Raw genomic sequence first — 144,179 nt, 5'->3', positions numbered from 1 at the left:
GTGGGGTGCCCCGTTGGCTTATGAGGTGATGTCAGTAGTGGACCGATGTGTGAATAGGTCGGAACCAGCACAAGGCGCCAAGATCCGGATTGCAAGTCCTGGATGTTGAGTGCCATAGTTGAGAGTTCTGAGCAGTGCTTGTAACACTGTCTGAAGCTTATTTGCACCTGCTGCAGCTTCACTATTGCTCTGGTGTGGCCAAAGATCGCCCATGACATAGGCGGCCGACTCTCGAGGTCCGGCGGAACTTTTTTCCTTTTCCTTTCTGCATCTTGTCTCACAATCCGTTTGACCTGAAGACACGACCAGGTCCCTGAATGTGTGCAGGGGGACGCTATTGATTGAATCAAAATGGCGGCTTCACACATAGCTGACTCAAGCGTTGCTGGTGATGCTATACAGTCAAAAACTGGTTTTCAGTTTGTACATTCTTCAGGATTTTTCCATCCAAGGCTGGTTGAGAGTTTGTAGAACAATGGCTTTAGATCTTGCCCTCCCCTCTTTTGACTGTTGGTTCTTGTTGCCTATCTCTTCTGTTGTCATTTAACTGAACCTTTTTTGACTGCCGAAAGGGGTTCTGGTCCGACCGCTGGTTGGTGGAGACATTTTGACTATATCCAGGACCTGCCCGGCCTCGCCCAAAATGGCGCTGGTATAAATGGGACTCGTAACTCCTTGTTGTGTACTAGTTGCACAACCTTGATATCACGAGATACGTATGTAGTTTCGAAGCACATGGCGGGCGGGGACGAGAATTGATTGAATATTTCGACATCCTTATTGATATTAGGTTCTGATGTGTTATTGATTACTGTACTATTGTAAGTTCGAATTAACGTCACCCATGGTACTTGCCCGCAAATGTATATCTAGAAAATGTTATTGTAAGTGGCCCTGTCGTATTTTAATTATGAAATGTACGTCCACCGATTCCGCAACTGTTAGACACCTTAGTTCTTGCAACCTAATGGCCCGCTCGTTACGTTCCTCTACAGTGTAAATGTCTCCTCATCATATAGGATTCCAGTTTGCTCCGTGGCCGGCCCACGTGGTTATAGGCCCGTATTTGTATACTGACATTTTCACAATAAAGGTTTTTAAAACAAAACATGGTAGTAGTATTTACATTGGTAAAGTTTTTAATTTTAGTCACTGTTTTCGAATCAGTAAAAGGCAAGTGAAATAAAGCAGTCCAATTACATGACGGATAAAAGGTATAATACGCAGGAACGCAGTTAAGATAAATGGTCAAGGGCTGTTGTGTTTTTTACTCCTGCAACATAAAGTGATCGATAAGAATCTGATATTCAGGCGTATCGGCGACTAAGACAGCAGGCCGAGCATCTTTTGCTCAACGGCTCCGTCATGGGACGAAGAAACGCCCTTTTGCTAGAAAAAGGAATATATTTTACTTGCAGGACAGTTGTAAATTTTCCGGGAAAGTACATTAGCCTGGAACATTATAACATATATGTTTAAGAAAAAATAATGTTCGAAAGTAATAAAAAGCGTAATTTTTAGGTCATATGACCAAGCCTTTCATCATTAGAATAACAAAAGTAAAATGAACCAATGAAAAGTTTTATAAACAAGTCACATGACCTGTTATGCTTACGTTACGCGCCGCGCCCCGGATCGCTTCCAGGAAGCTGCGCTTCGCGCACCGGAGCACTTCCGGGTTGCGCTAACGCGGCGCGTCATATGACGCATTACGCGACAACGTAGGTCCAGAATATAGTCAAAATGTCTCCACCAACCAGCGGTCGGAACACAACCCCTTTCAGCAGTCTAAAATGTTCTGTTAAATGACAAGAGAAGGGACAGGCAACAAGAACCATCAGTTAAAGAGGGGAGGGCAAGTTCTTCCCTACCGGGTCACGTTGGGGCGCTACCGGAACTGATCGAATTGGTTGTCTACAGTGTTTCTGGATGTTTCAGACTGAAGCTGATGTCAGCATGAGAGCACCACCATCTCGTAGCTCAGTCGTGGCCATTCCACGAGCAATCATGGCAGCCGCTCCCCACCAGAAGCCTGTGGGAGTCGGGGGCCCCCAAGACTTTTGTAGAATCTTCAAGGCTCTGGGGACGCTTTCGAGAGTGGGGCCCAAGCCCTAGTAGACAAGCGTCCGAGTTCCAAGGTGTCCCAGGGCCATTTTAGTGGACCACGCCCAAATCTGAAGAGCCCGCCGCCATTTTGAGAGTCCTGTGGCAGCCGCCTATCGCTGCATCGCAAGAGCGGGAGCAACTCAACTACATGGTGAGCGAGACGCTGTAGCCGTAAGAGCGGGCGGTAAACAGGTGAATGGCGGAAGAGGCACAGTGTAGCAAAAGCGGGCGGAATGGCAACTGAAACGGTAAAGGAGCGCCCCACTACAGCGTGTCTTCAGGTCAAACGGATTGTGGGACAAGGTCCAGAATGGAAGAGTCATCAAAAGGCAAAAAGTCCTGCCGGACCCCGGGAGCCGGCCGCCTATGTCGGGGCGATCTTAGGCCACACCAGGGCAACACGACTTGGGGAGGGGGCAGGAGCCAAGCGCCCCCTCCCAGTCCGCGCCACCACACCGTATGTTGAAAATCTGAAGCCATCGTTCTACAAATTCTCAACCAGCCTTGGATGGAAAAATCTTGATGAATGTACAAACTGAAAACCAGTTTTTGTCTGCATAGCATCAGCAGCAACTCTTGCTATCAGAGTGCATGAGTTTCATGCTCGATCGATTGAGCTAGCCGGATCAGGCAACAAAAAGTATAAAATAGTTATGTAAATAGTTATTTAATAAAATGTTTTACTCTGTTACTTTGCTGGTGTGTTGTATATATTTATAATATTTGCATAGAGTTTATCGTTATTTTGGGCGGGGTGGGTGACGGAGCCGAGCTGTCTTGCAGCCCTCATGGTGTGGAGCTCAGTTCATCTCACTATTTTCGTATTTCTGATGAAGGGTTGTTCCTAATGTTTCTATTTTAGCGAGGTCAAAAAGAGATCCCATTAGTGGCCTACTGATCATGTCATCAGTGATGTCACTGACCATGTCATGAATGATGTAATATGTGACATCATCAGCAGTGGGTTGCGGGTGCGCGATATATAGTTATTGCATCTAACTATATATGCGAATTTCTATGGTTTTGTGCGAGTAAATTAAGGTTTTGTAAATGCTTATCCCTAACTATATATAGCCTAAAACCTATGGTTTTTTCTGTGAATATATATATATATATATGTCTGAAAGGGTTCCCCACTCGATAAATCAGAGGAAACACAAAAGACTCGCACTCCAGGGTCCGTGTGAAAATTGGTTTATTGGCGACGCGTTTCGACCAGGCGGTCTTCTTCGTTATCCAGCCACATAAACTCACAATCACCATTTTAAAGTGCACAAAGGAAGTAGTGGAAATCGTCATAGGACCACATCCCTAGACAAACTACAAATGAGGTAGAAAAAAGACTCTGTGGTACAACTGCTTTGCCAACATGTGCTTGCTAATTAAAGGACATTTCATATTTACAAAGCAAATTCAAAGTATATCACATGATACAAATAAAATTTGAATGTATTAAATAATTTCAATTACGATTTGGCCAAGTGGTCTCATTTAAATACATCGGAAGCAGTAGGTGTCAAGTCCATTCAATTGCACAATAAATAGTCAAAGATCAACATAAATGTAGGCCCAGTGGCCTTCTTCAACCTCTTGGAAGGAAATGCCATATTACAGATTACATTCAGAAATTCAGTTTCTCAGAGAGAGAAAGATAAGGTATGTATCCTGGCCAAGTGGCCATATGACCTAAATATAGGGATTTTCCTCTCAATGGCGCTAGTGCTATAACGATTATCGTATACAATTTCTCAATCTTACCAAGAGACATATTATTAAGTTTCATACGTCATGGCTGGTGGTGCTACGTCAAGGGCAGAGAGCCGGTTGCTGGGGGAATAAAGTGAATCCGTGGATATAGCTTGATTAAAACCAGAAGTGCTAAAATAAATCTTTTAGCCCTGTGATTTTGCAAAAAGTGTCCCTATACTATCTGTAGACAGCCTATTCAGGCCTACATCAAAGAGTATAGTTGTGGGTGTGATTGTGCAGTGAAAAAGTGGAGTACATGTTGTGTGCAAAAAAGGAAAGGGGGAATTAACCAAAAAGTGAGATGGTGGAGGGTTCTTCGGAGAGTGCGTACTACCCCACGTGCTGGACCGGGTCGGTTGTCCAGAGGTCGTCTTGTCTAAGCTATACTGTCAAGCTCCTGACTCCACAGCTATCATCAGAGAGAGCCATCTCCAATGAGATAGTGTGGTATAGGAATTTGCAAACACAACAGCTGGGGGGGGAGGCAGGAAGAGGGTTAGGTGCAGAGGTTAGGTAAGGTAGTTCCATGGCCTAACATAAGGTCTTCAGCCAATATGCACATGTAATTCCTCATCCTCATTCATGCCAAAGGGGTTTTTGAATCCAGACGGATTATGTACTGGGATTCCAGGACTCGTAGCTGCTTTAGTCTGTTACCCCCTGTCGGATTTGCAGGAATTCTGTCAATACCAAAGAAAGAGAAATGATTAACATCACTATCATGAAAACACACCAGTGGCGTGCAGTAGCATAGCTCATATCAGCATTCTTGATAGCCCTCATGTGTTCCAATATCCGTTTTTTATTGGGAAGATGGTGCTCCAAATATAAAACTTGGCACACGGACATACAATCACATATACACAAAAATCAGTGTTGCAATTCATAAATTTCCCAATTTGTTCACTTTTGCCCGTAGGAAGGGGATATGATTTGACATTCTTGCTGGTGACACATGCTTTGTATTTGCTACATTTGTAAAAACCTTTCTGTTCCTTGAGTCTTTTTCTTCTTGGGTGCCTCAAAATAGCTCCTCACTAACATGTCTCTCAAAGATCGTGCCTTCCTGTACGTTATCTGGGGTTGTCTGTTTTCGTTTTACCTATGACAGAATCACTCTTGACAATGTGCCAGTGTCTCATTAGTATCTCACGTACTCTGCCTGCTTCTACATTGTAGGTGGTTATTAGCCTGACATTGTTGGATTTAAGGTTCTCTGTGGTTCTCCCTATCCTCTTCGTCAAGAGTGTCTCTCTATTCCTGGCTTTAGCTTTTTCTTTTGCCGCCAGCAGTACCTGGTCGGAATAGCCCCTAGCCTTGAATCTTCTGGTCATGGTGGCCTGTTCCTTCTCAAATGCTGTCTCTGAGCTGCAATTACACTTTGCCCTCAGGAATTCCCCATACGGGATGCTATCCTTAAGACTATTGGGATGTTGACTTCTAGGATGTAGGATGCTGTTGCCTGAGGTGGGTTTCCAGTATAAGCTAGTTTGTATGGCTCCCTCCTCAATTTTGACTGTTACATCTAGGAAGTCCATTTCTGTCTGGTCTGTCTTGCTGGTAAATTTCAGATTGACCTCATTCCTATTGAGCGAGGCAAGGAATTTGTTCAATTCTAACTTGGAACCATCCCAGAATAGAAAAATATCATCGATATACCGAGTGTAAAAGGCAATGTGGCGTGTGAGGTTGGTATTTTCATCAGACCATAATACTTGTTCCTCCCACCATCCCATCAGCATACAGGCAAAACTTGGAGCAAAGCAGCTTCCCATCGCTGTGCCCACCTCTTGTTTAAACCAAATGTCCTCAAACAGAAACAAATTGGTTAGTAAACAAAATTCTAACATCTCAAGCAACATTTCAGTTTGTTAGAGAAAGAAGACAGATCTGTCACTCAGGAAATGTTTACATGCCTTCAAGCTGTCAGCGTGTCTGATACACGTATAAAGGGAGACCACGTCTATTGTCACTAGCCAGAAACTGTCCTCCTATCTGATCCTGTCTATCTTAGTAATGAAATCTGTACTGTCCCTGCAATATGATGGGAGGTTGAGGACATAGGGAAAAAGAAAAGTATCTAGAAAAATAGAGGTATTCTCGAGAAGACTGCCATTGGCAGAAACAATGGGCCTGCCAGGTGGGTTTGTATCGTCTTTATGCACCTTCGGCAACATATAAAAACAGGGGGAGACTGGCTGCCTTACACATAGAAATCTGAATTCTGATTCCGCTAGCAAGTTTCTTTCTCTCCAACCCTGTAATTTCTCGTGGTAGGTGGTGATGCTAGAGACATATTCCTCTCTGTTAGATCTCCTATAGTTACCATATATATATATATTCACTGAAAAAACCATAGGTTTCACACCAGTTATAGTTAGCTGGAAATTTTACTGATATAAAACCATTGAAATTCCCACGTTATAGTTAGTTGGACTCACTATAACTTGCGCGCCTGCAATGCACTGCTGATGACGTCACATATTACATCACTCATGACATGGTCAGTGACATCACTCATGACATCACTGATGACACCATCCCTGTGACAGAGTGACTGACCTCCTTTCAGTGTAATGTAACCCCTGAAACACATATTCAAAAATAGAAACTAACATTTACAAAAAAGTGGCGATACCTATACCAGTTACAACAACCAATTCAGTAATTCAACCATTTATATACACATTTACTCATTCACCAACAGTTCTATATAGTCATTCATACATATACTCACTTATCATATGTAGTGAAACACCTTTACATCCGTTAACACACCGACAGTCTTCCAAAAGTTACTCACACATATACTCACACATGCAAAAAAACTATTGAACATCCATTTATTTGCATATACAGCTATACACACACTACCACCTTATTCCTAAGGAAACTTACACATACTTACTCTCTTAAACAATCACTTATAGAATCACATACTTATTTAAACAGGAACTCTTACAATCTCTCACTCTCACATTTACTCACTTATATAAATCAATACTCCATATACTAGAATAAAACATATGTATACACACTCATATATAAAACATATTTATTTTTTCAGAAAGACACACATTCTTTGGATGGTGTCATCAGTGATGTCATGAGTGATGTCACTGACCATGTCATGAGTGATGTAATATGTGACGTCATCAGCAGTGCATTGCAGGCGCGCAAGTTATAGTGAGTCCAACTAACTATAACGTGGGAATTTCAATGGTTTTATATCAGTAAAATTTCCAGCTAACTATAACTGGTGTGAAACCTATGGTTTTTTCAGTGAATTTAATAGGTTTTTTAAATGCTAATTCCTAACTATAACTGGTGTGAAACCTATGGTTTTTTCAGTGAATTTCATAGGTTTTTTAAATGCTAATTCCTAACTATAACTGGTGTGAAACCTATGGTTTTTTCAGTGAATTTCATAGTTTTTTAAATGCTAATTCCTTTGTATATCGAGTTTCTAACCTTTTTTTTTTTTACAATTTGCTGTTTTTTTTTAAGTATTTATTTTTTTTTATATTTTTTTTCTTTTGCGCTCTGGGTGCGCGCTCCGGGAAGCTTTCAGCTAAGCTCTCCTGTAAGCTTCTCCGAGAGCTCATCTGAAAGCGCACCCAGAGCGCAACTGTCGTTCGTGAAAAAAAATATGAATGAAAAGTTAATAATAATGCAAAACATTTCGTACCATACAAATAAAATTTGTTTTTTTTAATATGGAAAATGATTATGCATTTCTATAAAAGACTGATGACGTCACTTCGGCGCGCAACGTAAGTGCCCTCGGAAGCGCATACGTGCGCGGCGCATAAACGCACGGAAAAGCGCCTACGATCGCGCCACGTTTGCGACCCGGAAGCGCCTACGATCGCGCTGCGTAAACGCACCCGGAAGTGCTCCGGAGCGCGCAGCGTAAACGCATCGGGTCATGTGACCCTAAAATAACACTTTTCATTGGTTGCTAACACTTTTTTTTTACAATGAATGAAATCCCCACCCATTTCCTTCACTTCTTCTTTCACTTTTGTGACTGAAAGACCTGCCTTTTTTGCTGCTCCATATTCCTGGATTCATCATGGCTGCCAGACTATCCAGCAGTGAAGATGATTTCATTGATGAAGAGCCTCCTACCCCAAAGGTGAAGGAACATTTCATCTGGAAATTTTTTAAGTTTCCAGAAGGCCAGAAGAAGGTGAATGCACCAAAAGTAGAGTGCAGGATCTGCAAACAGGTCCTGTCACGGGGTAACCCCCAAAAAAAATACTCTTTTGGCAACTTCACCATGATTCGCCATGTGGAGAGGAGGCACCCCCAGAATTTTGCCCGGGAAAGTGTCAGGGCTCTGGCACAGGAGGTTCCCAGAGATGGGGCCTCTACATCAACAGGAGGAGCAACTTCTTCTGGAAGAGAACAATCTCATGGGCAGGTAGCAAACATTCAACCTGCATTCAACCATGGGGTCGTCAGATGCAGATACTGCAATCAACTCCTCACCTATGGGGAGCAAAGTGTCCTGCTCATGGTTCGGGCATTGGAGAACCATCACTGCCCTTCCCACCCCTAATTTTTTTCTTTTCTTTTTGCTCCTGTTGAGCAGTTTCTATTCCCTGTTTTTGTTCCTCTTCAGTTAAAAGAAGAAAACCAAAAGTTCTTTTCAGAACTACCTCCAATTCTCATCAAAGAGCTATAATCTTAAAAAATGAAGAGTAAGTGAAATATAGTGCATTGATAATTGAAAGGAGAATGAGTAAGAAAGAACAGAAAGGTATGAGAGGTGAAAGGAAGTGAAGTAGGAGGACTGAAAGAAGGTGAGTGTTAGAAAAGAAAGTTATGACACAGTGAATAAACTGGAGGCCTCATTTCTGAAAAGTGACGCATCGCTACGTGAAAATAGCGATGCGTCACTTTTCTGGACGCACTCCTTATGACATTCCAGATATGTCATATTTAATATATGACTAATCAATTCGCAAGGAGTTACAGATATGTCAGTATTTCTGACATATCTGTAAACACAAAAGTAACGCATTGCAGGAGTGCGTCACAAAAGTGACGCAACTCCAATAATGTGTCCTTTCACATGGAAAAAGCACCATGTGAAAGGTTTGCTGTGAAGCAGGCGCAAGATTTTGGCGCAACTGCATCCTAAAAGTGACGCACTGCGTCATTATTACCAAGCTTTTTGCAAGGAACACCCCCTCTGCATGCATTATACCTGACACTATTTTTTAAAAAGTGACGCATCTAGGTACATGGGTCACTTTTTAAAACTCTGCGCCATATTGTATCTGCATCAGGTATAATGTATGCAGAGGGGGCAATCCCTCGCAAAAAGCTTGGTAATAACAACGTACTGAAATCTATGAGATTTCCCTGCGTCACTTTTAGGATGCTATTGCGTCAAAATTTTGCGCCGGCCTCGCATCACTTTTATGTTTACACATATGTCAGAAATACTGACGTATCTGTAACTCCTTGCAACATGATTCGTCATACATTAAATATGACACATCTGGAATGTCATAAGGACTGTGGACAGAAAAGTGACGCATCACACCAGCAGTGTAATAAAATGTGCCTCGTTGCACTATATTTAAAGGATGCAACAGCATCCTAAAAGTGACGCAGTGAAATCTCAAACATTTCACTGCGTCGCTATTACAAAGCTTTTAGTGGGAGAACACCCCCTCTGCATGCATTATACCTCACGCAGATATAATGTGGCGCTTGATTTTAAAAAGTGACCCATCTACCTAGATACCTCACTTTTTAAATATAACGCAACGCAACACATTTTTTTACACTACTGGTGCAATGCGTCACTTTTCTGTGCGCACTCCTTATGACATTCCAAGTAACGCATTGCTGGAGTGCGTCACAAAAGTGACGCAACTCCAGTAATGTGTCCTTTCAAATGGGGAAAGCAGCATATGAAAGGTCTTGCCTCAGTCTAACACCTGCTGTAAAGCAGGCACAAGATTTTGACGCAACAGCATCCTAAAACTGACGCAGTGAAATCTCAAAGATTTCACTGCGTCGCTATTACAAAGCTTTTTGCGGGAGAACACCCCCTCTGCATGCATTATACCTGACGCTATTTTTAAAAAGTGACGCATCTAGGTACATGGGTCACTTTTTAAAACTCTGCGCCATATTGTATCTGCAACATGATTCGTCATACATTAAATATGACACATCTGGAATGTCATAAGGAGTGCGCACAGAAAAGTGACGCATAACACCAGCAGTGTAATAAAATGTACCTCGTTGCACTATATTTAAAAAGTGACGCATCTAGATAGATGCGTCACTTTTTAAATATTGCATAACAATGCGCATTTTTTTACACCGCTGGTGCGTCACAAAAATTGACGCACAGGAAGCGCAAAACTAACAGCGCAAGGCCTTCATAAATATGGTCCTGGATTTTCCCCGTGCTTCGCCGGTGCGCGTACCATGCGCTTCCCCCGCGCAAAACGAAAAAAAAATTTTAATGCCCTGCAGGACCCTATTTTAGTCCCTACATCAAACCTAGGGGGTCAGAGGGGGTCTACTCTTCCCCCTTATGGTCATTTGCCCCTTTTTTTTTCAAACCCCTTGTGTCTCGATTTTACCGAGACACAAGATGGCGGCCGCTCCGCACTGTTTAGAATGTTTACAGACAACTGAGATCCAATCAGCTTCCTGCGCGCAAGTCGCGTGTCGCGCCTGGAGCGCACTCCGGTGCGCGCACGGGAGAGCGCCTATAGATATATATATTTTTTTGAACCTAAATTACTCAAAATCCACTGGAGCACATATCTTGAGACATAGCAAAGGCACATCGGGCTACCAGTCCCTACAATTTTGCCAAGTTTGGTGGAAATCCATTCAGCCGTTCGGGCTAAAAGTGAAATCGACCGCCCTATGGAAATTAACATGGGGAAAACGCGTTTTGGGACCCCCCTTTTATCTCGGCCCCCGCTTGACGAATCCCCCCCAAACTTTCAGGGAAGGACCGGACCGCCATGAGACCATTCTCCTGAAAATTTCAGGCAGATTCGTCAACCGGCGCCAAAGTTATTCAAAATAGAATGTTGAGATTTAACATTTAAAATTATCCTAACTATAACTACCTACTGGCGACCGCCAGTAGGTAATATATATATATATATATATATATATATATATATATATATATATATATATATATAAATTCACTTAAAAAACCATAGGTTTCAGGCCTTATATAGTTAGGAATTAGCATTTAAAAAAACATTGAAATTGCTCCTATATAGTTAGTTGTACTAACTATATTTCGCACACCCGCAATCCACTGCTGATGATGTCACATATTACATAATTCATGACATGATCAGTGACATCACTGATGACATCACTGATGACATCTCAAATGACATCACTGGTGACATCACTGATGACATCTCATTTGACATCACTGATGACATCACTGATGACATCATCCAGTGACTGTGTGTTTCCATAAAGTTTGAATATGTTTTACATATTGAAGAATGAGTGGATGTATAAGTGTCTGGATGAAGGATTTAGTAGGTGCGTGACTGACTGTATGAGTGAGTGATTAAATGTGTCTTACTAAATGCATGGGTTAGGGACTAAACTGTCTGAATGTGTGCATCAGTATGTCTGTTGTTGTGTAAGCTGCTGCATGTGTTGATCAGTAGCTATATGAGTGGCTATATGGGTTATTGATTGGTTGCCCAAGTATTTGAATGGGAGACTAAGTGTGTGTGTGGGTGGCTGGGAGGTGTGTGACTCTGTGCATCGAAGTGTGAGCAGTTGATTTACTAGGTGTAGGAGTTCAAGTGTGCATGTTCAAACAGCTATATGGGCGGTTGACTGTGTGCATGGGTGTGTTGGTGAGTGAATGGAAATCTCAGTGCTACATGTCCAAGTAAGTACATATGTAAAACACAGTGCATGTGAGAGTTGGCATATATAAATGACTATACATGAGAGCCAGTGAATGTGCAAGTGGCTGTATGGATCATTGTGTACTTGTATCAGTGATTGTATAATTGAGTAAGTATGTGTTAGTATATGTTTGAAAAAGTAAGGTGATGTGTGTATAACTGTATAGTTGAGGAAATGGAAGTGTGATTGATTTTTAGCATGACTGACTAGGTGTGTGAGTAACTCCATGGATGAGTGTCAGTGTGTGAGCGTCTGTATAGGTGTATGAGTGCATATGATAGTGTTGTATTGATGAGTGACTGTATGTATGAGTGATTCTATGGGTGAATGAGGGAATGTGTGTGTAGACCTAGGAATCAGTGAGTGCGTATGTAGTAACTGGTATTGGTGTGTCAATGGTTTCAAGAATGGTAGTTTGTATTTAACAGTGGGTGTATCAAAGGTTATATTAGAGTGTGAGGAGGTGCATCGTATTATCACATGAATGATATCATCAGTGATGTGATCAGTGATGTCAAAGGAGATGTCATCAGTGATGTCATCAGTGATGTCATTTGAGATGTCATCGGTGATGTCACTGACCATGTCATGAAAGATGTAATATGTGACATCATCAGCAGTGGATTGCGGGTGCGCGAAATATAGTTAGTACAACTAACTATATAGGAGCAATTTCAAGGGTTTTTAAAATGCTAACTCCTAACTATATAAGGCTTGAAACCTATGTTTTTTTCAGTGAATTTGCAAGGTTTTTTAAATGCTAATTCCTAACTATATCAGTTTGAAACCTATATTTTTTTTCAATAAATTTCAAAGGTTTTGTAAATGCTAATTCTATTCGCGGATAACGTTTATATATTTTATTATCCTTCTAGGACCACCTGAGCAGCCATCTTGTTTCTCAAGAGAAGTGAAGCACAAGAGAGCACAAAACAAGAGTGGAAAATGCGAGGTACGCGCACGGTACACGTACCGTACGCATACGGTGCGCGTACCACGTGATTTTGTTCCATTTTTATTTTTTGCCCTTGGGGGTCCTTTTGGGACTCCCTGAGAAGAGCTAGAGGGTTGGGGGTCTCTACCCTGCCCCTTGTCGTGTTTTCCACTCTTGTTTTGGGCTCTCTTGTGCCTCAGTTCTCCTGAAAAACAAAATGGTGGCAAACACTTCCTGGTTTGGACAGTTTGGAATGTTGACAGTCGACTTCCAGCCAATCAGAAACTCGCTCGCGCACGTACGCGTAAGGTACGCATACCGTACTCGTACGTAATAAAACTATTTCCAGGATTGTTTTGAGCTGAAAGCGTCTCTAGTCGGGGTGCTTACATCTTGGAGTGGTTGGTTTAGAGGTTTCGGGTGATGCCTGACACCAGAGACCCCAACGCTTCAGGACCAGAAGTCTGGTGAAGACTGTTGGACCCGCCATTTTGAGCACCCGGGCCTGGTCCGCGCCTGCCTCCCCTCGTGTGGTCTGGGAGCACTGAGACTCCCCCACCGGGTGCCCCTAAGTAGCTTGACAGGGACCCAGGGCCTACCTGATATTGCCGAATCCTCTGCAGCTCCCCATCTGGGAGGGGTGACGATCTGGCTGGCGAGAGCTGCTCCATGGACAAGGCGCTCGTCATTTTTGGCGCCTGAAGCCTGTGCTGTGCTGCTGGGCTCACTGATGATGCCTCGCGGTGCTGGGGGCTTGCCGCACCACCCCGGGTCACGCGAGAGGGCCTGCATCCCAATAGATGTGAATAGATTTGGCACTGCACCTGCTACCCCACCCCTCCTTGACGAGGCGCCCACCATTTTTGGCACCTGGGACCTGCTTGGTGGCATCGGAGGCCTGTCGCACCGGGTGATCAGACTCCCCACTACCTCCTTCTTATAGCGGGGGCCTGGGCGGAAGGTCTAAGGGAGTCCTGGAACTGGGTGCCGGCCATTTTCCTTGCCTGCACGCTGTGTTCCCTGGAGGCCGGTGGGGCCTAGAAGTGGACGGCGACCCCATGGGGCCTCTGTAGCACCGGAAGGAGAGCAGATACTGCAGGGGCCCAGCCTCCCTATACTCTGGCGGCCCTGTGAGAGAAGCTGCCAGGGGCACTCATCACCCCTGCTGTTTGAGCTGTTGAAGAACGGTGGAGTGCGGCTAGAGGGGGCCTGCCATTTTGCGACCAGAGTGCAGCTCTAATCCAACCTGGACATTGGAGACTGGCTGGAGGCGGTGGGCCCCGGAGAACGGGCCTGAGCAGGTATGGAGGTGGCGAGTGCCGTCGCTGCCGCGGGGGTGCTATACTGTGTTTTCGGCGGCCTGACTTTCCTGCACTCCCGCTGTTATCCTGGGTTTGGAGCTGTGCCCCAGCGGCGGCACACCTGTCCGCAGTGCGAATTGGTCCCTACTGCTGGGGTCTTTGGCCTTAGATACCTCGACCCCCCGCTTCCTCCTGTAATCCTTGCTGGAGCTGAACGTCCCCTCCCGCCCTCCTGATTGCTCTTCTGACTTGGGCTGGTGCATGGCAGGGGCCGCAACGCCACAGCCAGTGCTCTCATTTCTCTTGTGCTAAGCTGCCTATTCTTTGAGGTGCCTGAGGTTGATGGGCCAGTCACTGGAACAATTTCCCCCTACACTCCCTGTGGTTGCTTGGGCCTTGTCCTACGTGGCTGCTGCTGCCCTAGCCTCTAAACTGCTGCACTACAAACACTGACCCCCTGTCAATTCCCGACTCTGACCTGTTATCTGGCGGCCCTGCGATCTGCCTAACAATCTATTCCTGCTGAGTGGGGCCCCACTGGCTGCCTGGTGATCTATTTGGGTTGCTTCTTCCTAGTGGCCTATTGGGCAGCGATTTTGTTGTGCGGCCGCCCAAACTCCTGCATTGTCGACGGCCTCCTGTCCCCTGGAACACACTCCTGCCCCAAGGTCTTTGGGAACAACACCCCTTGCTGATGCCCTAATGAGCTTGATCCTTTTATGAACTGCGCATGTACTAGCGTCTGAGCCTTGAGGCCGGGGGGACAGTTATACTCATATGGCAGCAGCTCCTAACAAGGCAGTGCCGTGGGGTCCTCGGCCTCACTGCATCCCTCCTACGTGACTATGACTCGATCACCGCAGTGGAGGAGTGTGGCTCAATGGTTAGAGCAGCAGACCCTGATGCAGAGTTCTGGTCCGGGACCAGGGTTCAATTCCCACCTCGGCGGGTCTTGGGCTCATAATTCCTCGGACCTGATTTCTCGCCCCGGTGCCTATTCTAATCATGGGTCCCACGCTGCAACTCTGGGCAATAGCTTGCTTAACCTCCACACCGGCCCCAACAGCGCTGTGGATGCCTGGCTTCACCCTGGGGGTGCCCAGGAGTGGACACTTCACAGGGAAAGCCAGGAGGGGTTCCACAGCGGTATGAGTAATAGCGCCAGGAAACCGCTTGGTGACAGTGCGCTCTACAAATACCTTGACATTTACATTTACATTTACAAGGACCCCTCGGTGACCCCAGGGGAGGGTTCCAGCGCAACTGCAGGGGACCATCCGGGGTCAGCCTCCGCCCCGGTCGAGGTGATGGCGACTGGAGGCCACTCCGAACCAGTCCCACAAGCATTCATGACACTCTTTATGAAGGAATTCAAATCTGAAATCGGATCTCTATGCAATGAGGTTCAAGCTTGTGTCAAAGACCTCCGAAAGGATGTGGGCGAGCTGGGAGACCAAGTGGATGATTTGGAAAGAACCTTGGATACTTGCACGGAAGATTAGGAACACCTATGGCAGCGGCTGGCCACCCTAGGGGAACAGCACATCGAGATGCAAATCAAACAGGAGGATTTAGAAAATAGGGGGAGCTGTAACAACATACGCATAGGGGGGGTTCCAGCTGGCACAGAAGGTCGGATATAATGACATTTGTGGCGGACCTGCTTCGTGACATCAAGGGGGATGAGGATGCTCCATCGCCTGCCTTGGGCCGTGCACATAGAGTAACAGGACCTGCGGGGGGACCTGGCCTCATCCCTGACATTCTAACTCGGGTCCATTTCTGCACCGAGAAGGAAGCGATTCTTAAGGTGGCGTGGGTCAATCCCAAGATCCGGCTTAATGGGATGCCTATCCAGCTATACCAAGGCTTAGCCTCCACAACACTTCGATGCCGCAGGGACTATAGACCCATCACTGATAAGCTCCGGGGGCTTAACATTTGCTACCAATGGGGGCATCCTTTCGCTCTCATATTCTGGTGGGAATCCAAGCAGCGAGTGCTGAGATCATATAAAGAAGCGGCCCAGCTACTTCTGATACTTGACTCCCCACCAGCTAGCCCATATCGTGCGCCTGCGACGACCAGAGTACCACTAAAGCCACAATGGAACTTGGTGCGTCATCCTCGACACCCCTCCTCCAGAGACCGCAGCACCTCCTCACAAGAGAAGCGGGACATAATCCAGCATGTCAAATCCCTGGAAGGGGGCCAATCGCCTTCGAGCTTGCGAACAGCTGCTTCTAAGTAACTGAACTTTGCAACTGCTGATCATCTTAAATGACATACTCTTCACCATACGAGTGTTATTCACCGTTGTTGATTGTACAGCTCTCTGGAGACCTCTCTGCCAATCCCTGTCCAGACGCCTTCAAGGGTCTGACCCGGGCTGTGACCTCAGTAGATCAACACGCGCCTTGCCAGTCTTTCCCAGGCTGTAGTCCATTGGCACCGTGCAGGCAGGTTGCGCCCCTGCGTCCCTACCTTCTGATAGACGACGTGCCTCCCGCAGGCTTACAAACTTCTGACACAGAGCCTCCCCTGGCAGTCTATGTCGAGGCTTTACATTCCTGTTGTCTGTCTGGGGTGGGAGCTCCTATATCCCCTGATCCTTGCCGCAACTACCACGAAAGGAGGTCTTTCAGGCAATGCATCCATCGATGAATGCTTGCGACGGACTACTACAGAAACAACATGTCCCTTTGCAGCACACGGAACACTTTGTCAGAGAATCAGTGACGCCAGCTTTAGAAGCGACCACACCACTTTAAATTGCATCAGCTCTGCTTGTCGTGCTTGCCGTCTGCAAGTTCACAAACCCCTGCCACTGAACGATTAGCAGATGCTTGGGTCGCTCCACTGTGTGCCCGTTAGGCACTCCAGGGGGGTCCTCTCCACAACTGTCCTGGGCAGAGGCCTCCTATACTGGGCGCTCCCTCATGGGGGATTGTGACTCATCGCTTCCAGGTTTGCAGACAGCCGCATCTAATTGACTCGCTCGTGCTCCAGTCCTCAGGCTTTATGTCTTCCCTACACTTAAGGACAGACTTTAGTCCACCAATGAGTCAACGCAGCATCCCCTCTCTTCTTTTTTGCTCTACTCCTAAAGGTGCTTTATTGTACATTTCACATACGTCATGATGGCGGCGGCCTGGGGCTGCGTCCCTTCCTCCTAGATCTACTTAACAGCGTGATGACCGACCCCCACTCCTATTCCTGAGCGAGTGACATCTCCGGGACAGCCTGTGCCGGAGTGCCTGGCTACTCCCTAGACTGGATTAGGATATTGTTGGCCATGTTGGCCGCTCCAGTTATTTCATTGTTTTATTCACGTCTATCTTCCTCTTCTCCTTCCTTTCCCTACCCATCCCCCTGGTGGGGGGGACATCCGATCACTTGGGAGGCCCTCCGGGGATTACCTAGATCTGTAGACTATCTGCTCGATATAGCGACACTACCCAACAATAGATAACTATGACCTCCGTACTAAGCATGGGCGAATTTTGCGGATCTCGCGTTCGCGAATTTTGCGGATTTGCGAACTCGCAATCCGCAAAATCCGCGAATTCCCGCGAATTTGCGGATTTTTTTTTTTGTGTTCGCCCGTGTTTCTGCCAGTTCGCGAGGGTTTTTACAATTTCGCAATTTGCGAACTTACCTGTCGGGTCGCAAGTTTTGCGAACTTGTTGTTTCTACGTGTCCAGCCTGTTTGGGACACTCTTCTTCATCACTGCCACTCTCTGTCACCACTGCCACTCTCTGACTACTCATGCCACCCTCTGGCCCACCCATGCCACCCTCTGTTTCATCACCACACCCTCTGGTTGTCCAGTGTACATTATTTTCGGCAAAGCAAAGCACACCTTCCCTGCCTCAAGTGACCTGAATTAATTTGGGGCTGATTAATGTGTCACAGAATATTTTTTTAGCTGGCACCTGCTTCCTTAGTGCGCCCTGATTAGTGATCTTTTGCACTTGCTAAGTGCTTTCATTGTTGCAAAATTAGTTACAACACCTGCCCTGCCCCAACTGACAATAATGAATTAGGGGCTGATTAATGGATTTTAACTTCCAGCCTGGCTCCTGCTTGTCTCCCTTAGCTGTAATTCAGGACCTTTGTGGCAAATGTGTAACTATTCTGAGGTTCAGAGCAGGGTCACATAATAGTTGCAACTGGCAACTGAACTCTGGAGGGGCCCCTCAGGAAGCACTACAGGAAATGGCTACTAATGATGAGCCTGAACTTTTGAACCTGGCAAGTAGTTTCAGTTTTGCTAAGATCGTATTTCTGCAATTTAGCACTTATTCGCGGGGCGCAAAGTTGTACTGGGAAGCCGCGAACTCACGCGAACAGTGCGAGCAGTGCGAGCAAAATCCGCTGCTCGCGGATTTGTGGATTTTGCGGGAGATTCGCGAATCTCGCGGATTGCGGATTTCCCGAAAATCCGCAAAATCCGCGAGCGGAACGGATTTTCCGCCCATACCTACTCCGTACCCTGTTTGAAGGTCCTTTCCCTCAATGTGAAAGGGCTTAATTACCCCAATAAATGCCGCCCAGTATGGTGCTATTTATTTCTGCAGAACCCAGACATCATTTTCTTGCAAGAGTCACATCTCCACAGGCACAATGTCAAGCTCATGTCACACCCACGCTTTCTACATCATTTTTGGTTATCAGCAGTCACCAAGACAGCGGGCGTCGCCATTCTCTGCAGGGCGGGCATTCCGCAGGGTGACACTTAAGTGGTTCAGGACCCTGAGGGCAGATTTATAAAGGTGGAGGTCAGGAGATGGCATTGTGCACTCACCCTCTGCAATGTGTACTTGCCAAACCAGGGCCCGAATGCTTTTCTAAGTGGGATTTTCCGTGAGCAGGTCGGGCCGGTGAGTACGGACCTCATACTGGGGGACACTTAAATTTGGTCAGATATGCAGAGCTGGATCCCAGCAGCGGTGCTTTCCAAGGGGTGGGCGCTATGTCGGCGGCAACAAAACAATCTCTCACTGCTTTAAACCTTATAGATATCTGGTGTTATCATTCTCCTGAGAGTCTCGGCTACACCTATTACTCTCATGCGCACCGCTCTTACTCTCGCATTGACTTTCTCTTCGTATCCCACTCTCTGGTTGGGGACACCCTTTCTGCGGACCTCTCTGATATATCAATCTCCGACCATGCGCATGTGAAAATACTCCTCCATGAGCGCTTTGCCTACGAGATGGCAGTTTCCGCCCTATATTCTTAGTAACCCGGTAGATAGAGAAGAACTCCAATCAGCCATCATATCTTACTTTGAAACTAATGATCTCCCCGAAACGCCACTTCCAGTTTTGTGGAATGCGTTTAAAGCTACAATAAAAGGTGTGCTCACATCACTTGCCAATGCGAGGGCACAAGAAGCCTGCCTGTATGAGGCCAAATTTGCACGCAAAATTAGAACTTTGGAAAAACTAGATCAGGAACGGCCCTTGGCGAGCCACAAGCGATGCCTGGCAGTCCTCAGATGTCAGCTTAGGGTCCACAGAACAAATCAGGCGAAACGCGCTTTTCTTGCGATACGGCAGCAATACTATGATGGAGGGGACAAAGTAGGAATGGGCTTAGAGCGCCCCCTACGAGCAAGGGCAGCTAAAGCTCACATCGCAAAACTAAAACTAGGGGATGGATCATGGGCCACCACGGAAGCTAATAAGCTCCAAACGTTTCAAGATTACTATGCATTACCCTACGCTCGTGATTCGCCCACCCCAGATCGGATATCCACCGCTTTGGACGCATGCGATTGGAATCCTTTGGGCGACTACCACTCCATGGGCTCCCAGTCCTGTTCTATTGCACCTTCTTACCGCATCGCCAAACGTTCCTGTTACGCCTTTCAAATTCTTTCACAGACACTGTTGGGCCTTCCCCTGATATGGCAATGGCCGAAATAGCCCTCAACCGAAGCCCGGGAAGGATCACGAGCTCTGTTCTTCTTTTCGCCCCATTGCCTTGTTAAATACAGATCTCAAATTATACACTAAAATTCTGGCCAAACGACTTAGCGTGCACTTGCCCAATCTCATTGAACCAGATCAAGTAGGTATTATCCAACAATGCCAAGAAGCAGATAATGTGCGGTGAGTGGCACACCTTGTAGGGGGGGCGCAGCACTGCACGATCCCGGCCTGCCTGCTCTCGCTAGATGCCGAAAAGGCGTTTGATTGGGTGGACTGGGGGTTTCTTCAAGCTGTCTTACAGAAAGTAGGTCTTGGACCGCGCATGATAGCGCGCATCATGGCCCCTGACATCTCTTCACTTGCTAGGGTGTGTGTTAATGGCCAACGGTACCAGGCATGGCTGCCCCCTGTTGCCCCTATTGTTCGCCCTGGTGGTGGAACCACTGGCTAACATGGTGCGCAGGTCGCCTAGCATCCGCGGCATTACATTTGGAGGTATAGAACATAAGATTGCCCTTTTTGCGGACGACCTACTTACTCTGTCTGAGCCTTTGCACTCACGTCAAGCAGTACAAACCTTGCTCAAGTTCTATATGCAAGCTTTGGGGCTTAAAATCAACCACACAAAATCTTGGGCTCTTAATATTACGACTCCGATCGATGACATTGTGGCCTTACAAACCCTTGTCCCCTATCAATGGGCGACCAGTTCTGTACACTACCACGGCCTCAATTTAATGCTAGATCTGGATACTTGGACTCAAGCCAATTGGCAAGAATATAAAAACTCAGTCGTCGCTGATATGCGGGCATGGAAAAACCTGTCACTCTCTTGTTTGGGACGCCTCAATACAGTCAAAATGCCTATTTTGCCGGAAATCCTTTACCTGTTCCAAACTCTGCCGACACCCATCCCAGAGCACCAGATTCAGGGGCTGCAACAAGAACTCACCACCTTTATATGGGGGGAAAGTAACCACGAGTCTCTAGTAAAATCTTAATGCTCCTTAGGGACAAGGGGGGACTCGCCTGCCCTAATCTGCTGGAATATTATTGGGCGTTCCACCTTCGCTTTATACCGCAATGGACAGTGTGGGAAAGCGAGAAGGTGGGTTTCCACATGGACAGAGCGGTCACTTGTCACCCTCTCTGGGACTATGCATGGTTGCCCCGGGAAGCGTGTCATTGTAGCGTGTATATTGCAGTTCCTACTAAAACGGTGCTTGAAGTTTGGGATAAAGTGGCGGTCCATAGAGGGCTCACTACATTTCCGTCTCTGCATACTCCGATCGCTCGCAACCCGCAGTTCCCTCCTGCATCTCGCCCACCCTACTTTGCAAACTGGACGGATAAGGATTGCAGAGCAATCCGTGACTTATTCACAGGGGAGTACTTTAAAACGTTTGCCCAGTGTAAGCAAGAAGTTCGGCTTACTGAGAAGGATAGGTTTCAATATATTCAACTTTATTGCGAGTGGCTATGGGACCTTTTACATCGTTTGAACCACTAGCGTGCACCACTAGCTCCTCCAATGGGTTAATATCTCGTATATACTAGATCCTCCAATACTCGTACCGCCTAGACCTTCATCCATATCAACGGCAGTGACAATCTATCTCGGACGCTGACATTGCTCCCACCCAGTGGGCACGCCTTTGGCGCAACATCCCAAAAACGTTCCATAGCATCCCCCAGCAGGAATCCGCCTATAAGGTAATGACGCAGTGGTACTACACTCCCTCTCGCCTTCAAAAGATGTTTTCCAATGCATCTTCCCTGTGTTGGCGCTGTAAACAAGCGGTTGGGGATTTTTTACACATTTGGTGGACATGCCCTCTCCTTACTACGTACTGTAAAGAGGTCCTCAGCCATTTTAAGCAGGTTTTAGGATACCCGTTACCTGAGAGTCCACTCATTCTCATTCTGGGCCTTAGGCCAGTGAACCTGCGAGCAATGACCCGCCGGGATCGGCACCTCAGTCTCTCCAAGCTGGGAGCTGCAAAGCATTATATTGGAAGAAACCAGAGACACCCTCCATTAATGTATGGTTCACTCGCTTGTTGCACACTGTGGCAATGGAGCTACTTACAGCGCGATTACAGCTTCGAGAAACCAAATTTGCGAAGCTGTGGAAGCCGCTGGTGGACCACCTAGGACGCCTGGAAAATGCTAGACTGCAACCACCAAGACTACAAGCCCTACAGCTCTTTGATGACACAGTGCACCCCACCGACCCGGAGGGTTTCTGGAATTCCGCTGACCAGGCATACACCGCAATGCTCCCAGGTATGCCTCAAAACCTGGATATCTTCCTTCTTGGCACGCTGGTCAATGGCAACACCCTTGATCCCCCTCCCCACATGTTCTCAGGGATAATGTTGGATATGGCTAGAGTAGTGGTCCCCAGCGGTGTGAACGGACTCAGAAGATATAGCAAGGCACCCCTCATCCCCCGCCACTCACTGCCCCACCTTTCCCATTCCCCTTATCCCTTTATCTATCTATACCTCTTAGTTATGCCCTTCTTCTCCTTTTTTTCTCTTTGCTCTTCTTATATCTTTTATTCATATTTTCTGGCGTAGGGATACATTACTGCATCGTATCTCAATCTAGGCATGTCTATTAGAAAAAGAATGCTAAACTGTTAGATGGATTTTTGTCCTGTACCATCATGCCACCATCGCTTGTTGATTGAGTCTCTGTGGTTGTCATAGACGCTTGTGCAGCTGTTGCAGTTGTTTCCCACTGGTAAGATGCGAAAGGACTATGCAAGGCGGGGACACCAGACTGCCTAGGCCCGCGATGCTGGCGCTGATTGGGACGGTAAGAAGCCCATGAACTCTCACTCTCATTTTCACTTTTTGTGCTGCCTTGAAATGTCTGCACAGTATTTCAATGAACAGCATGATGTATCAGTGTCTTTTGGTATTCCTTATGAAAATCAATAAAAACGTTTTGAAACAAAATATGTGATATGTTTGTAGTGAAGTTCTTTCCCTACGGGTACACAGACTGGAGTGAGAATGGTAAATGTCACCCCTCTGAAGTCCAACACATTCTCTACTGTTGCAGAGACTGGAAATGGAATAGTACATTTTACCTCTTCGAGGTGCAACAGTTTCCCTACTGTTGCACAGAATGGATTGGAAATATTCAATGTAACCCCTCCAAAGTCCAAACCTTTCCCTACTGTTGCACAGAATGGAGCTGCAATAGTCACTGTAACTTTTGAGAAGTGTAATGCTTTCCCTACTGTTGCACAGACTGGAGGTGGAATAGTATATTTAACACCTCTGAAGTCCAACGTTTTCCCTACTGTTGTACAGGCTGGAGTTGGCATAGTAAATGTACCCTCTCAAAGGCCAACTCTTTCCCTACTGTTGAAGAGACTGGAGTTGGAATAGTAAATGTAACCCCTCCAAAGTGCTGCGCTTTCCCTACTGTTACACACACTGGAGCGGGAATAGTAAATAAAAGCCTTTAGAAGTCCAACCCTTTTGCTACTTTTGCACAGACTAGGGGAGGAGATAGTAAATTTAACCCCTCCAAACTCTATCCCTTCTCCTACTGCTGCCGCAACTGAGGTGGGGGAATAGTACTTTTCTTATTTCCCTACTGTTGCACAGACTGGAATAGGAATAGTATATTTCAATACTTATTTTTTTAAATTGTTAAAATATTGATTAGTATTATTTGACTGTTTCTTTAATTTTATATCATTTGTTTACATATAGATATATTTTTTTATAATTTTTGTAATATGTGTAATAGATGTTTTCAATTGCATCATTTTTAATATTTAATCAACTGACTAACTTAGTAATTTAATGTGCTGTAAATGTATGCTTCCTTTAAAAATAAAATATATATATATATAGAGAGATATGCGTTTTATAATAGTAAATTAAAAACAATAATTTAAAAATGTTATTATATAGTAAAATACATATTCTTATTAATAGTGTCACATTATATATGTGTGTATAAACATGTATATATAAGTGTGTGTGTCAGTCAGTCAGTCAAATTAACTTTATTCGATTTGATAAAATCATACAAAGTACATAAAAACATTAATATTTACAGTTTAAAAAGGAATTAAACAGTTTCATTTATCAGCAAGTTAATTTGATTAAATAAATGCATTTAAAATATTTAAAAGACCCGTTATGTACATCAGTTTTCCAAATTCATGCTCCTGTTTATATGAGTAAATACTTTTATATTTTTAAATATTGCAACATATTTATTTTCTGTTATTTTAATTTTACATGTTAAAATATTTTGGATTTACCATTTTATAATATATAAAATGAACATCCATATTTTGTATGCTTTTAATGACATTAGTGTGAGACAATATTCTTTTTTCCATATTTTTGTATTTACCAATATATGTCGACAAAAATCATATTTTTCTAATCAATATTTTATACCTAATATTTTTGCATCACTATATTTGTGTGATTGATATCATGTCAGTGATCCATTCTGAGAGCAGCCTGAAATACTAGTACTGAGCTGGGCCCTGCTTCATTTCCTCTTCACCAAGAACGCATTTGCTCTTTGAAAGACAGCCTTTCTGAAGCATCAAATGTTAGCAATACTTAAATGGAAAATGAATGTGCATGTATAAAGTAATAATTGGCCACCCCTTGAAGTGCATTGATATGCAACGATTCATACCCTGCAGTGACCCCAAGGCCTCACTGTCACAACGATGATTGTGAGAGCAAAAAGTGTATTTGAGAGAACTTTTTTTCCAAGACTCTGATCTGACATCAATCAGTTAACAGTGTTGACAACACTTAATGCAACATCAACATCCTCATGCCATTCACAATGCTGAGTTATTGATCTTATATCTATAGCCGGAGTATCCTAAGACAGTGTTGACTCTACTTACCATGGAAAACAAAGAAAGCAAGATCATTTGCTTTACTTGCCCATTAGCTCTTTCTATTAAATTCAGGCATCATGCATATGAAGATTGTGGCCAAAGTCGACAGTGTATAACAGAGCAGTAAACGGAAATCTTTTTTTCGCTTGACTCAAAACTAGACTATAGTATTGTTGAACTACTGACCAATAAATAAAGCTGAAAGCAGGGGGCATGATAAATCAAACAAGAGCCTGACAGTATAGGGATTGGAGGGAAGGCATGACACAAGTTCATGCTTCAGTTGACGTCTAAAAAAAACAGTACAGACATAGTATCAGCTTCAGTAATGTTCAAAGCAGAAAGGAAGGGGGTAGCAGGTTACAGAATACGTAAGAAATCAGTAAGAAGGAACAGCTTGAAGTGAGAATTAGGCAGGGTACATTAAAACTGTGTGAAAGAAGAAGCCAATAACAAGTTTGGAGCACCTCGTCAATATGCATCTACAAATCGACTGCAAGAACAAAGTTGACTAATAGACAAATTCCACTACAGTAATAGGCCACAAATGGGGTCTACTATCACACATGGGTTTACAAGACAACCAAGAAATGTCAAAGGTAAGATTGATGGGGCCGTATTATGTATATGGTACACTGTCCCAATTTATGCCATGGGGAACCTATCAATAGATGCACAGCGGATGAAACAGGGATTGTGTGCTGTATCAGGAAGAATGTGCTGCCCCCTGGGCAGCCACAACTCATGCTCCCTTGGGGCAGTGCATTCAAATGAAATTTGGAGTGAGTGCTTCAAAGCAGCTCCATGTGTCACAGTGCAGGCATCATGCCACCTGCACTTTCAAGAGGGAAGAGAGATCCCTTTGCAGGCAGGTGAGTCACTGAACCCACCTGCAGAAATCAATCAATCAATCATAGCATTTGTAAATCGCACTACTCACCCGGGAGGGTCTCAAGGCAATGTGGGTGGGTAGTGCTGCTACTGCTCGAAGAGCCAGGTCTTGAGGAGTCGTCTGAAGGTCAGCAGGTCTTGGGTCTGCAATAGGTGGGTGGGGAGGATGTTCCAGGTCTTGACGGCAAGGTGGGAGAAAGATCTGCCACCGGAGGTTGCTCTTTGGATGCGGGGGACTGCGAGGAAGGCGAGGCCGGCAGAGCAGAGCTAGCGGGTGGGGTTGTATAAGATGAGTCGGCTGTTCAGTTACGCTGGTCCAGTGTTGTGAAGTGCTTTGTGTGCGTGGGTGTGGAGCTTGAAGGTTATCCTCTTGTTGAAAGGGAGCCAGTGCAGGTCTCTCAGGTGGGGTGTGATATGGCTGCGGCGGGGGATGTCGAGGATCAGGTTTGCAGAGGCGTTCTGGATGCGGTGCAACCATCTCAGGAGTTTGGCCGAGGTTCCTGCGTAGAGTGCGTTTCCATAGTCCAACCTGCTGCTGACGAGGGCCTGGGTGACCGTTCTTCTCGTCGCAGTGGGGATCTATTTGTATATCCTGTGGAACGTGCAGAGGGTGTTGAAGCAGGGGGAGGAGCGGCGTTGACCTGCTTAGTCATGGAGAGGGTGGAGCCAAGGATGACCCCTAGGTTGCTTGCGGGGTTGGTGGGTGTTGGAGCTGTTCCCAGTGCGGTCGGCCACCAGGAGTCAGCCCAGGCCAAAGGGGTTTATCCGAGGATGACGACCTCCGTCTTGTCTGAGTTCAGCTTCAACCGCCTGTTCCTCATCCATTCGGCCTTGGCCTTCATTGCTTTGTATAGGTTGGTTTAGGCGTTGTGGGGGTCTTTGGTGAGCAAGAGGATCAGCTGGGTGTCATAGGCGTAGGAGAATATGTTGAAGTCCTGCTGTCAGGGGACGTGGGCGAGAGGTGCCATGTAGATGTTGAACAGCGTTGGGCTGAGGGATGAGCCCTAGGGTACGACGCAGATGATCTTGGTGGCCTCGGAGCAGAAGGGGGGAGGAGGATGCTCTGTGTTCTGCCAAAGAGGAAGGAGGTGGTCCAGTCCAGGACATTCTCTTGGATCCCGGCGTAGTGGAGGCGTGTTCGTACTGTGTGGTGGCAGACTGTGTTGAAGGTGGCTGACAGGTCCAGGAGGATGAGGGCCGCTGTTTCTCCATTATCCAGCAGGGTCCTGATGTCATCGGTGGCGACGATGAGGGCGGTTTTGGTGCTGTGGTTGCTGCGAAACCCGGACTGGGACGGGTCCAGGATGCTGTTCTCCTCAAGGTAGCGGGTCAGTTGTTTGTTTACGGTTCACTTGATGACCTTCGCCGGAGATAGGAGCAGGGAGATGGGTCTGAAGTTCTCGAGGTCCTCGGGGTCTGCCTTGGGTTTCTTAAGTAAGGTATTGATCTCGCGTGCTTCCATCTTCCTGGGAAAGTTGCTGTCTCGAAGGAGATGTTGATTACTTTCTGGAGATGGGGTGAAATAGTTGTGCTGGCTTTGTTGAAGATGTGGATAGGGCATGGGTCTGACGGTGATCCGGAGTGGATGGTGTTCATGATCTTGCAGGTTTCGTCGTTGTTGATATTGGTGGTGGTCTCAGTGGTTGTCAGGGTGGTTGTGGCATTGAAGCTGTCTTGGATATCGGGGATCTTGCAGTGGAAGAAGGTGGCAGCGAGTCGCACAAGTCTTGCGAGGGTGGGATGCCGTTGGTGTTGGAGCTGGGGTTGAAGAGTTCCTTCACGATGTTGAAGAGCTCTTTGCTGTTGTGTATCCTGTTGTCTAGGCGGTCTTTGAATGAGGCCCTTGTGGCGGCTCTGATGCGGTGATGGTGTCTGCTGGTGGCATTCTTGTGGGCAGCTTTGCTGTTTTGTGTTCATTCGCGGAGCCAGTTCTTCTTCAGTTTTCGGCATGTCTGTTTGGAGGCATGGAGGTCTTTGGTGAACCAGCTGGCTTTCTTGCTGGTGTCCCTGTAGGAGTTTTTCTTGATCAGCGAGGGTGTTGGCGCAGTCGTGGATCGATTGTCTGAGGTTACGGGCGGCGGTGTCGGGGTCGGTGGGGTCGGCAGGTGGGTTCTGGGTGAGGGTGGTGGTTAGCTGGTCATTGGTAACTTTGCTCCAGCTACAGCGAGGCATCTGTTGGGTGCAGTGGTGCGTGGTTGCTTCCTGAAGGTGAGGTGGATGCAGTGATGGTTGGTCCAGTGGAGTTCGGTGGTGTGGCTGAAGGAGACGTGGGGGCTTGCAGAGAAGATGGGGTCTAGTTTGTGGCTGCCGTCATGGGTGGGTGTTGTGATGAGTTGTTTGAGTCCGAGGTTGGCAAGGTTGGCAATTAGGGTGGTGGAGTTGGTGTTGTTGTTGTTCTCAAGGTGGAAGTTCAGGTCCCTGAGAAGGATGTAGTCCATGGAGGCGAGGGCGTGAGTGCTGATGAAGTAAGCGATTTAGTCACTGTACTGTGGTCAGGGTCCAGGGAGTCTGTAGACCAGGGATCCTCTGAGGGTGGTGTTGGGGTCATTGTGGATCTGGAAGTGCAGTTATTCAGCGGTGTTGAGGGTGTTGTTGGTGTTGGTCAAGACTCTGAGGGTATTCATGTGGGCGATGGCGATTTCTCCTCCTACCCCATTGGTGCGGTCCCTGTGGGTGATCTAGTAGACTTCCGGGATGGCTATAGCGATGTCGGGTGCTGAGGTGGGGTTCAGCCAGGTCTCTGTCAGGAAGGCGATGTCTGGGGAGGTCGAGTCGAGTAAGTCCCAGAGTTCAATGAAGTGTTTGCGGGTGGAGCGGGTGTTGAGGAGGATGCATCTGAGGTGGTTAGGTTCATTCCTGGGCAGTGGTTTGGTGGGGCGGATGCTGGTGAAGCTGCAGAACCGGCAGGTGACGGGTCCTTGGGTGCGCTTCAGGGTGGCCCTGTAGCAGGTGTGTACTCTTCCGGGGTAAAATGCGTGGAGGGTGCTGGCATTGCAGTAGAGTCGGGTGTTGTGGCATTCGCAGGGTCGAGGAGTTCTGGTGCTGGGCGCAGTCCAGGCGCAGATGGGCGCAGAAGGGCGCAGATGGGCTTGCCTTAGGCGTGCCTTAGAGGCACAAGCGGCGCACCCGCCTCTATATAAGGGGAGGTGGGAGGGAGGAGCAGCGGGGAGGGAGGAGCAGCGGGGAGGCAGGAGTGGGTGGGTAATGGGCTAGCGAGGGGGTGGGGCCGCAGGGAATCAGCGGCGGGAATGAAGGAAAGGAACGGGTTACAGAAGGCAAAAAAGGGGGGGGGCAGCACCAAGCACCAGTAATACAGTCAAAGGGGCACAGAAAGGAAAAATGGGGAGAAGCAGGCAACAATTACAGGAACAACAGTCACAGGTACAAAATGATGCAGAGGAGCGGTGAACATACAGCAGCAGCGGGGGAGAGGCAGGGACACCCAGGATGTGCTGTGCGGCGTGGGGAGCGGCCTGACCTGCAAGTAAGCAGAAAGTGTCTGTGTGGTCCATATTTCATTGTCCTTTCTCCCCTCTAGAAGATTTCCTTTAGGTCCCACCAAGCATATTTTTGTCTCCTGACTGCTGCAACACCACATGGGAATGGTAGTTCCCTGGCGGTTGTGTCGGGGCAATGACTGTCCGACTGACCATCTTGCTGGTTACCATGCCGTTTTTCTGATTAATTGTTCCGTACCAAATTTGACAGTAAGGATCAAAGTATTCTGTCTTTCCTTTTCATCAATTGATTATTCATGGGCATTTGTATTTTATCCAGAATTGAAATCTGGATTTTAACATTCTTGTGATTACTTTGGAGCAGTGTCATCCGGAGTATATCAACTAAATAATTGGTTGCTTCTTTTGCCTACCCACTATTCTTGTAAAGCCCTGATGAAATTCCTTTTGGCACACAGGAACAAAACGTGTTGGCTGTGCTTCAAATTATTTATACAATATATTTTTTTGAATAAAGAAGATTTATGGACTGAATTGGCTCTGCAGAACAATTATTGAGTGCACCTCCCTTTTTCCTACAAATTACTATGATTTCCTGTACGCTGTGAGGTCTCACCCTTCATGTGAGACAGGGATTTCCCTCATTGTAGATATCACACTGCCTACTCTGACATCCACGGAAAGTGAGGCCCTTGAGCAGTACCTGACAAGAGAGGAGCTCAGTGACTTCCTAACAGAACTCAGTCTGGACAGAACCACTGGCCTAGACGGGTACCCCACAGAGTACTATCGCAAGTTGAATACACTCATTCTGCCCCTCTCCTCAATATGATCCTTGAGGTGATTGACCACTGCCACTTTTTGCCAGAAGGAGACCTGGCCACTATCATGGTCCTGCAAAAACCTCTCAAGCCCCGGGACCAATGCCCTTTTGGCTGCTTATTTCTCTCATTAACACTGAGGTTAAACTCTATGCCAAACTACTAATGAGACACCATACTCATGTGCTTGGCCACTTGGTACATCCAGAGCAATGCAGCTTCATGTCCTGCTGTAGCACTAGACAATGCATTCACTGGGTTAACCTCATCCTTTCCAGATTCCAAAGGGAGTTTATTCTAGACTTAACATCTTTCTGGTGTTCTGTCCCTTTGACGTGTTGGACCCCTCTCTCTCTTTTTTACAGATTCCAGAATTTCCACTTTGCCACAGCCTTGATACTGCTGGACTTTGAAAAGTCTGTTGGTTCTTTAGATTGGGCATTTCTTGACGAGGTGCTGGTCTAAATGGGCTTGCAACCCAGACTTCGGGCCTTATGTGCATATTATGTATCCCAGGCTGCCCCAGCAAGTGCTGGTGAATGGCGAGGTGTCCACCAGATTGAAAATTTGTCAGGGTACTAGACAGGGATACCCTCTGTCTCCACTTCTTTTTGCCTGGCAATAGAGCCCCTGGCATCCTAGATACATTGTAATGGACAGGTTTGGGGGTTTGACTAGGGGATGACATTGGAGGATAGAATAGACCTCGCATGATTTTCACTTTTGATGAATTCGTAGTGTGGGGGTTCATTGGGACTGACAGCGAGTTGGTCCAAATCACTACTGATCCCACTTAGAGGAAATATGGATGATGAAAGCTGGCTTCCTGCTCTACTAATCTGGGGCCTTAGCTTCCATGACCTAGGGATCCAGATGATGTGGGAGATGGATCTAGCCCAGAGTCTCAATCTTAGCCCAATTACCCACATGATCCAGAGCGATCTAGACAGGTGGACTAAATTGCTACTCAATGTGTTGGGCATGGTGGTCCTGTACAAAATAATGGTCCTCCTATGACTCCTGTATAAACTTCAGGATTTCCCCTTCCCCAACCTATGGTGTGCTGTCATAACCACTCAAGAAAGGAAATTCCTCTGTGCCAATAAAGCTCCACAGATTTCTTTGATAATTGTGTCTGACCTACCTTTTATGGGGGTCTTGCAATGGCCGACATGTATCTTTGTTATTGGGCAGCACCGATTGTTGTGGTAAATGACTGGTTGTGACGGGAGTTGGGTGGACACCACCTTTAGGGTAAAGATTTCATTGTTTGGTTTAGATAATGCTTTATGGCATGCAGAGACTTCACTTGCTCCCTGAGATCAACAGAGTAGTTTTCCTGACATGGAGAGCTGTCCTGAGATGGGCAGATTGGAATCAACTAGTGACGCTGGAAACCCCCCTGTGGGTTGGCAATGGCTAGACTGAGTGGCGCAACTTGCAGGCTGTTAGGGGTGGGATAACATCTGCATTTTCCAATGGGGTGAAATCTGGGTAGGCCACCACATTAAATGATTCCAGGATCTCCAAACAAGGTTTTCCTTCCACAAATCACCATTATTTGGCACCCCCACCTCCGTATCTGGGTTTAGGGAGGCGCTGGCTGAATTTCCAGAATACAGCCCCTTAGAGATCCATTTACTTATGGCCCCCACTGGTCAAAAAAGGCATCTCCTAGACCTACAGAACTCTGGTAAATCATTCCCCACGTACACTGATGCATTTGAGGGAGTGTTGGGAGGGATGGATTTGCCCACTGGATGGGGAGTAGTGGTGAAAGGCGTTTATGGCACCATGGACCTTAGCCCTTTCAGCCTGTCTGCATCTTGTTCAACTGAATTACTTCCACTGCACCTATTATACTCCTAAGCATTTGTGGAGCGCCCACAAATATCCTGACCCCACCTGCACTAGATGTGAGAGGGATATATGTGACTTTTTTTACATGGTTTTGGAGTGCCCCATCATCCAAAAGTTCTGGTTATCTATATTTGCTGCCTTATCAGTGGTTTTTGACTGCAGCCTTAAGAAATCACCAAGGGTTGCACTGTTGGGTCTGGTTGACAACATGAGAGGCCCAAGGGGGGACCAAACCTTGGTCAACCAGGCACAATTTTAGCAAAAAGAGATGTGGCTAAATACTGGTGGCCACCAAAGGCTCTGATGATGAGGGAGTGGGGGGGCGGTAAGTAACCCTCTGCATGCCTAGGGGAACTGATTTATTTAGCCCGAGGCTGCCCCAGGAAACGTCGGAAGATATGGGGAAAATGGTGGGCATACTACCAGGAATGTATCAGGAGTTCTGGGGAGGGGCAGCTGGGGTGAGTTGGGCTCATGTAAAAAAAAAGTTTAAAAACCTACCTGCTCTCCCACACATCGTCTCAGTCTCTCCTCTCCAGGTCCGGATCAGGAAGCAGCCAGGCTCCCTCCCCTAAGTCAATCACAATTCTGCAGTGCACTGTTGTGATTGGTCTGAGCACCATGGATTGGCGCTGAGCCAGGCAATCGGGCCTGGGCATGATCTCCAAGCAGGCTGTAATACAACCTGCATGGAGAACATGAAAAGTGCACATGACTGTTTTGGATGATTCCACAGGGCCCGCCAAACAGTAATTTGCACACTTGGAGTGGGCAAACTAATCCTCCCCTGCTCTGAGACCAGAGCAGCCCCTCCTGCCCCACAACACTGTGGAGCAGGAACACATGCAATGATGATAACCTCGAGTTATCATCATTATATTTGTTCTGCCTTACACTTTTTTTGCAACAGTGGGCGATGCTCCTGTGCCATAGCATACTATGGACTAGAATCGCTATTGCTTGGTTAGAGACAAAAATTTACCGCTGAGCTGCGGCGATTTTTAAAGCAAATAAACCTTGGTATTACCAAGGTTTATCGCAAATTCGATAAAAATCAGCCGCAATGCATGAATATCGCTGAAAAGTCAGCAATATTCATGCATTACCGAGCTAATGCTCTTAGCCACGTTATCCACCTCCCATTGGATAACATGGCTAAGAACTGCTCAGGGCAGGTGTTAGCTTTTGGAGATACTCGCGCTTAGCACGAATATCTCCAAAAGTTGGTAATAGGAGATAGCGATGTTAGCGACTGTTTCCAGTCGCTAACATCTTGGCACGCCCACTTTGCATGTCATTAGTGATAAATATCACTGACATGCAAAGTGGGGCCCAAGATGGTCGCTCTCTCCTACTAGCTGTTGCTAACTGGTGTTAGCGACAGCTAGGTAATAGGGAGATAATTTTATCTTAGCTTTCTTGGCTTTTAAAGCCAAAAAAGCGGAGATAAACCCCCTTGATAATATGCCCCATGATACTACAACTGTGTGTAATCCAAGGGGCTCGATGGGTTGAATGAGGGCAACCCCCAGAGCTGCATAAAAAAAGCTTCTGCAAGGGTTTGTAATGTGTGCTACTCCTGTGTGTCTACAATAAAATGAATAAAGTGTTCTTAGCAAAAAAATAAGGCGAATGAGGAATAAGGATGCCTGTAATTATATTGTTTTATCATGTCTCTTTTGAGTACATTCAAAGACAGAGGTCAATTGTCAATCTATGTCTTCTGCAATTTAAATCTATTCTTTTAACATGGAGAGTGTTTTTTTCTTTCTCTGGCTGTAAATTGAGAGGATTTTATAAAGTGAACTTTTAGACACTCTTGCCAAGATACAGGGAGTGCGAAAACAAAGGCTGTTTGATGTACTTTATTTTTTACACAACACAAAATGTAAAAACCTATAAATGAACTGCACTGCTATTTAAAAATACATCAGCAGTTAGGAAAGCACAAATGACGCACATTGTTAGAAAGATTCTAATAGGATGCACAGAAATCAAGGCACTTTAGTTAGTGATACATAAATGATAACTACTCGCTGAAATTCAATTTCCACACTGTATTGTTTGTGTGCTTTATAGTTGTGCCAATAAAACTGCATGTCTGTGCAAATTTGGCAGCCATTTTGATGGAAAATTTGCTATCGGTAAATGTCAGTGTGGTCCAAAATGCATCCCTGGCTACATACTACATCTTTATAGTTCTGATGAATGGGCTTGGCTCATTTGCTACACTTTTTCTTTGTGAGGCATCTGGATTTTCACAATCCCTATCTCCAGTGCCAAATTTCACTCAGTGGTTTCAGGTGGGACCCATTAGCCCTCATTTGGGGGACCGCCAAGTTTTTTTTATCAGCAAACATTGATCCAAAGCAAGAGAGAGAAAAGCACAAAAGGGGGAATGAAGGAGGAAGAGAAAAATGGAAATACGTGGCAAAGGGAAAAAGCACACGCATGAGTAAAATACAGAAGCAGGGAGTTTCGGCTGCTAATATAAAAGGGCAGGAGTTGGATTGAGAATACACAGCCCTGGTATTCAGCACCCCAACCTTTTGTTCAGTAGCCACAGGCTTCTGAACAAAAGTTTGTGCATGGCACTTGTTCTTTTACAAAGTCACCACTGCCCATGATTTCAATGATGTATCACTGATGGCAGCACTACCACTCTGAAAATTGTTTCAGCTCTACTGATCATAAATGACCAAAAAAGTTTGATTAAAAACGCAAAATAAAGTCAGAAGTAACTTAACTGCTGGCATACTTAGGTTGATTTTATCTTTTGATAAGGTTATGTTGGATTGCATAATGTGTAACTGCTCATTCATGCCAGTATTGTAGAAGTATTTCACAATTTGTACATGCCATTTTAGTCAATCTAACTTCAGAATGATGTAACTACTGGTAAATTTCTACAGTACATGGTCAAGATCAGTGCATATATCACAAAAAAGGAAAGTGCAGTGGCCTCAATGTTATTCTCGAAGGCCGCCACAAGTGCTATTGATTGCAAGGTTTGAAAAAGTGCACACTTGTCAAATCTTTGATTCCACCTCATTATTCTTACTTCCATCTCCCTAAACTTGAAGCCTCTTTATGCTACTACTACGGGTTCTTTTTCAACATTTGTTACTGGTTTACTATATTTTTCTCCCTGTCTCTTTCTCCCTTTCACACCTTGCTCTCTCTCGCTGAGTTAAAGTCAAGTGATGAAAAATTATTATGGTCCACGAAAATGAGTGTTGGCGCTCACCACTTGCAAGCACTGGCACAAATTAATCAATGGAATACCATAGCTCACTTTTCCCAAGTGAAGTGTACCACAAGTTTTTTCGTTGAGTATATTTTGATCATGCATTGAGCAAACATTCTCTCCTGTGTTCAATAAAGGAGCTAGGATAAAATGATAGAAAAATAACGATTGCATATTTATAATACTTGTACGAAAAGTACATCATTGTGTGAATTGCGATTTCCTAATTGCGATGACCTAATTGTGTTTTCCTGCTAATTACAATTAGGAAATCGCTATTTCTAGCATATGAACTCTTTTGAGATTCATTTGCCATTCTTAGGGGGTCACAAATAGACCTACCTCATGAATAATATTGAGGTAGGTCGCAATTTGTGACCTATTAGGAATGGTAGCCATCACAGGGATGGTGACCAGCTTGGGTCGCAAGACAGCCATGTCTGTAATTGCTTTTAAACAAAGCAATATTTTGGGGTTTTAATGCAGCCTGTTTTCCTTAAAGAAAACATGATTTGTTTAGAAAGAAAAAAAATGTAACTTGAAAAGCTAATTTTTTAAGAGGAGATTTGATCGAAACTCTCAAAAAGTATTTTATCAACCATTTGCAAAGGGGAAGGGCCTACCATTTCATTTGTGAATGGGCTTCCACCAACCTTCTATTGGAGAGAAATTGCAAATGTGTTTTGCCCTCATTTCGGTTGCATCACATTTGTACATATCATTACAATTCGGTATTTGGAAGAGATGCCCTCAAAACGCCCCTTCCAAAGACCAAATTGCAAAACCCTAAGGGGTCCATTAGGATGGCGGGTGGAAACAGTCCGCCCGCCACCCTAACGGAGATCGGGACCGCCCGTCTAAGGGGCGGGGTCCCGACATTGGCATTAGGATTCGCCCGCACAGTGGCGGGCGCATTCCTCAAATTAACATTGTGGCGAGCGGTGCTCACTGCACCGCCCGCCACAATGTTAAAAACAAAGCACGCATTTGCATAATCGAAGCGGCAGGCACCGCGCAGTGCCTGCCGCTGCGATTTTGCAAATGCAGGGGGGTACCACAGGTACCCCCCGTGTGCCACCCCCCTTTGGCCATCACTCTGGGGGCCCACAGGGGCCCCCCAGAGTGAACACCGCATGCCTTTCCGTGGCGGCATTGCCGCCACGGAAAGGCATTGACAAATGCCTATTCTAATATGGCTGGCGGTGTCTGACAGACACCGCCACCATGTTCTCCCTTTTCCACCCCGGCCGCTATGCGACCGGGGCGGAAAACAGGCGGGCGGTCTTTTTCACCGCGGCGGTCCCCTCCCCCATTGTAATATGGCGGGGAGGAATGCAGGGAAGGATGTCGGGCGGATTGCCTCCGCCAGGGTGGCGGTGGCCACCGCTACCCTGGCGGAGGCAATCCGCCCGACATCCTAATGGGCCCCTAAGTGCGATTCGGTAACATGTTACCAAATTGCAATTTGGACTTATTACATCCCAAAAAGCAGGTTTCCTGCTGCAAAAGACCCAATTCAAAAATAGGAAAAATGCTATATGCATGTAACCCTAAGTTATAAGCAGTAATCTGAGTCATTTTCTTTTCATTCTCAATCCTAAATACAGTTTTAAAACGTTTCTGGTTTTAAATAAAACCACGGGCTTACTCTAGTGGAGAACCTACTCATATTTTATTTGTTTTCATATATTAAACTGCTGCATACTCCATCTCTCTGAATTAGATGTGAACGTTGTGAAAAACTGAATGAGATCATGCAAATGAAGCTACAGTATGTATTAATTAACATTTTCACCTCTTAGAGAGAGACACATCTTTTTTGTTGGAGGTTAATGGAGTTCCTTTTAGTAATAGGTTTAGTGTGAAAACTAAGGGGGGTGTATTTGTTTTAAACACTCTGTACATATCCACACCATTGAATGCTATAACCCTTTAATGCAGCCTCTCTTTATGCGCATCAATCATTGATATGAATGTCCATTTGTGCAGGTAATTTTCTAGAAGTAAAATGAAAGGATATATCAGAACAATGTTAGTTCAACAGAATTGTTCAACGCTGCTCGCGTATTCCTTGATTTGGCCTGGGAAGATGGAGCCAGTATCTCTCTCCTCCATGGTACCCACATTCAACTCCAGCTGTCAACTTCAAGGTAGGGACTCAGGCAAGAATTCCCGTATTTGGATTGTGGATTCCATTATTCTGCCAGCAGCCTGCTAAAATTCTGCCATTCTGGAATGTAGTGGTATTATTCACTGCTTTATTCTAGCATGGCGAGGCAGCGAGGCAGGGTGGCAACAGTTTGGTGGTGGGGACTTTGCTCTCTGTGCTAAAGCTTGTCTCCTGTAATTGCGCTTATGGGGCACAGTGAGATCTGAGGGTTTCCATTTACTATTCTAGAGGCTGGTGGAAGTCTGGGGCTCCATGAGTTGCAAGGGTGAGGACACACGTTCCATCACCCATGCACTTTCTGGAAAATCATGAAACCCTAGTATTTCCTTTCCAAGATTTTGAAACCATACGTCAGCAAAACAAAAATCTCTGTATTTCTCTTTCCGTTGCTTAAATATTTTCTGGCTTTGCAGATCCATCAGTCTGAACACGGATATAACATTTGTAGTGCACTCAGAAGAATACTTATGACCACCATCATCCATCATTCTTCCACCATGTTTCTACATCTGAATAACAACCCAATACAAAGCAGAGTTTTCTCTTTAGCAACAATGATGGGAGAAAAGTGTGACACTGACAGCATTTAGGGGCATATTATCAAGCCTGTGCGCTAAAATTATCGCCGCTTTATCGGCCGAAAACGGCCGATAAAGCGGCGATAACGGGCTTGATAATATGCTCTATGGAATTCCAATCGAAGCACATGTTAGATGTGAAGACATCTAACATGGGCTTCGATTGGAATTCCACAGAGCATATTATCAAGCCCATTATCGCCGCTTTATCGGCCGTTTTCGGCCGATAAAGCGGCGATAATTTTAGCGCACAGGCTTGATAATATGCCCCCATGTGCCTTCACGAAGTTGTAATTAATAGTATTAGTTTTGTGAAAAGCCAATTTTTTTAAGGAAATGAAACTAATCGCTGCAACACTTAACATTTTTGTTGAAGTCTTCGACGGTTCATGTCCCACAAATGTTTTACTATCTCCTTATTCTAAAATCCTCATTAAATAGTAGTACTATAGTATCTTCGATGTATTACATTGAGCTATATTTCATCTAATCCACTTTTCTAATTAGTTACCTTTCTGACTGCGTATTCAAAATTAAGCTGATGGACGGGGGGCGGGGGGGGGGGGTGATGCTGCACAAATAGAAGAACTTTCCACTTCAGCATGATGCTAGACTTATTACCTTTTGACCTCTGTAGGGAATCAGACTGCAAAACAATAGGATAACACTTTAGTATCTTTGCTTAGGGAAATTTGTGTGAGTTATATTAGTATCAACCTATCCATACAACATTTCTGCATCAGGAACAAAAACATAAATGCCAACACAAAGTTTAAGTACCGTATTCCTTGCGTCTCATCTGCAAGTGCTAGTGGGCAATGCAAGCTGGTGGCACATCTCAGTGAAGGTTTTTATTTTCCAAATTATAAAAAAGATGGACCTAGAAATAGAAGTGGAACCAACTAGTAAGCAGTACTTAAAAAGGGCTCCATGAGTTTGGATTTGTGTTGCCAGAGTCCTTGTTGAAAGCCAGTCACTGGGTTTAAAATGATGTGACTAAATGAAAGCCAACATAGCTAGTCTAAAGTGGTAGCTTCATTTAATAAGATTCATACCTTTCAGTTTTGAAATTGTATGCAGCTCAAGTGGGTCAAAGGAAAAGGATGTATCTGGGAAGGGCTCAACAACATCTGAATGGTTTTGTTGCAGGTACTATGCAGCACTGTATGCAGGTTTCAAATAGCCCAGAGCTGGAAAAGACATGGAGACAGATGTATGAAAAATCCATTTAGCATTTTCCTAATTGCAGATTTTAGTGATTCACATTTAGGAAATCGCTAAATGGCATGTACGGTCGCCGGTTGGCCAGATTTAGCGAATCAGAAATGAGTCAGATTGTAAAGGACAAATTCTTTAAAAAAATGAAATTCTCCTTCGTGGGTCAGGGAAATGACCCCTGAAATAGGAAGTTCGGGATCTCAGCATCCAGAAAAAGAGGCAGAGAGACAGGAGAGCTGCGGAACACTGGCAGTGAATTGAGGACCCGAAACCTGGTCATCCAACATCCAGCCAGAAGTAGGGGAAGGAGGCGGGGAGAGGAAGAGAAAACTGACATTTTCTGAGCAGCAACTGGGGATTCTCACTGAGGAGTGTTGCAACAACGACTACCTCCTGTTTGGCCAGGCATCCATGAACATTCCTGAGCCATAGAAGCGAAAGATATGGAAAGGATGAAAGTGAAGTTTGGTGCTGTGGAGGTGGTCGAGCGCTCTGTCAAAGAGATTCGCACAAGGTGGTATGACCTCCATTCCCACATGAAGAAAAAGATTGCAACATGACTAAGCCAGTCCCATGCCATAGGAGGCAGACCCTCCACAGCACCCCCACCCATGACACTGGAGGCAATGGTGGAGGACACCCTAGAGCAGAGGTCTTCAAACTTTTGGACCCCGAGACCCCCCTGTCAAAATTTACAGGCGTAAGGACCCCCTCCTGAAAAAAAATTCTAGAATTTGGTACTCCTCATCACCGACAACCACAAACGCCTCCAGTTCCCATGGCAAATCATTTTTACGGTGGGGAAATATTATTAAACACTGTTTAGCATATTAAAGGTTTGTGGGTGACTCAAGGTTGGAGTCACAGGCTTACTCATCATTTCAAACCAAAAATCTCTAAGAAGGCAGGGTTACTGGAAATATGAGGCAAGTGAGGACCGAATTATGCCACAGTTTTAAACTTGTAAAGGCCGAACTTTAGAGGTATTTTGCAAGGTATGGTAGACTACATGCACTTGTGCGTCCTGCAGACAATATTTGTGGTAATAGAACAGAAATTAAGAGTAAAAACTATCCACCAGACTGTAAAACAGGTCAGCAAGCAGCAAAACAAAGCACACACACTGACCTGACTGGCCACCCCTGTGGGCACTCCCAGACTGCCCTATAGGAAGGGCTATTAAAATTATGAGGAAAGGGAGGACCAAATTATGCAGCAGGGTTGACAAAATTGTGTGGTAAGAAAATGTAAATAATGCTATGTGATACGCATATTTTGGGATACTACTGCATCATTATTCTGAAATGTTTTACACACTGTGACACTGGGCAACATTTTCAACTCAGCAGTAACAGTTTATAAACAAAATACAGCAATGAACAACAGAAAGATGTCTAGTCAAACTTTGTAAAGTCCCTTAGGTCTTGTGCAGAGTTAAACAGTTCACACATGCCTCTTTCCTCCCACCCCTCCATTCTTTGTCAGTTAAAGTATGCCTGAGCCTGTCTCTCAATACCTAATAATCACACACGTGAATTGTCTGTCCATGCTCTTCCCCTTCATCCCATCAATGTTATGCCCCCTCCAAGCCCGCCCACCCAGGCCCCCACCAAGCACATTGCCTTTCTGTCAGCTGCATAATATAACATAACATGTGTATTTGTAAAGCACACCTATCACGCAAGCTAGGGTCTCAAGGCGCTGAATAACAGATTTTTATTGTTACCCAACTCAATGGTACTCATTTTATCGACCTCAGGTTAATGAAAGGCCAAGTGGACCTGCCGGGATTTGAACCTGTGACCATGAGGTCCAACACAGGCCCCTACAGTGGATGCAATAGTCCACTAAGCCACCAGACCCGGCTTGGTGGCAGCACCACTTCAAAAGGGGGCAGAGCACCTGGAGCCTGCACGACAGTCGCACTGCCCCAACCCTGCCTTGGAAAGAAAGTAAAAGGCACCCTCTTAGCTCTCTGAGAGCTCGAGTCCGAGTGCACACAACACATGATGTCCCTGGTTGGTTTCTAGAACATACAGTTCTCGAGATATCACACTTTAAATCCATGATTGGTTTGGAACTATAAATCAGTATACACTTCTCAAAATGCAATTGCCACAGAGTCATCTCAGGACAAATGCCCTATTAAATGCACATCATGCTTCCCTCACATTATATCCATTTACTTGCGGAGCACAGTGGGATTGTGACGCTCCCATGGGAAGGTTGTGTTGCGTCTGAAGGGCCACGAGGCTTCTAGCCAAATTATGGGTGCTCGTTTTCATGTATTTTCTACTAATTTTCCCTTTCCTATATATTCATTTATCTCCCTTAAGCACTTCCTCTGTCACACTTTTTCTTCTTCTTTCTCTGCACCTGTTTATCTCTTTACACTTATTCTATCACTATTTCCCCTTGTCTGATTTTTGCTCCTTTTGTATCTCTGTATCTAGTCTTCTGCCATCTCTCTTTCTCTGCCTAGCCATCATCCAGATTATCATCCTCTATTTCTTTTCATCCCTCCTGTGGTCATTCTCTTCGTATAACGCACTATCTGTTCCCCTCTTCCACCCCTCCTCTCTCTCGCTTCTTCAATCTCTCTCTCCCTCTCACAAGCACACACAAGAGCCAGAGGCAAGAATATATCAACCTGGACTTGTCTGCACCTGTGCCCTCGCAAAGTGAGTGCAAAACTTTTAAAATGGCAACATTTATGGGCTCAATTCAGCTGTCCCCATGCATGCAAAACAAACTAAAATAGACATATCTGGATGGGATAATTCCAAGTCCAAAATATCCCACTTGGTGCAGCATGGGAATTGTAGTTTTAGAGAGTAACAGTATAGTCAATTTAAGACACTTGCAGAAAACTTATTGTACGACCAATAAGAATGTGTTTCACATATAACATATTTTAATGGTATCGCCGTTATCCAATTAGCTTCAACTGAGGAAGGCATTGAAGGCAAACAGAGGAGGGTGAAGAACAGGCACAGATGGAGAAAGAGGAAACTGTAGTGCTTGAGAGCGTGGCCACTACCTCTCATGCCCACTTCAGCAGTGTGTCCTCCTCCCAACATCTGCCATCAGTAAAGGGTGAAGATGCCATAGAGTCAACCACTCCAACCCTCCAGCCAGTCATCAGGTCCCAACAGCAGCGCTCCACCCTAAATGGCTGTAGGCACTGTCACACATCGCAGGCTTCGAGTCTCAAGTGACTGCTGAACAACAGGTGGTGTTTGGTGGGCTAAACATATAGATGCCTCAGGTTCAGTGCCTACAGCACAAACAAATTAGGATGCGTAACCACAAATTGCAGGTAAAGCAACAGTTCATCACAGTGGAGCTCAGCACAGTGGCCAATCAGTTAGCTGACAATCAGGCCCGCATGGACATAAGAATGGACCTAATAACAGGTGCTATGGAAAAAGTGTGCACTGAGATGTTAGAGAATAGGCGCACTCAATGGCGTGGAGAGAGAAGCAGTGCTGTATGAATGGATGCCAAGACCTGGGCCATCACACATGACACCACTACACTATCCAAAGATACTGAGATGCTACAGGTGGAGATGAGCCACTATCTTGGGGAATGTCTTGAGGGTCCTTGGCCAGATCAGATCTGCAGTGGAGGCAATCCAGAGAGCACATATTGCAACTGGGTTGGGGGCAGAGACTCCTGACAATGAGGTGGCGGGCATCAGCAGCATTTCTGCCACAGAGACATGTGTGCTGCGACACAGTACCACACGCAGTCCTGCACCTTAACATGGTGATACTACAGAAACCGGATGCTCTCCCAAAAGATAAATGAGATGCACCTCTCAGAGAATGAAAAATATTTATTTTCTTTATGTTCTCAGTGCTGTAACCAACCTACATGCTGACTACATGCTGTAAGAAGTATTGAGAATGACCGATTGTCTGTCAACTGTTTGGTGACACCTGTTTTTTTAGGTAGCTTTACTTTGAGCCTTCAATCACGGGTGGTGACATTATTTAACAGTATTGTGGATTTGAGAATGTCTTATCTTGTGAAGTAGTGTCTAGCATTGTGGTCCCTGCGCATTCTCCTTTCTACTTCTTTGTTCTCCTCTGAAGGCAGATGAACAGTTGACCCTCGATCCTCCTCTGAATTTGATTTGGAGACCACAATGTGTAGGCTTCTCCTGCAGGCAACATTTTGGAGGATGGCACATGTTGCTACAATCTTACAAGCAGTTGCTAATCTGTAATACAAGGCTTCCCCATTCTTATGAAGGCAGCAGATGTGGGATTTCAGAAGTCCAAATCTCCGGACAATCACAGTCATGGGCAAGTCAATGTGCAATGTTGTATTGCATTTCATTTGGGGTGGTGGAAGAGATTGTTTGGATCAATGAGCATAGGGCATACGCACTGTCTCCTGAAACACATACATAAAGGTGAGCCAACATACATTTTGTGCAGATTGGGCACTTACATAGCAGCATTTACATTATTTGTCACTACCTAATAAGTATCATCATCTAATTCCCCACTTTCCGGTCATCTGTATATTCCTCTGTGCCTGAACATCTACGAGTCATGGATACTCCCTGGATATTGTGATACAATGTCAGTGATTAGGTTGTGGCCATTGCAAACCACTTGTATATTAAGGGATTGAATTTCTTTCTAGTACCTGAAAAGGTATTCAAGATTGTATGGGGGATATATGAAAATTTGTGTCCCATCTATACACTCTATGACCTGGGGAAATTTAGCAATATGGTGACATTGAAATTAGATAATCCACTTTTACCCCTCATTCCTCGGCATGTATATGTGCTGATGGATATTGAGGAGCATTTAATAGAGAAAAGAGTGGAACAAATGCGAGAACGCACTTTGCGACACCCCACCTGCAACAGCTACCACATCCTGGTAATTACCAGAGAATACTAGGTGTAACGAGAACAAAACCTGGACTTGTTTGGGGATGAAATTGCTGCGCAGAGTACTACTTTCTAGGTGTGTCTTTAAGAGGGCAATTCAATTCAAAATGACAGTGCTACTTAACCTGTATTTTCATCAATCTCTTCTATTGGTCAAAAATTGTTAGCCTGATTCTGAATATCCTCTCTTGTCTCCGTCTGCATCTCCTGAGCAGTCAGTGTGTAGATCCTCCTTGCTATCACTTACAAGTCAGCCATTGTGGACAGCTATGGTGTATTCCGGGTCTTCTTTTAAAGTTAACAGCCATTTACCACCTGGTTTGAATCGGGAGAAAATTGCAAACAGGCCAAATAGTGACAAATCACTATTTGCCACTAACTCACACATCCCGTTTGCGAGTCAGTATTTGTGAATCCATAATACTGACTCACTATTTCCGTTCACTAAAATTTGGGAGTCGCAAATCGGTTGTATTGCTACTTTAGGTTTGCCAATGGCTTTTGTACATGGCGTACGGTCCTTTTTCCATTCACAAACCTGTATGCAACAGATTTGCAAGTCGCAAATCTTTCATACATCTTGCCCTAGGTGACTATCCAATGAGGCCATCTCTTTATCAGATTGGTGCACTGGGCTCAACCCATTGGTCCATAACTCGGAGCTATGGAGCATTTAAACCCCAAAATAGGCAACTGTTCTCACAAAATATAGACTTTAAGGTAAAACAAGTGTTACTAGATAGGCTCTTCTTTAGAAACTTCAGAAAAAGGTTTCAGTGATCTCTGTCATCTGGAAAAATCTATAAAAACAGAGGTTCAGAGCAGAGCTACATCCACACAAGCCCTCTTAACATAAAAGCAAACAGAGTCCTTTCCAGTGACAACAGGCTTGCTCTATAATATGTGTTAGAACTGGGGGTCTCTATTTGGAAGAGGTAGTTACCACTGTCCAAATAGGGACCCTTGCTTCTAGTCAGGGTAAGGAGGAAACCCTCTGAGAAAACCCCTTCTCACCCTCTAGGTAGCTTGGCACGAGCAGTCAAGGCTAATCAGAAGGCAATGTGTAAAGTATTTGAACCAACACTCACAGTAACACAGTGAAAACACCACAAACTGACTCCACAACAGTTTAGAAAAATAAAGGTATTTAATCTAAACTACACAAGACCAAAATGAAAAAAATCCAACATACAGAGTTCAAGGATATGGTTGAAAAAGAGTTCTTAAGGTTGCAATAAAAATAATCCACAGTTGCGTGAAAGTTCACAGTTGCGTCACGTTTAGCCAACAGTACCTTTAGATGTGACAAAGTTCCAAAAGCAGAAGCTGGTGCGGTGGAAAACAAGCGATGCATTGCTCCTGAGACCTTGGGGATGCGATGCAATAACCCCGCCGCAGTAGCGGGCGTATTGCGACAAATCTGGTCTGTATGGGGAGGAAGGCCACTTGTATGGATTCCGGTGCGTAGGTTCCGTAGGAAGTTTGTTCTTGCAAAGGTACGATGCGTCGATCTGGTATGGGCTGCGACGATCTCTGGGGCGACGATCTCTCTCTCCCAGCTCCTCAATGCTATGGCTCTGCGACGATGCTCGCAGTGACGTGATGCGGTCTGTAAGCAAGCGGTGCCTGCGACGACAGGCTCTGCGATAACTCTTGCAGCGATGGTAGACTTCCAGCACCGGTCTGGTGCGTCCACAAACGAAGGATGCGACGGCTCTGGCAGCGGCAACAGGCGCTGCGACGATCTCGACCTTCGCACTGTCAGGGAGCAAAGTCTTTAAAGTTTAGTTTCCAGCTTCCCAGCACAGGTACAACTCCAGAGGCACCACACATGGGCCACGCACTCAAGGACGGACAGAACTCTCTCAGCAGAGCTCAGGGGAAGCTGGGGGAAGGTCCTTTTGTTTCTGGGACTTCAAAACAGGGAGCCAGCTCTTCTCAGACCCTTAGATATTCCTTCAAGCAAGGGGATACAGCACAAACCAAAGTTCTTCCCTTCCCCTTGGCATCAAAGCAACAGCAGGGCAATCCAGCAGAGCAACAGCTGGACAATCTTCCTTCTTCAGTTTCAGATTTCTCCTTGGCAGAGGTTCCCTTTTGATTCAAGGATGATCTAATCTTCTGTTGCCAGGGGTCCTGTACTTATACCCCTAAAAGTCTTTGTTCTCTTTCTGCATGTGGGCCCTGAGCCCGGTCTGAACCAGTTCTGGGTGTTTCTTGAGCACTTTGTTTTCCTGGCTTCTCCTTTCCTTTCAGATTGAGGGGCAGGATCGTCAGCCACAGGTGCTATCTCCTCCCACCACTCAAGTTGCAATGCAGTCATTCAGCCTAGGGCTGACTCAGCCAGCCTCCTGGGAATCACCAGCCCCTGTCACTCTCAAACCAGACAGTCAATACACAAACAGGCCAAGGCACACAGAAAGGTCAGACAAGAGAACAGCAAGTTTATAAAAGTGCTGTTCTCAAACACAAGATTTAAAAACAACCTCTCCTAAAAGATGTGTTATTAAATTCTGAGTTCAGTGGTACCAGAATTTTATGTCCTAACTTGTTCCTATGGGAAGATATGCTGGTAGCCACTGTAGCCAGCATCCCCCATGTTAGCCTATAAAGCAAGATAGCCTTACAATAGTGAAAAACGAAAATGGCTGTAATTCACTACCAGAGCATGTCACCTGCACCAGTACATGCCCTAGCTTTCAAATACACTGCACCCTGCCCAAGGGGGTACCTTGGGCCTTCCATAGGGGTGACCAATGTGCACAAAAAGGGAAGGGTTAGGCCTGGTCAGTGGGGACACTGACCTTGAGGACATGGAGTTCACAGACTGCACACAGGCACTGCGGTGGCAGGCCTGAGACACCATTTTGGGGCTAATTTGTGGGTGGCACAATCAGTACTGCAGGCCCACTAGTAGCATTTGTCATCACCAGCCCTGGCACACCCAGTGCACTTTACTAGGGACTTCTTGGTGAATCAAACGTGCCAATAATGTATATCCAATCACAGTAACAATTTACACAGGGAGCACTTACACTCTGACACTGATCAGCAGTGGCAGAGTGTCCAAAGCATCTAAACCAGGAAAAACGAAATCCAGCACAGCATAAAAAATGCAGGAGTTAGAGGCCAAAAAGACTGTGGAAACCACACAAAGATGCCAGGTCTAACAATATAACTGTCTCAATTTCCAGGAATTCTGAACTTTAAGAAAGTAGTTTCACAGAAGTACTCAAAAGAGCAGCTGTGATTGTGCAACTGCTAAATGTCTATTTAGTATTCCCAGTAGTATTTAAGAATCTTTCACTGCTCAATCACACAGATGTATGACGTTACAACGCATGCTTTTACCACGCATGCCTTTACAACGTGTTTTTTACAACGAAAACCTTTACAACGCATAGCGCTTTGGGGTGCTGGATAGTGAAAAGTTAAATTTACTATTCCAACTCCAGTCCCCGTGGGCACTAGGGAAGGTGTTGGATAGTAAATTAAACTTATTCCCTATCCTAGAGCGCCCCCCAGCGCAATGCGTTGTAATGGTTTGCGTTGTAAAAGTTGCGTCGTAAAGGCACTGCGTGGTAAAAGTTGCGTTGTAAAGAATTTTCCCCCAATCACACACTCTGGCTCTTGGACTTTTAACTCAACTCCTTTCCAGCCTATCCAGGAGACCAGTTAACCTCAAAAGACAAAACAAACTACCAACACATTATCAGGCCTTATCAGGCCTCACAGTTCCTAGAGGTATTAGTCATGAATTTGAAGCATGTCCTTACAAGCAAGAAATTCAGTTGGGTGTCATAAATACGTTGTAGTCATTTCTCGTATTAGAACAAGATGATCCATTTCTTTTTGAGTATAGAACTCGCTGGGAATTCCATAAAAGGATTTTCTGGCAATATCCTCTTTTAACCACGCATAGAGGCATTCCAGCTTCTGTTCCCCTATTCTCCTCCCCTGATTTTGAGTACCAGGAGTTTACTGAAGGCTTGCCGTATTCCCTATCAGGCCAGATGAGTCTCTCAAAAGTCTTCTGACGAAAATAGAAATGCTGGGGAGACTCCCTGAGCAGAAAGATTATCTTCAAAGCCTAAATCATTAGCCCACTCAGCTTATCAAAATCAGACTAACCTCAAGGGAATAAAGGCTTTACCCACGCACAAGTGTAATCTCAGTGGATAACTGTCAGAAAGTAAATGGTTATGTGGCTGATGGGATAACTGCCTTCTGCCAAAATCTGGACAAATGGTCAGTATATAGGTTCCTGGGAGAGATACTTCACAACTCTGACCGTCATGATGTACTTTATTAAACATGCCTTCAAAATCTGGATTTGACAGATCTCACAGGGCAAGTAGCATAACCTAATGGGATTTGATGCCAGCCTAGGGCATGTAAATATTGCAGTAATTCATTTCTGCCTCAGAAAGATGTGAAAACTAAAATGTCCTTAAAAAGTTAAACAAATGTACAAAAGCTGTGGATTTATTTGTTTCCTTCAGTCTCGACTGCTTGTACACTATAAATGCCACTAATGAATTCCACCTGATTCACTTGCATTTATGTCAGTTATGATTTTAATATAATTTCATCTTGGTTGATGGTAGAGATGATGAAAAGAATTTCAGTCTGTGAAACTGCAATGTGACACTAAGGGCCTGATACTAGTTGAGGTGTCATTTATCACCCCACATAAATATTGATACCACAGGTATCATGTGCGATAAATAACACCTATCATGAGTATATGGGGAAAAATACACAAAATGTGGTGTTTAATACACCAAAATCTGCATGCTACAGTAAATATCGTATGTTTTCTATGTCTTCCCATGTTAAATTTCAGCAAGTTTGACCTCCCGAAGTTCAATGAATGTTGGGTTATTTAACACATCTGATAATTATTGGATGCGTTAAATAAAACCAAACTCATAACTACCACTGTGGAGTTTAGGCACGGGTTGAAATACACCGACCATCTTGTAATCAGACCCTATAAGACTAGAGACACATGGCTGAACTGTAGATGATAATTCACAACCACATCATTTGTTTATATTTGCAACTGGATGCATGGATTTGTTCTAATTTAATATAGTACTGTCTCAGCAAATCCCTCCACTTGCAACCATTTACTAGGCCTTTAACCGATGAATCACGACACAGGCATGATTTGTGTGTATATAGGTAGCACTACGAAAACTGTTTTACATGAAATTATTTTCAGCAATATATTATGAAGAAAAAGAATGAGAAAATGTGAAGCTACCTTCATTATAACATTAGAGAAGTAGCGTAACTGTTTCAATTCATTATCTTCTTATAATTAATACAACAAATAAGGCACCTGAATACTTTTCTATATTAAAAATCGTGGCAGACGTCCCTCTAGGGAAGGTGGCGGCTGAGTCGTGGGATCCTTTTTGAATGTGCGTAGGAGTAGTTGGTTTTAATAATGCCTGTGTGGGAGGGTTTTATTATTTCTCCCACTGTAACAGATTAATTCAAGATCTTATATTGTTGGTACCACTGGCATGGGTGTAATCACAGCTACTGGCTTAATGACACAGACACATAAACCGATCAACACAGAAGCTCATTATTGCAACTATAGGCAGATTTAAAGTTATGAAATAGAATGCTATTGACTTGCCAAATACAAGAAAAAAATGAACTGATTTAATTTAAAATGTAATGCTTAACTAATTTTGTCATGTATTTGAAGGACACACAGCTTGTTTCCCCAAAACAACTACAGGTCGTATTTGCATGTCCATTGCAAGTCCGATGTGTCACTTTCTTTTGACGCACTGTCGGTGCAGAGTACAGACCCATAGCTATGATGCCACGCAAAAGCACTTTGCATGGCTTTTCATGGCATCATAGATAGGGAGTAAGGCAAAGAAGCGCAAGTCACTGCGTCAAAGAGGTGCTCAGTGTGCATTGCGGTGGGTGTTCCATTGCAACACCCATGAATTTTGACTCAATCCCACATTTACAAGGACTTTTAACATGGGAATGTATGAAAAACCTACGCCTCCCCATGAGTGGCATAACGAGGAGAAACTACTTTATGTCTCCTCATTTGCTCCTCTTTCTTTGCGTGTTGCATTCTGCAGCACACATAGATGGAGGAAAAGGCCTCCATTGATTGTTTTTGTGCTGAAAAGTGTCCCTTCCTGCACAAAAAAAAATAATTCGTACATGGCGTACGGACCTTTTTCCATTCACAAACCGGTATGCAACTGATTTGCGAGTCGCAAATCTTTCATACATCTGGCCCTAGGTGACTATCAAATGAGGCCATCTCTTTATCAGATTGGTGCACTGGGCTCAACCCATTGCTCCATAACTCAAAGCTGTGGAGGATTGAAACCCCAAAATAGGCCAATGTTCTCACAAAATATAACAAGTGTTATTAGATAGGCTCTTCCCTAGAAACTTCAGAAAAAGGTTTCAGTGATCTCTGTCATATGGAAAAATATGAAAAATCTTGAAACATAGATGTTCAGAGCAGAGCTACACAAGCCCTCTTAAGATAAAAGCAAACAGAGTCCTTTCCAGTGACAACAGGCAATGCAGACTCCCTTGCACCATAGTGAAAGGGTGCCTGCTTTGGCAAGGCAGCCAATCGTGTGCTAGCGCAGTGGAGTAGGACAGGAATGCAGCATATTCCATAGATAAGGCACATTCTTCACTTTCCTTTTGACATAGGACACCACAGCAAAGTGACTTACTGCACTGCCCTGCATTATAAAACTTGTAAATGAGGCCAGACTCTTCTATTCACGAACATTCCCAGAAATATGTCTGGTTAATGGCACAGTGAACATGGGATCAAGGTCAGGACAAATCATCACTCTTAGGACAAAGCAGTGTAGAAAACGCAAAATTGTCAGCCACTGACAATCGCTCAGTCTGCATTCCAGGTAATCGTTTTTTTCTACTATATCATGGCAGAAAGAGACCAGCAGGATGAAAATCATCCTTAATCCTACTCAGTAAAGACCTACGAGCCCAGGATTCCTCTAAAGAGACCAATAATATTAAAATCATCCTTAATCCTGCTCGGTTAAGGACTGCCAGGTCAGAATTCCTCTAAATTGGAAGAAATATTAATCAATACTAAAGCATTTCAAATGTTATACCTGATTCACACACATTGAAATAAGAGTAAATGCATGTTTTATTGCAAATGTTAGCACTCTCGTGGTGTTCAAAATCAGAATCAGAACTAAAGTTATTTAACTCTGGCCAGCTAATTGCACACACTTCCCAGCAGCGAGTTTCTCCGTCAAAGCCTTTGCAGTTGTGTGTATGTGATTTTCCCATAAGCAAAGTACCACTAGCTGACGTGCCTTGGATCATTGATAGTCTGAATAGTGCATCTGACTTTGGCTCTGAAATCCTGCTATCATGCTCAGCCTTTCCTTGATATTCCGCCCAAAACTTCCCATCACTCTGCACTCCCTCTAAAATCTGTCTTTTTGAACCAATTGTTAATGTTTTTCACAGAGCAATACAAAAAGCACGGCACACACACACATATGTATATATATATATATATATATATATATATATATATATATATATATATATATATATATATATATATATATTACCTACTGGCGGTTGCCAGTAGGTAGTTATAGTTAGGACCTACTTTCCATAGAAATCCACAACTTTCTATTTGGAATAACTTTGGCGTCGGTGGACGAAACTTCGCAAATTTCTCCAAGAAAATGGCCTGCTCGATTCCGCTCCTTCCCTGAAAAGTCTGAGGGTGATTCATCAAGTAGGGGCCGAGAAAAAAAGGGGTCCCAAAACGTGTTTTCCCCATGTAATTTTCCATAGGGACCTGTAGCAAGGGCTACAGCCCGAACGGCTGAACGGAATTACACCAAATTTGGCAGAGAGGTAGAGTTAGGTTCGCAGATTGTGCAAATCCTTTCAGTAGTTCCTTAGAAAATCACAAGTAAAATCATAGCAATATCTAGAGACGGGGTACAGCATGCGTACAATTACGAGCACAAGCTGCATGCTGATTGGCTGTCAACTGTGCGTGAACACTCCAAACCAGGAAGTGTTGGCAGCCATCTTGTTCGTCGCTAGAAGCAACTCACAAGAAAACAGTAAAACAAAGTTGAGAAATAAGAAAAGGGGGCAGGGTAGAAATATCCTGATCCTCTAGGCTTGCTCAGGGGGTCGTACATGGATCTTTAGGCTGAACATTTTTTTTTAAATAAAAAATTGGGGGTACGCTTATGGTATACGTACATGGTGGAAAAGGGAAATAAAAAATAGAAGTACGTTTTATTCATTAGGTCCCGGGGGGGGGGCAATTTTTTTCATGGTGGGGGGCTTGTAAGGTGCCACCACCCTCTGTGGTTTTATTTTGAAGTATGCTGGGGGTTACGATCCTCTTCCCCTCAGTCTCGGAGACCGTCACCCCGACGAGGCTTTTAATTTTTTTTTTTTTTTTTAAAGTGTGTTTTCAGCTCTCCCTCTCTTTCTCCCCGTACACGTGGCGGGGACAGCCACTTTCCTGAGGCAATAATATGTAAAATGACCTTCCAGCCCGGGTACCTGCACTCCCCAGGGTTTTTTAATGTTGAGAGGGGGTCATGGTGCCCCCTCCTGGAACCCTTGGTGGCCCCGGGGTCCACCATCTCCAAGGGTCGGTTCTTGTAGTGTTTCATTGTGCATACTTCCGGGATACTGCTGTTTGGTATGGTAGGGCGGTACCTTCGCCGTTCCCACTTTACCACAGCAAACCGCTTTCCTATTTGAAACAGAGAGCAAGTTAATCTGTTCTCTCTTTCAAGAAAGCAAATTGTTTTTCGAAAGAGAGAGCAGCATATAAGGTGATGTCTCTGATAAAGCAATGCGGGCTCACGAAGGACGCAGGGAGCCGTCTGCGATTGTGGAGGCATTGGGGCTAAAAAAAAAAAAGGTTATTTTTAAGAACTACTTTACTGGTCAAAAAAAGAGCTATATTACTATGATAGTATGTAAAACTTTATGTTTTTTTTTTGTACACCAGTTGTACTCTCTACGCATGTGCAGCCTTGTTTCCAAGCCCACGTTTTTTTCTTTTTCTTCAAGTTCGCCGAGCTAACCTCTGCTCATTTCAGGTTTTAAATTTGCCGCTTTCTTTTCACGGGCCGTGTGTGTCATCCGCTGCTATACTTTTTTAAATATATTAATAAACATACTGTATCTGTTTATTTGAAATGTAGTGTCGAGGCACCAAACGTTGATTACATACTCTGTCCACCGCCATTTTAGTTGTTTCTGTCCGTTATTTTTATTATACCTGTTACTTTCATTTCACTCTCCGCTTATCTTCTCTAAGATCCATGAGATTTTCTGGCACAGACACCACAGTGTTTGTCCTTGTCCTCCGATCTTATGACTTGGTCACATGTATACCTAAAAATTGATTTGAAGGACGTAAGCCAGAGCCATTGCAACGCGTGTTCATCACCACAAAGATATTAAGATTATGCGCTTATCATGCGTGGTAAATGCATACTAGTTGTAAAAGCATGTGTGGTAAAGCCATATGCATGCTAATGGGTTCGTTGTGATGATCACGCGTGGTTATGACTGCATTGTAATGGCTGTTTGCCCCCAGGAGACTGTAGGAACCGGGTCTGGGAGTGGTGGACTCCAGGGCACCAGGCGGAGGGCACGCAGTCCCTATCATACAATATAGACATTTTTGTGTGGTGATTGTTCCCGTGGTTTGAGGGGAGTCATTGAGGCCCAGACTTAATTTTGTAGGGTGGTAGGTTTGCATGGGAAAATGACGCAAGACGTTTGTAAATGTGGTACACATTGTTTGGTATTAGTTTGATTTCTTTACCATGTTGTAGTGTACCCAGACAAAATATAAGTCAGTACTTTTCAATCTTACTCTTGAACATCTTACTATAGTACTTCCACATTATAAATATTATTATTTATTTTGGATCGTCAACGCCCCCACAAAAAAAAGAAGTATGTCGTTTTTTTTATTACCTTTTATTAAAAGAATAACTGTAAACAAAACTTAATGATAACTATATTGTAAACAACTAGAAGAATAACTTTAGAAAAACAATATTATAAACAAATTGTGAAGTGGATTAGAGCACGTCTCAACTGCAGTGAAGATCATAACTTTCATAAGCAGTTAAAAACTATCAAGCGGGATTTTGGAGACAGGGGATATACTAAACACTGCCTAGTGAAAGCAGAATCGAGGGTCTTACTGGTTGATCGTAAGACAACTCTTAAGACCAATGAGAACAATCCTAGTAAGGATAACAAAAGAGATGAAGTTTTATTTATAACAGAGTACAATGCATACAGTGACCACGTTTATAACATTCTTCGTAAAAAATGGCACATAATCGCTACTGGTCAAATGCCATCAGGAACTGTCACAGATAAACCTAGAGTAGTGTACAGGAAGGGAGAGACTTTAAAAAAGAAACTATGTCCGAGCTATGTAAAAGACTCAGGTAATGAGTTAATAGTCAAAAATTGGTTACCCTGTAAACCAGCAGGTTTGCATGTCTGCGGCTCCTGCATAACCTGTAAAATTGGACTCAATAAAAAAACTGAATTCAAATACAACACCTCTAAAAAGTATTCAATCAGAACTTTTATAAACTGCAATACTACTTACACTGTGTATGCACTAGGATGTGCCTGCAATAAAATCTATATAGGAAGAAGTATTAGAAGTCTAAAAATCAGAATTCAGGAGCACGAAAGAGCAATAAAAACAAAGATGAGAGATATCCAGTAGCAGTTCATTTACACTCAGGGGTGGCAACAGGGAAGTGGCTTTAAGGAAACCAGAGGCAGGATGGATCTGTCGCCTTCGGGCCACTACCCTGGCACTGAATATAAATAACAAATTACATTACTTTTTGTAATGGTTCACCCTTCCCCCCCAAAAATTGTGTTTTCTGTAATGGTTCATAAATGTTTACTCAACAGGATGTGAGGACTGGTGTACAGTGTGGACAATGACTATGGCTTGCACACTTTATATTGGCACTGCTTTCTTTTTTCACATCTCGTGTCTCCCATTATCCTATATTATGTACTAGAGATTGAAGGGATTCCCTATAAATAATTTGCAAATCTGAATTAATAAACTGGCAATCTGGGAAACCTTAGAATTGCGGAGGATATTTATTATCTGAGGCATTCCTGTGTAATTATTTCATTCATATCGTGTGTGTATCTTTGCCAGAGTGCTAGGTAGTATATTTCTCATTATATGTGAACAATATAGCATAACATTTGGAAATTTTCTTGGTACTATACTTATGACCTGTGCAATGGGGTCGCTCTGATTTCAATTCGAATTCGAATGAGTGCAGATTAGCTCCCTGCTAGTTCGACTAGATTTTAACTTCAGGTTACAACATTGCCTGGACTCTATTCCAAAATGGCGCTTGCATACACTTTGCTCTACTCCTAAATGGCGCCTGCATGTAATTTTGCTCTAATCAGATTATACTCAGACCCCCCAGGATATTGCAGCATGGAATAGGAAATTTAGCGGCACAAAAATGGAAATTTAGCGGCACAAAAATGGAAATTTAGGGGCATTTTTGAGGCACTTTATTTTACTTATAGTCATTCATTTTCAGCCTGAAATCAGTGGGAACTGTTTTAGCAGAGTATTCCACTTTGAAATAGGCATGTTTAAAGTGTCTGCAGCTCTACGGAAGCACAGCTCCAGTCCTAACCTCGTAGGAGGGAGCTGTATTTCTAAATGACATTTTTTAAGTAGACCACTCTGAGTGAGGTCTAGTTTCCATGAGTTCATCCAAAGCAATTTAGGACCCTCACCTAGCCTCAGAGGTTTCTCCAAACGCAAACAGGAATCTTCTGATCCATGGCTCACGTTCCTTCCTATGACTCCGTCCCAGTGTTCATCTGATTGTATTTCTTCTATGTAAAGCGCCCTAAAGCTTCATAGTTAACAAGCCCTGTATATAAAACTAAACAATAAACAGAAGAAACATTCCCATGGGTAAATACAAGCATGAACCACAATGTATTATTGTCATATGGTGGTGTGCATGTTTGAGTTACACAGTATTGTTTATGTGTGCGTGTCTGTGCAAAACCTCAAATCTGAGCATGTATGGCACTGTTTTGAACCCGAGCTGCAGTTTCTTTAATGTGTGCAGTCAATAAACATTTCTAAAAGATATTTTACCAGTGAGGATCAGCTGGGTACTAATTGAGTGCCATACTGCAAATCCATATGCGATTGACAGTGTTTTGAAGTAAGTCAACTTAAATTACATTTTCTGGTTGAATTTCTACTCAGAACGTTTGGGTAATTTTTTGAGTGTGTGATGCAGTTACACAATTGTGGCCATTTTGCAAGATTAATGCGCGAGTTACGTCCACCCCTAAGGTGCCTGCACATAATACAGGACACTGAAGCGCTATCTTTACTTCATTATTTTATATGTCTAGAGCCCTCCCGCTCCATCACTCTGTTGATAGGCACAGTCAGGGTGTCCTACTGAGAGCTCAGAAGGGTTAATCTCGGCCTGAAAGCTACGTCAGTGGTTTCACGTGAAATCACAAACTGAATAGACTGGCCTGCAAAACAGAGCCTTAAAAACATCTCCTAGTCCATTATTTTTTTTTACAATTTTATATAGCGTGAGCACGACCCAAAGGCTTTTGAGTGCTCTACATGGGCATCAGTTACATTACGGAAAGTGATTAATATATAAATTATTTGCCCAGAATCACATGACGTTGTGCCAACGCCGGGACTTGAACTTGGTTCCCATTGCCAAAATCGGCAGCTTTCGCCCTAATGCCAAGTCCTCTCCCCCACTAGGAAAAGGGAACACCTTTCCCATTGACCTAAGCAAATCACTGACGAGTAGTGGGTTTACCAAAATGGATATTTCAGGAAGAGTATATACATTTGAGAAGAAAACCAGTATTCTTTCAAAATATATATGAGCAATTGCATGTGTAAGTATGTCCTACACGCACATGTGGTTCTAAGATAAATGACCTATCTTTTCACGTGCTATGTTAGGCTGGTCACGACAACTTCTAGGGGAAGTAAAATGTGTTCTGCTAAATAACCTCCCATTACAGTGCATGTGGAACAATTCCCTCTTCAAGACGCTAGAATTGTTGGATTTCAGTAAGCATGCTGCCGCTCCACTAGTCTGTTCACCGACTTTGTCTTGTCAGGATGTTTCTGGTCGGATGCAGGTACAATGATTAACTAAAGTCTGTTCTCAATCAGTCTTGTGTATTGCTGCCGTGTAATTGTGTTCTGACGCTGCGTCCAGACTGAGATCACCCGGAAGAGTTGCTTTCCGTTTACATCAGCACACAGTCACAGGCAATTTGTGAACCGCACAACTCAGGGTAGGAGCTTTCATTAGAGTTGAAAGCAAGAGAACGGCACTCTGCACGTCCTCCTCCTCTAGGCACTTGTCTTTCTTTAACATACTGAAAAGGAAACAAACCGGTTGTATCTTTTCTATTACAAATCAACATTTTAGAAAGCTGGGTACTGAGCCAAAGTGCGCTGAGCACCCACCGGGCAGGAAGTTGAATTCACTTATTCAACATTTTAGGCTCAACAGAATCCAAATAATAGGCATGTGCACGCTTTCACTACTGGCACAGTACTAAGCACACCCCCCAGGATCTCATTTTCGAAATTTCGCGGGCAGTTTTGTAAAAATCGCAGCCTTTTTTACAAAACTGCCGATTTCGCGATTTTTTGCAAATCGCGAAATCCTGGAAGGTCTGTATACTGCTCTGATCGAATCTAGCCACTGCCTAACCCTTAAAGGGAGGTAATATTGTTCAGTATTTATTTGTTTTTGCTATATAAAAAAGTAGATAACTTTCCTCGTACTTGGCAAGAATTTTTAATATAAAAATAATTACCGGGGACATTTCACAGTGTTAATCCAATACTAAAAAGTGTGGTTATACACATTAATAAAATATACACTGCTCTAAATTAGTGCTATTTTCAACATTATTATAGTCACCAAGAAATCAACATGTTTACTCAGGAACTTTACCCTAGGTAATATAATATCATTAGAGCACTTATTAAAAATGACGCCCGTGTATTCCTTTTTTGAACCGGCATTCCGTAACTTTCCTTAATGTTTGAGCTACGGGCACCTATCTAAAATGGCTCCCGTGTAGTCTTTCCTTTAAATTGGCATCACGTAACTTTTCGTGTGCATTTGAGCCATAATTCACGATATCTGACTTCCATGTATCATTAAAATCAAGATTTAATGTTTGTATATAGATAAAAAATATCTCTTTGGCTAATGGGAGGATTATTAACAAAAATATATATTGTGCAAAATAATAGGATCACTTATCCAAAATGGCACTCATGTGTTCCTTCCTTTAACCATCTTTTCGAAACTTGCTCCTTTATGGTTGAGATACGGATACCTTTCCAAAATGGCGCCCGTGATTCCTTCCTTTATATCGGCATCATGGAATTTTCAAGTGTATTTGAGCTATATTGCCCGGTATTTGATCTTTACATAGCACTAAAATAAAGATATGGTGTTCATATATATTTAAAAAGTATTTCTTCGGTAAATGGAAGGATTATCAACAAAAAATAACTACAGTGTATAATAATTTTTATACATGTCCAGGTTTTAATGAGCAGGCATTGATATTAATAATATTATGCCTCATGCAACAATAATATAATATTTATACATTACGGAATGCAGTGGTACATAAACTTGTCTCCATAATATCACCCGTCCAAGATGGTGCGGACGGTGGGGTTGGAATCCACTTGGATCTGTCAATTAGACCCAGGTGTTCCATTTGAACCTAATGCAGCGGGCTATTTAAATGCCGGCCGAGGCTGTCATCCTCGCAAACTGCGATGGATGCCGTGCCATGGAGCTGGATGAGATCTTGAAAACAGTAACTAATACTGCTACTCCCTGGGATTCTTAGACTCTAACCTTTATTTTTTTAGCCCTGGGAACTTTGTTTAATATATGAATTGCACACATCTGGCCATACATTACCGACTTTCAGCAGATATATGACCCGTACAATAGGGGCCAGATAACATGTGTTTTTTTTTTACAAATTCAAGTTGTCCAAATACTAATGTATCTGTCAAAACTTAGAGGGAGGTGATTAGGCTTTAGTAGGTAATGCCAGGTTGCCTTGTATGGTAATATGGACCATGGGTTCTTTTAAAATAAAGTAATACTGTTGCTGTATTATTAACAACGCACTAATACGAAGGTTGATATAAATATTTGGGCTTATATAATCTAAACCCAACCTGCTCTATAGATATACCCTAATGAGGTGCATTAAAAGACATGGGACAGAAAGAGCTGTGGTTAGGGCCTAACATTGTGGATTTGTTTTCTGTTCATACTATAAGAGGATTCTTCTTTACTTTATATCTTCTCTTTTATAGCTAATTGGAGATAAAAACAGTTTACTTGGACTGATTAATGAATGAATGTTTCACCCAACTACATGATATAGAAGAACAACTATTTAAATAATAAAAAGGTATGAGCTTTGTAGATAATATATAGTGCTCTGAAATAGATATTGAATGTTTATGACCTTTAATTTGGAGACATGCTTAGTTTAAAAAATAAACTTTACAAATCTTTCCTATAATAGAGGTTTACCTTGGTGTTATTTTGGACGCACTTGAGAAGAAATATTTTCTACCTATAAAAACTAAGGAACTATATACTCTTCGGTAAGGAATGCTAACTTTCTTCATGTGTTAATCAATTAGAAATTCCCACCAAATTATAGACTTAAAATTCCCCCTTTTTTAATACAAAACAAAAAACTGGAAAAAGACATAGGATTGAAAACTAAAAGGAGAATTTTCCTAATTATCTCTATCCAATCTAAAGGTTAGATTGAGTGTAAAGCAATTTTTGGTTACATGTTTCAGTGGAGTCTCTGACTTATTGCAATATCAGTAGGGATAGGTTGATGTTTAGAATATTTTGTAAATATTGTATAGTTTTTTTATATGAAAGGAATTTGTAAAGCTTTTAATTGTATAATACTGTATACAATTATAAGTGTTTAGTTTGTAAATAATTTGTATATATATCATTTGTAGCCCTGAAGAAGTCCTTGTAGGACGAAATGTGTTGGCTACGGCTAGGGTCTGATTTTATTGAAGAAAATCTTGATGAAATAAATAAAGAACAAACTACAAACAACAACTCCACTGAAGATTCATCATTTGCACTGAATACGTTGTATCTATAACTGAAATGTTTATCGTTATATAGATTGCAATTATTGTGAAGAGTGCTGGACTAACTGTTATTTGTTCTTGAGAATAAGACACGATTGTCTTAGGAGGTTTAGGGGTTCTGAATCTCCAGTCCGCTGCGCCTAAAGTTTGAAATAATGAACCACTAAAGGATAGGTACAACTGTATATAGTCCCAAACCCCATGTTCTTGTGTGCTGCAAAATTGTGAAGTGGACTCCAGAGGACGTTGGATTGGTAATCTGCAAAATAAGAAAGAAAATTAGAGTTTAGAATGATGTAGATGTGAGTAAATGAGATGAAGCATTACTAGTCAAGGTAACAGTACGATTTTACGTGTGCAGTGTGCCAGGTACATTTTACTTCTGTTATAGTGCCGCGTTCAAGTGGTGTCTATATGGAAGTGCCTACAGCATCACTGGCACAACGGGATTGTAAATATGGCGACTTATTTCTAATGCATTCTAATGAAGGCATTGTATATCTAGGCCTCTGTGCTTACCGTTGTATAAACACTGCGGCCAGTGGGATTAACAACTTGAGGACACATGTTCTTCTACAGGTCGAAGCAGATAGCATTTTCTATGAGTTTTAAAGAGGAAGAGAAATGATGTCACAGAGAGTGAGAGAGAGAAAGAGAGAGAGAAAACAACATTGAAACTGTCTCGCAGAGTCTGGAGTTGAGATTTTTTCTTGAAAAATTAGAGTAAGCTGCTTGCGTCACTTTTCCTGTGTTAAAAGTGACACAAAGTGGTGTAATAAGCTTGTAGATCTGTTTGTCAGACTGTTGTAACCTATCTGTTGTCACTGGTCAGAGGTAATTATATATTTCAACACAGTGAATCTGGTGCACACTACCCACTGTCTCCTTTCACAAATAAAGGTAACTCAACAGTTTTACGTGTGCAGTGTGCCTAGTACATTTCAGCTCTGTTATAGTGCCACAATCAAGTGGTGTCTATATGGAAGTGCCTACTGGGTCACTGACACAAAAGTGGCACAACAGGATTGTAAATATGGCGACTCATTTCTAATGCATTCTAAGGAAGGCATTGTATATCTAGGCCTCAATGCTTACCTGTGTATAAACACTGCAGCCAGTGGAATTCACACCGCGGCCAGTGGGATTCACAACTAGAGGACACATTTTCTTCTACAGGGCGAAGCAGATAGCATTTTCTATAAGTTTAAAAGAGAAAGAGAAATTATGTCACAGAGAGTGAGAGAGAGAAATAGAGAGAGAAAACAACATTAAAACTGTCTCGCAGAGTCTGGAGTTGGGATTTTTTCTTGAAAAGTTAGACGTAGATTTACAAGCTGCTTGCGTCACTTTTCCCATGTTAAAAGTGACACAAATGGGGGTAATAAGCTTGTAGATCTGTTTGTCAGACTGTTGTAACCTATCTGTTGTCACCGGTCGGAGGTAATTATATATTTCAACACAGTGAATCTGGTGCACACTACCCACTGTCTCCTTTCACAAATGAAGGTAACTCGACAGTTTTACGTGTGCAGTGTGCCTGGTAAATTTTACTTCTGTTATAGTGCCGCGATCAAGTGGTGTCTATATGGAAGTGCCTACTGCGTTACTGACAGAAAAGTGGCAGAACGGGATTGTAAATATGCTGACTTATTTCGAATGCCTTCTAATGAAGGCATTGTATATCTCGGAGTTACCTGGTTGTGGGATCCTGTTTAATCAACCTGGACTCTTTAGCAGTGCGCTATTTAGGCTCCGCTGGATCCCTCTCTTGTGTCATTGTGGGAACTACGTTGAGGAATTTTCTGTGCATATGGAACTTGTGTGAATGTATGTGTGTGTCTGAAGTACCAGTGAATGAATGGTTGCGGAGAGGTTGATGTGGGGAAACTATGCTACATTATGTATATTTATTTCGGCAATCATTTTCTATTTATATGTTGAGTTGTTATGATGTCACATGCTTTGAATAACAAATATATGAATTAAGTATGAAAAAAGAAAAATAAAGATTTTTGTACACTTATATCTTGAATTCCTCTATCCCCGTGATTCTTCCGTTGTCCCCCATTGTGAGCTCCTGCGCTATATATGTAAACTTGTGGATTCTTTGTGAGCCATTGTTCGATTTATGTGGGTGGACTTTACCCTTGACAGTTGTTGTCTCTTTCCCTGACGTCTGCCCGTATTCGTTACAGGGGGCTCCTTTGATTATTGGCCATTGTATACCTAGGCCTCTGTGCTTACCGTTGTATAAAAACTGCGGCCACCGGAGTTCACAACTTCAGTTCAACTGTTCTTCTACAGGTCAAAGCAGACAGCAGTGTTCATAAGTTTAAAAGAGAAAGAGAAACTATGTCACAGAGAGTGAGAGAGAGAGAAAGAAAGAGGGAGAAAAAATATTAAAAGTGTCTCGCAGTCTGTAGTTGAGATTTTTTCTTGAAAAGTCAGACGTAGATTTACAAGCTGCTTGCATCACTTTTCCCATGTTAAAGTGATACAAAAGTGGCGTAATAAGCTTGTAGATCTGTTTGTCAGACTGTTGTAACCTATGTGTTGTGACTGCTGGGAGCTAATTTAACCTTTTAGACAGTGAAGTTGGTGCACACTACCCACTCACTCCTTTCACAGATAATTTGTTGTTGTTTCGGAAACAAAATTGTTTGTCACCTAGTGGCATTGGCGTGATTGAAACATGGTGCTCTACTTGTGGAAGAAGCCTCCACTGTAATCAAGAGAGTTAAAAATTTCTATTCAGATAAGGTTGTATACAGCAGAGTGGAGATAGCAGCGTCCAAATCTTTCAAAAAGAAAGAGAAATTATGTGAGAGAGTATGAAAGAGAATGGGAAAAAAGGATATTAAAATGTAGGAGAGACACACACAACAGGGGAGGGGTACGAGAAGCCAGAGGCACAACCATTAAAAAAAACGTGGGTGGGGTGCTAGAAAACTTTTAGGGTGGGGGCTTTAGTTCAAGCAAAAAGAAGAGTGGAGTTGCAAGGGCTGTAAGCGGGGGGATTATCAAATCCTCATTAACAAGCAAAATGTCTTTAAATGACCTGTCACGTACTTGGTGCGAGTGTGTGTGGTCCTAGAAAGTTATTTCATCCTTGCTGAAGCTGCGTTAGCTGAATTTTTTTTTGCGCCTGCTGCATACTACATATTCTCTCCTTTGACAGATAACTTGTTGTTGTTTCAGAAACAAGCTTGTTTGCTCACCTTGTGCTATTGCCATTGCCCGTGTTACATAATCCATCCTGAAGCTGTACATCTAAAAGATATTAAAAGAAAGATGTTATGATTGGTATTTCTTGCTATATTAATTTGGAGTTAGATAATATGGCGCTTTTATAGACGTTTGATTGTCAGATTTTACGAACTGTTTGTATTGTGAATATATTGAGGACATTTCAGCGATTATAAAAACGTTACTGATATTGGGGAAAAAAATTAAACATGTAAATTATTACATTATGTAGGAGTGTGTTCCACTAAAATACTAAGTCGCATTTTTGTATGTAGTCAGCTACAACCCTTTGACTCCTTCCGATGTATACTCAAGCCTCCCTGCTCACCTTTTTGTGGAAAAGGCACCTTCTTCATGATGTAGTTCCGATCTCCAACAAAGAAGTCTCATATATGGGGCCGAGTCTCCTTCCGATGCATACTCAAGCCTCCCTGCTCACCTTTTCGTGGAAAAGGCACCTTCAACATATTTGTGCTCCCATCATCATCATCACAGGTTCTTCATCTGCTCAGTGCTTCGGGCACCACTAACTCAGTGACCAATGAGGCCACGCATGTGGTAGTGGGCCCCTTGTTTGGTGCTTTGGGAACAACTCTAAAATGGCGTACAACACGTGCGCTCTGTCTTTTTTATACATAGGGTCATGTGTGTAGAGACGGATACGCTAAATGGGTGTGGTGTGGGTGTATACCAGACATGAGGGAGTGTGTGTCGATCCGACAACTAGACCTGCAACCAAGAAATCACTACAATGGAAATCTGGGCTCTGTACTGTTGTTGTGTTTTTCTGGTAGTGTAAGAGTGGCCTGTACTAACGTATTCAGTCTCGATTAATTTTTCTCCTCCCCCAGGGGCTTTTAAATGTTGGGAGAGGGGTCAATAATTGTGTTGACTTTTCTTCTGTAGTGTGCTGTGCTATATTGTTTTATAAAATGTATAAGTCTTCAAACTATCTTCACTCTTACGATGTACTTTTGATATTTCTGTAATTGATTTTAAAAGTAATATACGTTTTTTTACAATTTAAAAAAACTATTTTTATGATTATCCCAGATAATGTCTTCTCTTAATATGCACATTAAATAAATAAATATATGTTTTAGAATAATTAGAATCTTACATGGAGTACGTGCACGGGGCGCCGTATATAACGTCACGCAGGATTTTCTTTTTTATTAAAAAAACGCAGGGTACGCCTTTTGGGTGAAAAAGGAAAAAAAAATGTGAAGCCTGCTTTATTGTTAATTAGCCTCCGGGGGGGGTCAAATCTCTGGGGCTATTTGGTTTTCATAATGAGGGGCCTAGAGGGTCTCCCCTGCATGGTGATCGATACCCCCCTGGATGTTTACCAATATGTATGTGGGGGGACTCATGTCCTCCCGGAATTCCGGGGACCGCTTTCTCCTCCACTCTATTCCCTCCCTCCTCCCGCACCTCCAGGGCCTCTTTTTATTTAAAGAAACTGTGCAAAGGTGTTGCAAATGTGGTATTTTGGTTTTGTTTCTTTCTTGTAGAGGATCCAAGGAAAATATAACGTTTTTTTGTACGGCCACTACTTTTCTGCCTGTTACCATACTAACAGTTCATGGATCAGTTGTGTGAGTACAGAGGTTAGAAGTTCACCACAATATGTTGGTAATCTAAATACTTACTGTGCTGGAGATTTATATATTTTTTTTCATAGAAACCGTTAGTCGTAGAAGAAGTTTGTGGAAAAGTTTTATTAAAGATTCCTTTCTGTTCGGGGAGTATTAGGGTAACGTGCTCCAAGCTGGACTTTACGAAGTTTAATGTTCATTGGCTGTAAAGTATTAAAAGTAGAAGGCTTAGCAGTCATTCCTTGCTCGTCTTTGGAGAACATGGACATTTTATTAGCTAAAGTGTTCCGAACACAAGTTTGCTCCTTATTGGGTGGGAACGGTTCACTGTTGTCAGTGATATTGTGATACATTTTCCAAAGGAGTATGGGGAAAGAAAGTAGTAGAGGGTAGGTTAGGAAAACTATTAACTGTGTACAGTACCCATAAGGTGGTGGAGAGGAATTTTGAGGTAAACAATTTTTTATATATGTTTCAAGGGCCATTTATATAATTGCTGTGTGGTGTATAAATCACGGCGGAAAAATGACAGTGTTTTGCGCTGTTTTCTTTTATCAAGTTTGTTGGTGATATACTTCTTAGTACTAGTATTTACTTATACTGTGGTGTTTAGTTTCATGATGGCGAGGTGTGGTTGCGCAGCAAAAAATTCAGTCTAGGTTTGAAACAGTTTTTATTAAGCAAATACAAATAAACTGTCTTCAGAAACTGTTGTAGTATATATGAAAGGGGTGACAATTGAAAATGGAATTTCATAAAATATCAGTTAAGCGTGGTTTATAGTTCATTTTTGTGCTACAGGTTGTAAAAATGTTGCCCCACATTCTTGTTGATGTAAGAGGGCATCAGTTACTTTTAGATAAAGTAGAATAGAAATGCTACAACAAACATTCCCGCACTACATTATCTGACATCAAGAAAACAAGTAAAACAGTAAAATATCAATTGTTTCATATTACATAGAAATGCATGCATTATTATTTTTAAAATTTGTATTCTGTACAATTCAGAAACATGCTGTCATAGTGCTTACAAGTTGCAGACTTTTCTGCTAATAAATCACATACTCTACAAAGAATATATAGAATGTTACTCTTATAATATATAGTACAGGTCCTATATATTCTTTAGGGAGAAGGTGAATAGGAATCGCAAATAGGAATAGAAATTAGAAAATTACATTCAGAAATGAAGGGTTTATTAAATATTTAAAGTAACAAAGTATGCATGATAGCTATATTTTAATATATATAAAAATATCTGATCAAGTTTTTAAAAATATTTGATAATTAAATTACAGATGGCACTGAAAAATCTCCTATTCCTGTTCTGTAGCAATAGGACAATCTATTATAATATATTATAATATAACAATTGATACCATTGTTACAGTAAAAAGAAAAGGAAAATAAAGTTATGTATTTAACAGAACATGCATAATGAAATCGTTTTGAGCGGTAATTATTTACTGAACTTCTTTTCTCCATGAGGTGACAAAATTAGATCTTCGTGGTGACGGGTCATAAACTCCTCTGAGATCATGACGTTGAGAATAATAATATGTATATATTCTCACAACATATGATCACAAGACTGAAAGCCGCAAGCCGGTAACGTTACTTACTTATCGGTTTTTACGATGGATTGTGAATTCCGCTAGGATTACTAAGACTGTTAATGTTATAATGTACATATTAACAGAATGTGATCTCTAGGGGAAAACATAATAACAAGTGTATCATTGTCACATTGATTGTAAATGTTTAGGGTTTGCGTCGACGGGTTAGCAACAACTCTCGAGCGAAGTACAGTATTAATATTATAATATAAAAAGTCACTATATATAAGGTAAAAGGAGCCAGTGGGGGAGAACATGGCGGCTAGCAGGCGTGGCTAGTCGGGAGACTCTGGAGCCCCGGTGTCTGTGCTATGCAAGTATGAGCAGGGCAGCGTGCGGTAAAAAAATGCTGATCTAACCTTCTTCCTTGGTGTCCTCCGCGAGCGGTAGCAGCAACAGCTACAGCTACAGTAATACAATAACTCAGGCTGGCTGGCGGAGCGCGGAGAGCGGAGGTGAACGGGCGGAGCGGGCGGAACCATAGCCCGAGCTGTTGGGTGCTTGCATCGGCTCCGGCCCTCTACGACCTTGACAGCGGGAGCATCAGAAGCAGCTCTCCTCGTGTTAGAGCTCGTGTTGTTCTCATCGGCATTTTCATCGGCTTTTTGAGCAGCTTCTCGAGCAGTCGCGAAAACCAAATCAATCAAACAAACAAAGACTCAGGCTGACTGACGTGCACTGGCTTCCTGCTGGCTGGGGGAAATCGGAAAATTGGAAAGCGGAGTCCGAGGCATAAGGTGCATGCACCAGCGTTTGCAGCTCTCTGAGCACTGAACGGGGTTGCGGCGAGAGCGGTTTTGAAAAACAGACTTGGTTACTGAAGGGGAGCAGACGTGTTGATATTTGGTGTTTATTTTCGTTTTCATTATTTTTCTTCGTGTCAAAGTTTAAAACAAACACTCTGGAGAGGCTCACGCATACTGACACGGCAGGGGCCGTGACTTCTCTTCTGCCACGTTTTACCACCTGCATCTTAGAGGTAGGAACATATGATGCCTCAAAACAGGGTTTAATACGATGGTGTAAGGCTGCATATGAGCTTAAGAAGGGGAGAAGAGCTGGATACAGATATAGTTTTTTTTACCAAGGGGGAAAAACTGAAACTATAAAATGGAATTTAAAACCACCAAACCCACAATGCAACGGGCTAAGTGAGACTTTGAAGGATCCAACTCTATTAACCCCAGACTTGCATATGTCAGAAAGAGAGACTCAAGGCTCCCAGGCTTCGGGATATACTCTTAGGAGCAAGGGGGGAAATCAATTTAATCTAAATGACCCTCTAGACACACCTCCTGCTGCTATATCGAAATCCAGAATAAAATCTCAAAAAAAAGCTGGGAAAAAAGGTGCTAAAGCTCAGAAAATAGCTCAGAAAATAGCTGAAAAGACGAAACCACCTCCTTCCTTGAAGGCATATTTTAAAGCTGTGCCTACAGTATTAGAACTTAAATTGTCGGAAGAGGCTCTAGGTGGGGTAGATACAAGCAGCTTGGAAAATACTAATAAGTATCAAGTTTTGGAGGGGCTGGATTCGGACGTGGAATTTGAGAAAGCCTCTGACCCTGTAGTAACCCCGAAGCAAAACACTATACGTGGCTCTGAGGATAAGGATTTTGAATCTGGAGAAGAAGCTCTGACACATATAATGAATTCTAACAGCGAGGACAGCTTATCTGCAGTCCCCATAAATATCTCAGAAATGGATCAGTCAGTGATAGTAATGCTAAAAGCCCTGAGTCATGAGGTTAAAAGTGGTTTCGAAGCAACACTAATTAATCAGCAGGAGATCAAGGAGAAATTCGATGCTTTAGCCGCTAGAACCACTGATCTAGAATCCTCAGTAGCAGAACTAAAAAAGTCTGCTACCCAACATACTAAAAAGCTTGAGGATCTCAGACTGAAGGAGCAAGGACTCCAAGAAAAAATGGAGTCCTTAGAAAACGCTCAAAGGAGGAATAACCTACGCCTGTTAAAAGTTCCAGAAGGGGCAGAAGGGGGAAATATTAAAGCTTTTGTGGCCAGATTGATCAAACAAACAATAGAACTAGAGATATCTGAAGAAGAAATAATAAAAGATATCCAACGAGTTCACAGGGACCCATTCAGGCAGAACCCGAACAAGAGCAGGCCTAGGAAGATCCTAGTACATTTTTTGACCTACACTCTAAAAGAACAGATCCTTAATAGGGCATTAAGAACTAGCGAGCTTTTGATAGACGGCTTTTCTTATCAGATCAGATCAGATGTGTCTTCCATCACAGCATCTAGACAGTGGGAGCTTGGTAAGCTGCTAGAACCCTTTAAACAACTTGGCGCTACCGCTCAGTTAAAATTTCCAGCATCACTGAAAGTGATGTATAAAAATAAAATGAAAGTTCTAAAAAGGTTGGATGAGGCAGAAGAATACCTGCAATTACTCAAAGATGATAATTTAAGAGAGCAAGAAGATGAACAGTCAAAGCATTGAGAACTTTAGTTCATGCATCAACTATTATTAAAATTTAGTTACATACTTTCAATGCTCTCAACCTATATAGAGCAGACACCCGGGAGAAAGAGTCTCAATGGCCCGAGTAGGCCATGAAAAGGAGGGGGGTTCTCCAGGGGAGCACGGGCGGGTCAGGATGGGGGGGGAGGGAGGGGAAGGCACTGGGTGGGGAGCATCTGGGGGAAAAAAAAAAAAACAAATGTCCAAATCGCCATATTCAAAGTCTGATTTTAAATACATTCGGTTGGAGAAATAATGCAGGATAGGGTAACTCAATTATCATACCTTAAGATTCTTTCATGGAACGTTAATGGTTTACGGGTTAAGCATAGAAGAGAAAGAATTCTTCAGTACTTAAAGGATGCACCTGAAAAAAATTTTATCTTACAAGAGACCCACTCTACCGAACAAGAATTAAGAGATATTCTGAAGGGGGAAAAATGGATTCAGCAGGTGGTAACTACCTCGCAACCAACCACTACCAAAGGGGTGGCTATACTGATTAAATCTAATTCAGAGATAACCTTGTTACAATCTAAGTGCGATAAAAAGGGAAGGTGGGTCATAGCAAGAATAAAGCAACAAGCATTTAAGTTTACGATTGCGGGATATTACGGTCCTAATCTGGATGATACCCTTCCTCTTAAAGACCTCCTTGTTGAACTATTAGATTGTGAAGACCCGGTGATCCTTGCAGGAGACTTTAACCTAGTACTTGATCCACAGCTAGATAAATCTACCACTGTAAGGTTCACACATAACTCCAAAACTAGAGCTGTCCTATCTAATGCGATTATTCAGTTTGGATGGAAAGATATCTGGCGACAAAAAAATGGCACAAAAAGAGAATTTACATTCCACAATAAGAAATTACGGCATAAGTCTAGATTAGATTTTTTTTTGATTGCGGAACATTTAGCTCAGCAAGTAGTGGAGATAAAACATCTTGGTGCCCACATCTCTGATCACTCAGCGGTCACTCTAACTCTAAAATTGTCAGGTCCACAGTTGGTTAAGAGATACACAATAGACAGAAGTATTCTCTTGGAAGATGAAATAATAGATAAGTTACTTAAGGAATCCAACGAGTTCTTTACTTTTAATTTAGGTACAGCTATACTCTCGGTTGTTTGGGACACATATAAAGCCTTTTTGAGAGGACGCCTATTAGCATTTCAGACCGCAAAATATGCAGCATATAAGGCACAAATTTCACAGGTTGAAACAAGGATAAAAGCTCTTGAACAAGATGCATTAGAGCCCCACTTGACTGATCAAGAGAATAATAAGAAAGATTTGCTAACATGTAAATTACAGTTGCAACAGTTATTAGATGAAAGGTTGAGGAAACGTTGGCAGGCTAGCTCACTAGCTCATTTCGAATATGGCGAGGCCAGCGGAAAACTTTTAGCCTGGAAAACAAAAAAAGATATCAAAAAGAACTCTATTAAGGGAGTCCAGATATCAAACACGAATGTGATCTCAGATAAAAGTATAGATATTGATCAGGCTTTCTACCACCATTTTGATGAAGTATATAGAGAAGACCTCCTACCACAACAGCAATCAATACAATCATGGTTGGATCAATATCAGGTTAAAGCTCTAGATGATCGGGCTTCTAACAATCTTAATAGTGAAATTAGTTCCATTGAAATAGCTTTGGCAATAGATTCCGCTAAAAAAAGTAAGGCTCCAGGCCCTGACGGGCTACCGTCCGAGATATATAAAGTGCTAGCACCTGTAATATTACCAGTTCTGAAATTGCTTTTTACCTCTATATATGAGGAAGGAGGTAAAATTCCTGTCTCTTGGAATGATGCCATAGTGGTCCTTATTTTAAAACCAATGAAGAGTCCATCCCAGTGTGATTCATATAGACCGATTTCCCTCCTTAACACGGACTATAAGCTTATGGCGAAGATATTAGCAGAGAGACTAAATGGGGTAGCAGGCCAACTATTACATCTGGACCAAAAGGGCTTTGTCAGAGGCCGCTCTATACAAGATCTTACACAAGCTTTGGTGGGTGCAATAGATGTTGCCTCTCAATTTAAAGTCCCACTAGCAGTTATCACATTAGACGCCGCTAAGGCTTTCGATCGCGTTAACTGGGCATTCCTAGCTAAAGCATTAGAAAAAGTCAACCTAGGGAGAAATTTTTGTAGGGCAATAGCAGCATTTTACCAGGTTCCGACAGCTAGATTATTAATAAATGGAAGCTTATCTTCTCCGATAAAAATCCAGAGAGGAACAAGACAGGGATGTCCGCTTTCCCCCCTGCTCTTTGATCTATATATGGAATCTTTCGCAGAAAAGATCAGACAAGATCAAGACATTATACCCTTTAAATATAACAACTGGGTGAAAAAAGTTGCTTTATATGCGGATGATCTTATGCTGTACACTATTGACCCCATCAAATCAATTCCTCTCATATACAAAGCAGCAGAGAACTTTGGTCAAGTGTCTGGATACCTGATTAATCAATCCAAATCAGAATGTATGTGTTGGAATATAACCTATGCTAACTCCATCCCAATTTTGAAACATCAAATCAGATATCTGGGAATTCAAATCACACAAGACATAAATCAACTTGCGGACAAAAATCTTTCTAAAATTCATAAAGAAATTGAGCAATCCTTAAAAAGCTGGTCACTTCTTCCTCTGACTTTAATTGGAAGAATCAATGTAATAAAAATGATGCTGCTTCCTAAATTAATATACATATTCCAGAATATCCCAATTGCCTTCAATGAAGCCAAACTAAATAAGATTCAAGCCAAATGGAACTCCTTTATCTGGGCCTCTAAAGGCATAAGGATTTCTTGGAAAAAGCTTCGTAGGAAGAAAAGCAAGGGTGGTTTATGCGCACCGGATCTGAGAGTATATGCCTGGACCATATTATTGAAAGCGGGTATAAGGCTATTTGACACCCTAGGGGAGACAGAAACAGACTTTATGTTTCAAAACATGTTATCAGAGATCCAGGGAGGATCTAATGCATTTTTGTTTAAGTTTGGAGACATGCGGTACTTTAAAAAAGTGAGACTAAAGGTTTTTAGGGACATGGCATATGTGTGGGCCAGAGCTAGAAGAGCGCTGAATATCCCATATTATTCCGCTCTCGCCCCAATATGGGATTCTCCTGGCTCTCCTGAATGGACTAAAGATTTATTATCTACTGCTTTGCAGAATGCAAATATCAGAACATGGGGCCAGTTATTACCTGGAGGGAACCTTTTGAGTTGGGAAGACATTTCTGTTCTTACAGATAAGAATTTATCTAAATTCAAGTATTTTCAAATAAAAAGCTGGACCCAGGCTGTTACAGGGGATAAAGGTGTCAAGACTGTTCTCGATGAGCTCCTAAGGAAGAAACCTACAACTCTTAAAACATCAGTCCTTTATTGGACAATACTTGAGGAAGAAGATGGAGAGTTCATCCTCCCAGATCAGCTATGGAGGGATCAAGTACTGGATACCGACTTGCATAATCTATGGCAAGTATCCTTTGATTTATTACATCTTACGGTCTCACCTGCCAATTTAAAGCGGAACCACTTGTTTTCTCTCCATAGAGTCTATTGGTCTCCAGCCAGACTTGCCAAATTTTCGAAGGGGCCTACTCCCTGTTGTCCAAAGTGCAATTTGGAAAAAGCAGATGACCTGCACATGTTCATGACCTGTCCCGCACTTAGAGAATTCTGGTTTGATATACAAGAAGGTATGAAAGCCCTTTTTGGGTATGAAATACAGGTTAGTACGCAACAAGTTTTTTTTGGTATTCCTTCTAATTATGAGAATGTCTCACGAGATAATAATAAGTTATTTTTTTATCTAATTGTCTTAGCACGCAGGGAAATATGTAAACTATGGGTGAGCACTATTGTCCCGACATATGTAAATTGGATTAGGGCAATCAGGCACACTCTCAGTTTGGATAGTATGGTATGGAAGAGAAGGAAGCATTTTTGGACTCCATGCATTATTTGGCTCGATGGTTTATAACTACTTTGTCCAATGATTAGCCCTTTCTGCAGAATGATCCACCCGAAGATCAGTCTAAGGGTCCGGTAAAGTGAGAGACTGAGCTGACTGGCCACTTGGTGGCACTGTGAGATTATTACTGGGTGTCTGCACAAAGAGCTCCCATAAAGATTCTTGGTACAATCAAATACTAAAATATCTTTATTGGCGTATGAGGACAAAAAAAAAAAAAAAAAAAAAGGTAAAAGGAGCCAGAAAAGTAGTAATATTTATTATAATATATCTGTTTCTAAGAACAAGCTGCTGACTTTACAGAAAAAAAGGGAAAAACATGCAATAACATTTTTTTCTACATATAAATGTTTAAATATTAACAAATAGTCACAATTTATTATCAAGTACCATGCCTATGCCTTCTTGAAACAACTTATAACTCCGGAATATGTTTGTTGACGCAAAAAGAGAATCCGATGCTGGAGAACGAAACCTGCAACAGAGATTGGCGATTCAGAAATAACTTGGGAAAACGAAACTAATTGCACAGTAGGTGTGGTTTATATAGTTTTTTGTGGTTTAGTAGTCTATGGAAGGAAGATGTAGATGGCACGTTTTGCAGTTTACACATGCTCACGTTTTAACTGTTTTTCGTGTGAACGTGTTTGGAAAAGTTTCAAACTGTGAAGCTGTAAAGGTTTTGATTTTGATAGTTACATGTATAAGGTATTATTATCTACATACGTTGGAGAGTTTAAAAAGTGTTACTTGGTAAACTGTGTTCTTTGCATTTTCATAATTAAAAGCATCTAAATAGAAGACGTATAAAAAAATATCGTTATCATTTGAAGAAAAAAAAAGGTTTAATATTTGTTATTTTTATGGTTCTTAATTTAAAAAATGCTAGCGTTTGTAGATCGTAATCCTACCCTCGGATAGGTGTGCTGGCGCTTGGGGCTTTGAGAAGGTTATTAAATAATAAATGCCCTTTTCTATGCACCTGTAGACTTGGCTTTTAAACATTCAATTGCCTATTCTGTATATTTACACTTTCTCCAAACATTTTGGTGCTGCTGTTTTAGTATTGCTGTGAGCCATTCAGCAGTATGTGTTTATGTATACACTGTTCTAAAAGTGAAGCTGCTGTACATTTTGCCAGACACTCTCCTTTCAGAATTGTAATAATTCAGCCAGTACCCAAGTAGTCATGATGCAAAGTGGGCCTTTATGGCATGCACTGCTTCAAAGTCCTATACACTATGCATGCACTCTTCTATGCACGGGCAAACTTGCCTTTTATAGCTTTTATTATCCAGTGTATGTTCTTACACTTCCAGCAAACTCTTTGTGATTGCTGATTAAGTATTGTAGTGAGCTATTCAGCAGAATGCCGTTTTGTATGCACTGTGCTAAAAATGAAGCTCTTTTAAATTGAGGCAGACACTTTCCTTGCAGAACTGTAATTATGCATGCAGTCTTCTATGCAGCTGCAAATTTGTTTTTTATACATTCAAATCCCCAGTCTGTATCATTAGACTTTCACAATCACTCTCACTCTACTGTTTCAATATTGTAGTAAGCCATTCAGCAGTATTTCCTTATATATGTACTGTGGTAAAACTGAAGGTCTTATAAATTCAGTTATGCACTCTCTTTACAGAACTGTAATCATGCAGTCAGTACCCAAGTAATTATGGAGGAAAGTAGGCCTTAGTATATGGACTGCTTCAAACTCCTATTTACTATGCATGTACTGTTCTATGCAGCTCCAAATTTACCTTTTATATTTTGAATTTCTCAGTCTTTATCTTTACACTTCCAGCAAGCACTCTGTCATTCCTGTTATAGTTTTGTAGTGACTCATTGATCAGTGTGTAGTAATCCATTCACTATATTCAAACAGTAATCAGTAGATGTACAATAAGTGGTGCATCCCCAGAGATATGCCAGTTATTGTGCACTGTGATATCACCACAATGGATGCACCGTATTTACAATGTGGTGTATTATAGAGCAAAAACAGCACAGATATGTGATGTATTTGTGTTGTGAAGGTGGTGCATTGCTTGAGTTGCGTTCCAAGTGCAATGCAACTTCAGCAATGCTCTTTAGGTTCTATGCTCACAATGCTGTGTCAATCCTTACACCTGTTTCAAGCAGGTGCAGGGTTTTGACATAGCATAGGCGTTAAGTGAACCCGTTTTTAGTTGGGTTTTTTTTAACCAAAAAAATGAAACTGGAAACGAAATAACTGTGGAATAGCAACCAAAAGGAAAAAAAGTATTATTGTTTTGAGCAACAGTGGTCTTCTTTCCTCTTCACAATGAGGTGAATAGACTGCTCACCGTAACAAAGGAATTCTCTGCAAACTTTACAATGAATTGTAAGAATTGCAAACTGAGGCACAATAATAGGATGCGGACTGCTCGGAGGAGGTGGTGGTGCAGTTGAGTTAGAAGGAACTGCAGGTTGAGGGTTTTTATGGAACCTTTCTTTTGCCATCCTTGTATAAGTATTTGGATGCACATTTTTGACATAACAAACCATTGAGGCTGTCCCGAAAGAGTACTTTTTAGTGGGGTCACCCCTGGAAAGTGTAACCTCAAAGATCTTGAACGTTACTTTCGGCGCATTCACCTTTTCCTGTCTCTCCGGATATGAAAAATTTCCAAATGAAAGCTTGTTTTCTCTTATTCTGACTTTTGAAAGACTGCAGCTCCACCGAATAGATGTTTCTCCTGGTAAAGTCCAAGTAGGATGATCAAAATGAGAGGGGTCTTTCAACAGTTGGAATAGGAAGTAATATGAACCAATGAAAATGCTCCTTTTATGGTCATATGACTTTGCGTACGCTTACAGTGCTCTTACGGTGATCTAAAGATGCGAGTACGTACGATGTACCTGTGCGATTTACATAGCTCCACCGAATAGATGTTTCTCCTGGTAAAGTCCAAGTAGGATGATCAAAATGAGAGGGGTCTTTCAACAGTTGGAATAGGAAGTAATATGAACCAATGAAAATGCTCCTTTTATGGTCATATGACTTTGCGTACGCTTACAGTGCTCTTACGGTGATCTAAAGATGCGAGTACGTACGATGTACCTGTGCGATTTACATAATTGCTTTTAAAAGTAATAATCGTTTATTAAAAGTTAAAAAAAACTATTTTCATGATTGTCGTAGATACTGTCTTCCCTTAATATGTACATTAAATACATAAATATATGTTTTGGAACAATTCAAAACTTTCGCGCAGTATGCTTACGGAGCGCCGTACATGACGTCATGCAGAAGCGTTAATGTGACGCTTAAGGTCAAAGCGTATCCGTAACAAGTGCGCAGCTACACGCAGAGGACCATTTGCTGTACAAAATGTGGTGCAATAACTGTATGCGTACAGTGCAATTACCCCCCAAAAAATTGAAAAAGGAATTATACAGAATTTAATTGTAAAAAATTGGGGGTGAAATTAATTTAGAAAAAAAATTGGGATTTAGATTTGTTAATATTTTACATTAAGAATATGAAATATAATTTAAAAAATAAAATAAATATAAATATTGATAATAAATATGTAGGAAATTAGTATAAAAAGAAAGAAATATAATAATTTATACATTTAAAAATTATTATTTACAAAACCTTTGAAATTCACTGAAAAACACATAGGTTTTAGCCTTTATTGTTAGGAATTAGCATTTAAAAACCTTAGAAATTGACTGAAAAAACCATAGGTTTCACACGTTATAGTTAGGAATTAGCATTTAAAAAACCTTTGAAATCCACTGAAAAAACCATAGGTTTCAGGCACACTATAGTTAGGAATTAGCATTAAAAAAACTTTAGAAATTCACTGAAAAAAACCATAGGTTTCACACATGTTATAGTTAGCTGGGCATTTCACTCATACAAAACCTATGAAATTCCCCCGTTAATATACATTCCCACTAATATACAAGCTCCAATTTCACCCAATGTGGAGAAAATAAGCACTCACGGGTGAGGTTGAATGGATCTTTTTATTCCTTGAACAAACGCGTTTCTGTGGTCTGCCTACCTCCTACCTAAGGTGCCTTGCTCACATGACAGCGAAGGTTAGTGAGAGTAATCTATTTAAAGTGCAAGTGCTGTGCTGTGATTGGGCTCTGTCCATTAGAGCTAGAGAACAGACTCACATTCGCATCAATGTATAATACATTACATTTGTGATCATTCAGTAAAACACATTTTGATCGTTAAGTTAAATACATTTGTTTGAGGTAGAGCATTAAAATCAATAGTATAATACCATTCTTGCTAAAAACAATAGTAACAAGTACAATCTTAAATGCTCACATAGTGCTTAGTAAAATACACTTTCCCTTGTTAGATCACAAACCATTCTAATATTCATGGTGCCATCTTTTCATGGATCAAAAAACATTTTAGGTTACCCTATTTACAACTCTACATGTAAGTCATTGCTCCCATCCTGGCTTAGCCATTCGTTTTGTACCATTTACGATCCTTTGACCTGTGATTTATATATAAGGGCCGTAATTGGAGGAAAGCGGTGCTGCCGCTTTCAGAGGTGGTGTGCACTGTGATACACAGACCAAGGAGGTATTAATCCTTTATATTCTTTTTTGAAAACCTTTATTGTGCAAGCAGAAACGTACAAATACGGGCCTACAACCAATCAGGCCGGCCACAACGCATTACGGGCGCACAAAATCAGGATAGAAATTCTCCAGCAGTTCCTCAGCATTCAATAAACAATCAGTAAACATTAAAAGTCCCAATGTAACCGCTAGGAGCAGGATAAGAGAAGGTTAATTTTATAATATAATAGGAAGTATAGCAGGAACATTGCAGCTATTAGTTTCCAAATTCCCAAGGCGGGCAGTTGGTGAAGCAGCAATAAAGAGGAGCAGTGAGAATCAGAAAAAGTAGCAACAATTGGCGAAGGCAACGTATAGTTCCCACGTTGCAAATCAGTTCCCACCGCTGCCCACCGTCCACACGTCACCACTTGAATATGTGCTGGTACCAATCAAAGGAGTCAGAACTGCAACACTAAGATAGCCATCCGCTATACTAACCCAAAGAAGGGGAAAAGGAAAGGAAGGGTAAAAGAAGGAATATGAAAAACTATGAAGAAAGAACGCAGCGTCGCAGTATGCGCCCCATGGCGGATAAGGCACACAATAATAGATCCACAACCCGGATCGAGGCAAGTAGGACGTGTAAATGTGCTATCATTATCATTAACGCGAAGAGCTCATGTCCTACACTATCAGCAAACACTCCATGGGGCATGCGTGCGGACATAGCGTCCCGATAAAGGGATACAAAAGAGCCATAGAACTAAGAAAAAACGAACAATATATAGACCCCATCCCACCCACACCACCCTGCACCCCTGCAGAAGGCTACGGCCTACCCCCCCAGCAGCGTGCCTGTCGCCCTAAGTAGAACCCGAAATGCAGAAGAATCAGAAAGTAAAGAAAGAACAATACAGACAAAAATAGGAGGGAAAGGGGGAAGAAAAAACCAGTGGGAGAGGAGATATGCAATCGAACCGTCAGCTCCCACCCCCCACCTTAACACAATTAGAACCCACATCGAGGTGAAATCGACACAAACTCAAACATCAGGAACATGAAGAGGAATTGGTCATACTGTTACAGCTGCGAGCAGTCCTCATCTCCACACATTAATTAGCAGTCAGCCGAGGCGAGTCCATATCATCCCTGTCCTCTCCTGACCAGTACTTTAGGCACGGAGTGTGCATAGGATCGGAAAAAGGCAGGCCAAGGGTGCAAAACAGGGGATCCAAGTCTCGAGCAGCAATACAGATAATGGCGGCCGCGGACCAAACTGGCGAAGAGCAACGTAAGGAGCAGCAGGCAGTGTGGGTACAGTCCCGCCGACCAAAGGGGGGAGGTTACCCCCGCGGAACAACCACTGGACCCCCTCCAAGTATTTCGAGTCAAAAAACCGCCGGGTACCCCAGCGAGACTGACCTGGACGGACCCCGGCGTGGGGCCCTCTCCCACGTCCACCTCAAGCAAAACCTCTTGGAGACTCGAGGCAAAAGACATTTGAACTCTCAGATGAACGGCGGTCGCATTCCCTTCAACAGCCGGGAGAAACAAATCAGCACATTCCCTCGGTCGGGCCGCATACATGGGGGGCGGCCCAACAAGCCCGGCGGCAGAACCGCTATCCTGCACAGCTGCGGCAAAAGCCATGGTCGCACGCCAGGAACACAGGGCGGCGAAGACATCGCCAATCGTGGGCTCACTCCCACACTCTTCAGCCAACGTGTAGTTCGACAGGCCAGTTTCGCCGCCCCCAACAGGTCCGAGACCTGGGGCGCCGTCCACCATTTTGTCGGCGCAATGAGGCCGCCACGTTCCTCGACCCCGATCCGGGCCGTCAAACAAGGCTCAGTGGAGTCTCGCCGGATCCCGGTAATGGCAATCTTGGTGCAGAAAGATGGGTCGCCAAGACACTGGGGGTAGCCGGCGTCACGGTCTCATGGGCGCCGCCCGCCGATTCCGGGCGAAGGGCTTCAAGATGGCCGGACAGGAGAACAAAGGGGGGACAAGCCTCCCATACGGTCAACCCCCGTCCGAGGGAGGCAGCGCCCCACAGTTGGGCCACCAGACCTATCCAATATTCCTATCTCTAGTAACCCTAAAGATATCTCTAGATTAGTTATCACAGGATCTAAAAATCCAAAGCACTGCCCAAAATGTGGCCAACATTTGAGGATAATACCCATTGACAAAAATTGTTTGATCAATATCAGCGGCTATTTTTGAGAGAAATGTGTGGTATTTTAAAGCTTGTAGGGTCAGTAACATTGGCCAAGACTGGAAACACTATAGCTCTTGTAAAAAATAAAACACAACACGTCGGGATGTCCAAAGGCTAACTTGCATTTATTACAACATAGTAAGCATCAGTGCAAAATAGGTAAAAGACCATTGTCATTGCAACTGACAAAGGGGTTTGCTAGAAAAAAGGTCAGTTGGATAATTATGCTAATAAAATCTGTGGAACCTAATTACATGACAGAAACTTGCTACTTTCAGCAAAAACTTTTATAAGATATTTTCCCCAAGGAAGCACACGGTGTGCTTGGCAAGAAGATATTATTCATTTATACAATACTGAGCTCATTGTTCTCCTAAAATGCGGCTTCCATTTACAAGGTTTGAAAGTGAGACTACGTTTCTCAGAAACGTGAAAATGGACAGCCTTAGATTACATGGCCTGTGGACCTACTATAACATTGAAAAGTATCAAGCATCATAAAAGGTATTACATGTTTCAAACCAATATTAAATGATATCCATATTTGAATGATTACATGATATGTATACATTCTGTATCATATATGTGTAAAACACCAATACTGTAATGCATGCAATTATATGAGTCTGCTACGATAGGAATACATTAAGTTATCATATTTTAAAAACTCTCCACACTTGCCTTCATTGCCTTCCAGTCTAGCTACAGATGATCACTAGCAAATACAACAATGACCAGAATGGAGAAATAATGGAGCACATTTACACATTTTTTCAGTGGTGGCTCACCCTTCTGGGCATCTGGGCTCCAACCTCTTTTTTTACTATGCCACAATTTAATAATAACCTATGAGTGACTATTGATATATTAAGCACATTCCAACACTTCTGCAGTCTAAGGCAGTAAAGCGGATGTTGGAAGAGACTGCACCACTCTAACCTCTGAGAACTTTAAGATCCGTTGTGCTTGACCTTGTTTGCTGCTTTTGGTCTTTTGGTTATAAGGCAGTAAAGCTGTCTCATGGCTATTGCAGCTATCAGAAATATTGAGTAAGACTGGTGAAGTTTCAGCTCTGGCCTCAGGGACTTCCACACCTATGGACCTCGCCATTAGATATGCACTTTAGTGTCACTGATCCAGGTAGCCCAGGGCTACTTAGGAAGCCCTGGAGTGCTGCTGCCCGTCAATCAGGTTGTCACCTCATTATTTTCCATCTTGTCACATGGCAGTGTTGGGTTAGGAGCCTCAATGAACCTACCCCACATTGCTGCAAGATGAGGATGGTATTGTGAAAAATAAATTACAGCTGTAGCCTATGAATTGATGTGCAACTTCAGCTTTCAGTGTGCCGCTTCAGTTTTCATAATTGAAAGAATCTGTGTTCCTGCCTGAAGATAAATTCTATTCCAGCAGCTGAAGGGGACCAGCACAGGCAGCTCAAGGTAAGTAGATTAAAAAACAAACCTATGAAATATTGCATGTGTGTGTTTTGTTTTTGTTTGTCCATTTATGTGACAGTAGAAGTGAGAATAAATTAGTGCAATGTAACTGCAAGTGAGAATGAGTAAGTGAGAATAAGTGAGATTTCATTACAATTACAGAGAATATCAGAGTGAGTGAGTGAGTGCAGGTCAGTGTAAGTTGAAGTGACTGTGTATGTGAAAATGCACAGGGCATGGGAGTTAACTTGTGGTAAAAGGGGTACCCAGGCATAATGCCAGCACTGACTCATTAGATATCATTTGCGGCATATGGGACGCCCAAGTCAAAATATTGGCACTCTAGAGGAAGTGGGGATAACCGTGGCACAAGTCCTGCACTGGAATACTTGATTCAGTTCTTGGAATAGGCAGTACCCTTAGCAAAATGTTGGTGCTGGCATTCTGCTAATATTTTTTGGGAATAGGTTGCACCCATATGTAATTATGGCACTCGCACACTAAGGAAAATTCTTGGCATATGGGACACAAATGGGAAAACACTGGATATATTTATTGGCATTAGGGAAGACAATTATGACATATTGGGCTAGGAGGGACAGACACCATGAAAATATTGACCTTGATATGTTAGTAGTTCATTTTGACATGAGTCATTCTTCATTTATGTATACAATCAATGTTAACCCCTTCACTGCGGCGGCTATTCCGCCGCAGTGCTAAGGGGGCGGGGCGGCCGCGCGGCAGCCGCATGCTGGTGACGGAAACGCTCCGTCACCAGCGTCGGTTGCGCTGTGCTTATGACGGAGCTGTTCCGTCATGGCCCGCCCCGCTCAATGGAACGCTCAGCACAGGCGCGGAATTCACGCCGCGCAGGAGCGCTGGGCGGGCCATGACGGAACCGCTCCGTCATCAGCACAGCGCCACCGCAGCTGATGACGGGGCGGTTCTGTCATCAGCAGGCAAGGTGTTAAAAATGGTATGTCATTCCTACCATAAGGAGCACTCATAATAGATGAGGGGCATTGTGAGAAAATGGGTTGCTGGGTCACTGGTCTGTGAGCCCTGGTCATGCAACTGCTACAATCCATGGCAGCTGTGCTTAAACCTAGATAACTTGTCACAAAAAAAGTAGTCAGGCTTAACTTTAAGAAAATGTGTAAAGTATTTGGGCAGCACCAAAACAGTTATTAATTAAAAACACAACACAAGAAAAATCCCACACCATTTTACTAAAATAAAGTCAATTTTAATCAATTATTTGACGCTAAAATAACAAACAAACAATTCGTAAAAACCGTAAACATGAATTAAAACATTTTTTTGCAACAACTTTCAACTAAAAGATCAAACTGCCAACCATAGACATCTAGTCACACAAGACTGGGTCAGAGTTGAAAAATCCGGGTGAATTCAATGTAGCAGGTTTTGGATACAAGAAGTGGATTGTGTCCGGTAGGCGATTACCTTCAGATTTAAAAGAATTTCCAAGGAAAAATGTTCAGAGAAAGTAAAGCTTAGTGGGGCAAGGCTGTAAGCAGTGTCCGAGGAGGGAGTGTAGTCATCGGGGAGCTTCTGGACAAAGTTGCAGTGAAGATTTCGATGTTTGGACGTAGTCACTTTTTTTAAAATCAAAAATCTCCAGCGGGACTAGGCACGAGGCTGTAACCAAAGACAGTTCTGGGAGGTTGGATATCCCTTTGGTGAAGGAATGCTGAAAAGGATTTTCTGCTGTGGAGAAAAACATAGCGGGAGCATCTGCAAAGTCAGGCTGACCAGTGGAGAACCTTGGGTGGATCGACGACCAGGTTGGTCTTGGTCTTCCCTCGGTTCTCAGACCAGTTTTTAGCCAACATTTGTCTAAGTTCCAAGTTTAGGTTTTTAAGTGTCTGGGCACTTTAGGCACCACATCCAAAGGTCATCCAGGACTGGTGGGACACCAGTTGGGGGTTATATACTCACTCAGTCTGGGTCCAGGTGACTGTTCAGGATGGTTGGATTCTTTTATGTCCTTGTGGCTTTGAACGTGAGTCCAGGGAATTAGCCCTTGGAGTCGCTCTGGTAATCCAGGGGTCAGGTGAAGATGCATTGCTCAAACAACAGTAAGGGCCCCTGAGGATTCAATGCGAGCTCCGGGCAGCAAAGCAGTCTTTTAGAGTGCACAGCAGGTCATAGCGGAGGGCAGCACTCTGAGAGTCCTTCCCCAGGTCCAGAAAGTGGACTGAGGAATGCGTCCGAGGGTCCTACTTTTGTACTTTGTGCATACTATGAAGTTGGAAAACATTTCTAAAGGTTTCGCTTTGAAGTGCTTGCACTTTCCTGATTCCCCTGCCCTGGCTCCAAACGGACTGTATTGACAATGTGGAGGTGATAAGCCCATTGTGGGAAGGTAGAGCACAGTCTATTAATTTGCAAGTGGTACTATGTATAGCACCGCCTTCCCATCCTGCCAGCAGATGGCCCATTCAGGCACACCTAATCACTCTATTGGTGTGATAGACTTGGAGGAATTCACAAAGTCTGTCTTTTACACTGAGTCATGTGAACTAATACAGGCTGCAGGTGCCAAATGGCTAAGGAGATTTCCAAAGTTGTAATGTTAACCACATCGCTGCGGCGGCTATTCCGCCTCAGCGCTAAGGGGGCGGGGGGCCGCACGGCCGGCGCATGCTGGTGACGGAACGGCTCCGTCACTAGCCGCGGTTGAGCTGTGCTCATGACGGAGCGGTTCCGTCATGGCCCCGCCTGCTCAATAGAACGCGCCGCGCAGGCGCCGCGGCCGGGCCATGACGGAACCACTCCGTCATCAGCAAAGCGCCACCGCGACTGATGACGGAGCGGTTCCGTCATCAGCATGGATAGGGTTAAATCTAACTTTACCATTAAGGAAGAGTTTTTATTATAGTTTCCTAGATACCAAACATGAAATGCTTATCTGTCTTCAATCAAAAGTTATTACTTACCAAGGGCCTTATTACGAGTTTGGCGATGGGCTACCCCTTCACAAACGTGATGGATATCCCATCCACTGTATTACAAGTTCCATCAGATATAATGGAATTGTAATTGGGCAAGCAGGTTATCCGTCATTTTTGTAACGTAGTAACCCTGGCCGCAAAACTCGTGGTCAAGCCCAAAAGTAATAAGGCAACCCATTGTTATTCTATGTGACAGATAGGACTTACATTAGTTTTCAGTGCATTTTCAATACCAGGACATGTAAAACTTAAAAGTACATGTCCACCCCTTTAATTACAATGTACCCTTCCCTATAGGCTTCCCACGGCCTACATCAGGGGTGAAAACATGCAGCAACGTTTAAGGCTTGGTAAGGGGGTTATATTGCCAAATCAAACTTTAAGGCTGCATTTAGGCTGCAATGGTCTGGGACATGTTTTAAGGGGCTACTTAAGTGGGTGACACACTAAATGGTGCAGGCCCACTGGTAGCATTTAAGTTACAGGCCCACTGGGTATATAGTATACCACACTACAAAGGATTTATAAGTAAATTAAATATGAAAATCAGCTGTAAGTCAATTTACCCATGTTTGAGGAAGTGAGCAAAAGTATTTTAGCACTGGTCAGCAATGGTAAAGTTTAAAGAGTTCTAAGGCCAACAAAAAACAATTTCAGTTACAAAAATGAAGTTTAGAAGGAAGACGTTTAGGGGAAGACCACATTAAGGCTGACAGGTCAAACAAGCCTTCCTGACAAAATGCTGATGCTGTGACCTGACATACTAGAGGTAATATTTTACATATGGGTTACGCATGGTAAATGGATGCAGTCAATAGCAAAGTTCTTTCATATTGTACGGAATTTTTAGCACAATTTGGAAATAGCAGCATGTGAAGGGCATCCATGAGAAAATGCTGGCTCAGGCACAATTGAGATAATTGTTGGTATCTGAGGCTGCACACAGCACTTTAAAAAAAACAATTGGGGCAACTTCAGTTGAGAGTCTAGCTTCATCAATTTGGTACATCATGAAAGGACTTAAATATTTAATGAGTGTTCGGGAACCTAAGGTTTTATGTGGAAATTGTGCTTTAAAATGCAGTATCTGACCTCATTAAATATTTTGAGAGGGAGGACTACTCCCTCTCTACAAACCCTTCTAGAAGAAGTTGGGAGCACACTTTGCTCGCTCTGTGAAATTTGGGACAAGTATTAACCCCCACAAAAGTCAAAGATGACCAGCGCTACCGCATATTGTTCAAATCCTAATGCTGATGGGTCGCATGAAATATGCCAGCTTTACCCGACTAAGGAAGCTCCAAGACTACATGTAGGACAGTGTACTAACTCTGGCCAGCCATGCTATCCCTTAACACCATCCTCATCTTGTTGCTATCTACTTGTCTATTCTACTAAGAGTTTAGTGATATAAAATCAATCCCACCATGCTTGAAGACTTTGAAAGAACTATGATTTATTTGCCTGAAACATCCCTTGGCTAATTGGCAGCAAAGGGTGGAGTTGAGGGAAGATATGTGAAACTGAAAAGATACAACCAATTTTGCAAGGCTTAATCATCCTGGAAATGCTCAATAGAGAAGTGTGAGCAGAACACACAGAGCATGTATCAGTATATGGCCACATATACCCTATACCAGAAGCAGGCACCTCATACAGAACAATCGCATGAAGAATGCTGGCTATACCCAATATGCTCCGGGATGTTTCTGCACTAGACACACTGGAGCAAAAATGGCAAGCAAAAGGCCTGAATCTTCCACAGAACACCAGTTGGTGTCAGGGAAAGCAGCCAAGTCATCGTGGTAATCTGAGTGGGAAGTAATCTCAGTTATTGACGCTAGTAGTGCCATGGACTGACAGAGGCAGACAAACATTGCTGATGGGAAGACTGGCTATGAAGCAACATAGATCGGTTGTATGTGGGTCACAGGAATGTTTGTTCGGTGAGTAGAGAACTCACTGCAGGGTATGGTATAGAGTGATTGGATAGCAGCAAAAGTCCCCCTGGAGACATGGAGGGCACCTCTTTAATTTTTCTTCTCTGCAACAAATAATTGCACACTGCTACCTGAAGTGTAAAAATACTGACAGAGAGTTGTGAGCCATGAGAATTCACAACTTCACATACATGTGATCCATAAGAAAATCATTATGGAAGAATTACACTTTTAGAGTAAATTCACTCGTGGATCAATAAAATAGCCAGAAAGTAGTAAACCTACTCAAAAGTGAAAGTTACTGAAAAGTGTGAGTGGCCTATGTGAAATAGGCACTATGTCTATATATTTTGTAATACATTCTGCCAAAATGTGTTGTATGATAGAAGTGTTGTTATATCATACATAATGGATCTATATCTGAAAAATCCTACATTTACCAGGGGAGTGGGGATGTTGCAGCACTCCCAAATAACCATGCTGAAGTTCAGAAGGAGACTGACCAACAAAGAGGACTTTACACCTTGTTGTTATCTTATCATATTTGTTGTACATTCAAAGATAGCCGTCAAATGGCAGTCTATGTCTTCTGACAAATTGCTGCTTATTTTTTTCACATGGATATTTGTGGATAATGGTCTTTTTTTTCTCTGATTGCAGAGTAAGAGGAGTGAGTAAAGCAGCTATGTGACAATCTTGCTGGGCTACGGGGAGTGTGATAGGAAAGGCTGTTGGATGTCAATGTTATTCCAAAACACAACAACATTTAAATACCTGTAAATGTATTCTGCAAATATTTAGAAATACATCAGTTATTAGGAAAACACACATGATGCATGTTTTTTTTAAATTCTGAAGTGTGATTGAAATAAAGATTTTAATAGGATCGAGCAAATGATACATATTCAGTGAGATCCGATATCGTTTGTTGACTATACAGTTTTATCAGTAAAACTGCATGTCTATTCAAACTTAGTGTCCACTTCAATGGAAAATGTGCTGCCACCCCATGTTTTAATCATATATTTGCGACAGAGTGTTGAAAAATACAAATTCAAGCTGCATATTATTTTCGTACCACCCCCCTCCTGCATGGACGTAGCTCATTTGCTACGGATGTTCGTTGTGTGTGTGTCTCATTTGCTACAGTTGCTCTGTGTGTGATGCTGAGATTTTTCACAATCCCTATGACTTCAGTAATGTAGTATTGATGGCAGCACCCTCACTATGAAAATTGCTCCAGCACCATAGTTGCTTATATATATTGCATTGCTTTTAGGTTTGCAGTTATGATCTTCCCTTCCAATCTTGGTTTCAATTCAAAATATTGAAGCTATATATATTGCTTTAAGTGCAAGCCTAGTAATCAATCTCTCACCCAGTATCTTAGAGTTAATTAAAGTGGCTTTTGAAACTATTGCTAATGTATAATTTGTACCAAGGTTTTGACAGATCTTGCCATTTCAAAAAACTGAATTCTCAATTGCAGTATAAAAATCTATATGTATTCTTTGTAAATGTTTCTCACACATGAAATACATCAGGTAAATGCTAGCCTTAGATGTCATTGCTTGTATATAGTTGCAGTTATACTTTAATGAACGCTCAATTACGTGTTAAATGAATGTTCCCGACCATACATTATTTATCCACTCATGCATGCCTTTCCGAAGGACTGTCTTCTTGGGAGGGAAACTTAAACAACCATTGGCAATGCCAGTCATATTGTCTTTTAAGCTATTTAAGCTTGATTAATGCATACATGTGAATAGCTATAGTCGACGCCTAAAACCAATTTATAGGGCAGCGTGTTCTGCTCCTGCTCATTCATTAACTGTGTTTTATAATATTGTGTGCGTTATCTGTAGACACAAAAGGATGAGCACTGTATGGAGAGGGTGTAAGCGAGCAGCAAAGTGACTAGTGGCAGAGAAGAGAAGGATTCAGAGGTAGAGTATTGTAAGTGCGACTGGTAGCACAGTGGAAGGCACAGGTTCATTTTTGCCAGTGGGTACCCATAGACCCCACTAACATTATTTTGAGGGAAATAAGACTCACTTCCTATCACGCAAGTGCAGCTGTTAGAAAACGTGCTTTGGCAATGCTTTTTCATGCTGCCTGTCCTTTACACCTTCATGGCAGTACGCACGTCCTGGGTCACGCTGATGACTTATTACCCACCTGCGCAGTTCATTCTTGAATGTGCTGTTAAACTAGTGTGGGCCGAGTACCTAACCTATCAGTCTCCATGGCCGTCACCCCTCCCACTCATTTGAAGCTACACTCCTGGGATGGCTCATCTGTGGTACTGACAGCAGTGGCGTAACGAAACTTGAGGGGGACCCTCTGCAAACTACATGGAGGGAGCCCCCCTCCCATTCTCCGTGCCAGTCTAGAGCTTGCATGCCAGGGACCCGCCATACTGCAGGGATGATCGTTTCCCCTCGTCGCCAGATGTCGTGTAGTTGTAGGTGCAACTACAAATGATGACAGGACACCAAATGAGGTTAGATGAATTCTTTATTTCCTTCTTGTGTCAGCGCAGGTCAGCACGTCTGTCCTTGTCCTCAGTCTGTGGTCGTCTGTCCACTTCCTGTCCCCTACAGGATGTCGTGTCCAGTGACCTGGTCACTGCCCTGTGACCCACAGGGTCCTAGTGCCCTATGTCAGTGGTCACTACACGGGGCTATTGTTACGCCACTGTCACCAATCCAGCCTTTATAAGTAACACTGGATGGTGGAGTTAAAGGTTGGGCTTAATCTGCCAGCATAGGTGATGGTCCATTCATTACAGGGTCCCTGCCATCAGTAGTCCGGGGTAGTTTGCCCATTTTTAGGTGGGTTTCCTGATGCAGACTCCTGTCATGATATACAACACCAGGCCCACTCATCGTTCAGGTTTGACAAAAGTGCATCCACTGGTCCTTCTCATTTCTGTTTTAAAACATTAGACAATGCGACAATGCAGTATTTCAAAGGCAAATGTAACTACAAAAAGTACATTTTGATAATACATTTTTATTAGGAGATAATAGCAATCTTAAGAGGCATTGAATAGCTTCATTCACACTTTGACCCCAATTCCATCACCCTCTCTCTCTCTCTCTCTCTCTCTCTCTCTCTCTCTCTCTCTCAGTCAGTCAGTCTCTCTCTTTCAGTCAGTCAGTCTCTCTCTCTGTCAGTCAGTCTATCTCTCTCTGTTATTCAGTCTCTCTCAGTCAGGCAGTCTCTCTCAGTCAGTCAGTCTGTGAGTCAGTCAGTCTCTCTCTCTGTCAGTCTGTCAGTCAGTCGGTCTCTCTCTCTTTCTGTTAGTCTCTCTATCTCACTCGTTCTGTCAGTCAGTCAGTCTCTCTCTCTTAGTCAGTAGTCTCTCTCTCTCTCTGTCAGTCTATCTCTCTATGTCATTCAGTCTCTCTCAGTCAGTGAGACTCTCTCAGTCAGTCAGTCTGTCAGTCAGTCTCTCTCTCTGTCAGTCTGTCAGTCAGTCAGTCTCCCTCTCTCTGTCAGTCTCTCTCAGTCAGTCCCTCTCTCTCGCAGTCACTCTCTCAGTCTCTCTCTCTCTCTGTCAGTCTCTCTCCCTGTCAGTTCTTCTATCTGTCAGTCTCTCTCTCTCTGTAAGTCTCTCTATCTATCTCTTTCTGTCAGTCTCTCTCAGTCAGTCAGTCTCTCTCTTAGTCTCTCTCTTTCTGTCAGTCAGTTTCTCCCTTTCTGTCAGTCAGTCTTTCACAGTCTTTCTCCGTCAGTTTCTCTCAGTAAGTCAGTATCTCTCGCAGTCAGCCAGGCTCTGTCTCTCAATCAGTCTCTCTCTCTCTCTGTCAGTCTCTCTCTCTGTTAGTCAGTCTCTCTCTCTGTCAGTCAGTCTCTCTCTCTGTCAGAGTCCCAGTCTCTCTCTCGGTCAGTCTCTCTCTCACTCAGTCTCTCTCAGTCAGTTAGTCTCTCTCTTAGTCAGTCTCTCTCTCTGTTAGTCCCTCTCTCTGTCAGTCTCTCTCTCTGTCAGTCCCTCTCTCTGTCAGTCTCTCTCTCAGTCTCTCTCTGTCAGTCTCTCTCTCTCGGCCTCTCTCTCTTAGTCTCTCTCTCTCTGTCAGTCAGTCTTCCAGACAGTCTCTCTCTCCCTCTGTCAATCTCTCTCAGTCAATCATTCTCTCTCTCGCAGTCAGCCAGTCTCTCTCAGTCAGTCTCTCTCTCTCTCAGTCAGTGACTCTCTCTGTCAGTCTCTCTCTATGTCAGTCAGTCGCTCTCTCTGTTGGTCAGTCTCTCTTTCTCTGACATTCTCTCAGCCTCTCTCTCTCTGTCAGTCTCTGTCAGTCAGTCTCTCTCTCAGGCAGTCTCTCTCTCTCTGTCAGTCTTTCTCTCTGTCAGTCTCTCTCTCAGCCAGTCAGTCTCGCAGTCTCTCTCTCTCTCTTAGTCTCTCTCTCTGTCAGTCAGTCTCTCTCTCTCCCAGTCAGTCTCTCTCCCTCCCAGTCAGTCAGTCTCTCTCTCTCAGTCAGTCATTCTCTGTCTACATCAATCAGTCTCTCTCTCTGTCAGTCTCAGTCTGTCAGTCTCTCTGGCAGTCAATCAGTCTATCTCTCTTGGTCAGTCAGTCTCTGCCTCTCCCTCTCAGTCTCTCTCTCTGTCATTCAATCTCTCTCTCTGTCAGTTAGTATCTCTCTACCTCAGTCAGTCAGTCACTGTCAGTCAGTCAGTCTCTCTCTCTGTCAGTCAATCTAACTCTCAATCAGTCTCTCTCTCTGTCAGTCAGTTACTCTCTCAGTCAACCAGTCTCTCTCTCTCTCTCTCTCTCTCTCTCTCAGTCAGTTTCTCAGCATGTCAGTCTCTCGTCAGTCAGTATTCAGTCTCTGAGTCAGCCAGTCAGTCTCTACTCTCTCTCCACTCTCTACCTCTCTCCATTCTCTCTCTCAACTCTGTCCACTCTATCTCCACTGTCTCTCTCTCCACTGTCTCTCCACTGTCTCTCTTCACTTTCTCTCTCTCTACTCTCTCTCCACTCTCTCTCCACCCTCTCTCCCTTCTCTCTCTCTACTGTCTCTCCCATCTCTCTCTCTCTCCACTCTCTCTCTATTCCCTCTCCACTCTCTCTCTATCCACTCTCTCTCCTCTGTCTCTCCACTGTCTCCCTCCACTCCCTCTCCACTCTCTCCCCACTCTCTCCACTCTCTCTCTCCACTCTCTCTCCACTCTCGCTCTCTACTCTCTCTCCACTGTCTCTCTCTCCACTGTCTCTCTCCGCTGTCTCTCTCCACTCTCTTTCCTCTCTCTCTCTCTCTCCACTCTGTCTCTCTCTCCACTCTCTCTCTCCATTCTCTCTACTCTCTAACCACTCTCTCTCTCTCCACTCTCTTTCTCCAATTTCCCTCTCCACTCTCTCTCTCTCCACTCTGTCTCTCCCTCTCTCTCTCCACTCTCTCTCTCCACTCTCTCTCTCTACTCTCTCTCCACTCTCTCTCTCCACTCTCTCTCTCCAATTTCCCTCTCCACTCTCTCTCTCTACCCTCTCTCCACTGTCTCTCTCCGCTCTCTCCACTCTCTCTCTCCACTCTCCCTCCACTGTCTCCCTCCACTCTCTCTACTCTCTCTCTCCACTGTCTCTCTCTCCACTCTCTCTCTCTACTCTCTCTCCACTGTCTCTCTCTCTCCGCTCTCACCACTCTCTCTCTACACTCTCTCTCCACTGTCTCCCTCCACTCTCTCTACACTGTCTCTCTCCACTGTCTCTCTCCATTGTCTCTCCACCTGCAACATTTTATTTTATTACATCTAGATTTATAATAAATATCCTAAATGAATTTACATTTATATTTACTATTTCAATATTTTCATTTTCTTTTTTTTAAATTAAAAATAAGCTTTAATAATTTCCCTACACTTCCTCATAGGGAGATCTCCACTACCGTGGTGGAAATCACTACCTACGAGTGAAAAGTTACTAGTAGTTATTTTAGACTCATAAATCCTATTGAAGGAAAGTCCGCTAGTGGGTGGAAACATGTAAGTTTACACTTAGGTGTAAATCTACAGTAGGAAATGCTGGACGGCAAAAAGGTTTAGATTTACACCTAGGTGCAGGGGTTCACAGGAGTAAATGCAGGGCTTGAGTCGGGGTACCACGCGTGTGGACGGCGTCCCTCCACTTATTTCACCGGGATCTCATTACCTGGAGCAAATGGAGCCACACATTCACTCTTTGGCCTCTCTGGGGCGAGATCGGAGCTCGATCAGAACGCTGCTCATGCGCTGGCTTCTCTGATGCAACCGCATCTAAGGGGTGAGCAAGGGGAGGCAATGAGTCTGATGGTGCAAGCCACCTTTCGTGACTTCACTTCCTGTTGTGACAACAGCACCCCCCCACTTCTGTTTTTTAGGACTTGTGCCCTGAGTAAATGTACATGTGTAAACTTACCTTTGGGAAGAGGCCCCAATGAATTTCACAGCTGCGTGCCTAATTATCCTAATTGCTCCAACTGCTTCATCAAACCCTACTTAATGGAGATAATTGCTTTGGCTTTTGTGTAGTGAGAAGTTTATGGAATGAAGTAGGCATCTTAAGTTATAGTGCTTTGACTGTACCTTTTCAAATGAATTCTGGGCACAGAGTTAAGGGGATTTAATGTGAAAACGTAGGTTAAAAAAGATAAGCTGCGAGACAGTGAACAAATATTAGTGCTGGCCAAGGAGTCTAAACCTTTCCATCAACTACCAGAGGGGGACTGACGTACACATGAGGGCAGTGCACGGAGCTGGAATTGCTGGGGATTGGTGCACACTGTGATATAGGTAAGCATGGGCGAATTTTGCGAATCTGGCATTCGCAAATTTTACGAATTTGCGAACTCGCAATCCGCAAAATCCGCGAATTCTCACGAATTTGCGGATTTTTTTATTTTTTTGTGTTCGTAAGGATTTCTGCCAGTTCGCAAGGATTTATGCCAGTTCGCGAGGGTTTTGTACCAGTTCGCAATTGCGAACTTACATGTCGGCTCGCAACGGTCACGATTATGTTGTTTCTACGTCTGGTTCATCATCACAGGTTCCCAGAACCCTCTGTTTCACCCCTGCCACCATCTGTTTTACCCATGCCATCCTCTGGTACATCAATGCCACCCTCTGGTTCATCATCACTGTAGATTATGGGGGGAAAAAGCAAGCACACCTGCCTGCTTCAACTACATGAATTAATTTGGGGTTGATTTATTAATGTGTCACTGTTTTAAAATTGCAGTCTGGCACCTGCTTCCTTATCTGTAATTTGCTTTCTGTTGCAGTGCAATTTTTTTTCCATGACCTTTGTGGTCTACTTGTAGCTATTCTATGAGCCTGCTGTGAGGGTCAGAGCAGGGTCATATAAATGTTGCAACTAGCAACTGAACTCTGGAGGGGCCCTTGTCAGGAAGCACTACAGGGAATGGTTACTAATGATGACTTTGAACTTTTGAACCTGCTGAATGCTTTTTTTGTGTTCGCAAGGAATTCTGCCAGTTCGCAAGGATTTCTGCCAGTTCGCGAGGGTTTTGTACCAGTTCGCAATTGCGAACTTACATGTCGGCTCGCAACGGTCACGATTATGTTGTTTCTACGTCTGGTTCATCATCACAGGTTCCCAGAACCCTCTGTTTCACCCCTGCCACCCTCTGTTTCACCCATGCCATCCTCTGGTACATCAATGCCACCCTCTGGTTCATCATCACTGTAGATTATGGGGGGAAAAAGCAAGCACACCTACCTGCTTCAACTGACATGAATTAATTTGGGGTTGATTTATTAATGTGTCACTGTTTTAAAATTCCAGTCTGGCACCTGCTTCCTTATCTGTAATTTGCTTTCTGTTGCAGTGCAATTTTTTTTCCAGGACCTTTGTGGCCTACTTGTAGCTATTCTATGAGCCTGCTGTGAGGGTCAGAGCAGGGTCATATAATTGTTGCAACTAGCAACTGAACTCTGGAGGGGCCCTTGTCAGGAAGCACCACAGGGAATGGTTACTAATGATGAGTTTGAACTTTTGAACCTGCTGAATGCTTTTTTTGTGTTCGCAAGGAATTCTGCCAGTTCGCAAGGATTTCTGCCAGTTCACGAGGGTTTTGTACCAGTTCGCAATTGCGAACTTACATGTCGGCTCGCATAGGTCACGATTATGTTTTTTCTACGTCTGGTTCATCATCACAGGTTCCTAGAACCCTCTGTTTCACCCCTGCCACCCTCTGTTTCACCCATGCCATCCTCTGGTACATCAATGCCACCCTCTGGTTCATCATCACTGTAGATTATGGGGGGGAAAAGCAAGCACACCTGCCTGCTTCAACTGACATGAATTAATTTGGGGTTGATTTATAAATGTGTCACTGTTTTAAAATTCCAGTCTGGCACCTGCTTCCTTATCTGTAATTTGCTTTCTGTTGCAGTGCAATTTTTTTTTCCAGGACCTTCGTGGCCTACTTGTAGCTATTCTATGAGCCTGCTGTGAGGGTCAGAGCAGGGTCATATAATTGTTGCAACTAGCAACTGAACTCTGGAGGGGCCCTTGTCAGGAAGCACTACAGGGAATGGTTACTAATGATGAGTTTGAACTTTTGAACCTGCTGAATGCTTTTTTTGTGTTCGCAAGGATTTCTGCCAGTTAGCAAGGATTTCTGCCAGTTCGCGAGGGTTTTGTACCAGTTCGCAATTGCGAACTTACACCGCACGCAGCAAAATTGTATCACCAAGAAAAAAAATCCGCTGCGTGCGAATTTGCGGATTTTGCGGGAAATTCGCGGATCTCGCGGATTGCGAATTTACCGAAAATCCGCGAGCGTAACGGATTTTCCGCCCATGCTTAGATATAGGTGGCATCACTGTACAGGAACTGGCACTGGGCAGGAGTTTAGCAAACATGAGCAGTGTGAGCAGCTGGCACTGGTGGTGTAAGAGGCTGTCACTGGTGGCAGAGTGTGAGTCTGGCACAAGTGGGTAGTGACTGAAGCTGGCACTGGTGGGTAGTCGGAGGAGCTCAACTGCCACAGGTGGCAGTGTGAGAGGTTGGCACTGGTGGCAGAGTTAGCAGCTGTCAATGGTGGTAGTGTGAGAGGCTGGCACTGGTGTGTAGTGGCTGCAGCTGGCACTGGTGACAGAGTGAGAAGCTGGCACTGGTGGCAGAATGAGAGGCTGGCACTGGTGGTAGTGTGAGAGGCTGGCACTGGTGGCAGAGTGAGTGGCAGGCACTGGTGGTAGAGTGAGAGGCTGGCACTGGTGGCAGAGTGAGCGGCAGGCACTGGTGGCAGTGTGAGAGGCAGGCACTGGTGGCAGAGTGAGAGGCTGGCACTGGTGGCAGAGTGAGAGGCTGACACTGGTGGGAGTGTGAGAGGCTGGCACTGGTGCAGAGTGAGCAGCTGGCACTGGTGGCAGTGTGAGAGGCTGGCACTGGTGGCAGAGTGAGAGGCTGGCACTGGTGCATAGTGAGCAGCTAGCACTGGTGGCAGACTGAGCAGCAGGCACTGGTGGCAGTGTGAGAGGCTGGCACTGGTGGCAGAGTGAGAGGCTGGTACTGGTGGGAGTGTGAGAGGCTGGCACTGGTGCAGAGTGAGCAGCTTGCACTGGTGGGAAGTGGAAGGGGCTGGCACAGGTGGCAGTATGAGAGGCTGGCACTGGTGGCAGAGTGAGAGGCTGGCACTGGTGGCAGAGTGAGAGGCTGGCACTGGTGGCAGAGTGAGCGGCAGGCACTGGTGGCAGAGTGAGTGGCAGGCACTGGTGGCAGAGTGAGCGGCAGGCACTGGTGGCAGTGTGAGGGGCTGGCACTGGTGCAAAGTGACCAGCTGGCACCGGTGGCAGAGTGAGTGGCTGGCCCTGGTGGGAAGTGGGAGGAGCTGGCACTGGTGACAGTGTGAGACTGGCACTGATGGAAGTGGGAGTAGCTGATACGTCTCAGAAGAGCAGCCCTGTGGGGAATGCTGTCTCTGGGGCCCCCACCCTTGTCCAGGGCCTGCCTCCCGCTCTGACTGAAGAGAAACAATGTAAGTTGAAACAGTTTCTCTTCAGTCAGTGGGAGGGGGCTAGGGGCTCAGAGCTGGCTGCAGACAGCCTGCACCTGCTTCAGAGGAAGAGAGGCTTGCTTCAGCACAAGCCTCTCTCAAAACTCTCACCGAAGAGCTGAGGGGCCAGGGCCCCCTTCATTTACTGAAGCCTGGGGGGCCCCCTGAACCGCGGGGGCTGTGGGGGCGTTTGTTACCCCCTGACTGACAGGACGGGCCATGCATTTGCAATGTGCCATACAGCAGAGGTGATGTCGCTCGTGCCGGCTTGGACTTTGCCAAACTCCACCCTGCATGTAACAGCTAAACCTAAGGAATATGCAGGGGTGGGATTAGACACGAACTTCAGGGGCAAGGCGAACGTTTCACTCAAAGGAGTCAGGGCTATCGCTTCAAATTATCCATCTTACTCCATTATTACTGCCAGCAATTGGAATGCAAGGGTTTTGGAGTATAGTCTGACCTTTGGGCAGTCATTTATTTACTGGTTTTTGGGCGATCAACTTTGTTTTAATGGCAGCATATTAAATATGTTAGCACAGGAGACTGGAGTGGCCTGTGTGTATTATATTGCTGCTTCTCTGGCATTTGCCTTGCCAGATTTATGAGTATATGTTGGGTTTAAATAACTCTCCATCAGAGTAAATGTGGTTCGACTTGGGTTCTTCTTTGGGTAACTAACGGTCAAGTCAGTCAGTACAATTGAAAAGAAAGTAACTATTACTGTGACACAGTTGCTTCTATGGAACTTCTGGTTTGTGACCCTCATGAGCCTTAAATAAAGAAAAGCTTTGACATTATTGAGTGTTACTCTCTGATAAGTTCAAAAAATTACTTTTTTGAGGAAATTTAAGGTAGCAATACAAAAGGCAATATAACAACAGATAATCACATAAGTCACACTAAAACTGAGAAACACAAATTGGATGCATAAGTCAGTTTAGCAGAGTTTAAAAGAGAAAGTTACAGGGATATGCACATTGTTACTGACTTATGATAAATTCTCTAGATAAAGATAGAACTTAGGGGCATATTATCAAGCTTGGCGTTATAATTATCGCCGCTTTAACGGCAGAAAACTGCCGCTAAAGTCACGATAATGGGCTTGATAATATGCCGGAGAGAATTTCCTTAGACGCCCATGTTCACACCAGGACACGGGCTTCTATGGGAATTTAGTCAAAAACAAGGTTGGTGGAGGGTCTAAGGGGAAAATTATTTAAAGGACAAAGGACAGACAAACCCCTTATTCACAGTATAACAGTACAAAAAGGACTGTCAATGGTCTGTACAACTAATGGGGGCAAAGAAAAGAAAAATGTGACGGACTCTGTGTCTACCTGTAAGGTGTGTACAACAAAAAGGAAATGAATCCCATCAGCCAACCCATATGGCATAGCTTCATCATCTGCAATAGAACCAATAGATGGTCTGGTTAAGGAGCCACACACCTGTTGGAATTATGTGCTTCTCCAAACCCAAGGAACCACCAGTGATGGATCGTACCAAAAATCAAAACAGTTTGAGATGGTGTGGGATATTAAATTGCAGTGAGAAAAGAATCAAAAAGTGAGATGTAAAATTGGCTACCATGATTTAAGGAAAAGTTTTTAGGGAAAATCATGGTGTCAAGATTAAAATGAGTGTGAGACAGATTGAAATAATAACTGTCTGTTAAGGATGGAATTTGGTCAACATGTTTCAGCCATTGTAGGAACGTTTAAGCCTACCCGGCTTTCGTCAGGACCTCTTGAACACTACTGCAATAAAGCTTGACCTAAGCTTAGTGAAAAAAGCAAAAATTAACACAAATTAATGATACAAACCATCCTACCGTGCAATGGATTTTCCAGACGGGGGATGTCTGTTTCATAAAGTATTTAGGATTCTTTCCTAAAAAGGGAGATACACAACAACAAATAGGTAGAACACAGACACACATTTTTACTGTTTTTGGGCCAATATATTTCTTTATGCCAATAGGTCATTCTCCAAAACGATAGAGATATGTTTTTTTATTTATTGTTACTCACCCAAAAATGCTTGGGAGAAAGCCTCACCTCTTCCTGGCCACTGCTCAGGGTTGGAGGCCCCGCTCTAATTTGTGAAATAGAATAGTGGGTGTCTGGTTAGATCACATCCATACTAATGATTCACTGGCACAAAGGGCCAAAAACCTAGGCATTGTTTCGGAGTACATGACAGACAGCAAATGCAAGGGCTGGCGTGAGAGTGAGACACAGTTAGTAACAGATCTCTGATTCTAACAGTATATCAATGTAAGAGCAGTAAAAATGCTCTTCAAGGCTAGCTGGTAGGGAACCTAGTTCATTTAGTAACAATAATACATAAGCAGCTCATCAAACTCCGCTTTATAATTGTAATCCAACAGCCTGTATGTTGATATCCAGAGCGCTCTCCTAAACGCTCTCCTAGGAATAAAAACGCTTTGCTGTGTAAAGCTGGAAAATGAGCGCTCTCCTAAGTATAAAGTAGGAAAGCGTTTCACTTTAGAGAGCTGCATGAGCTTGGCTTGCGTCGCTTCCTCACCTGTCCGTTGGTACCCCTAGACTGATCCTGAGCCGAGGGGGATGAATCGACTGGAATAGGGAGGAAGTTAATATATGTTACATGGGCCAATGGGGATGCTCCATAGCTGTAGGACCAGAGTGGAAACTGCATTATCAGCCAATGGAATCATTTTTACTTAACTGGAACAGGGAGGAAGTTAATAAGTGTTACATGGGCCAATGAGGATGCTCCGTAGCTGTAGGACCAGAATGAAAACTGCAGTATCAGCCAATGGAATCGTTTTTACTGAAACAGGAAATGAAAACTGCATTATCAGTCAATGGAATCGTTTTTACTTGGCTGGAACAGGGAGGAAGTTAATATGTGTTACATGGGCCAATGAGGATGCTCCATAGCTGTAGGACCAGAGTGGAAACTGCAGTATCAGCCAATGGAATCGTTTATACTAGAAAAGGAAGTGGCTAGGATAGAGAAGAGGTAGGATGTTTTGTATCATTAATTTGTGTTAATTTTTGCTTTTTTCACTAAGCTTAGGTCAAGCTTTATTGCAGTAGTGTTCAAGAGGTCCTGACGAAAGCCGGGTAGGCTTAAACTTTCCTACAATGGCTGAAACATGTTGACCAAATACCATCCTTAACAGACAGTTATTATTTCAAACTGTCTCACACTCATTTTAATCTTGACACCATGATTTTCCCTAATAAACTTTTCCTTAAATCATGGTAGCCAATTTTACATCTCACTTTTTGATCCTTTTCTCACTGCAATTTAATATCCCACACCATCTCAAACTGTTTTGATTTTTGGTACGATCCATCACTGGTGGTTCCTTGGGTTTGGAGAAGCACATAATTCCAACAGGTGTGTGGCTCCTTAACCGGACCATCTTTGGTTCTATCCCAGATGATGAAGCTCTGCCATATGGGTGGGCTGATGGGATTAATTTCCTTTTTGTTGTACACACCTTACAGGTAGACACAGAGTCCGTCACATTTTTCTTTTCTTTGCCCCCATTAGTTGTACAGACCATGACAGTCCTTTTTGTATTGTTATACTGTGAATAAGGGGTTTGTCTGTCCTTTGGTCTTTAAATAATTTTCCCCTTAGACCCTCCACCAACCTTGTTTTTGACGTTCTAGAGCAGCCTCGGCTGCGGGTCTTCTTTCTTGAATATATATTTTGAGCAGCTCTCACTTCAGAGTTGCATTTGCTCGCCTAGGCAATCTATTCTGAGGTTGTATGATTGCGTACTTCACCGGCTTGTCATTTGACGATGAGACACTAAATTCCATTCTTTCAGAGAATCCTAGTATTCTGGATGACCTACCGGCGGTAGGACCAAGTCAGCAGGATGATTGGGGTACTGTTCTGACTTTAAAGAAAACGTATTCACGTACATGCATCCATGGGCAGATTATGGCTGAATATCTCCATAAGAAGTGCGCTCCTACAGGACTCATAGTCAGCAACACCCCCCGGCTTTTTCTTACAGATAAGACTTTTCTGAAAGACTGGTCGCTCATCGCATGGCGATGTACCCGCGGCTGGTTGATCTTGATTATCACCACAGCCAAAAGAGTGGCAGATGCCATCTTGATAGAAATACAAACCCTAGACGGGAAGATCAAGACCACTTTAACCAATACAGTCTTTAAGAAAAATTCTGATGAAACTACCAAAGCGAACAAGGAGTACAAAGAGTCTATACTGGTTAAATTTTCGTTTGAGAAAATTTACCCATACACAAGCGACACCTACAACCCTCCAGATTACAACAAGAAGGGGAGACGGCATGGTTCTAACTATTCCACATCTTCCTCAGACCCACACTTCAGTGACTCAGACTCACCGCGCAGTAGCACATCAACGGGGCAGGGAAGAGCCCGTTTCAATAGGCCCAATCGTAGGGGGGCGAGACAAGGAGGTCATTTTTACCAACCAGGTCCCTGGTGGCCTCTGGCAGCTTGAGGATATCATCAGCCACAATTTCCTCAACCAATGCCCAATTTTCAACCTTCGCCACAATGGTTTAATGACCAGGCTGTTTCAGGACAGGGCCATGGACGGAGCAGAGGTAGAAGGAGAGGCCAGCCCCAGGTTCATTGGGAAGACAAACCATCTTTTCCCAACACCCAAAGCAGGAAGGGCCATCTGCAGCAACAACAACAAGCAGGACCCAGCATAGAGGGGAGAGTCTCATAGTGAATATTAGCTCTTGTACCCTCAGTAACCTTGAGGAACAAGTTTTTGATGAAGAACTTGGGTTTGTACCCACCAACATGGGTGATCCCTTTTAGTCAGTGTGTGCAGGTCTCCCTATGAAACTACTCCTAAGCAAATAAATAAACACTTTATAATTGGCTAATACTGCAGTTTCCACTATGGTCCTGTAGCTACCCTGTGTGTGGGCTGGTCCAAGTACTGTGGCGTACTTCCTTTGAGAAGCAGCCACTTCCTTTTCTAGTATAAACGATTCCATTGGCTGAAACTGCAGTTTCCTCTCTGGTCCTACAGCTATGGAGCATCCTCATTGGCCCATGTAATACTTATTAACTTCCTTCCTGTTCCAGTTAAGTAAAAATGATTCCATGGGCTGACAATGCAGTTTCCACTCTGGTCCTACAGCTATGGAGCATCCCCATTGGCCCATGTAACATATATTAACTTCCTCCCTATTCCAGTCGATACCTCCCCCTCGGCTCAGGATCAGTCCAGGGGAACAGACGGACAGGTGAGGAAGCGACGCAAGCCAAGCTCATGCAGCTCTCTAAAGCGAAACGCTTTCCTACTTTTTTACTTAGGAGAGCGCTCATTTTCCAGCTTTACACAGCGAAGCGTTTTTATTCTTAGGAGAGCGTTTAGGAGAGCGCTCTGGATATCAATTATATAGCAGAGTTTGATGAGCTCCTTATGTATTATTGTTACCTAGGGTCAGATGTAGGTAAATTAGATTTACCGATTTTTAATTACCGAATTTTACCGATACAGTAATTAAAAATCGGTAAATCTAAAGTGTGGATATGTAGGTATATCCAGATGTTGAAATACCGAATCTTTAACAATCGGTATTTACCGATTCTGTAAATACAGAATCGGTAATGCCCATTGTAGGAAATGGGACCCCCGGCCGGCCAGGGCTTGCACCACAGCCAGTCCGAGACCGCCACTCCTATATAAAGTCGACCTCTGCTCACCCTCTAGGTAACGCGGCGTGGGCAGTCAGGCCTATCTCGGAGGACATGTGTGAAGCATTTGCGCAAGCACCCACCAACAGCAACATCCCAGGCCTCCCACAATAGGAACTCCACACAAAGTATATATGAAAATAGTCTTTGTATTAAGAAGGATACATAGGAACACACATTGTACAAGGTGCCAGGGGCACGCACAGGGTTTACAGGGAAGAAGGTACAGGGCAGGGCCAAGGGGCCCCTGCCAGGGGTATGCACATGATGGATCTAGCATTAGAACACATATCCACTGGGAGCTTCCTCGGACTAGGACTAGAACACATAATTACCAGGAGCTTAGCATTAGAATACGTCACGCCCCGGGGTCTCATAGAACTAGCAATAGAACTCACTCTAACCAGTATAGACATACATGAGGCAATGCTATACAGGAGGGAAGGAATGGCAAGGTACATAACACAACAGAGGCCCCCATCAGCAGGGCAACACATAAGAATTCTCAGAATTACTTTGATAGTAGTCAGTAGCGCCCCCTAGGCCAGATGGCCTTCCTGGGGCAAGGGCGCTCTAGAGTCTCGATGTCCAGAGTGGGCTGCAAGGGGCCCGGGGCAAACCTAAACGTGGCAGCGGCCCACGAAGTGCTGGGCTGCTGGGGGGGGGCTTGGACATAGCCCTGCAGGCTCGGGGGGACAGGGGCACGTGGTGGGGCCTCTCGGGGCCCAGGCAGGGTCAGGGACACGTGGTGGAGCCTCCTCGGGGCTCAGGGGCAAGGACACATTGGAGCCTCCTCGGGGCTCGGGGGTCAGATGCAGCTGGATCCTCGGGGCTCAGGGAATATCTGGGCGGAGCCTCGCGGGCTCGGAGGTCAGGGACACGTGGTGGAGCCTCCTCGGGGCTCAGGGGCCAAAACTGTAGAGGGAGCCTCTCGGGGCTCAGGGGGGCAAGGCATGGCCAGGCGGGGTCCCCCTCGGTGAACCGGCATTACTGGGGGGCCCGCGGGCCTCTAAGTACAGGACTGCACACGCGGGAGGGGAGGGGCGGCCACCGGCAATGTGGCCCGATGCCCCGCCTCCCCTCCTGCATCACTCACCGGTCGGCGAGCGCGCCGGTCTCTCTCGCTCTCAGGGGCACCCTCTCGCTCCTGGGGGGCGCCGGGGGGGGAAGCGGCAGTCGTCTTGGGGGAAGCAGGGGCGCGGAGTAGGCTCCCGCCGACCCCTGCCTTCTCGGCTCTCTCTGGTCGTCTCTCAAGGCTCCCCGGGCCGCCGGCCAATCAGAGCGCGGCCCGGGAGACGTCATCAGCTCAGCAGCCAATCCCAGCGCGGCCCGGGGGAGGGCCTCACGAGGGGTCCCAGGCTGGGGCGGTGAACTCGGGGGGAAATAAAAGGAGTAGGCTCCCTCGATAAATGTAGCGCAATAAATGTAGCGTGAATGGGGCAAGCGAGGTAGGCACTCGCTGGGGGCTCGGGCCCCCCACACGAACGGGGCAAATGCCGGGTGGGCTCCGGCTGGTGGAGGAGAGCGCTCCCAGCGCTTAGAAACACGCATGAGCGCCCCAAGGCGCTAGGACAGCAAGAAAGCGCTCCCCAGGCACTAGGGCCATAGCAAGCAGGATCCATAGGAAGTCCAGGAGTTCAGGGGGAGCACATCAGCTCTTGGAAGGGAAAAAGGGACATCAGCAGTTCAGGAGCAGGGCAGGGCCCAGGGAGGCCAGCCAACCCTGAGCCCACGCAGCAGCACGCCCCTGGCAGGGTTCCAGGCAGGACAAGCAGGAAGAGAGGAAGAGAGAGAGAAGAGGGCCCACCCTCCTTTTATACAGGAGCTTCCTTTGTCTCCAAAAGGGGCAGGCAGGGAGAGAACCAGCCAGAACTGGTTATAAGGAATTTCAGGTTACTGGCCAGGCCAAGGACACTGGACGCACCCCAGGGGGGTGGAGCCAGCCTTGTGGGGGGAGGCCCAGCCGGCTTCAGCCAATCATGCGCCAACACACCTACTGCACACACGCACCAAGGTCTAGATGTGGCACTTACCTTCTAGTCACACACATGCCGCATACATCATCTTGTAGCACTCAACCTCACGAGCGCACACATACCAGACTCGACCCGACACGCCCCACGCATCAGGAACTACCAGAGCCACATACATTCCCCCTGCATTCCTATGGGAGGCAGGTCTCTCTCACCACAGACACACTCAGAAGGGGAATCTCCATTCCTAGGTCACATATAACAGCGCAAAACTTCAGGGGCGGACCTGCCAGACGGGCTAAGTCCAACACATGCCCCTCCCAGCCCAAACGCAGGGTAGACCAATCACTACCGTGATGGACTTCCCTACTGCAGGGCGATAGAACATGGACGTGGCCCGCGCTGCCGAGCCACCCTCCAGTTCGACGCCACATGGACCGATAGACACACACAGACCAAAAATTAAAAAAAATAGAAAATAATAAAGACATAGGCCCAACCAGGCTACCCCACTGGCACGCCTTAGTTGTCCGTGACTAGGACCAGGCCCTGGGCCACCCAGATACCACTGGTCCCTGCTAATCGGAAGTGGGGGGTGGTAGCCCCTGGCCCACAATAGCCCTTCTCCACTCCCTTTCTCAGGGTAGCCACGACTACCACTGTTCCTTCCACCTAGGGTCCGCACCCTCAGGCTTGCCAGAGGTCACGGGCAAGAATGCCCCACCCTACCTCTACTTCTGAGGTTCTGCGCTCTCCCAGGAGAACACCCTCAGAACACACTCGCTTACCAGTCTTGGAACTTCCTCCCTCCACTGGTCTTCCACCTGGGAACTAAGTGTTCAGCTCTCCCCTAAAGCAAGCCGCGGCCGAGCCAGCAGGTCTTCCTTGACCGGGATACCACTTAACATAAATTCAGCCAGGGCGACACCTGACGCCTAAAACACAACAAGATGAGCCGCGGCAGCGCCAGCAGGTCTCAGTGTTCAGCTCTCCCCAAGGCAAGCCGCGGCAGCGCCAGCAGGTCTTCCTTGTCCGGGATACAACTCAACATAAATTCAGCCAGGGCGACACCTGACGCCTAAAACACAACAAGATGAGCCGCGGCAGCGCCAGCAGGTCTCAGTGTTCAGCTCTCCCCAAGGCAAGCCGCGGCAGCGCCAGCAGGTCTTACTTGTCCGGGATACAACTCAACATAAATTCAGCCAGGGCGACACCTGACGCCTAAAACACAACAAGATGAGCCACGGCAGCGCCAGCAGGTCTCAGTGTTCAGCTCTCCCCAAGGCAAGCCGCGGCAGCGCCAGCAGGTCTTCCTTGTCCGGGATACAACTCAACATAAATTCAGCCAGGGCGACACCTGACGCCTAAAACACATTCAGCCGGGTAAGGAAGACATGATGCGTCAAACACATTTAGCGGTTGTACGGGACACATGATGCATCCAACACATTCAGCGGGGCAAGGAATGACACTATTATCGTTGATTCAGCAAGCTCCCCATCCCAGAGAACTTACACTCCATTACTCAGCACACCTCAACATTCATCCACACCCCTTCCCCTAGACTGGTAAGACAGTTTTCCACCGCCCCTGATTCCTCAACCTGACCCTTGTGGCACAGGTACCATTACTCTAGGGAAGGGACAAGGACCACACACTTGAACACAATTACGCAACTACTACTGGATCCCACCCTTCTGGTGAATTCAGAAAACCATATTGTACTAGGGAGATTATTCACCCTCCCAAGCTAGGGACACCTAACTCACAGTGTATACGCACACATTTTTCCACAGAACGGACATTTAAGTAACCTTAAAAAACTTTCCACAGAACGGGTATTTCTATTAATCATTAAACATTTCCACAGAACAGACATTTTTAGCAACCTGACCTGACCCATGTGGCGCAGGTATCATTACTCCAGGGAAGGGACAGGGACCATACACATTGAACACAATTACGCTGCCACCACTGGATCCCACCCTTCTGGTGAATCCAGAAAACACATTGCACTAGGGAGTTGATCTACCCTCCCGAGCTAGGGCCACCTAACTCATAGCGTACCAGAATACATTTTCAACAGAACGGACATTTAAGTAACCTCTTAAAAACAATAATCTCCTTTCTTTGCGACCATTTACAATGCAGAGTTTTGTAGGGAGGCCAGTTATCGTTGTGGTACTGCGCGAACACAAGTCCGGATCCCGCCGCTGCCACCAGTGTAGGAAATGGGACCCCCGGCCGGCCAGGGCTTGCACCACAGCCAGTCAGAGACCGCCACTCCTATATAAAGTCGACCCCTGCTCACCCTCTAGGTAACGCGGCATGGGCAGTCAGGCCTATCTCGGAGGACATGTGTGAAGCATTTGTGCACGCACCCACCAACAGCAACATCCCTGGCTTCCCACAAAAGGAACTCCACAAAAAGTATATATGAAAATAGTCTTTGTATTAAGAAGGATACATAGGAACACACATTGTACAAGGTGCCAGGGGCACGGGCAGGGTTTACAGGGAAGAAGGTACAGGGCAGGGCCAAGGGGCCCCTGCCAGGGGTATGCACATGATGGATCTAGCATTAGAACATATATCCACTGGGAGCTTCCTCTGACTAGGACTAGAATACATAATCACCAGGAGCTTAGCATTAGAATATGTCACGCCCCGGGGTCTCATAGAACTAGCAATAGAACTCACTCTAACCAGTATAGACATACATGAGGCATGGTTATACAGGAGGGAAGGGATGGCAAGGTACATAACACAACAGAGAGGCCCCCATCAGCAGGGCAACACATAAGAATTCTCAGAATTACTTTGATGGTAGTCAGTAGCGCCCCCTAGGCCAGATGGCCTTCCTGGGGCAAGGGCGCTCTAGAGTCTCGATGTCCAGAGTGGGCTGCAAGGGGCCCGGGGCAAACCTAAACGTGGCAGCGGCCCACCAAGTGCTGGGCCGCTGGGGGGGGGGGCTTGGACATAGCCCTGCAGGCTCGGGGGGACAGGGGCACGTGGTGGGGCCTCTCGGGGCCCAGGCAGGGTCAGGAAAACGTGGTGGAGCCTCCTCGGGGCTCAGGGGCAAGGACACATTGTAGCCTCCTCGGGGCTCGGGGTCAGATGCAGCTGGAGCCTCGGGGCTCAGGGAATATCTGGGCGGAGCCTCGCGGGCTCGGAGGTCAGGAACACGTGGTGGAGCCTCCTCGGGGCTCAGGGGCCAAAAATGTAGAGGGAGCCTCTCGGGGCTCAGGGGGGCAAGGTATGGCCAGGCGGGGTCCCCCTCGGGGGACCCGGCATTACTGGGGGGCCCGCGGGCCTCTAAGTACAGGACTGCACACGCGGGAGGGGAGGGGCGGCCACCGGCAATGTGGCCCGATGCCCCGCCTCCCCTCCTGCATCACTCACCGGTCGGCGAGCGCGCCGGTCTCTCTCGCTCTCCGGGGTGCCCTCTCGCTCCTGGGGGGCCCCGGGGGGGGAAGCGGCAGTCGTCTTGGGGGACGCAGGGGTGCGGAGTAGGCTCCCGCCGACCCCTGCCTTCTCGGCTCTCTCCGGTCGTCTCTGAAGGCTCCCCGGGCCGCCGGCCAATCAGAGCGCGGCCCGGGGAGACATCATCAGCTCAGCAGCCAATCCCAGCGCGGCCCAGGGGAGGGCCTCACGAGGGGTCCCGGGCTGCGGCGGTGAACTCGGGGGGAAATAAGAGGAGTAGGCTCCCTCGATAAATGTAGCGCGATAAATGTAGCGCGAACGGGGCAAGAGTGGTAGGCACTCGCTGGGGGCTCGGGCCCCCCACACAAACGGGGCAAATGTCGGGTGGGCTCCGGCTGGTGGAGGAGAGCGCTCCCAGCGCTTAGAAACACGCATGAGCGCCCCAAGGCGCTAGGACAGCAAGAAAGCGCTCCCCAGGCACTAGGGCCATAGCAAGCAGGATCCATAGGAAGTCCAGGAGTTCAGGGGGAGCACATCAGCTCTTGGAAGGGAAAAAGGGACATCAGCAGTTCAGGAGCAGGGCAGGGCCCAGGGAGGCCAGCCAACCCTGAGCCCACGCAGCAGCACGCCCCTGGCAGGGTTCCAGGCAGGACAAGCAGGAAGAGAGGAAGAGAGAGAGAAGAGGGCCCACCCTCCTTTTATACAGGAGCTTCCTTTGTCTCCAAAAGGGGCAGGCAGGGAGAGAACCAGCCAGAACTGGTTATAAGGAATTTCAGGTTACTGGCCAGGCCAGGGACACTGGACACACCCCAGGGGGGTGGAGCCAGCCTGGTGGGGGGAGGCCCAGCCGGCTTCAGCCAATCATGCGCCAACACACCTACTGCACACACGCACCAAGGTCTAGAAGTGGCACTTCCCTTCTAGTCACACACATGCCGCATACATCATCTTGTAGCACTCAACCTCACGAGCGCACACATACCAGACTCGACCCGACACGCCCCACGCATCAGGAACTACCAGAGCCATATACATTCCCCATGCATTCTTATGGGAGGCAGGTCTCTCTCACCACAGACACACTCAGAAGGGGGATCTCCATTCCCAGGTCACATATAACAAGCGCAAAACTTCAGGGGCGGACCTGCCAGACGGGCCAAGTCCAACACCCATTCATTCCTATGGGCTTCAAAGCCCATAGGAATGAATGGGCATTACGAATCGGTATTTACCGAATCAGTAAATACCGATTCTCACAAGGGTGCAGGGGGTGTCACTTTGACACCCTCTGGCACCCCCAAAACAGGCACGGGTGCCATGTGGCAGGCATTCCTCCCCTAAGGGCAGGTCTGCCTGTCACATGGCATAGGTGTGCATGCACACATGTGCATGCACACCTGAATCGGTATTTTACCATCAAATTGGATTTGATGGTAAAATACCGATTCGTTAAGGCTCCTGGGACTCTGAAGAGTCCCACCTACATCGGAGAATTACTGAATCGGTAAAAATACCGATTCGGTATTTTACAGAATCGGTAAATTTACGAATCAGTAAATTTACCGATTCTGTAAAATTGTGCCCCTACATACCATTTCAGGTATACCGGTCGGTAACGGCCGAAAATACTGATTTTCGGCTGTTACCGACCGACCTACATCGGGCCCTAAATGAACTAGGTTCGCTACCAGCTAGCCTTGAAGAGCTTTTTTACTTCTCTTACATTGATATACTGTTAGAATCAGAGATCTGTTACTAACTGTGTCTCACTCTCACGCCAGCCCTTGCATTTGCTGTCTGTCATGTACTCAGAAACAATGCCTAGGTTTTTGGCACTTTGTGCCAGTGAATCATTAGTATGGATGTGATCTAACCAGACACCCACTATTCTATTTCACAAATTAGAGCGGGCCTCCAACCCTGAGTAGTGACCAGGAAGAGGTGAGGCTTTCTCCCAAAGATTTTTTGGATGAGTAAAAATAAATAAAAAAACATATCTCTATCGTTTTAGAGAATGACCTATTGGCATAAAGAAATATATGGCGCAAAAACAGTAAAAATGTGTGTCTGTGTTCTACCTATTTGTTGTTGTGTATCTCCCTTTTTAGGAAAGAATCCTAAATACTTTATGAAACAGACATCCCCCATCTGGAAAATCCATTGCACGGTAGGATGTTTTGTATCATTAATTTGTGTTAATTTTTGCTTTTTTCACTAAGCTTAGGTCAAGCTTTATTGCAGTAGTGTTCAAGAGGTCCTGACGAAATCCGGGTAGGCTTAAACTTTCCTACAATGGCTGAAACATGTTGACCAAATACCATCCTTAACAGACAGTTATTATTTCAAACTGTCTCACACTCATTGTAATCTTGACACCATGATTTTCCCTAATAAACTTTTCCTTAAATCATGGTAGCCAATTTTACATCTCACTTTTTGATTCTTTTCTCACTGCAATTTAATATCCCGCACCATCTCAAACTGTTTTGATTTTTGGTATGATGCATCACTGGTGGTTCCTTGGGTTTGGAGAAGCACATAATTCCAACAGGTGTGTGGCTCCTTAACCGGACCATCTTTGGTTCTATCCCAGATGATGAAGCTCTGCTATATGGGTGGGCTGATGTGATTCATTTCCTTTTTGTTGTACACACCTTACAGGTAGACACAGAGTCAGTCACACTTTTCTTTTCTTTGCCCCCATTAGTTGCACAGACCATTGACAGTCCTTTTTGCATTGTTCTTCTATGGGAATTCACAAGGGCATATTATCAAGCCCATTATTGCCGCTTTAGCGGCAGTTGTTTGCCGTTAAAGCAGCGATAATTATAACGTTGTTCCTTAATAATATGCCCCTAAATTTCGACCATGTAAGAAAAGAGTGCGAAATTTCTAGTTTGACAATTGATGTTTGTATACGGCCCTGTGTCAGGTATGAATGCTTCTTGGACATTTTCAGCACTCAAATAGGTATGCACCACTTTTGAAACTTCCATCTTATTGCTGGATTTGCAAATGCATGGTTCTACTACAGAAAATGTTAGGTGGGTTGTGGGCATGGTAAACTAGGGATGCAGCAATAGCCACATTTGACTCATATATTTTGGTCCTGGGTTGAACGTTGCTACAGGATTTAATCCTGGCTTAAACTGACCTGCAAAAGACACTTGTCTGACCTTCAGTATGTCTCTGCTATGTGTGGTCACATTACATTGTTACTGGCAAGCTAATGTTATCTTAATTTACGACAATTTGGCCACCTGCCTAGATGGCATTTCCAATCTGGCTATCAAAAAATACCTCCCATTATTTTAACACAATTTTGAACAGTGTGATAATCCAATAATCATGTCTGAGACGAAGTGAATTCTTCCTACAGTGACAGATTTATCAAAATGTCAAACTACCTAACACAACAAGACAACTTGCTACGCTCTATGGCAGGGAGCGAGGATGAATGAGCCATATCTTCTCAGGTATGACATAATCCTGCCCTCTCCTTGCACAGGTGCACCGAGCACTGCTTAATGCCAATGCAAGCACTGTTGTGCCATGGTTCAAGGGTGCATGCGCTACTTGCAGGATTATTTTTGTGCAGGAAGGGACATTTTCCTACACAAAAGCAATCCTTATAGACTGCGTGAAATTGGGTTGTTGGTTAACCCTGTTCAAGCAACAGCCACAATCCCGGTCAGGGGGACCACAAAAGTCATTAAATTAACCCCTGATTTAAGTTCTGCTAACTTTGCATAAAAGCAGTCAGGCTTAACTTATAGGCAATGTGCGAAATATTTCTGCAAAACACAAACAGTAATAAAGTGAAACCACAACACAACAAAAATCCCACACCAATGTAGTAAAATAAAATGCATTTGAAAAAATTGATACCAAAACAACAAAAATGCAATCAGTAGAAACAAAGATATGAATTTTTGAAGTTTAAAAAAAATAGCACCTAAAAGATAGATGATCCAACCGTGGACATCTAGTTGCCCAAGACTGGGTCAAAGCCGAAAGATATGGACGACCGAAATGGAGCACGAGTCGAATACAAAAAGTGGGTTGGGCCCAGTTGGTGCTTGCCTTCAGACTTAGAAGACATTTCAGAGAACGTTGTCTGAGAAGGGCAGGAAATAATGTGTTTACTGGGGGAAGAAAATACAAATTCATGGAACAACCACAACCTGATGGATTGTCAGTTTAAAAAGAAGATTCCATCATCATTGTAGAAACACTATTACAAGTTCCCCCAAAACGTCGGCGTAATGGTAACTTTAAGCTTGGAATGGGAAGGAAACAGAGAGCAATCTAATGGGTTGTGGTGTAAGTAGTTTCTCCATATGGAAATCATTTTTCTTGTGCAGAGAAAAAATTGTAAAAAAACTAGATAAACAAATTGTTATTTGCTAACACTTCATAAAAAATAAGGATTTATATGTTCTACAGAACATTTGCCAGAGCAAGTGTAGAGCAGAAGAGTACTGGGGGCTTATTTACAAGCCCCTTGCGCCGCCGCTGCGTCACTTTTAATATGGAAAAAAAGGATGCACCTGAGGCGCAAGGGGCATGTAAATGAGCCCCTTGTAATCTACATCCTGCACAGAGTTGCTTGAGTAGCCCTGGAGAGTTTTGTCAATCTCCATAAAGTCACAAAACAAAGCAAGTCATAGGAGCAAACCTACAGTGAGTAGATGTTAGACTTTTTTCATATTTTGTGAACCTTTCCAATGTGTCCCCCTGCTATTAGTAACAAAGAGTTTCATTAGGAGATAAGGGGTTATTTCACTGTGTCTTCAATGAATACGCAAAGTCATCCTACAGAGTACAACCTCAGATAATCATAAATGTCTCTGTAAATTATCTCCAAATTATATAAAAGAGGATTGTTCAAATGCAATGGGTTTCAAAACAGAAAGGTGTATGCCCTCATTGCACTTTCACTAATAGAGAGTTAGATATGATGTGTACTCAGTTAGACCATCATGAATTTGCAAGGACTCACCTGTCCCTGGCCTGATTTATGTTATTCTTGTGTCAAAAATTATATCCGATGTTAAAGGTTCACTTCTATTGCACATTTCAACACAGTAATTATATGGCATGGTGTATTAAAGATTTTGTATTTTTTCTATAGTATGTTGTTCATTTAACCCATAATTCCATTGCTGGCTCTTGTCTTGGTACTGTATTAAATGTATTGGAGAGTAGTATGCCACTTTCACTGGATCTGATGACATGTTTTCGCTTTTCTTTTCTATGGCACAAAGCAACTTTTCATTTGATTTTCAAAATCCAGTTTAATGAGGATGTAAGATGTTTGATAACATATGTGGTGTTGCCTTGGCAAAACGAACCTGAAAACAGTTTTCCTACTCAGCCCATCCAGAACTTGAAAGCACATCCTTAGCTGGCAGCATCAACGCTCCTGACTCAGAGGACAGTGGTCTGTCTCTGAGCCATATAAGAGTAGGTGGTTATTAACTGTGAACCGCTTTGCAGGGATTAGTTAAGTGGGAGTGAGCAGAGCAGTTGGCAGAACGAAGGGCAGTTTTGGCATTATCTTTTTGACTTGGAGATTCCAGGGAGGGCTTCTCCTATTTGTTTCTAGGACTGTCCCGCACATACAGACCTCAGTCACATTCGCGTAAATAACCAGTTTTTACCGTCATGTGGGAGGTGAATTAATCTAAGTAGGGAGTGGCTAAGGTGCTAAAACAGCCCTTCTTGGTGGCAGATGGATTCTATCATCTTGAAACAGAGGTGTCTGGGTAATTGTGAAGTGATGTAAAGAGAAAGTGCTGAAAATGCAAAAAAAGGTATGATTATTTTGCTGAAGCTTTCAAATCACTGGCTACTCCACAGGATGAATCTTGCACTTCAACCACCACCTCCTCAGAAGATTCCTGGACCTTTGCACCACTCCAGCTGAAGACGAATGGCCTGCTGGAAGAAGAGGACTCACTCAAAGCCTCAAGAACTCAAGGACTCCTGAATACAGTAAGCACACAGAGGCAAGTAGTTGATCTATTTCTGAATCCTTGAGGTAAGCTAACATTTGAATTTCTCAAGACATCAAGAGATTTGAGCTAGCCACAGAGGACTGGACCCTCCAGGATACCTGGTTGGAGAGAGACCTGATGCAGAGGACCCTATCCTTTGATGCTCGGTGCTACAGGGGTGTCCAGGAGCAACTTTTCCAGCAGTGGGTCATAGAAATTCTTTCCATCTCTGGAGGACGGTACAAGAGAATGAGTTTGGCCATGGAGGTTGCACCCAAGGTGGGCAAGAAAACCAGACTGATTCTACTCTGAGCTTTTTCTAACACTGAAAACTGGTTTACTTGGATCCCGCGGCCAAGGAATCCAGCCTTGTGGAATCCCTGCTTGGCTACAGCTTTCAGCCATGCCCAGCTAGAAGATTTTGATTTCTTAAAAAGTGACCAAGTCTGTAGATAGAACTTTGAACTGGTGAAAAACAAAAAATCTATATGACTAGCGAAGCAATTTCAGCAGCTATGTAACTTAGGGTTGCCTTGCTCAGAGGTAAACACCAAAACCAATGGCTTCATTGGGAGCTCAATGATGACATATCAATTTTCCCCTCTAGAAGGTAGATTTCTGCAGGAAAAACTCTCTTCTAAAGCTGTCTCCTGGACCTATAAAACATTAATGAATAATATGTCAGGTGTGTCTCCATAACATGGTTAGAGTACAGACACCGTAGTGCCTGCAATGTGAAACAAACCCAGGTACATATATACACACGCTTTGGGAGTGGAGGAGGATGCATCAATACTGGAGCCAGATAGCGGGGGAACTAAATAAACTGTTGGGAACGCACCTAGAACTGAAGCCGATTTATGCACCATTGGACATTCCCACTGAAATAGATCTGCCACGCTACAAGCTTCTTCTATATAATTTAGGGCTTATAGTGGCCAAGAGATACATTGCTCGCCAATAGGGAGACCCAATAATGCCCACACTTAATGAATGGAGGGCTCCCATGGATCTCTACATGATAGCTGAAAAAGTGACCTACCAGCCGAGACGGTGTCCCTGAAAGTTTTGTGAGATCTGCCCTCCTTGGATACAATTCTATGTGCTAACTGTAGAGGGGGAGGATAGCGAAAACACCTTCCTGAGGCAAAGCCGGGGAGTCAAGGAGAGATGAAGAAGCTCGCCCCTCCCTCTCCCCTATCCTCCTGGTCCTGGGGTATCCTTGTGCCCCTCCTAACCTACCTGCTTTTGAAGTACTAAGACTGACTGCCAATACAGCAAAACTGGAGAAACACAAGCTCATTGTAATTGAACTGAGGTCAATACTGTATAATGTTCTGCTACCGTTATTACTGCATCATCTGACTTAAATCTATGCATTGCTGATTCTTGATTGTCAATTCATTGCATACAACTATGTTAATAAAAACAGTTTAAAAAAAAAGAAATCTGGTTCATTTCTCTCACTGCATGTGGAATAAGACATCTTAGGGGACCTCGAATTTTGCAAATGCAAATAGTCCCGAGGATGGTCTCACATACTATATAGAGGTGGTAACATCAGCAAAGTTCCACTACTCATTTAATTTACTTAACATTAGAACAACGCCTGCAGCTCATGAATATGTTTTTCTGATTGTATTTTTTAGAGTGGAGTTGAAATACATTTGTCTCACATGATAATTTTAACAGCATGGACAAACTACACACTGTACATATGTGTGTCTGATTGCTTTTTTCTGAACCTCAAGTAATGAAACTTATTCTGTAATATATATATAACTAAATTTTTGTTAAAAAAAAAAGATGACATATCTGACTTCAAGGGTCCTTTGCTGGCCACAACCTTGGACCTTGTTCCGCTGGAAAATTTGGAGTTCCATTTGAATGACTAGGTGCCTCCACTAGAATTTGGCTGAAGAGATAAACCATCCACCATCTTATTAGGCAATAATGAAATTGTAATTGGGTGGACTCGATATGTTTGTGTCAAAGTGCTTAGTCTGTTAACTCTAAATATTACCGTTAGTCTGAATATAAAACTTTGACCAATACAACATGCTTGGTGTATTCGACATTGAATCCATCGTGGCCAGCCTCAAAATGGGCCAATCGTGAACAGTGACTTTTGATTGCCGCTTTACTTTTGCTTCTTGCCTTTTGCCTTTAAAACTTTAAAAAGCCATTACAGTGATTCCCCCTAATATACCTTGGTGTCATTCGTGCCTTACTTGCTTTTATAATTTCGAAAATTTGTTTGGGAATTGTATTGTGTTGTGTTGATTACTTTACAATTGTTGGTATTGATTGTACTTTAGACAGAGTTCTCTGGGAATTGCCGGCTTCCTATGCAATATCCACCAGAGGTTGAAAAGAAATTCTCTTACAACTGTATTTTTTCCTAACACAAGTGGATATCCTGATATTTTCTCTTAGCAGCATTAGTTCTCAGATACTTTCCAAGCTTCAACATTTTCACTGTTAAGTTCCATTCAGCTAGAGACATTTATAAGTGAAGTAAAACAAAACGACATCATCACTCATTCTTGAATGAGTAGGCAGCTTTTTGCTCTCTATGTGACCTTGCTGTTTGTGTGAAAGCCTGGAAGTGAATTATGTACAAGACACCTTTATTAACCTCGATTTCAGTGGATAAAGCTTGGCTTGACATGTGTGAATAAAGCAAATTGCTTGTTATCCTTAATTACATTTCAGAAGGGCCTTACCTTTCTTTTCCAGCCCGATTTGTTGACTGCAATGATGTAATCACAGATTTCTTAATGCCTGATTAGTCTAACTAATTCGCAACAAATGGCCCTTAATGCACCTAAAATGTGCGATTATGTAAACAATTATAAATGCAAAAGAATGGCTTGTCCACACGTAAAGTAAATGTACATGGCATAAATGTCACTCACAACTCCAGCCTTATATCCTAATTGTGCTGAATCTAAGTTATTCACACAACAATTGCCCTCGATTAAACACTGTAATATCGCACATTCGCTTACAGATCCTCCCAGTGTATTAAGGCAAACCTTACCCCACCAGAGACAGACCAGACCCTTCTCTGGTGGTGTAATTCTCGCAAAACGTTACCTAGAATGAGAACAGTTTCAATGAATATATATTACCAAATAATCTATATACTTGTAACACTAAGGGGCTCATTTGGGGGAAAGTCAGGCGGTGCATTGCAGCAAGTCACCTTGCTGCACAGCACTACATTACAGGGAAAGTTCAAGAATGTGCCATATTTAATGCAATATGTCCCATTCCTGTCCTTTCTCATGCGCTGCTGCACAATGGCCAATGCAGGCACACTTGCACCATGGTGCAAGGGAGCCTTTGTTTCATACTGGATTGCTTTTGTACAGGAAGGGGCCCCTTCCTTCTCAAAAACAATCCTAGGAGGAATACTCATCTTTCTAAGTTTGCTGCAGAATGCAACACATATTGAAAGAGGAGGAACCAATTAGAAATAGAGTTATTTTTCCTCGTTATGCTACCCCTGTGAAGGTTTAAGATGTTGGCACATTCCCAGGTTTACAAGTTCTTGTAAATTTGGGAATGCATCAAAAAGCATTGGAGTTGCATGGGAACACCCACGCAATGCCCATGGATTGCCTTCCCAGGGCAAAGTAATGCAACACAGCAATTTGGGATGCTTCGCGTTAATACAGATTTATGAAGTCACTGAGAGCCATGCAAAGGGGTTTTGAGTGGCTTCAAAAATCTGACTTGGGGGTTTGCATCATGCATGTACCACATTGCATGGTGCAAACACAACTCAAGCCTCTCATAAATACGCCCCAAAATGTATGACAGCTATCAAAATAAATTAGCAAGACGGGCTTAAAGGGCCCCAGCCTGAAGTTGCATTGCAATGCATGCTTGATTAAGCAGGCAACTGTTCGTCCTCCATGTGATTATGAAGCAAGAGTCTATATCTTCAGCACACAGGGAACATCTTAGTGAGTTTTTTTCCAATATCTGAAATATTCCTAGAAGTTGTGTTGAAATTAACCCTAATTTTGTCTTCAGCTGAATCTGATCATATTTACAAATGTATAAAGATATTAAGAAATGTTTAAAACTTTAACCTTAGGCAAGTACCCAGGCATGACCTGACCTAGCCTGACCTCGTCAGTGCCGGTCGTTCAACCAGCCGCGTGGCTCCTCCAGACAGTCACCCGGTCCCATGCTGCCGCCGCCGCTCGTATTATGCGCCTCTCTTCCCCGCCGTGGTTATACTGTTGCCCTAATTGTGCCCCAGCTGTGGTTTGTACTGTTGCCCTGATTGTACTGTTGCCCTGATTGTACTATTGCCCTGATTGTGTCCTCGCAGTTTCCCCCACTGTGATTTTCCGCCTTTTTTCCCACTGTGTTCTGTACTGCTGCCCTGTGGTTATATTTGTGCTCGGCCCCCTGATTTTGCCCTCTGCCCTAGCGCTTCTGGCCCCCTGGTTCACCCCGCTCCTTGCTCCCCCGTGGCCCCACCCCCTCTCCTTCTGTTTTCTCTCGACCCTCTCCCATTCGCCACCCCGCTCCCACCTCCCAGCTGCTCCTCCCTCCCACTGGGTACTTAAGGAAGTGGCCGGGCGACGGGGAGCTGTGACCTAGCCTGACCTCGTCAGTGCCAGTCGCTCAACCTGCCGTGTGGCTCCTCCAGACAGTCACCCGGTCCCGTGCTGCCGCCGCCGCTCGCATTTGCCGCCTCTCTTCCCCACCGTGGTTATACTGTTCCCCTGATTGTGTCCCCGCTGTGGGTTTGTACCGTTGCCCTGATTGTACTGTTGCCCTGATTGTACTATTGCCCTGATTGTGTCCTCGCAGTTTCCCCCGCAGTGATTTTCCGCCTTTTTTCCTGCTGTGTTCTGTACTGCTGCCCTGTGGTCGCATTTGTGCTCTGCCCCCTGATTTTGCCCTCTGCCCTAGCCCTTCTGGCCCCGCTGGTCCACCCCGCTCCCTGCCGCTGCTCCCCCGCGGCCCCACCCCCTCTCCTTCTGTTTTCCCTCGACCCTCTCCCATTCGCCACCCCGCTCCCACCTCCCAGCTGCTCCTCCCTCCTCCCGCCCCCCCACTCTCCACTTTTGGCAGAGCCCGCGCATGCGCGCAGCGTTCACACGCAGCGAGCGCGCCGATTGTGCACCGAAGGCGCGCCAAAGGCAAGCCCGTCTGCGCCCGTCCGTGCCTGGACCGCGCCCAGCGCCAGACGTCTGACCCCCGCAGATGCCAGCCCACCCGCCGGACTTACGACGCCGCCACCCTCAACGCACTCAACACCGGCCGGACCCCCGGCTGCTACTGAGCCACCCCGAGAGGCACCCACGGACCCTTTGCCTGCCAATCCTGCAAGTTCTCCTGCATCCAGACCTGTACGGCACCCACAAGCCGAGCACCAGCAGCAACCATCTGAAGTGCATCCTGCTCAACACCCGCTCCGTCCACAGACACCCCGTGGAACTCTGGAACCTGCTCGACACCACATCTCCAGACGTCGCCTTCCTCACGGAAACATGGATGAATGCCTCCTCAGCGCCCGACATCGCCATCGCCATCCCGGACGGATACAAGATCACCCGGAGGGACCGCGTCAACCAGACAGGAGGAGGCATCGCCATCGTCCACAAGAACACCATCCGCATCACGACCAACTCCGACGACACCCTCACAGCCGCCGAACATCTTCACTTCCAGATACACACCGACCCCAAGACCACACTAAGAGGCACCCTCATCTACAGACCCCCAAGAACCCGCACACATAGACATCGCAGACTTCAACAGCCCACACGCCCTCCCCTCCATGGACTACATCCTCCTAGGGGACCTCAACTTCCACCTGGAGAACAACAACGACAACAACACCACCACCCTGCTGGACAACCACGCCAACCTCGGACTCAAGCAACTGGTGAACACCCCCACCCACTATGCAGGACACGCGCTTGACCCAGTCTTCTCCTCCAGCAAATACATCTCCTTCAGCCACTCCACCAGACTCCATTGGACAGACCACAGCTGCGTCCACTTCAGCTTCAGAAGGACCACGACTCACCACCACCCACAACAGGTTCCCCGCAGGAGCGGGAACAAGATTACCACCGACCAGCTCACCACATCACTGAGCCAGAACCCTCCCGCCAGCTCAACGGACCCCAACCAAGCAGCCAACAACCTCACACAGTGGATCACCAACTGCACTGATGACCTCGCACCTCTGAAAAACCATCCCAGCAGGCCCGGCAGCAAGAAAGCCTCCTGGTTCAACGACGACCTCAAGAACTCCAAGAAGAACTGACTTACCCGCAAGAAAGCCTGGCGAAAAAACCCGACTACAGACAACATGACCGCCCTCAAGCACGCCTCCCGCAAACACCACCAGCTGATCCACACCACCAAGAAGACAGCATTCAAGGAATGACTAGACAACAACGCACACAACAGCAAGGAACTCTTCATCATCGTCAAAGAGCTCTCCAACCCCAGCGCCGGAAACAACGACATCACTCCCTCACAAGACCTCTGCGACTCACTCGCCTCATACTTCCACAGCAAGATCGCCGACATACACAACAGCTTTGACGCACAGACCACGCACCCAACCACCGAACCGATGCCCCCCACCACCACCCTCCGCGCCTGGACCCCGGTCAGCACCGAAGACACCATCCGCACGATGAACAATATCCACTCCGGATCACCAACCGACCCATGCCCCCGCCATGTTTTCAACAAGGCCGACTCCGTCATCGCACCCCAACTCCGGGACATCATCAACTGCTCCTTCAACACCCCCACCTTCCGGGAGAGCTGGAAGCATGCTGAACTCAGCACCCTCCTGAAGAAACCATCAGCAGACCCCACCGACCTCAAGAACTACCGCCCCATCTCGCTCCTCTCTTTTCCTGCCAAAGTCATCGAGAAGACCATCAACAGACAGCTTGCCGCCTTCCTCGAGACGAACGGATTCCTCGACCACTCGCAGTCCGGCTTCCGAGCCAACCACAGCACCGAGACCGCCCCCATCGCAGCCACTGACAACATCCGAGCCCTGCTCGACAACGGGGAAACAGCGGCCCTCATCCTCCTGGACCTCTCCGCAGCGTTCGATGCTGTCTGCCACCGCACCCTAGTGCAGCGCCTCAGCAACATCAGAATCCAAGAGAAGGCACTAGAGTGTATCATCTCGTTCCTCGCCGGAAGAACCCAGAGAGTCCGCCTCCCCCATTCAGATCCGAAGCCACCGAAGTCATCTGCGGCGTACCACAAGAATCATCACTCAGCCCCACCCTCTTCAACGTCTACATGAGCTCCCTCACAGCCATCGCATGCCAACACAACCTCAACATCATCTCCTACTCCGACGACACCCAGCTGATCCTCTCCCTCACCAACGACCCAGCCACCGCCAGAACCAACCTACATGAAGGAATGAAAGACGTAGCCGAGTGGATGATGAACAGCCGCCTGAAACTGAACTCAGACAAGACGGAAGTCCTCATCCTTGGATCATCACCCTCTGCCTGGGACGACTCCTGGTGACCCCATGCCCTGGGCAGCGCACCCAAACCAATGGACCACGCACGCAACCTGGGCTTCATCCTGTACTCCTCCCTCTTGATGACCAGACAAGTCAAAGCCGTCTCATCATCATGTTTCAACGGATGTATGCCGTTACAACGCATACTTTTACAATGCATACCTTTACAAAGCATTTTTTACACCGCAACATCCATTACAACGCATTCCATTACAAAGCATGCCATTAAAACAAAATCTTTGAAACTACCTTGACAACGCATTCCACTACAACGCATACTACATTTACAACGCATACCATTACAACGCATACTATTACATTGCATGGTGGGTAAGTGTTGGATAGTGTAGGGATAAAAATTACTATTCTAACTCCAGGGGGTGCAACAGTAGGGTAAGTATTGGATAGTGTAGGGGTAAAAATTACTATTCTAACTCCAGGGGGTGCAATAGTAGGGTAAGTGTTGGATAGTGTAGGTATGCGTTGTTATGCTATGCGTTGTAATGACTGCATTGTAAAGGTATGCGTTGTAGTGGTATGCGTTGTAGTGACATGCATTGTAATGGTTGCGTCGTAATGGCATGTGTTGTAATGGATGTTGCGTTGTAAAAGTTTCATTGTAAAAGTAGTGCGTTGTAAAAGTTGCGTTGTAAGTGTTGTTTCCCTGTTTCAACATCCTACGCATGCTCCGACAGATCTTCCTATGGATCCCCACCGAAACCAGGAAGACGGTCACCCAGGCACTCGTCACCAGCCGACTGGACTACGGAAACACCCTCTACACCGGAACCACAGCCAAACTACAGAAAAGACTCCAACGCATCCAGAATGCCTCCGCAAGACTCATCCTGGACACCCCCCGACACAGCCACATCTCCGGACACCTGAGAGACCTGCACTGGCTCCCCGTCAGCAAGAGAATCACGTTCCGACTCCTCACCCACGCACACAAGGCCCTCCACGACCTGGGCCCTTGGTACCTCAACAACCGCCTGACCTTCTACACTCCCTCCTGCCAGCTACGATCGACCAGCCACGCTCTCGCCGCCGTTCCACGCATTCGAAGAGCCACCGTGGGAGGAAGATCCTTCTCCTACCTGGCAGCCAAGACTTGGAACTCCCTCCCCATCCACCTACGTCTGACCCAAGTCCACCTCTCCTTCAGGAAGCAACTCAAGACCTGGCTGTTCGAGCAGTAGCGCCCCCCCCCCCCCCCCCAAGTGCCTTGAGACCCTCCGGGTGAGTAGTGCACTATACAAATATCTTGATTGATTGATTGATTGATTGATTGATTGATTGATTGATTGATTGGCATAATTATCAACTTTAATCCTAGAAGGCTGTTGTTGGTTCATCGTGGTGAGGAAATAGAAATTGTATGTGGCCAATGTGTCCCCTGCATGTACCCTATGTATTTCCATGTCACCATGCACTTCCCCTCTCATGCCTGTAATAATAATGCCTCTGCATTTCCGTCCAATGTTAGCATGTCAGTTACTAAGCCCTCCATGAAAGAAACGTTAATTCTGCACTGAGGCCTATGTTGCCAATGCATTTGCATGGTGCACGTTTAAAAGTCGAGATGAACCCGTTTTGTGGCTCAGCCGAGCCAGGACCCGAATTCAGGCTCCATGCCTCCTGACAATCTGAAAGCTGCAGTTTAGCTATGTATCCCTGACCTCTCACATACTTCCTGCTCAGCCGAGAGGTGCCCAGCCCGGCCTGCCAAGACAGTATTTTGCTTACAGTTATCTGCTCTGCTCCACAGAAATACATTCCTGCTTAATGAAGAAGGTAAACATAACCCACCTGTAGAAGATAGGGCCTAGCCTTTCTGTCTCCATTCAAGTGATTTACAGAACTCGCATCCATCGAAGGCCCATGGCCCCACGCAATGCACGAAGAAATATATGCATACACTAACATTTAGTGATGAGCAGCTTTTGCTCGAGCGACCTTTAATTCAGATAATACATCCTCCAAACTCAAGATATCAGATAATACTAGAAGTGCAGGTCATCCTGACATCCAAGGCTTCTCTACTAGCACGAAAGTCAGCTCCCCCCAGCTCCCCCCAGTTACACGTCAATTCCACGTCATGACCAAGTAGCGCACACAAGTAGGGTAAAGGTTCCTGCTGACCATGCAGACCCCCTCCATGTATCCACCCACCTATGACACACCTATGACTCCTCAAGGGAACACCCACGTGTACGCCTTCTTACACGCCCTTTTCACGCCCATGTGCTCTTATCTCTCTCCTTCGCTTGCTCCGCCTGGAGCGCTCCGCCTTCTCTATGCAAGTTAATGTATGTTTAAAGTATAAATAATGTACTCTGTGAATAAAGTTCAGATGACGATCCTTCCTGATCCTTAGTGGTGATGGAACCCGATTCTCCCTTAACTCGAGTTACTGAATAAAGCCCTTCTGAATCGGACACCACGGACTCTGCCTCTCATTATATGCATGACCTTTTGGTTAAGTATACAAATTCCGACAGGGTAATATTTTTATTTACCACATAATCTGGCGCCCGAACAGGGACCAGTCCCCTTCATCACGCGCCGGAGATGTAGGTCCAGCCCCTGCCCCCTTCTACAGCCGTGACGGACTTCAAGTGTACACAACAGCGGGACTTCCTGCCTACTCCCTCAGGCCCACGGAGGAGACGGAGACTGCGACCAGGCATCCACACGAGGTGGTGAGGATTGCGGACCATCCCAACCAGAGCCCAAGCCGTGAGAGAGCAAGGTCCGAGGTATCCCGAGACCCACCTGTTCCGAGGCGCATGCGCAGTAGCAGTAGCAGCACCGCAGTCACGCAGTATCAAGTTTCCGAGGCCTTCAAGTTCTGCTTCCCGGTGAGTACCGTTATTGGGAATGCATAAAGACGGGTTCATTTATTTGAGCTCGCTAAAGACGTGTCTGGGTACACAGGCACGGTAAAGACGTGTCCTTTTCGGTGGGCACGGTAAAGACGTGTCTCTTTATGAGACCGGTATGGTTGTACTGTATTGCAGTACATAAAGTTAACAGTTTCCAAGTTCATGTTTTTCCCCATGTACTAGTTAGAATGTATCTGTTTTAATGTTTTAGTGTTGTAGTGCGAATGGTTGTTTTCAGTCTATTTCTTTTGTGTATATTGTGTTTTCGTTAAGTTAGTTCCAACATGCCACTGTTTTCGAAATTACGTCAGATAGGGACCAGGAAAGGGATACTCGAAGAAGCAGTTCCCGTCCCGCCTAGAGACACACCTGGTCATTTTATGTATCAGAAACACGGGCTAGATGCCATACTGTTTTTAGACTTATGGGTAGATTACACGAAGGATCTAGAAGAGAAGTATAGATGGCCTGCCTCAGGAACATGGGATGCTGAATGCATTATGAAGTAGAGGAAGCACTATGGAAAAAGAAAGTGAGACCGTCCCAGAAAGATGCCATTGAGTTATGGCGTAAAGAAGCTCATAGGAGAGCAGAGAAAGAATTCCACAAAGCAGAGAGAAGTAAGCAAGCAGCGGAAAAAGCCAGAGAAAAAGAACTGCAGGAAGAGGGGGAACAGGTCAAGGCAGAACAAGCAGATAGAGAAAGAAATGCCCTCGTTGCAGGTATTTATCCCGTCCTCACAGAAGAACTAGCTAAAGCGACCCCCTCAGAAGCACCCAGTAAGTTGCCAACACCACCAGTACCCTTTAGAGTACGTAGACAGAAGCCGAATTTCCTCCTATCTAGAAGAGCCCGCTCCGGACTATGTAAACGCAGAATTCCCTCCCTTCCCTCCGCCCCATCACAGGATCTGCTTCTACAAATGCAGCTTCCGCAGGCCGTGAAAGACGATGTAGGACAAGGGGCAGTGGGAGGGGGGCCACCAACAACGCCACGAACACCGCCAGCAACACGAGCACTGCTGGGGTTAGGGCTACAACGAACGCCACAAATGACAGCATCACCCTTTAAGCATAATGTAACTATTTCATGTTGTATATACGATCCAGTACCAGGTGTGGGTGCAATGCTCGTGTACTCCCTAAGATTAAGACACGCTGTAGACTATTTGATCACCCTACCAGGCATGAAGGAAAATTTAGATAAAATATACCATTTCATTAGAACGGGAGAGGGACCCGCCAGTATAGAGGAGGCCATGGAACAAAGAAAGGTGGAGGTTAAATGCATGATTTTATGTTTTTTGATTAACTGTCTGATCAGGGAACAAGACCAACCAGACAAAGAAGTAAAGCAAGGTCTGACTGATTGGAGTGACAACATAGCTGCCGGTAAACATGATAAACAGGGACAGACAGAATGTATGTACAGGAAAATACGAAAAGAGATCTTAGAATTACACAGGAAAGAGTCTGACGGGAAAGATGAGTCACCATCAGAAGATGGAGAGCTCGGAACTGAAGAAATGGATAAAATGAATTACGTAGGCAAAGCACGACAGTTTGACAGGCCCAAGTGTCTCAACTACCGCAAACAGGGACCTCCTATAAAAGAAAGATATTCCATCGAAAATCTATTCCAAACTACTGAAAATGCACTGAAAAGACGAGTGTAGTGCGATAGACCCCACACCCCACACGAACAGGAATTAGCCCGGTCAGCCGTTCAATGGGTGTCTAATTCTAACATATATAACAGTGATGTAGTTGCCCAGACCTTTTTGAGCCTTCCGCCGAACGAACAGTGTTTGGCTGGTATTTACATGGTTCAACATTTGATAACGTTGTACGAGAGTCAATATTCTGATCCCGGTCCCTTGTATAAATTACTGGACGATATACTTTTAGATAGATGGATAGACCTAGGTACTGAATTAATTAATGTCATTCTAGATCAACGACATAAGTACTTGACTTCTCTGACCACGTGCATGATTCCTGCCCCACACCACGACAGAAAGAGCTTACACATAGACAGACAGAACCCCCTACGAGAGGTACATCCTGTCAAAAATGCAGCGGGTAACCTTCAGCGAGTATACGTTTACACACCCTTGACGAAACTAGAAATACTGGAAAGATGCTGCCCTGCCATGATAAAGACCCGGGGGGGTTTCACCGTGAATTAAAGGACATTCTCCGGATAGGGGATTACACGTACGCTGACATTATAAAATTATTGAAAGTACTGTTGCCTGCTGGTATTTACGAAAAGCTTAAAGAAAAAGACTGGGAGGTGGGAGAGAAAAAGTTAAGTTGGGCAGAATTGGAAGCCGAGGATAAAGACTGGCACCCTGGTGTTGGTCTTGGGGACAAAGCTAAAGCCCTACCTGAACTCCTGATACAGGTTCTGCCGAGACTATTGACTACTAAAAAGGAAGATTGGGATGCTATTTCAGCCTGTAAACAGAAACAAGACGAGGACACCAGTGATTTTTATTCCAGATTCGAGAAATGTTTTTCTATTAATAGTGGCCTTAAGCCAAGTAGTGAATCATATCCACATCTTTTTGTGAGCAAATTAGTAGAAAATTCCTTACCCCCGATCAAGAATAGAGTACTGAAGGTTGAGAGTACCTGGCAAGCAAATAGCCCTTCCCAAAAGGTCCAAATGTTACAATATCACCAGAACAGAATTAGAGAGGAACAGGATCATGAAAAGAGACGCATGAAAGATACGAAAATGAAAGTGCTGGTTGCACAATCGGTACCAGCTAATGCGAATAAAAAGGGCACGACACCTGTTAAAGGGAACTGTAATTATTGCAAGCAACCAGGTCACTATGTAAATGAATGTGCTGTCCTGAAACACAATATAGCTACAGGCAAGACAAAAGAACAACCGCATCCTCCTAGACAGAATAGCACCCAGCAGAACACGCAACAGGCAGTAGCGACCTTACCACCCCCACCACCACCTGCCACACAACAAATGTACCAGTATACACAGTCGGACTACCCAGAATTCCAACAGTTCTCATGAAACAGCCTAGAGAGGGAAGTTGGCTTGCCCCTTATTGAGGTTCCTGTAGATCAAGAGGGTCCCTATGTACATAGTCGTGTATTGGGAAAAGACAGAAAATTTCTGATTGACACAGGGGCGAGCAGAACTACCATCAGCCATGACGAGGTTCCAGGGGCACCCCTCTCAGGCTCACAGAATGTTTCCCTGGGATTTTCAGGAAAGCCTATTGGTAACGAAGTGTCAAAGCCAGTTTCCCTAGGAGTCGGTCCATTGTCCCGTACCACAGACTTGTTACTTACTAAGTCATGTCCAGAAAATTTGCTTGGTATAAAGACATTGAAGGAACTAGGAGCAGTTATATGTTGTTCTTCGGAAGGAGTACGATTGTTCTTACGTGATTTTAAAGGACATTATGTGTTGAAAGATTTTGGTCACAGACTCCAGAATGTACCACAACATTTATGGGCACAAGGTCCGACTAACGTAGGTTACATGCACATTACGCCACAGCGTGTCACTCTCAAACCAGGAGTTGTACTGCCACGCATCCGACAATACAAGTTACCACCTGATGCCGTAATAGCCTTACTGAAAATTGTTGACAAACTCATTGCACAAGGAGTGGTAGTAGAGACTGACTCGAATGTATGTAATTCGCCTGTCATCCCTATTCTTAAACGAACAGACCCTAATGCACCACCAGTCTACAGACTAGTGATTGACCTTCGAGAACTGAACAAATGCATAATTCCTCAATACCCAGTGGTCCCAGACATTTCTTCGTTACTGACTGCAATTGATTCCGAGGCGACGTTCTTTTCTGTAATTGACCTAAAGAACGCCTTCTTCAGTGTCCCAATTCATCCAGAGAGCCAATACCTCTTCGGATTCAGTTTAAATGGACGCAGCTTTAAATTTACGAGAGCTCCTCAAGGTTTTACAGAAAGTCCTAGCATTTACAGCCAAGCATTAAAGAGACAACTGGACAGTATTCACATGCCTACCAACACTGCACTGCTCCAATATGTAGACGATATCCTGATCACAGCACGAACAGAACCAGACTGCGAACATGCATCACTGACAGTTTTACACTTCTTAGCAGACAAGGGGCACAAATTGTCCTCTTCGAAGTTGCAATTCTGTGCACAGCAAGTGGTGTACCTTGGACAATTGCTGTCCAAGAGGGGTAGACAGCTGACACAAGAACGTATTCAGTTAATTGCTAACCTTTCACAGCCAAAGACACAAAAGGAAGTACGGGCCTTCATTGGCCTCACTTCTTACTGCAGACAATGGATTCCCCAGTATGCCTATCTAGCCAAACCACTCATACAGCTAACAACACAGGAGGCAGCATCTTCGACTGTCCTCCCTTGGACACAAGAACATACCCTGGCATTTGAAGAATTGATAAAAGCCTTATGTCAAGCACCAGTTTTAGCGACTCCTTGTTACAGCAAGCCTTTTACGCTTTTTGTCACTGAACGAGATGGAACAGCATTATCTGTCCTCACACAAGATCAAGCAGGAAAACACAAGCCTTGTGCTTATTTTTCTAGTACATTGGATCCAGTGGCCCAGGCTCTGCCTGCGTGCGTGAAATCAGTTGCAGCAACAGCCCTAGCTATAAGACAGAGTGATTCCATAGTGTTAGGACACCCCCTGACAGTACAGGTTCCACATGCAGTGGAAGCTCTCTTGAACAGGACACAGACACAGCATCTGACTGTAGCAAGACTGACAGGATATGAACTGACGTTATTCCAGCCACACATAGAGATCAGACGATGCAACATTCTTAACCCTGCTACACTCTTACCCTCAAGCACAGAGGACACTGCACCACATGACTGTGTGGAAGTAATTAATACAGTGACGAAACCAAGACAAGACCTGACAGACATTGCACTGCCAGACCCTGACCTGACACTTTATGTAGATGGTTCATGCATGAGAACAAACACAGGAGAGTTAGTGGCCGCATATGCCGTGACCACTGATACTGAAGTCATAGAGACACAAAGAATAGACACACTGTCAGCACAAGCAGCAGAGCTCATCGCTCTGACACAAGCCTGCATACGAGCCAAGAACTTGAAAGTGAACATATATACAGATTCACAGTATGCCTTCGGAGTTGTTCATCACTTCGGAGTGTTATGGAAGGAGAGAGGTTTCCTGACCTCTCATGGGGCCAAAATTCAGCATGGTCCCCTTATTCAGGCTCTGTTAGAAGCAATACATATGCCTAGAGCCATAGCCATCCTGAAATGCAAAGCACACATGAAAGCTACAGACACCATTTCCCAGGGTAACGACCTGGCAGACCGAACAGCTAAACTTACAGCCCAGATACCAACAGACACGACAAAGACAAAAGTACCATCACTAACAAACAGCATGACAGTCAGGGATCCTTCACAAGATGTACTCGATATACAGACACATGCCACTCCAGATGAAATAAAGAAATGGACTGAACAAGGAGGGGTCCAGACTGACCAGGGTTGGATGACAAAAGGCAAAGCTACATGGTTTCTACCAGACTCTATGGTACAAGTCATCATAAACACAGCACATAGTCCAGCACACTTAGGAGAAAAGGCAATGCTAGACAGTTTACAGAATATTTGGTTTAACAAGCACCTGCGTGCAGCAGCGAAACAGAAAGTACGTACCTGTATGATCTGTTGCCAGTTCAATCCAGGCAAAGGCATTCCAGTGGAACAAGGTGGATTTCATCCTCCTGACCATCCTTTTGAAGTCCTCCAGATGGATTATATCCAGATGGACAGATGTAGAGGATACAAATATGTCCTAGTAGTTGTATGTGCACTATCTAGATGGACAGAAGCGTACCCAGTCCCAGATTATACTGCTGTGACCACTGCCAGGCAATTGGTACGAGAGTTTTTCCCACGGTACGGATTGCCCCGTGTCGTGTACTCAGACAACGGTCAGCCATTCTCCTCTGAATTAATGAAACAAGTGTCTCTTCTGTTAGGATACCAGTGGAAATTTCATTGTGTACGACACCCAGAGGCAGCTGGACTTGTAGAGCGTCATAACCAGACACTTAAGACGACATTAGCAAAAGTCTGTTCAGAAAAAGGCGTGGATTGGATGGTAGCCTTGCCGGTTGCCCTCTTTTACATGCGTATGGTAGCTCATTCCAGAACAGGCCTATCTCCTTACGACGTGGTTTTTGGTAGACCACCGAATATGTGGGGTACGCCTATGCCAAAGAAAATTACTGATGTTGACAGTAATATGCTGACAGATTACCTGGCTTCCTTGATGTCTGCACTACTCTCTTGTCGTTCACAGGGTGCCGCCGCCTTCCCCGACAACACCCAAGTCAAGGAACACACCATCGTCCCGGGGGATATGGTATTTGTCCGGAATTTTGATCGTTCAAGCCCTCTTGAGCCCCGCTGGAGAACACCGAAGCTAGTACTGCTTACCACAAGGACTGCCGTCAAGGTCGAGGGACGCAAAGGTTGGATCCACGCCCAGCATATTAAAAAATTCTATGGAGATACCGGAACTTTGATCAAAATCAAAGACTGCCCCGACAATAATGACTCAAAGCCCCCTTTGCTAGAAAAGACTCCGCAACGGGAGTATAGGTCTAAGTTACGGTCTAGTAAGTCAGACAGCGTTTAATTGTTTAAGTCCACTCGGTGGTGAATCGGTTAGACAGGTTCCTGACATGTATAAGATTGTAGACCAGAATAGCAAAAAGAGCAAGATGAGAGAGAAATACTGCAAGATTTTACGCAGTAGATGTATAGTAACTCTGATTATTATGTTTCTTCTAAGTATAACGATTATATGTATCAGCTTGACACTACATCTTTCTTTCCTCCTATTGCCTCACATATACACTCTTCCTTTAATGACACTGTAGAGCACACATTCAGTGATCTGCCACCCCATGAACTGTCATATCGACTAGCACTGCGCAACAATACTTTTATTCGAATGTTGCACCATTCTCATCGGACCAGCAATGTAACGAAATATTGGGTATGTGGCCGACTCCCACCTTATCAGAAAACGAAGGGAGTTCTGCCCCTTTTTCCTTTTCCGTTCTCGCACAATGGTTCGTGCGGAGCATGGTTTGCTTTAATGTCATCACAAGACAGAAAGTTCAAAGTTTCCCAGGGCGATTGGATTTGGGGAGATTTAAATAAAGTAATGAATAAGGCATGTTTTCCAGACGAAGACGGTCTTCCCCAAAGGAAAGGGACCGATCTAGAAAATGAAGTGTACGAACAAGGAAATGCTTCCCTTAACTTTATGATTCTGAATGTCCAGTCCGAGAAAAATACAGGTCCACCGTTCATATCAGTCTTACCAGTAAAAGGTGAATTGTGCGTTAGAAAGAAAGGGTCAGTGCATTTGGGACACAGTGATTGTAATACTGTAGTCGAGTTCAATGATAAAGGAAAGTCTACTTTCAAAGCTTCCCGCCATTCCTATTTCATTTGCGGTCAGACAGCCTATGTACGTCTGCCCTTAGACTGGGGTGGGACGTGTTATATAGCGTTCCTGCTGCCACCCGTTTTTCTAGCCCCATCCCATTATCATCGAGATTCCCATTTAATGCATGTTAGAAACAAGAGGGAGACCGATTCCCCAGTGATTGATCAGACTGAGACAGCTTGGGAGCAATATACAGATTTCAATAGAGGATTCTTTTTCTTCATAGGTCCCGTCCAAAACAGTAAACTAATACGCAGGTTAACAAGAACTCTAGAAGCAGTAGTAAATGAGACTGCATCTGCTCTGGCGAACCTTATGGAGGAGCAGTCTGCCATGAGACTTGTTGTTCTTCAGAACCGCCTTGTTCTTGACGTCATCCTGGCAGATAGGGGCGGGGCTTGTAGAGTGATCGGCTCCAGTTGTTGCGTGTTTATTCCTAATAACGCGCCATCCGTGTATGCAGCAATAACAAGGCTCCACAAGATAGCTCACGAGATACACCAAAACCCAGGCACATGGACTTGGTCAGGTTGGCTTTGGAGTGTAATATCAGCATGGGGATGGAAAGTATTGTCATTCTTGGGAATGATACTGCTTGTTTTGTTCAGTTGCTGTCTCTGTCTGCAATGTGGCCCAGCGATTTGCGGTTTGTGTGCCACTGCCTGTATTCCCCATCCACGTATACAAACGAAAAAAGACGAACAAATGATGCCGTATGATCAGATATACGGTATCATGAATATAGATGTGTCCTGAAGGGCACAGTAGGGGACAAGGAGGGAATGAGGAAATAGAAATTTTATGTGGCCAATGTGTCCCCTGCATGTACCCTATGTATGTCCATGTCACCATGCACTTCCCCTCTCATGCCTGTAATAATAATGCCTCTGCATTTCCGTCCAATGTTAGCATGTCAGTTACCAAGCCCTCCATGAAAGAAACGTTAATTCTGCACTGAGGCCTATGTTGCCAATGCATTTGCATGGTGCACGTTTAAAAGTCGAGATGAACCCGTTTTGTGGCTCAGCCGAGCCAGGACCCGAATTCAGGCTCCATGCCTCCTGACACTCTGAAAGCTGCAGTTTAGCTATGTATCCCTGACCTCTCACATACTTCCTGCTCAGCCGAGAGGTGCCCAGCCCGGCCTGCCATGACAGTATTTTGCTTACAGTTATCTGCTCTGCTCCACAGAAATATATTCCTGCTAAATGAAGAAGGTAAACATAACCCGCCTGCAGAAGATAGAGCCTAGCCTTTTTGTCTCCATTCAAGTGATTTACAGAACTCGCATCCATCGAAGGCCCATGGCCCCACGCAATGCACGAAGAAATATATGCATACGCTAACATTTAGTGATGAGCAGCTTTTGCTCGAGCGACCTTTAATTCAGATAATACATCCTCCAAACTCAAGATATCAGATAATACTAGAAGTGCAGGTCGTCCTGACATCCAAGGCTTCTCTACTAGCACGAAAGTCAGCTCCCCCCAGCTCCCCCCAGTTACACGTCAATTCCACGTCATGACCAAGTTGCGCACACAAGTAGGGTAAAGGTTCCTGCTGACCATGCAGACCCCCTCCATGTATCCACCCACCTATGACACACCTATGACTCCTCAAGGGAACACCCACGTGTACGCCTTCTTACACGCCCTTTTCACGCCCATGTGCTCTTATCTCTCTCCTTCGCTTGCTCCGCCTGGAGCGCTCCGCCTTCTCTATGTAAGTTAATGTATGTTTAAAGTATAAATAATGTACTCTGTGAATAAAGTTCAGATGACGATCCTTCCTGATCCTTAGTGGTGATGGAACCCGATTCTCCCTTAACTCGAGTTACTGAATAAAGCCCTTCTGAATCGGACACCACGGACTCTGCCTCTCATTATATGCATGACCTTTTGGTTAAGTATAGAAATTCTGACAGGGTAATATTTTTATTTACCACAGTGGATCCATTTCCCACCTACAATTAGGAAGGGAGTTTTTTACATTTTCATCTTGAAAAGTAGTGAGCTTCATACACATGGCCTAACCTCTAATATATGAAGTGCCTGCAACCAAAGTTTTGTTTAGAGGATCGCAACCTGTGCTATTGAAGTTTGGAATGACTTATACCAGGGCAGCATTTTCTTGATTTCTTCTCATACCTTTTTAATAAAAACTCCAGGTGCTCTTTGCCTTTTCTCTCACTATTGCATCCTTTTCATCCCTGCTTTCTGTCGGCTTCACATTTTTCCACCATGAGAGCTTTTCTCTCTCTTGCTCTGGGTGAAAATCTTATCAAGAAAATAAGTGCTGATCTCAAAATGAAGTGCAGGTGGGCACCATCTGCAACCACTGGCTCAAATGAAGCTAACAAACCATGAATTCCATAGTGCGCCCCCACCAGTCATCCACACTGTGCATGAGTGCTTTATGTCCTGAAAGTTCAGTACATCTTATCTCAGGCTCCTTCCCCACTTGTCCCACTCTCCCCACCAAAACACACATCCAGCAACTCAATTTTGTTTTCTCTTTTTCTCAGATTCTTGCTAAACTAGAACAGTTTTTAATATCTAGAGTCCCTTCCTTCTCTGGAGTAATGGCACACTGAAAAAATGGCTAAGGAAAACAAAGAGAAACACTATGTTTTTTCACTGATAGTGCCACTACAATGGAGATCATTGCAAATGCTCATTGATGTACCACATATAGCAGTCTGGGTGCCAGGGACAGTCATCAGTGTAGCGTGAAGATCCTTCTAACTATCACAGATGGTCATTGTGCTACCAGGAGTAATTGGCAGTCGATGTGGCACACAGTTGCTTTTGCTGAAACTTCACATTGGCAGGTAGCGCGCTGCCAAGATCATGACACAACAGGGCCCATTTTTGTTCGCAAAGAGCCCGAAACTTTAGGATTTCTCTTTGTCTTTAGAGAGAAGTTCACCTGATGCCATACCAAGGGACCAGTACCTGAAAGGCACCATTTGGGAGTCAGGAACTTACTCAAGCAAAGGCCAGTAGGGCTAAGGCAGGTCCAGTTGCAGGCGCAGTTGTAGTTCCAGGCAGAAGGTCAACTGGGCAGTTGCAGGGAGCCTATGGAGCTTGGTATGTCCCTGTAACTCAAAACAGAAGGTCAGTCAATTGCCCCTTTGTGTCACCTCAGACTGGGATGAAGGGAGAATTCCTCCTTCTAAGGTAGTAGGGAAGAAGGAGGCAGAGCAGCAAAGTTTCAAGGCAGCCCTTCTTGCAGCAAATCAGCACAGCAGCACAGCAGTCTGTCTTCTATATTACCCACAGGCCCAGGAGTGTACTAACGACTTGGGTCTGATGGTCCACTGTTTATATGGCTAAGAAAATCCTCAGCAACTAAAGCCCTCAATGCACTACACTGGCTGCCTATAACTAAAAGGGTCCTGCACAAAGTACTGACAATCACCTTTCGTACTGTACACAACTCAGGCCCTTTATACCTAAGGAAAAAATTTGTAAAATACTGCCCAACTCGAGCACTACGGTCCTCAAACGCCAATCTTTTGATCATCCCAGGGTTCAGACTTAAAACCCGTGGGGGTAAATCCCTAGCGGTATTGGGTGCTAAAGCATGGAATGCCCTCCCCCCATCTTTAAGAGCACTGGACAAGGAATCTGATTTCCGCAAATATCTGAAAACCTGGATCTTCAATCTTCCAGATGCAACCGCCAGAGCACAGAGCACTAGTGTTACTCCGGTCCTGGTCTCTTTAAGCAGTAAGGCAACTTTACATCTGGTTGTCCTTTCATTGGCGCCGAGATGCTCCTTGGAGCGATTGTTAGCGCGGTATAAATGAGCCTTACAAATACAAATACAAAATATGGGGCCTTCTTTGAAGCAGGAGAAGTTTCAAGACATTTCCATTTGAAGTCTGTGAGGTTTCCTGGTCCCCTACCCTGGCTCTAAACTGGCTGTATGAACAATGCAATTTATGACAAGTCCTTTGTGTGAATCCAAGGCACAGCCTTTTCAGTAGCAAGTGGGGCTGTGCCATGCTCCACTGCCTCGTCTTGTCAGATGATAACCTATCCGGGCACACCTAATCCCTCTATTGGGCGGCTGTCTTTTTGAATGTGACATTTTGAAAATAATAGCTTAATATCTCGCTTTATCATTAAAGAGGATTTTTAATTGCAATTTGTCAGACACCAAGCATGATACCTACCTGCTCAAAACTTGCAGATGTGAAAAATGAATGTAAGAATTTTTCATTACCTGGGCATGTAAAACCTAAAAGTACATGTCCAACTTTTTAAATACACTGCACCCTACCTTATGGGCTATTTAGAACCTACCTTAGGGGTGACATATTTATTAAAAAGGAAGGTTTGGGCCTGGCAAGATGTTTTTCTGCAAGTTTCGAAAGGCAGTTTAAAATGGAACGCAATGTGCAATTGCAGGCCTGAGACATGTTTAAAAGGCTAATTAAGTTGGTGGCACAATGAATGCTGCAGGTACCCTAGAAGCATTTAATACCCTAAGTACATGCAGAACCACTTTAATAGGGATGTAGAAGTAAATTAAGCATGGCAATTGGGTGTAAGGCAATTTTGCCATGTTTAAGGGAGAGAGCACAAGCACTTTAGTACTGGCCAGTAGTGGTAACATGCGTAGATTCTTAAATGTCTAGGAAAACAGGTTCTGAAAACAGGAGGGTGAAGTCAAAAAGTTTGGGGATGACCCTGTAGAAAAGGCTCAGCTCAACACTTACCTTATTGCCAGAGGTTTTGTCCCAGGCCCCAAGGGGACAGTGCAGCCTGTTCGGCTGCAATCAATGTCCTTAGCCTCTTTGTAGAGGTGCAGCTTTTATATATGTTGCATATCAATCCTTATCTGTGCATACCTTTGCCACTTTGGTTGTATCATATAGAAAAATAAAAAGTATGGCTGGAAATCCTTCGATTAGTCTTATCCATTAGCAAGTACTTATTTAGCATCCCATCCAAATGGTTTTGGACATTGTACCATTACAGTCACAAACCAAATATGAAAACTTGATTTGGCCCTACCACAAAAGGAATACTTTAGCTAGAAATGCTAATTAAATGGGACAGCTCTGTAGCTTCTGGTCCAATAGTATCTGAATACTCTCCAATTGAATTTCATATTGGACAGAGCAGTCAATCAATCAATCAGTCAATTTGTATAATGCGCTACTCATCCGCTAGGGTCTCAAGGCACTGGGGGGAGGAAGGGGTCCGTTACTTCTCAAAAAGCCAGGTCTTCAGTTGCTTCCTGAAGGAGAGATGGTCCTGGGTCAGCCGTAGGTGGATGGCGGGGGAGTTCCATGTCTTGGCCGACAGGTAGGAGAAGGATCTGCCTCCGGCTGTGGCTCTGCGAATGCGTGGTACGGTGGCGAGGGCGAGGCTGGTCGATCGCAGCTGGCGGGTGCTCATGTAGAAAGTGAGGCGGTTGTTGAGGTACTTGGGGCCCAGGCCGTGGAGAGCCTTGTGTACGTGGGTGAGGAGTCTGAACGTGATCCTCTTGCTGACGGGAAGCCAGTGCAGGTCTCTGAGGTGGGCGGAGATGTGGTTGTGGCGGGGGATGTCCAGGATGAGTCGTGCGGAGGCGTTCTGTATGCGCTGGAGTCTTTTCTTTAGTTTGGCTGTGGCTCCCGCGTAGAGGGTGTTCCCGTAATCCAGTCAGCTGCGACGAGTGCCTGGGTGACCGTCTTCCTGGTTTTGGTGGGGATCCATCGGAAGATCTTTCGGAGCATGCGCAGGGTGTTGAAACAGGATGACGAGACGGCGTTGACTTGTTTGGTCATCGAGAGGGAGGAGTCCAGGATGAAGCCCAGGTTTCGTGGGTGGTTCGTTGGCTTGGGGGTGGTGCCCAGGGCAGGGGTCCACCAGGAGTCATCCCAGGTGGAGGGGGATGGTCCCAGGATGAGGACTTCTGTCTTGTCTGAGTTCAGTTTCAGGCGGCTGTTCTTCATCCACTCGGCGACGTCTTTCATTCCTTCGTGTGGGCTGGGTCTGACGGTGGCGGGGTCGTTGGTGAGGGAGAGGATCAGCTGGGTGTCGTCGGTATAGGAAATGATGTTAAGGTTGTGTTGGCGTTAAGCATGGGCGGAAAATCCGTTTCGCTCGCGGATTTTCGGTAAATTCGCAATCCGCGAGATCCGTGAATCTCCCGCAAAATCCGCAAATCCGCGAGCAGCGGATTTTATGGCTTGCTCGCACTGTTTGCGTGAGTTCGCGGCTTGCCAGTACAACTTCGCACCCCGCGAGTAAGTGCTAAATTGCAGAAATACGATCTTAGCAAAACTGAAACTACTTACCAGGTTCAAAAGTTCAGGCTCATCATTAGTAGCCATTTCCTGTAGTGCTTCCTGAGGGGCCCCTCCAGAGTTCAGTTGCCAGTTGCAACTATTATGTGACCCTGCTCTGAACCTCAGAATAGTTACACATATGCCACAAAGGTCCTGAATTACAGCTAAGGGAGACAAGCAGGAGCCAGGCTGGAAGTTAAAATCCATTAATCAGCCCCTAATTCATTATTGTCAGTTGGGGCAGGGCAGGTGTTGTAACTAATTTTGCAACAATGAAAGCACTTAGCAAGTGCAAAAGATCACTAATCAGGAAGCACTAAGGAAGCAGGTGCCAGCTAAAAAAATATTCTGTGACACATTAATCAGCCCCAAATTAATTCAGGTCACTTGAGGCAGGGAAGGTGTGCTTTGCTTTGCCGAAAATAATGTACACTGGACAACCAGAGGGTGTGGTGATGAAACAGAGGGTGGCATGGGTGGGCCAGAGGGTGGCATGAGTAGTCAGAGAGTGGCAGTGGTGACAGAGAGTGGCAGTGATGAAGAAGAGTGTCCCAAACAGGCTGGACACGTAGAAACAACAAGTTCGCAAAACTTGCGACCCGACAGGTAAGTTCGCAAATTGCGAAATTGTAAAAACCCTCGCGAACTGGCAGAAACACGGGCGAACACAAAAAAAAAAAAATCCGCAAATTCGCGGGAATTCGCGGATTTTGCGGATTGCAAGTTCGCAAATCCGCAAAATTCGCGAACGCGAGATTCGCAAAATTCGCCCATGCTTAGTTGGCGTGCAATGGCCGTGAGGGGGCTCATGTAGAGGTTGAAGAGGGTGGGGCTGAGCGAGGATCCTTAAGGTACGCCGCAGATGACTTCGGTGGCTGCGGATCGGAAAGGGGGAGGCGGACTCTCTGGGTTCTTCCGGTGAGGAACGAGATGATCCACTCCAGTGCCTTATCTTGGATTCCGGTGTTGCTGAGGCGCTGTATTAGGAAAACTGTGTTGAATGCTGCAGAGAGGTCCAGGAGGATGAGGGCAGCTGTTTCCCCTTTGTCGAGCAAAGATCTGATGTCATCGGTGGCTGCAATGAGGGCGGTCTCGGTGCTGTCGTTGTCTCGGAAACCTGACTGTGAGGGGTAAAGGTATCCGTTCGTCTCGAGGAGGCTGCGAGCTGTTTGTTGACGGTCTTCTCGATGACTTTGGCAGGAAAAGGGAGGAGCGAGATGGGGCAGGAGTTCTTGAGGTCGGTGGGGTCCGCTGACGGTTTCTTCAGGAGGGCGTTGAGCTCGGCATGCTTCCAGCTCTCCGGGAAAGTGGCGGTGGCGAAGGAGATGTTGATGATGTCCCGGAGTTGGGGTGCGATGATGGAGTCGGCCTTGTTGAAGACGTGGTGGGGGCAGGGATCGGTAGGGGATACAAAGTGGATGGTGTTCATCGTGCGGGTGGTGGCTTCGGTGTAGATCGGGGTCCAGTTGCAGAGGGTGGTGGTGGGGGGCGTTGGTTCGGTGGTTGGGTGTGTGGTCTGTGCGCCGAAGCTGTTGTGTATGTCAGCGATCTTCCGGTGGAAGAATGAGGCGAGTGAGTCGCAGAGGTCGTGCGAGGGTGTGATGTTGTTGTTTCCGGCACTGGGGTTGGAGAGCTCTTTGATGATGCTGAGGAGTTCCTTGCTGTTGTGGGTGTTGTTGTCCAGTCGTTCTTTGAATGTTGTTCTTTTGGTGGTGCGGATCAGTTGGTGGTGTATGCGGGTGGCGTTCTTGATGGCTGTCATGTTTTCTGTGGTCTGGTCGTGGCCCCAGGCTTTTTCGAGGGTGCAGCAGTTTTTCTTGGATGTTTTGAGTTCGTTGGTGAACCACAAGGCTTTCTTGCTGCCAGGTCTGCTGGATGGGTTCTTCAGAGGTGCGAGGTTGTTGGCGCAGTTGGTGAGTCACTGTGTGAAGTTGCGGGCTGCTTTGTTGGGGTCCGTTGCGCTGGCGGGAGGGTTCTGGCTGAGGGAGGAGGTGAGCTTGTCGGGGGTGATCTCGTTCCAGCTCCTGCGGGGAGCCTGTTGCGGGTGGTGGTGGGTCGTGGTTCTCCTGAAGTTAAAGTGGACGCAGCTGTGATCGGTCCAATGAAGTCCGGTGGAGTGGCTGAAGGAGATGTGCTTGCTGGAGGAGATGACGGGGCCAAGCGTGTGGCCGGCGTAGTGGGTGGGGATGTTCACCAGTTGCTTGAGTCCAAGGGTGGTGAGGTTGTCCAGCAGGGTGGTGGTGTTGCTGTCATTGTTGTTTTCCAAGTGGAAGTTGAGGTCCCCTAGGAGGATGTAGCCAGAGGAGGCAAGGGCGTGCGGGCTGATGAAGTCTGCAATGGCTTCGCTGAATTGTGTGCGTGGTCCCGGGGGTCTGTAGATGAGAGTGCCTCTGAGGGTGGTCTTGGGGTCAGTGTGTATCTGGAAGTGAAGATGTTCGGCGGCTGTGAGGGTGTCGTCGGAGTTGGTCGTGATGCGGAGTGTGTTCCTGTGGACGATGGCGATGCCTCCTCTGGTCTAGTTGACGCGATCCCTCCGGGTGATCTTGTATCCGTCCAGGATGGCTATGGCGATGTCGGGGGCTGAGGAGGCGATTCATCCAGGTTTCCGTGAGGAAGGCGACGTCTGGTGATGTTGTGTGGAGCAGGTTCCAGAGTTCTACGGCGTGTCTGTGGACGGAGCGGGTGTTGAGCAGGATGCATTTGAGGTGGTTGTTGCTGGTGCCTGGCCTTTCAGGTGCGATGCCGGTCCGAAGGCAGGTGAAATTGCAGGCTTGGCAGGTGAAGTGTCCGTGCGTGCATTTTGGGGTGGCTCGGTAGCAGGCGGGGTTCCCGCCGGTTTTGAGTGCGTTGAGGGTGGCGGCGTCGAAAGTCCGTCGTGTGGGCTGGCATCGTCGGGGGCCAAGGATCCTGGCGCTGGGCGCGGTCCAGGCATGGACGGGCGTAGACGGGCTTGCATTTGGTGCGCCCGCTGTGAGTGTTCGCTGCACGTACGCATGGACTCCGCCATAAATGGCGAAGTGGGAGGGAGGAGCAGCTGGGAGGTGGGAACGGGCGGCGAATGGGATGGTGGCACTGGTGAGAGGGGGCGGGGCCGCAGGGCAGTGTAAGTTGATGGGCAGTGTGCAAGGGGCTGTGCTGTGGATGAGTCCACTTTAAAAAGACTAACAAAAGATAGAATAATGATAAAGAGAGAGGGCATACATGATAGAGGTCACAGTATCAGATAAGTAGATCTGGCTATTTGTGTGGGAGAGAGGAGTGAAAAGATAATGGAATTAGAGTACAAACAGGCAAGGCATGAATAAGTAAATTGGAAATAGAGATTGAAATTACAGAAGAGAAATAAAGAAGATAGAGAAAAAAGTGACTAAGTTAGCTGTTGAGATCATCTTAGAAGAGTTTCACAGACAATGTGAAAACATGTTAAGTGAAATCAAGTGAGGAAATGTAAAAGGGGCATGCCACAGACAGTACCAGCAGGACAGAAAGCATTGAAGCAAAAGGGCAAAGAAGGTAGAAAAAGCAACAGAATGGCTATATTGAAGAGTGGAATCAATGTTTTGATAAGACATAGAAATTAAAAAGGAATCATAAACAATGGTGCTGGAACAGAGTGGGGGTGCAATTTACATTACTTAAGTCAAGAGGATTGTGAAAAACTCAAAGAACAGGTGTAACAAATGAGTTACGCTCATTCAGCAGAAGAGTAGTAACTGTGTGGTAAGAATTAAAAGCAAAAAGTGAGTTTTGGAGCATATTGTTGCAATTCTATAACTTGTAGAGCCAGCACATTTTCCTTTGGGATGGCCTCACAATTCACACTGAAATGCTGTTTTAATGATAAAAGCATAGCACACACACAAACATTTTGAAAATCAGATTTCAGCAAATGTTTATTGTTTGCACATCACCATTTAAAGTATCTTGATTTGTTGTTATCTGATTAAAAACTAATTTTTCATAACATTTCAGAATTACAAAAAAGTACATCATTTGTGCTTTCGTCGCAGCTACACTATTTTGAAATATTAGTAGAGTTAATTTACATGGGCCCGATTCACAAAAGTAATCTGAGACAAAATCCTAACTTTTCGACTTTCCATATTTACAAAAGGCATTTAGTAGTAGTAAAGTTAGGATTCCTAACTTAACTACAACTAAATGCCTTTTGTGAATACCGATAGTCGTAAAGTAAGAATTTTGTCTCAGTTTAGTATTAGTAACGTTAGCAATCCTGCATTACTACTACTAAAAGCCTTTTGTGAATACCGAAAGTGTTAAAGTTAGGATTTTGTCTCAGATAACTTTTGTGAATCTGGCCCAAAGTGTTTAAATGTTGTCCTGTGTTAGAAAAATGATGAAATCCTACAGTCTTTGCTCTTGCACTCACTGTAGCCACAAAAGATTGTCAGATAATTCAGCTTACAAAATGTTCTGGGTTTGCAGTTAGCGAAAGAAAACTATAAACCAATCTACATGAAGACATAGCTTGTCATTTGGCCTGTCTTTGAACACCATGAATATGTAAAGAGAAACATGACCTTTAAAGGTATTTTTATTGCTCATTTTCCTTCTGAGCTGCAGCATGGCTCTTTTGGCGGTGTCACAGCACCCATGCAGCCTTACTTTTAGCACCTATGGCCTAAAAGAAACTTTATAAGGAAAGCAAGACTAAAAATACTTTGCTAATGAAATGAGAGTGAAAATCTAAGAGCAATGGAAAGTGGTTTATTGAGAGATATTGAAGGTGAAAATATATGATGTTGATGGTGCAACAAACCATAGTTGTGATAGCAAGGAAGTTGAAGCTGGGGAGTACATGAAGGATTACTAAGTCATAGAGAATTCCAAGCTAAAATACAGCAGTAGTTGGTGAAAGAAGTGTAATGAGTAGCTACTGGCAATATTTTCTGAAGATAATGGGGAAAGAGGATGGATAGTGAGGAGTGGTTGTATTTCAGAATATCAATAACAAAAATATCTGACATGAATATTATCAGAATATAGGTTACAAAAATATTTACACTATTTTTAATTCTGGTGTGGTGATGGTCTTTTTAAATAATATTTAGGATAGAATACTTTTGTCATACATTCTTTAGGCCATGATATTGTCTTACCATTCCAGGAAATTATCTGGGTCTGGACTGGATCATAGGTGCATTAGGACCATAAAGTCAGCACTCTGACTTAACACTCATAATGAGGGCACTTGAAGGCAGTGAACCATAGACATGGAACACAAAGAAGTCACAGGTGTTACACTGCTCCTGATTTGGTAGCTGGCTAAAGACCCACTGGTGGAAACCCTTGTACCTTGCCTGGTCCAGGTTTGTGCTGATTTGGTAGGAAGGGAGAGGGACCCAAATTAACTCTCAAACCTGCCCACTTATGCTACTGTTGACCGATGGACTAACTGGGAGATGGAGAAGGGGTTGTGTGATGGAGCTGCATTCCTACACCACCAGTTGCCTCAATGGTGTATGCTATCTTGTTGCATGCCCAGTTATATAATCTCTCTTAGCTTGTGGCAGGGTTGTGGAAGGTCAACATCAACTATAATTTCTATAGATATCTATTATTGCTTGATGAACCAAGTGTTAATTCCTGGGGACATTCAGATGTGTGGGATTGCATAATGTGTTGTGTTCGCACTTCGAGGGTGTGTAAAAGTGATAGTATGTTACAGCTCCAGTATGTGTGTGTCTTTTCATTCATATTAGTGCACATATGCTACTCAGGATGGGTGTTTCACATAGTTGTAGCGAAAACATGTTGGGCGTCATAAATTATTTTAGTTGATCTAATTTATTTCATTTCAGAATAACCTCAGCTACCACTCTAATCCCATTAGGTCCTCTGCTGGTTCTTGTTCTGTGCTAAAAGAGACCGGAATAATGAGGGGATGAAATAAGATATTTGATAGTATTTAAAAAAGTCAAAGTAAGCTCCCAGGTAATTTCTACCACTTGATTAGTTGGTCTTAGATCATCTTAATTTAGCCCCAGCAAATAATACAGCAGAATCAACAGAGTAGTTTATCTAATTTCAAATGATGAGTATACAAACTAGGAAAAATCTGAACGGCTTCAATAAGCATTTAGCAAGCTGTGAAAAACAATTTTAAAGGAGCTATCTTCCTTAGCCAAGGGAGATTTTGTCCTAAGAAAGTAAATAATAAAGGAAAATCAGTTGTCTCTCAATACAAACCCTATCATTGAAAGTTTAGTACATTTCTGAATGACCTCTTCCAGTTCTAGGACAGGATTGTCTGTCCCTATCCATACTGCAGCATAAATGCCACAATGGTTTCTCTAAAACCTTCTAGCCAGAAAGATTCCGCTAGCAAGTATACCAGCTGGGAGCAAATGCCGTATTTTGTCAAAAGTTCCTGAGAATCTGG

The sequence above is a fragment of the Lissotriton vulgaris genome, chromosome 4_1 (assembly GCF_964263255.1).
Source record: "Lissotriton vulgaris chromosome 4_1, aLisVul1.2, whole genome shotgun sequence".
In the NCBI taxonomy this organism is placed as follows: domain Eukaryota; kingdom Metazoa; phylum Chordata; class Amphibia; order Caudata; family Salamandridae; genus Lissotriton; species Lissotriton vulgaris.
The sequence above is the reverse complement of the archived record's forward strand: the minus strand, read 5'-3'. Positions refer to the sequence as shown.